At 43.5% G+C, this 142,901-nt stretch overlaps 12 protein-coding genes and 2 non-coding genes across 14 annotated transcripts; 3 read left to right on the top strand and 11 right to left on the bottom strand.

Moving 5' to 3' along the window:
* The first annotated feature begins 7,059 nt into the window (after positions 1–7,059).
* Positions 7,060–9,724, top strand: LOC123402605 (cysteine-rich receptor-like protein kinase 10). The gene is made up of 3 exons (XM_045096537.1): positions 7,060–7,740; positions 9,237–9,354; positions 9,477–9,724. Exons 1-3 carry the CDS (start codon positions 7,356–7,358, stop codon positions 9,508–9,510), a joined length of 537 nt encoding a protein of 178 aa, XP_044952472.1. The 5' UTR covers positions 7,060–7,355; the 3' UTR covers positions 9,511–9,724.
* Positions 9,725–34,041: 24,317 nt separating this feature from the next.
* On the top strand, positions 34,042–36,810 carry LOC123406123 (transcription factor ILR3-like). Its single transcript, XM_045099606.1, has 5 exons — positions 34,042–34,258; positions 34,991–35,053; positions 35,489–35,569; positions 35,701–35,905; positions 36,252–36,810. Exons 1-5 carry the CDS (start codon positions 34,167–34,169, stop codon positions 36,543–36,545), a joined length of 735 nt encoding a protein of 244 aa, XP_044955541.1. The 5' UTR covers positions 34,042–34,166; the 3' UTR covers positions 36,546–36,810.
* Positions 36,811–37,005: 195 nt separating this feature from the next.
* LOC123406122 (dehydrogenase/reductase SDR family member FEY) lies at positions 37,006–40,689 on the bottom strand. Its single transcript, XM_045099604.1, has 8 exons — positions 40,203–40,689; positions 39,444–39,564; positions 38,980–39,097; positions 38,746–38,882; positions 38,402–38,503; positions 38,206–38,298; positions 37,663–37,735; positions 37,006–37,574 (listed from the first exon to the last, which is right to left on the bottom strand). Exons 1-8 carry the CDS (start codon positions 40,514–40,516, stop codon positions 37,309–37,311), a joined length of 1,224 nt encoding a protein of 407 aa, XP_044955539.1. The 5' UTR covers positions 40,517–40,689; the 3' UTR covers positions 37,006–37,308.
* An 11,417-nt stretch (positions 40,690–52,106) lies between these two features.
* Positions 52,107–52,180, bottom strand: TRNAV-AAC. The gene has a single exon. It is a non-coding gene; the product is annotated as a tRNA-Val (tRNA).
* A 6,084-nt stretch (positions 52,181–58,264) lies between these two features.
* On the top strand, positions 58,265–64,587 carry LOC123404921 ((E)-beta-caryophyllene synthase-like). The gene is made up of 8 exons (XM_045098831.1): positions 58,265–58,311; positions 58,393–58,531; positions 59,894–60,158; positions 60,247–60,610; positions 60,715–60,937; positions 61,796–61,951; positions 62,709–62,960; positions 64,306–64,587. The coding sequence occupies exons 1-8, from the start codon at positions 58,265–58,267 to the stop codon at positions 64,585–64,587; spliced, it is 1,728 nt and encodes a 575-aa protein (XP_044954766.1).
* Positions 64,588–72,429: 7,842 nt separating this feature from the next.
* Positions 72,430–72,503, bottom strand: TRNAV-AAC. Its single transcript has one exon. It is a non-coding gene; the product is annotated as a tRNA-Val (tRNA).
* A 1,271-nt stretch (positions 72,504–73,774) lies between these two features.
* On the bottom strand, positions 73,775–77,813 carry LOC123404188. Its single transcript, XM_045098104.1, has 9 exons — positions 77,587–77,813; positions 76,753–76,839; positions 76,608–76,666; positions 76,024–76,119; positions 75,822–75,902; positions 75,327–75,389; positions 75,069–75,242; positions 74,661–74,756; positions 73,775–74,275 (listed from the first exon to the last, which is right to left on the bottom strand). Exons 1-9 carry the CDS (start codon positions 77,759–77,761, stop codon positions 74,207–74,209), a joined length of 900 nt encoding a protein of 299 aa, XP_044954039.1. The 5' UTR covers positions 77,762–77,813; the 3' UTR covers positions 73,775–74,206.
* Positions 77,814–78,540: 727 nt separating this feature from the next.
* LOC123404919 (receptor-like protein EIX2) lies at positions 78,541–82,124 on the bottom strand. The gene is made up of 3 exons (XM_045098830.1): positions 79,877–82,124; positions 79,262–79,801; positions 78,541–78,719 (listed from the first exon to the last, which is right to left on the bottom strand). The coding sequence occupies exons 1-3, from the start codon at positions 82,122–82,124 to the stop codon at positions 78,541–78,543; spliced, it is 2,967 nt and encodes a 988-aa protein (XP_044954765.1).
* A 9,028-nt stretch (positions 82,125–91,152) lies between these two features.
* LOC123402230 (receptor-like protein EIX2) lies at positions 91,153–94,721 on the bottom strand. The gene has a single exon (XM_045096123.1). It carries the CDS (start codon positions 94,442–94,444, stop codon positions 91,529–91,531), a length of 2,916 nt encoding a protein of 971 aa, XP_044952058.1. The 5' UTR covers positions 94,445–94,721; the 3' UTR covers positions 91,153–91,528.
* A 3,055-nt stretch (positions 94,722–97,776) lies between these two features.
* Positions 97,777–102,092, bottom strand: LOC123402266 (receptor-like protein EIX1). The gene is made up of 3 exons (XM_045096167.1): positions 99,845–102,092; positions 99,230–99,769; positions 97,777–97,808 (listed from the first exon to the last, which is right to left on the bottom strand). Exons 1-3 carry the CDS (start codon positions 102,090–102,092, stop codon positions 97,777–97,779), a joined length of 2,820 nt encoding a protein of 939 aa, XP_044952102.1.
* Positions 102,093–111,093: 9,001 nt separating this feature from the next.
* LOC123402262 (receptor-like protein EIX2) lies at positions 111,094–114,662 on the bottom strand. Its single transcript, XM_045096162.1, has one exon. It carries the CDS (start codon positions 114,383–114,385, stop codon positions 111,470–111,472), a length of 2,916 nt encoding a protein of 971 aa, XP_044952097.1. The 5' UTR covers positions 114,386–114,662; the 3' UTR covers positions 111,094–111,469.
* A 3,045-nt stretch (positions 114,663–117,707) lies between these two features.
* LOC123402265 (receptor-like protein EIX1) lies at positions 117,708–122,024 on the bottom strand. The gene is made up of 3 exons (XM_045096166.1): positions 119,777–122,024; positions 119,162–119,701; positions 117,708–117,739 (listed from the first exon to the last, which is right to left on the bottom strand). The coding sequence occupies exons 1-3, from the start codon at positions 122,022–122,024 to the stop codon at positions 117,708–117,710; spliced, it is 2,820 nt and encodes a 939-aa protein (XP_044952101.1).
* An 8,999-nt stretch (positions 122,025–131,023) lies between these two features.
* LOC123402260 (receptor-like protein EIX2) lies at positions 131,024–134,592 on the bottom strand. Its single transcript, XM_045096161.1, has one exon. The coding sequence runs from the start codon at positions 134,313–134,315 to the stop codon at positions 131,400–131,402; it is 2,916 nt and encodes a 971-aa protein (XP_044952096.1). The 5' UTR covers positions 134,316–134,592; the 3' UTR covers positions 131,024–131,399.
* Positions 134,593–137,637: 3,045 nt separating this feature from the next.
* Positions 137,638–141,954, bottom strand: LOC123402264 (receptor-like protein EIX1). The gene is made up of 3 exons (XM_045096164.1): positions 139,707–141,954; positions 139,092–139,631; positions 137,638–137,669 (listed from the first exon to the last, which is right to left on the bottom strand). The coding sequence occupies exons 1-3, from the start codon at positions 141,952–141,954 to the stop codon at positions 137,638–137,640; spliced, it is 2,820 nt and encodes a 939-aa protein (XP_044952099.1).
* Positions 141,955–142,901: the final 947 nt, after the last annotated feature.

The following is a 142,901-nucleotide window of genomic DNA, read 5'->3' as shown; positions in this document are numbered from 1 at the left end:
ATCTTATAGTCAATATATACAATAGTTGATTAGAAAAGTATAGTATCTTTTCATTACACTAGTAGAAACACATGGTTATAGTCCCGGTTGGGAAGGACCTTTAGTCTCGGATCATCAACCGGGACTAATAACTTGGGACTAAAGCCCCCCCCCCTTTAGTCCCGGTTTGCCATGACCCGAGAATAATTCCCTTCCACGTGGCTGGCAGCGCGTACCGGAGGGCGAGGACCTTTAGTCCTGATTGATAACACCAACATATCTTACGCTACTACATACTATACACGTTATCGTTTACTGTTTGCTATCTTTGGATTTGGGGAATTGGGGTTTTGGGATTTTGGGGTTTTGGGGTTTATTGTTTGCTTTTGATTTTTATTTTCTATTTTCCATTTAATTCTTTTTTATTTTGAATATATCCTACGCTACTACATACCATACACGTTATGCATATATCATAGGATTTCTCGTAGGACCAATCATATATCATAGAATTTTCGTAGGACCAATCATATATCATAGAGTTTCTCGTAGGACCATGCATATATACACACACACACACACACACACACATATATATATATACAATTTCTCCTATAACTTGCAGATCAATTACATGCATGCACTAATTGGTGAAATGGTATTCTCATGTGGGATCTATGACCTGCTCAAGCAAAAATTCCTACATTTCCTCTTAAAATGCTCGTATGCGTTCCTTTGTTAGGCGCATAGCCCGCATCTCCTTCATCTTTAAAGGAGACCAATATGAATATATTAGTTGTGTGTGTATATATTAGACCATGATAAAAAATTTGTAAATAGTGTTTATGTACCCCAAGAGTTCTTGCATCTTTGCTCCTATTTTCGGTCATAAAGCGAATGTTCTCGCAAACATAGTATCCACATAGATTAGTCCCCTGTTCCTGACGCATGCGGAACTTTACGAGAATACAATTTAGTCGGATAATAATCAAACATTATAATGATACTGAAACTAAACTAAAGGGATGCGCGAACGTAACTAGTACTACTTAATTACCTTGGACGTTGACCATTCTATCTTTGGTTTCCATTCACTGCAAACGTCTTGATGAACCGTGTCCAAACCCTATCCAGCAAATAAAAAAATAAAGGAGTCATTGGTTACTTGATATCAGGAAATGAACTAAAGAGGCCGACATAGTGCGACAATGATTGGAATTACCTATCGAGCATCGACCTCGGGTTCATGTGCTCTTTAGGATCTTTTCTTAGTGAGTCCAGTAAAAAAAATTCCCTCGCCAATCGTAATGATTAGCGGGATAAAATGGAAACTGTGTTGTATAAGCGGGCATGCATGCATAACTCATCAAGCACTATACGTACACTTAACATCGAGTAAGAAAAGTAGAATTTATAGTATAAGACAGTACGATCACCTGAAGTTGTAAGGAAATAATATTGTTGGTTGGGTGTTTAGTACCTCCCAAAACAGGAACAATTTGTCCTCTGTTTCATCTTTGTTTCTTTTTAATGTCTCCTCACAAATGATACTTGGGTCAATGAAGCCAATGCCAAAGACTCCATCTCTTTTTATTTCAAACATCTTCATTCTACATAACACCCCACAAAAAAATATAGTGAGGATAATTAGAGGCAAATGAACGAGCTGATGAGAGCTGGAGACTTAAATTATAGAAAGAAATCACTTACAGATAATAGCAAATGATGTGAGATTTGTCGAGTGCGTCTTGATTGAATAACTGCTAGAATTCTGGATTTTCAATTCACAAATCTTTTTTATGGAAGTAATGCTCTCGTTTGACTTTCACCATGAGGCTATGTTGCCCGAGTTTTGCTTCCCTCATGAACCACGTATGCAATCTGTACATTTACGTTGGTAGTTCCTCGACAAGCTCAGGCCTGACGAGAGGTTGCCCGAGGGCAAATGTCCATGTTAGTTTATCCCCTTCCATCGTGGGCATTTCCTCGTCGCCTAGGAGTTGTTCAATAGTTACGTCAGCCTCCCTAGCCATCTCTTCAGCAGCAGCGGGATCGATTACGACCTCGGTACCCATCTTGAGAGGGGGGGGGGTCGATTGCACTGACTGCTCTCCCAGCTGGGAAATGGTTTTCCTGCTTTTTGTACTACAGTCCGAGTCTTTCATTAGCTCTTGATGATATGACCTGCTAATAGAGCGTTCATAGTATGATTGACTTTTCTTCGGAGGCGGTTTAACAAGATTGGCCAAAACGCATTGTGCGGTTTCCAGAGGTACTATCTTCTTTGGCGGCAGGGGTGGTTTCGGTCCAAAATGGGCCTTCAATTCCTTAGCCACTTGGGTGTCTCTTTCCTCCGTGCTCTTCTCGTAAGCCAACTTCTTTTTGGCACGAGGGGAGAGTTTCTTCCTTGGTGATCTCTTCCGCTTTGGACTTTGGTTCCTCATGTGAAAATGAAATGACCGCGTACTCTCCCTCGTCTCCGTCTCGGGGTGGCGGGGTGGAGTCAGCTGACGCGGTGGCGGACTCGCGATGGGCTCCATGTCGGGGTGGGATGGAGTCGGTTGACGCAGTGGTGGGCTAGCGCTGCGCTCCATGTCGGGGTGGTTGGGCGGAGTCGGCTGACGTGGAGGACTTGGACGGATGAGTCGGTGGCCTTGGAAAGACGATGCAGTCCTTTCTCCATAAGCAGAGGCCATGTAAGACTTCTTGCAGTGTGTGTTGCACTTCACCTCCAGGAATGTCGAGCTCTAGTGACTCATATCCCGGCATCACTTCATTCACCCCGACATGAGCATAGCCAGCTGGGATCGGATTGGAATGGAAGGTTGCATCAGGGGGATTTGTTAAAGCATAGCCGTATGCTACCTTCATGGATATGTTCTTGAGTTTCATGTGTAGCTCACAATTTTTCACCTGTGTGATTTCATCCACGAGGTAACGAGCCAGCAGGGCATCGTCGGCAATGACCCCCGTGGAACTCACGCTGCTTTTTTACATCAGTGGGACAGGGCTATTCAATGTTGGATCTGATTGCTCCAGCCGTTGAGAAGCCCTTTGGCTAAGTGTGTCGATCTGCTCCTGCTGCCGCAAGTATTTGCGTTCCAACTCCACAAGCCGGTCAGCATCCTGCTTCTTCTTGGCTGCCTCCAGATTCTTCTTTCTCGAACGGCTTTTGTAAGAGTCATTCCAGTCCTTAAACCCCTCAACCCACGGAACAACGTCTTTGCCTCGTGTTCGTCCCGGGTGTTCATGATTCTTGAGGGCGCGTGTAATCTCGTCCTTCTCTCTCTCCAGCTGTAACACTCCCATTGGAGCATCTTCTATTGAAGCAAGTATAGCGTCAGAGGCATTTTTAAGACTTGCATGCTCCAGAATCACCGTTTTGTTTGGGTCCAACTTTCCCCCATGCCCATAAAACCAATTCCTGCACCTTTCGGGCCAAGTAATTGTTTGCGGAGTGACCCCTGCATCAATCATCTTTTGCCCATATGCATTCCACTTAGGGATGCCACTCTTGTAGCCACCTGGCCCCAAAGAATGGTGATGCTCTTTTTTTCTGAGCATTTTGCTTGTTTATCCTCCCCCGCTCCTGAGTTGCTTCTGATTGCGTGAACTTCACAAATAAGTCCCAGTGATCTTTTAAATTCTCGTATTGTCAAGTGAATTCTGAAGTTTTGTCTTGTTTGCCGAAGTCGGACCATAACCTTTTCTTCCAGTTGCAGAATTGTGTGGCCATCTTCTTAAGAGCATAACTTTCTCTCGTTGCAGACTTGTGCTCTGGTAGGGTGAAATGTGTCATGAGCGTATCCCAAAGCGGATTTTTTGCTCTTTCGTCCATAAAACTAACTTCTCGATCTTTCTTTGGCCTATGCCACTCTTGAATGGAGATCAGGATTTGGTCCCTGAAAATAACTCCGCATTGACGGACAAATTTGTCCATATTAGATTTGGGACCACTTGGTACGCCACCTTATGTTATGTTCTCGATGTTGTACTTTGTGTCCTCAACCAACTTTTTGGTCGGGCGTCGTACTGCCCTGTTTGTAGACAATTTTCTTCGCAATTCAATTTCTTCTCCTGCCCCAATCTGTGTGTGCCTAGGTTGAAGTGCACCTTCTAAGATGCCTAATGCACCGAGACAGAGGGTGTATAATTAGCTTCACATTTAGAACAAGTAAAATAAAGCCGAGTCAGCGGGCTATAAGAAATAAACTAGTATGTTTTTGATTACTTGAAGGAAAGAGAAGATGAGAAAGAAGGTAAACGGACTCTTAGAGCATGGTTAATAATATACACAGCAGGTGGATATAATTCAGTGTCATGTCATCTATAGCCCATCTTATAACCAACATATACAATAGTTGATTAAAAAAGTATACTATCTTTTTTATTACACTAGTAGAAAACAGGGCTATAGTCCAGGTTGGGAAGGACATTTAGTCCCGGATCACCAACCGAAACTAATAACTTGGGACTAATAACTTGGAGTATATTACTGTCAAACTAGACATGCATTGCATGTACACGGTTACTATAGTTACTGATAATTATGTATGTGCAATACATGTTGATATTAGGAAGTATATTAATAGCATGCAAATATTAGGTAGGATAGTATTTACGTATTAATTATGTGACTGACACGAATATTGATATGTATTTGATATGATATTAATTGTACGCCAAACATGTTGAGCGCTCGTAATTGGAGCAATCTAGGTCGTTCCATTAATCTGGTTTGATAGTTGAGATTACTTGGAGTCGCCCCTTTGAATCGTTTAACATTTGTATATAGATACTAATATTGATGTGTGGATTAAAGCATGATTTTGGCGACTTCAAATGATCTCAGCTATTTAAGTACCTATATCCCTCCCATATTTTTTTACGTTAATGATCTGCATTGCATGTACACGTTTACTAGTACACGTTAATGATCTGCATTGCATGTACACGTTTACTAGTACACGTTAATGATCTGCATTGCATGTACTTAATGGTCTGCATTGAGTAGTAATTATGTATGTGCAACACATGTTCATATTAGTCAACATATTAATAGCATGAAAATATTAGGTACTCCCTCCGTTCTTAAATATAAGACCTTTTAGAGATTCCACTATGAACTACATACGGATGTATGTAGTCATATTTTAGGATGTAGATTCACTCATTTTGCTCCGTATCTAGTCTATAATGAAATCTCTAAAAGGTCTTACATTAAGGAACGGAGGGAGTAGTATAGTATTTACACATTAATTATGTGATTAGCGCTACCGATCATAGTTGGTATGATATTTATTGTATGCCAAACATGTTAAACGCTCATCACTGGAGCAATCTAGGTCGTTTGATTTATCTGGGTTGATAGTTAACATTACTTGGATTCGCCCCTTTGGGTCTTTTTGTATCTGTATATAGGACTAGATATAGGTGTATACATTAAAGCATGATTTTGATGACTTGAAATGCTCCCAGCCATTTAACTACCTATATCCATCCCGCAATTTTTTAACGGTAATGTTACCTAACTGACGTTCGTTGGGAAAGGGGTGGCAAGCAAACACCTATTGATGGTAGTTTGTGTTGTGAAGAAAAATCAAACAATGACCACTTTTATACAAAATACGCTTTCTCTGAAAAACTATCATGTCGCTCTAAAGAAACTGTCTTCCTCTCAAACTAAAATGCCACCTAAAACATTTGCGTGTGCCGCCCTTTCTAGCGAACGTTCGCCGGTTATGATGGTTTTTTTTATCTATATCCATCGACTCATGCTTCTCTAATGATGTACTCACTCAATTTTTATTAATTGTATATTAGTTTTGACTGAAGCCAAAATTTACAATTTTGATGAAGGTCATAGAAACAATATGAACATTTACAGTAGTACCAAGTTTATATGATGTGAGAATATATGCAATGATGAATCAGTGGTGTTGATTTGCTGGTGTATATGTCAATATATTTTTCTACAAGCTCGTTAACAGTAAATAAAATTTGACTTTAAGCAAACCTAATATAGGGAGTAAATAAAAAAAGGGAGAGTATCCATCACATAGCCCACAATCTAGAAACAATATTGCTTGCATTACTCCTAATTTAGAAAAAAAATCACATTAATGACAATTAATCTTAGAATATTGATGTTAATTTTAGAAATAACAACTACTTCCTTCGTCCCATAAGACGTTTTTTGACACTACATTAGGGAGTACTATCGAACTGGATCGGACTGATGGCATCTCTTGCAAAAGCTCGGCCAATTCATGTCTCCTTTCTCTGTTTCTTCCTTTTTCTCGGCCCTTTATTATTCTCCAGTCGCCAAAAGTGACCCTCCATGGTGTCAAAGTCGTCGTCCACCGCCCGCTACTGTGCCTTGCATCATCTCCACTTTTTGTACGTTTTCTGTTCCCAACACGCTCACCGCCGGCCACCAGCGCAGCAGCCAGCCTCCATGCATCATCTTCATCCCTCGCCATTCCTCTTCCTCCTCCTCCTCCTCAACTCATTTTAGCAGTGAAGAAAAATCAAACGACGGCATATTTTAAACAAAAGATGCCTTCTCTGGAAAATTCTCATATCGCTTACAAAAACTCCCACCCCTTCGAAACTAAAATGCTATCTAAAGTGTTTGCATGCGCCACCCTCCCTAGCGAACGCTCGCCATTTATGTGGTTCTTTTTTTTTGTCTACATCCAACGGCTCACGCTTCTGCAATGATATACTCCCTCCTTTTCTTCTACTCCGCATTTTAGCTTTAAGTGAAGTTAAATTTTATAAAGTTTGATGAAGTTTGTAGAAAACAGTATGAGCATTTACAGTAACTAATATATATGATGTGAAAATATGTGCAATGATGAATCCAGTGGTATTGGTATGGTGGTGTATATATATATATGTCAATATATCTTTCCACAAACTTGTTGAAAACATATAAAGCTTGATCTATAAAAAACTAATATGCGGAGTAAATAGAAAGGGATTCATCATCACACAACCCACATTCTGGAAAACGGTATTAGTTGCATTATCAATCCCAATTTAGAAACAGCATTAATTGCCCAAACGTCGATTGCTGTTAATTTTAGAAAAGAAATAGCAACCACTATCCAACTGGTGATCTTTCGGGGAAGCTCGAGCCGATCCATGCATGTCTCCTTCCTCCGTTCCTTCGACTTTGCTTTTTCACACCTCTCTATCTACTATCTACTACTATCATTATTTCCGACGAAAATTCTGCGTTCCCCTGCATGAAGTCAAAGTCGTCGTCCACGCGCCGCTGATGTGCTCTTGTATTGTATGGCCGCATCCTCTCCACTTTTCGTACAAGTTCTGCTCCCAGCCCGCTCGCCGCCGGCCACCAGCCAGCCACCATGCATCATCTTCATCCCTTGCTCTTCCTCGTCCTCCTCGCCGCCTCGCCTCCGGTCGCCACGGCGGCGACCTTCGACTGCGTGGGCGGAGTATACAAGGCCAACAACACATACGAGGCCAACCTCCGGCGCCTGGCCGCCGTCCTCCCGGCCGAGACCGCCGCCTCCAAGGGCCTCCATGCGTCCCGCGGCGTGGGCTACTGGCCCAACCGGCCGCGAGCCTCCTCGCAGTGCTACTGGGGCGTCAGCTCCTCGTCCTGCGCCGCCTGCGTCGCCGGCGCCTTCCGGGAGGCCGAGAGGGCGTGCCCGTACGGCAAGAAGGCCGTCATCTTCGCCCGCAACTGCACCCTCAGCCTTGCCGATTTCCCTAGACCTCTCGGCTTCGGTGAGTCCTCTTCTCTCATGCATCTTTCTTCAAGAATCCACGGATTTCTTCCCCCAAATCCCCTTTGTTTTTTCCATTTTTTCTCACATCAAGTTCGTGCGTGGCCAGCAACTTCTCCTGGCCAACAAATTTAAATGATGTCCAGCGGGTAGCTAGGGTGTAGAGTAAGTAATTTGATAGATGATCATCGAGCGTGACGTAGGAAGAAGACGAAAAAGTCAGAGAAATTTGTCCTCTGTAGACCATGAGTGTGGGGAAGAAGACAAAAAATTCGGCCAAATTCGTCCTCTACGAGGCATGATTTTGACATTTATTCAGCATCTCCTCCTTGTTATCCTAGTTGAAATCAGCAACAGGGGCCGGCAGCCGTGTTTAAACCAGAGCCACCACACCATAGGGAACAGCATAGAAGAGTAGAAGAAGACCAAGAAAAATCGTTCCAAGGGAGTTTCTCCTCAAACTTTTGAGGTCGAAAGGGGTCAACTCTTCAGAAGAGGATCTTACGAGGAATTATCATAGTTTTAAATAGCCCGCTATAGCCCCGCTATAGCCTCGCTATAGCCTTTTCAGCAAGGTGCCGTTAAATGGTATCATGTACAAATTTACCGCTGTAGCCCGCTATAACTTCGCTATAGCTGATTTAGAGGCTCGCCGCTATTTGCCGTAGCCCGCTATTTAAAACATTGGGAATTATGGAGATTCACGGCAAGAGCATGAAAACATCGTTCCAAGGGCCGGAGTCAAACTGAACGGTGTTGTTGATTTCAATGAACCGGCCGGGGGTGCTGATCAAGTGGGGTAGAGAGCTTTGCCTTGGCATTGAAGGTCGGTGTTACCAAACCCTCCCTAGACCTCTTCAGCTTGCACACGTCGATCCAGCGGACGAGGTACTTGGCACCTGCCCGGGGCCTTGTCCTCGACATTAGTCTCTTCGGATATTTTTTTTCCCCACACATTTGATCAGCTAAGCAGGAGCGGCAAGAAAGCAACCATGGCGGAGAGGGTGGTGAAGACAAGCTCAATACAAGTTTCAGCCGTAAAAATATTGGTCAAATACCTAGAGTTTTGAATTTCGACCGTAAAAATAAAATTTCGGCCATCTCGGCCTGGGGCGAGAAATATCTATCGACCGAAAAGAATGAGTTTTGGTCAAATTTGACAAATTTTGGTCAAATTTCAGTCAAAGCTGGTCAAATTTCAACCATTTTTTTTTAAATGACCGAAATTCGGCCATCTCGGTCTGTGGCGAGAAAAATTACAAAACGAATCAGGAGTGCGGTGTAATCTACAATCTTATTCCACAGCCTTACATGATTATTATTGCCATCCATATGTATATAGCATTCCAAGATTCTGCTTCTTTTCTTCCCCATATGCTTGAATTATTGGTATGCACATTCTAATAGTTTTCCTCAAACATGAACCGTGGAAAGCTAGGTAATGCACTAACAATCAACTATGCTCTGATAAAAGCTTTATGCATTTGCATTCCACAGGCACCATCAGTTGGTTTGACCTCTTGGGTGCGGGACTCGTATTTCAAGCAATTGGATTTGCATGGCTTTTCTTCCTGCTTCTGCAAGAATGGCGTGATAAAAGAAGAGCCTCTATGATGTAAGTTTCAGGAGGCACCACATTCTATGAGATAGGAAAATAATTGATGAAACAATCTACTTTGTGAATGGGAGCATGTTAAAGAAACTCTAATTGATTTCCTTGCCTCTTACATGATGCAGGCGTTATAGCTCTCTTCCATCTGGAGATCAGTAGCTGATCAGCCTGGTCAGAATTATTTTGGAGATCAGCCTATTCCCAACAAGAGGAAACACTAAGTTCGGGCTGTACAACAATGCTCACATGGTTACCTGAACCGTGATTTGCTGTTTTTTTGGATAAGAATGGTTTAATATTGTCCTCCAATTTGATTATTCGCATTGGTTACGAACAATTTCCAAGGTCCACTTCATTCGTTCTGTTGTTTTCATCCTATTCTTCAATCCAGAGTGCAGCGATTCGGTGCCCAGGCTCATCTGCATTCAGTCAGAAAAAATTCACAAAAAATTAAAAACAATCAAAGTATTCAAATGTTTTTTTTTGCATGATAGATAATTTATTGCTTGAGATTCCAGTTTTTAGTTCATTTGGACATCTGAGCAACTCTCGGCAAAAAAGCCAAATCGGATCAAAACAGTACACACAAACAATAAACTTTTTTACACAACCCTAATTTGTCTTTTTACCGAGAGCTGTTTGGATGTCCAAATAATTTGAAAATTGGAACGGACCTCACGCATCAAATTATCTACCATAAAAAAATATTTTTTATAATTGTCTAGTATTTGTTTTTATTTTTTTCTTCAGCATGGGTACAGATGAGCCTCGGCTCAGAATTGGATTTTTGTTCAATCCACTCCTTCAATGCTCGAAATATGTATGTATTTCCAACTTGCCAGAAACAGAGTTCCAGCTTGCGTCATTTATTAAGTGAACACTCCTCACTGATTCATTGTTAAACTCTAAGCCTTGGTTAGTTCATTGCTTATGTCATGGGCTCATTTCTCACAAAATAGGCTGTATATGCAATTTAACTTGTACGAGTAGGAGTTGGTGGGTAGTCTCTCCACAAGGTGGAATCTCCAAAATATGGCACCGATGAAGGTGCGTCACCGAGAGAGCATATTAAACAGAAAAGAACTGTGATTGAAGAAATTAGGCCACAAGCTCCTTAACACAATCGATGTTCGATTTGCAAAGTGTTATTTTCCGCGGGGTACACCAGAAGTTTGCATGAGTTGTTCAGCAAGAAACATGTGCTTGTGAAATATACTTATGGATTGTAGTATCTGAGCAAAGTGGAAAATTAATTCTGCAATGGAAAACAAATTTGAACATAAATCTCATTGTGACTCATCAAATCTCAACCTCAATCCGGGCTTACATGTTGATCGTATTTATATTTTCCCTGCATATCTCTGCACACAATAGACAATACATATGAGCCAAAATAAGAAAGCTGAACTCCAAGTGATATAGAAAATAAATTGCTAACTCAAACTGCACCAAACCATATAGTAGAGCTAACATGTCTTCAGAAAAGGTAAAAACGGTATATGCATTCAGAAGAGGGCACTACCTCTGAGAAGAAGCTATAAAAATGGTCTGTCTTAGTTTTCCAACTGAACTCATATACAGATTTGTGCAGATATATCAAAAAATTTATTCATTTTCTCATGTTTTAAAATCTGAATTTTAATTTGTAAGTCATCCCATTACAGAGAATATTTCAAAAAACAGGGAACTAGTTTAGATGCTCAGTTTATTGAAGGTTTGGATTTAAATTATGTACATAATTTGTGGCTACCAATTAGTCGAACTAAAAAAAGCAATTTATCAAAAACTTGGAGTGTCGAATTGGGTGAAGAACTCGAAGGACTCAAGTACCTTTAGTCCACCTTGTGGTTTTGAAATTATTTTGGATTTTTGGTAAATATATTACATAGTTATCTCTTACACGTCTCTTGATAGCAGAAAATCTAGAGGGCGCCAGGAATTGCTTACTGAAGTTACTAATTAAAACAGGCCTCCTAGCTCATTTGCTTTGTCAAGATTCTTGGTAAATGAACAAACGCATTGGATTCAGAGCGATGTTAAGCTTAAAGAGAAATGTGTAACAGCTTCCGGGTGTCTAGGCACACTCTATGAACAGGAAAAAAAAAAGGAAACAAAATTTAAAAACTCTGAGAATTTGCAACATCAAAGATGGTTAAACTTTGTAGGTTCTTTCAAGTTTTCATGTCAAAATATCATGTAGAGAAAGGTGTGCAAACAAGTTTCAGATTAGTTTCAGATTTGTATTTGCGAGGACGGTGCCCTGTACAAACAGTTGTTTGCGGGCTTCCTCCAGCTCGACCGTGACGGTGGCCTGATTGGCAGACGGCGCGATGGGGATGCTTAACCCTTGCAGAGTGGCGCGGAGAAGGTCAGATGGACCCGGACGAGCTGCGCATCGTGTGTCGTGGCCTTGGCACGGCCCGAGCTAGTGTTAGAGACGGTGACCATCACCTCCATGTGGACAGAGGAGACGGCACGGCATGCGGGACAGAAGACCCCGCGAACGTTGGATGATCAATGTAGTCGAGTACCTCGCTAGGGTACTCGTCAGGCGCAGGCACATCGTCAAGGCACAGCTTGCTGAAGAGCGCAGAGGGCTTCGACATCAATTGCGGCGCCGAGGCAGCTGTGACAGCCCGAGACCGACGCCCAGAAGATTCTCTCTTCTTTTCCGCTTCCGTCGTGTGTTTAGTTTTATTCGTTGCATCGTCATGTAGTTGCATCATCGCATCATGCATGGCATCATGTCATCGGTGTTTTGTCGGTGTTGCTTGTTGCTCCGTGTTGTTAGGCGTTAGTGCTTCGTGAGTGACGTTGTTTTGTTGGAGTGATGAGAGAGGGAGCGTGAGAGCCACCGCTAAACCCCGTCGCACCGCCGACCTAAACCTTCTCCTCTTCTCTCCTCTCTCATTTCGGTTTTTGTGGTTTTGCCAAAGTCTTCGTTTAAAACCCCTATTTAAAAGGGTGCGTCTTCTTCTGTTCAATAAAAGTCCTTTTATTAAATGTAGGGGCAACCCTTAGGTTTTATTTTAATTCTCCATTCGTTTTATTTTAAAACCCTCCCATTTTAGTTTCTCTTTTAAAAGGTTTTTATTTAATTATTTAAATAAAGAGGTTTTATTTAATTCTGTTAAAAGGGGTTATTTTTATCTTCTTGTAAAAGAGTTTTATTTTAATTCTTCAAAAGGGTTTTGATTTTTTTTATTCTTTTAAGAAGGGTTTTATTTTAATTCTTAAAAGGGTTTCATTTTATTTGTTTAAAAATGCCCAAGTTATCCTTATAGTTGGGGTATATTTTATTTTCAAGAAGTAAAAAAACATTTATTTTATTTTATTTTTGTGAAAAGCCTTTCTTTATTTAAAGAGTTCTGTTTTAAAAGTTAAAAAAAAAACCATTTAGAGGAGGCCCAGCCGGCCCAAGGCCAAACCAGGCCTCCAACCCTAGCGAGAGAGGGGCAGCCCTCTCGTTCCTCTGTCTGCCAGCGCCTTCTCCCTCCCGATCCCCAGCGCCCCCTCCTGCCGCCGCCTCCTCCTCCCGTCGTCGCGCCGCCTCGCTGGTCGTCCGTCGCCGCGCCCCTCTCGCGCCAGCCCGGCCTCCTCCTCCTGAGCCCTAGGCCGCCGTGCTCGGCAGCCCCGTCGGCCGCCTCCCTCCTCGCGAGCCGGCTCCCTGCTCCCCGTCCCTTCGATCCCGCTAGCCGCCCGGTGCCCTGCAGCCGCCGTGCTCCTCCCCTGCAGCCGCGTGCTCCTCCCGTGCCAGCGCTGTGCCCCGCGGTGCTCGCCCTGGCGCCGCTCCTCCCTCGGCTCGTCGTCTCCCCGCGACCCTGCTGCCGCCGTCGCCGCGCCTCTGGCCGCCTCCCTGCCCTGCCGTCGTCGCCCTGTCCTCTTGTCGCCGGAGGTTCCCCCTCTCCTCCCGTGGACGCCGCCTAGCGCCGCCATGGCCTTGCCCTCTGTGCGCCGCTGCCGCCCTGCCGAACCTTGCCGCCCGCGCTGGTTGGCCGCCGTGCACTGCCGCGTCGCGCCGCCCTTGGTTCCGTGCCGAGCCGCCTGCTGCGGTGCAATGCTGCGGTGTGTTGCGCCGTTGCCTGCTGCCGTGTGCAGTTGCTGGTGCCAGTTGCTGTTGCTGCATTTATTTGCCTGCCTGAGCTATTGCTGTTGTTGCCGGCGTGCTGGCTAGCCGATGCGTGTCGTTGTCCTGCTGCTTGTGCTGCCGCAGCTAGCTAGCTTAGCTGCTGCTAGGTGTGCCTTTCGCCGCTAGGTAGTTGTTGTGCGTGCGTTTGCTGTTGCTTGTGCATGCTGCTGTAGCTTGCTTTGCTACTGCTAGCTTGTGCCGGTGCTGCCCGTTGCTGGTTGCTGTTGACTGTACCGTTGCTGTGCCGCGCTATTGCTTTCCCGCTGCAAGTTGCTTGCTGGCCTGAAGTTTGCCGTGGCCGTAGCTGCTATGCTTGCTGTTGCTTTTGCTATTAGATGCTAGGCTTGGTTGCCGTGCTTCTTGCCGTTGTCTGCCGGCGCCGATGCATTTGCTGTGGTGCCGCATGCGTCGCCGCGTGCGCCGTTCCTCTCCCCGTGTAACCGACAAGTTTGCCGCGAGCACAACGACGTCCTCGACGAACCACGAGCATCGACGGAGACGTGTTCGTCTTCCTCAACGTCGCCGAAGACCCGTGATCGACTACCGACGCCGAAGACCCGAGAACCACGACGCCGAGCGAACGACTACCGTCGATGAGACCGTGTACCACTACTTCAACTACCGGCGCGTGTACGACTACTTCCACGACGACCACGACTTCCGCTTCGACCGATCCGCTCCGATATGCACGCGTCGAAGGTATACCGAGGGGACATGTCATGTACCGTGTGCTAGTGTTGAACGAATGTATGTGTTGAACAAGTTGAATGAATGTATGCACCGTTTGTTTGCCCGTGCACGCAATCTTCCTTCTCGTCGTGCCCTCGACACATGGGAACCCGGTAATCGGGATCACCCCATCTTTATTTAGCGTTCCCGCACGCGCTTCAATTCGTTGTCACCGATACCCCGTTGGGTTATCGGGATAGGAGCGTTGCCGTGGCATCGTTTCCGATTTGCCGCCATGGTTTCCTCTCGCTCGCCGTGGCGACACCTGTTTATTTCTTTTCTTGCCCGTGATGTTTGAACTCGCATGCATAATGCATTCATGGCATAACGTATTGTGTTGCATGTCTTTTGTGCCGTAGATCCGATCTATGTTTCGCGTGTTACCCGACTAGGATGTCGTGTAGGACCGTCGATCACCCTTGCCATGTGAACAACAATTTAATATTGCCGTGTAAATAATCGGGAGTGAGTTAAATAATTAACCGTGGAGTTTCGTCGATATGCAACCCGTTGCATATCGAGCTTCACTTAATGTGTAGTGTTTGCGTGAGGAGAATTGCCATGCCATCCCTTGCATCATTGAACTGATCATGCATCATATTAGGGTATGCATCATGTCTTGCTCTTGTTGTGGTGAATACTTGTGTTGATGTTTGTTTCCGGTTTGCTCCGTCTCGATAGAGTTCCGCAAGCGTGTCGGAATGTGAGGACCCGTTCGACTACGTTGGTTCGCCGACTTCTCGGAGTTGATCTTCTTCCAAGCGGGATCTCAGGCAAGATGATCATTTCCCCAGATACCATTACTATCATTGCCATGCTAGTTATTTCGATGCTATCGATTATGTCTCGTTGCCTACCACTTGTTAAATATCAGCCTCTCAACAATGCCATGATTACCTTCAACCTGTTCGACCTAGCAAACCACTGATTGGCTATGTTACTGCTTGCTTAACCCTGTCGATATCTTTGCTAGTTGCAGGTGCAGATGCTTCTATGTGAAGACATGGGTTCCTTGTTATATCACCATATGTAAATGCTATTTAATTTAATGCACCTATATACTTGGTAAAAGGTGGAAGGCTCGGCCTTTCTAGCCCGGTGTTTTTTCCACCTTTGCCCCCTTAGTTTCGGCTACCGGTGTTATGTTCCATAAACGAGCGCTCCTAACACGATCGGGGTTGTTATGGGGACCCCCTTGATAATTCGTTTTAGATTAAAGCTGGTCTGGCAAGGCCCAACTTTGGTACTACATTTGCCTAATAACTAATGAATTGCATAGGGAGTAATTAACCCGAGGATAATTTAATCAACCCCCGGGCCAGTGCTCCTCATGAGTGTTGGTCCACCCACCTAGCAGTCGGCGGTGCCACCACGGGGCAACTCGAGGTTTGGTTCCCGTCCACTTTGCATAGACGTTGTGTCCTGAGAACGAGATACGCGGCTCCTATCGGGTTCGTCGACACACCGAGTGGCCTTGCTGGATTAGTTTTACCTTTGACGGAATATCTTGTGCATCGGGATTCCGGTGATGCTTTGGGTAATCTCAGAGTTGAGGTTTTCCACTAGGGAATCCGACGAGATCGCGAGCTTCGTGATTGAGGATTTCTATGCGGCTTGTGGTAATTTGTGATGGACTAGTTGGAGCACCCCTGCAGGGTTAAATCTTTCGGAAAGTCGTGCCCGCGGTTATGTGGCAACGTGGATACTTTGTTTAACACTGGTTCTAGATAACTTGAAGATAACTTAATTAAAATATGCCAACTGTGTGCGTAACCGTGACTGTCTCTTTCGTGAGTTCCTTCTCCGATCGAGGACACGGTGGGGTTATGTCTGACGTAGGTAGGTGTTCAGGATCATTCATTTGATCATCAGTAGTTCACGTCCGTTTTGCGTAGATCTTCCCCCTCTTATTTCTTGTACTCGTAAGTTTTAGCCACCAAAAATATGCTTAGCCGCTGCTGCAACCTCACCACTTAACCATGCCTCACCCATTAAGCTTTGCTAGTCTTGATACCTTTGGAAATGAGATTGCTGAGTGTTGGAAATATGCCCTAGAGTAAATAATAAATTAGTTATTATTATATTTCTTTGTTCATGATAATCATTTATTATCCATGCTATAATTGTATTGATTGGAAACACAGTGCATGTGTGGATACATAGACAAAACACTATCCCTAGTAAGCCTCTAGTTGACTAGCTCGTTGATCAAAGATGGTCAAGGTTTCCTGACCATAGGCAAGTGTTGTTACTTGATAACGGGATCACATCATTAGGAGAATCGTGTGATGGACTAGACTCAAACTAATAGATGTAGCATGTTGATCGTGTCATTTTGTTGCTACTGTTTTCTGCGTGTCAAGTATTTGTTCCTATGACCATGAGATCATATAACTCACTGACACCGGAGGAATGCTTTGTGTGTATCAAACATCGCAACGTAACTGGGTGACTATAAAGATGCTCTACAGGTATCTCCGAAGGTGTTAGTTGAGTTAGTATGGATCGAGACTGGGATTTGTCACTCCGTGTGACGGAGAGGTATCTCGGGGCCCACTCGGTAATACAACATCACACACAAGCCTTGCAAACAATGTGACTTAGTGTAAGTTGCGAGATCTTGTATTACGGAACGAGTAAAGAGACTTGCCGGTAAACGAGATTGAAATAGGTATGCGGATACTGACGATCGAATCTCGGGCAAGTAACATACCGAAGGACAAAGGGAATGACATACGGGATTATATGAATCCTTGGCACTGAGGTTCAAACGATAAGATCTTCGTAGAATATGTAGGATCCAATATGGGCATCCAGGTCCCGCTATTGGATATTGACCGAGGAGTCTCTCGGGTCATGTCTACATAGTTCTCGAACCCGCAAGGTCTGCACACTTAAGGTTCGACGTTGTTTTATGCGTATTTGAGTTATATGGTTGGTTACCGAATGTTGTTCGGAGTCCCGGATGAGATCATGGACGTCACGAGGGTTTCCGGAATGGTCCAGAAACGAAGATTGATATATAGGATGACCTCATTTGATTACCGGAAGGTTTTCGGAGTTACCGGGAATGTACCGGGAATGACGAATGGGTTCCGGGAGTTCACCGGGGGGGGCAACCCACCCCGGGGAAGCCCATAGGCCATGAGGGTGGTGCACCAGCCCTTAGTGGGCTGGTGGGACAGCCCAAGAGGGCCCTATGCGCCTAGAGAAGAAAATCAAGGAGAAAAGAAAAAGAAAAAAGGAGGAGGTGGGAAGGAAGGGGGACTCCCTCCCACCAAACCAAGTCCAACTCGGTTTGGGGGGGGGGAGTCCTCCCCCCTTGGACTCGGCCGACCCCCTTGGGGCTCCTTGAGCCCCAAGGCAAGGTCCCCTCCCTCCCACCTATATATACGGAGGTTTTAGGGCTGATTTGAGACGACCTTTCCACGGCAGCCCGACCACATATCTCCACGGTTTTACCTCTAGATCGCGTTTCTGCGGAGCTCGGGCGGAGCCCTGCTGAGATAAGATCACCTCCAACCTCCGGAGCGCCGTCACGCTGCCGGAGAACTCATCTACCTCTCCGTCTCTCTTGCTGGATCAAGAAGGCCGAGATCATCGTCGAGCTGTACGTGTGTTGAACGCGGAGATGCCGTCCGTTCGGCACTAGATCGTGGGACTGATCGCGGGACGGTTCGCGGGGCGGATCGAGGGACGTGAGGACGTTCCACTACATCAACCGCGATCACTAACGCTTCTGCTGTACGGTCTACAAGGGTACGTAGATCACACATCCCCTCTCGTAGATGGACATCACCATGATAGGTATTCGTGCGTAGGAAAATTTTTGTTTCCCTTGCGACGTTCCCCAACAGTGGCATCATGAGCTAGGTTCATGCGTAGATGTCTTCTCGAGTAGAACACAAAAGTTTTTGTGGGCGGTGATGTGCGTTTTGCTGCCCTCCTTAGTCTTTTCTTGATTCCGCGGTATTGTTGGATCGAAGCGGCTCGGACCGACATTACTCGTACGCTTACGAGAGACTGGTTTCATCGCTACGAGTAACTCCGTTGCTCAAAGATGACTGGCGGGTGTCAGTTTCTCCAACTTTAGTTGAATCGGAATTGACCGAGGAGGTCCTTTGATGAGGTTAAATAGCAACTCATACATCTCCGTTGTGGTGTTTGCGTAAGTAAGATGCGATCCTACTAGATACCCATGGTCACCACGTAAAACATGTAACAACAATTAGAGGACGTCTAACTTGTTTTTGCAGGGTATGCTTGTGATATGATATGGCCAACGATGTGATGTGATATATTGGATGTATGAGATGATCATGTTGTAATAGATAATATCGACTTGCACGTCGATGGTACGGCAACCGGCAGGAGCCATAGGGTTGTCTTTAAACTAACGTTTGTGCTTGCAGATGCGTTTACTATTTTGCTAGGATGTAGCTTTAGTAGTAATAGCATGAGTAGCACGACAACCCCGATGGCGACACGTTGAGGGAGATCATGATGATGGAGATCATGGTGTGACGCCGGTGACAAGAAGATTGTGTCGGTGCTTTGGTGATGGAGATCAAGAAGCACGTGATGATGGCCATATCATGTCACTTATGAATTGCATGTGATGTTAATCCTTTTTTGCACCTTATCTTGCTTAGAACGACGGTAGCATTATGAGGTGATCTCTCACTAAAATTTCAAGACGAAATTGTGTTCTCCCCGACTGTGCACCGTTGCGACAGTTCTTCGTTTCGAGACACCACGTGATGATCGGGTGTGATAGACTCAACGTTCACATACAACGGGTGCAAAACAGTTGCACACGCGGAACACTCGGGTTAAGCTTGACGAGCCTAGCATGTGCAGACATGGCCTCGGAACACATGAGACCGAAAGGTCGAGCATGAATCGTATAGTTGATATGATTAGCATAGAGATGCTTACCACTGAAACTATTCTCGACTCACGTGATGATCGGACTTGAGATAGTGGATTTGGATCATGTGCCACTCAAATGACTAGAGAGATGTACTTTTTGAGTGGGAGTTCTTAAGTAATATGATTAATTGAACTAATTGTCATGAATATAGTCTAATGGTCTTTGCGAATTACGATGTAGCTTGCGCTATAGCTCTACTGTTTTTATATGTTCCTAGAGAAAATTTAGTTGAAAATTGATAGTAGCAAACTTTGCAGACTGAGTCTGTAAAACCGAGGATTGTCCTCATTGCTGCGCAGAAGGCTTATGTCCTTAATGCACCACTCGGTGTGCTGCACCTCGAGCGTCGTCTGTGGATGCTGTGAACATCCGACATACACGTTTCTGATGACTACATGATAGTTCGGTGCAAAATACTTAATGGCTTAGAAGCAAGGCGCCGAAAACGTTTTGAAACGTCACAGAACATAAGTGATGTTCTAAAGAGATGAAATTGTGATTTCATGCTTATGCCCTTGTTGAGAGGTACGAGACCTCCGACAAGATTCTTTGTCCACAAAGTAAAGGAGAAAAGCTCAATCGTTGAGCGTGTGCTCAGATTGTCTGAGTACAACGATCGCTTGAATCAAGTGGGAGTTAATCTTCCAGATGAGATAGTGATAGTTCTCCAAAGTCACTGCCACCAAGCTGTGAGAGCTTCGTGATGAACTATAACATATCAAGGATAGATACAATGATCTTTGAGTGATTCCCGATGTTTGACACTGCAAAAGTAGAAATCAAGAAGGAGCATCAATAGTTGATGGTTAGTAAAACCACTAAGTTTCAAGAAAGGCAAGGGCTAGAAGGGATACTTCGTGAAACGGCAAAACAGTTGCTGCACTAATGAAGAGACCCAAGATTAAACCCAAACCCGAGACTAAGTGCTTCTGTAATGAGGGGAACAGTCACTGAGGCGGAGCAACTCTAGATACTTGGTAGATAAGAAGGCTGGCAAAAGTCGAAAGAAGTGTATTTGATATACATGATGTTAATGTGTACTTTACTAGTACTCCTAGTAGCATGAGGGTATTGGATACCGGTTCGGTTGCTAAGTGATTAGTAACACGAAATGTAAGCTACGGCATAAACGGAGACTAGCTAAAGGCGAGGTGACGATACGTGTTGGAAGTGTTTCCAAGGTTGATATGATCAAACGTCGCACGCTCCCTCTACCATCGGGATTGGTGTTAAACCTAAATAATTGTTATTTGGTGCTTGCGTTAAGCATGAACATGATTGGATCGTGTTTATTGCAATACGATTATTCATTTAAGGAGAATAATGGTTACTCTATTTTTTGAATATTCACCTTCAATGGTTTATTGAATCTCGATCGTAGTGTTACACATGTTCATGATATTGGTGCCAAAAGATACGAGTTAATGATGACAATACCACTTACTTGTGGCACTGTCGCTTGAGTCATGTTAGTATAAATTGCATGAAGAGGCTCCATGCTGATGGATCTTTGTACTCACCTGATTTCGAATCACTAGTGACATGCAAATCATACCACATGAGCAAGGCCTTGTTTTCATTGAGATGAAATAAGATAGTAACTTGTTGGAAGTGATACATTTTGATGTATGCAGTCCAATGGGTGCTGAGGCACGCAGTGGATATCATTATGTTCTTACTTCACTGACGACTTGAGTAGATACAGGAGTATTTACTTAATGAATCACAAGTCTGAAATATTGAAAAGTTCAATTCCGTTTCAGAGTGAAGTTCGTCGTAACAAGAGGATGAACTGTCTATGATATGATCATAGAAATGAATATCTGAGTTACGAGTTTTTGGTACACAGTTAAGACAATATGGAAATTGTTTCGCAGTTCATGCCACCTGGAACATCATAGTGTGATGATGTGTCTGAACGTCATAGCCACGCACTATTTGGTATGGTGCATAGTATGATATCTCTTATCGAATTACCACTATCGTTTATGGGTTATGCATTAGAGACAACCGCACTCACTTTAAATAGGGCACCGCGTATTTCCGTTGAGATGACACAGTATAGACTGAGGTTTAGAGAAATCTAAACTGTCGTTTCTTGAAAGTTTGGGGTTTCGACACTTATGTGAAAAAGTTTCAGTCTGATAAGCTCGAACCCAAAGCGGATAAATGCATCTTCATAGGATATCCAAAACAGTTGGGTACATCTCCTATCTCAAATCCGAAAGCAAAGTGTTTGTTTCTAGAAACGGATCCTTTCTCGAGGAAAGGTTTCTCTCGAAAGAATTGAGTGGGAGAGTGGTAGAACTTGATGAGGTTATTGAACCATCTCTTCAACCAGTGTGTAGCAGGGCGCAGGAAGTTGTTCCTGTGGCGCCTACACCAATTGAAGTGGAAGCTGATGATGGTGATCATCGAGCATCGGATCAAGTTACTACAAGTCTCGTAGGTTGACAAGGTCGCGTACTACTACAGAGTGGTACGGTAACCCTGTCTTGGAGGTCATGTTGTTGAGCAACAATGAACCTACGAGTTATGGAAAAAGCAATGGTGGGCCCGGATTCCGACAAATGGCTGGAAGCCATGAAATCCGAGAGAGGATCCATGTATGAAAACAAAGTGTAGACTTTGGAAGAACTACTTGATGGTCATAGGACTATTGAGTAAGGATGGATCTTTAATAGGAAGACAGACGATGATGGTGATAAGTCACTATTAAGAAAAGCTCGACTTGTCGCAAAGATGTTTCCGACAAGATCAAACAGTTGACTATGATGAGACTTTCTCACTCGTAGCGATGCTAAAAGTCTGTTAGAATTATGTTAGTAGTTGCTGCATTATTTATGAAATATTGCACGTAGGATGTCAAAACATTGTTTCCTCGACGGTTTCCTTGAGCAAACATTGTATGTGATACAACCAGGAGGTTTTGTCGATCCTAAAGATACTAGCAAGTATGCAAGCTCCAGTGATCCTTCAATGGACTGGTGCAAGCATCTCGAAGTTGGAATATACACTTTGATGAGATGATCAAAGTTTTTGGGTTTGTACAAGGTTTATGAGAAACTTGTATTTCCAAAGAAGTGAGTGGGAGCACTATAGAATTTCTGATGAGTATATGTGGTTGACATATCATGGATCAGAAGTAATGTAGAATTTCTGTAAAGCATACAAGGTTGTTTGAAAGGAGTTTTCAAAGGAGTACCTGGATTGCGCTACTTGAACGTTGAGCATCAAAGATCTATGGAGATAGATCGAAAGCGCTTAATGGAAGTTTCAACAAGATGCATGCCTTGACAAGTTTTTGAAGGAGTTCAAAATAGGTCAGCAAAGAAGGAGTTCTTGGTTGTGTTGTAAGGTGTGAATTTGAGTAAGACTCAAAACCCGACCACGGCAGAATAAAGAGAATAGACGAAGGTCGTCTTCTATGCCTTAGCCGTAGACTCTAAAGTATGCCATGCTGAGTACCGCACCTGATGTGTGCCTTGCAGCAAGTCTGTACACAGAGTGATCCAGGATTGAATCACTGATCAGCGGTCAAAGTTATCCTTAGTAACTAAATAGACTAAGGAATTTTTCTCGATTATGGAGGTGGTTAAAGAGTTCGTCGTAAAGGGTTACGTTGATGCAAGCTTTGACACTAATCCGAATAACTATGAGTAGTGAAACGGATTCGTATAGTAGAGTAGATATTTGGAATATTTCCGAATAGCACATAGTAGCAGCATCTATAAGATGACATAAATATTTGTAAAGAACACACGGATCTGAAAGTTTCAGAACCGTTGACTAAAACCTCTCTCACGAGCAAGACGTGATCAGACCCCATAACTATATGGGTGTTGGATTCGTTGGAATCACATGGTGATGTGAACTAGATTATTGACTCTAGTGCAAGTGGGAGACTCTTGGAAATATGCCCTAGAGTAAATAATAAATTAGTTATTATTATATTTCTTTGTTCATGATAATCGTTTATTATCCATGCTATAATTGTATTGATTGGAAACACAGTGCATGTGTGGATACATAGACAAAACACTATCCCTAGTAAGCCTCTAGTTGACTAGCTCGTTGATCAAAGATGGTCAAGGTTTCCTGACCATAGGCAAGTGTTGTTATTTGATAACGGGATCACATCATTAGGAGAATCATGTGATGGACTAGACCCAAACTAATAGACGTAGCATGTTGATCGTGTCATTTTGTTGCTACTGTTTTCTGCGTGTCAAGTATTTGTTCCTATGACCATGAGATCATATAACTCACTGACACCGGAGGAATGCTTCGTATGTATCAAACGTCGCAACGTAACTGGGTGACTATAAAGATGCTCTACAGGTATCTCCGAAGGTGTTAGTTGAGTTAGTATGGATCGGGACTGGGATTTGTCACTCCGTGTGACGGAGAGGTATCTCGGGGCCCACTCGGTAATACAACATCACACACAAGCCTTGCAAGCAATGTGACTTAGTGTAAGTTGCGAGATCTTGTATTACGGAACGAGTAAAGAGACTTGCCGGTAAACGAGATTGAAATAGGTATGCGGATACTGACGATCGAATCTCGGGCAAGTAACATACCGAAGGACAAAGGGAATGACATACGGGATTATATGAATCCTTGGCACTGAGGTTCAAACGATAAGATCTTCGTAGAATATGTAGGATCCAATATGGGCATCCAGGTCCCGCTATTCGATATTGACCGAGGAGTCTCTCGGGTCATGTCTACATAGTTCTCGAACCCGCAGGGTCTGCACACTTAAGGTTCGACGTTGTTTTATGCGTATTTGAGTTATATGGTTGGTTACCGAATGTTGTTCGGAGTCCCGGATGAGATCACGGACGTCACGAGGGTTTCCAGAATGGTCCGGAAACGAAGATTGATATATAGGATGACCTCATTTGATTACCGAAAGGTTTTCGGAGTTACCGGGAATGTACCGGGAATGATGAATGGGTTCCGGGAGTTCACCGCGGGGGGGGGGGGGCAACCCACCCCGGGGAAGCCCATAGGCCATGAGGGTGGCGCACCAGCCCTTAGTGGGCTGGTGGGACAGCCCAAGAGGGCCCTATGCGCCTAGAGAAGAAAATCAAGGAGAAAAGAAAAAAAAAGGAGGAGGTGGGAAGGAAGGGGGACTCCCTCCCACCAAACCAAGTCCAACTCGGTTTGGGGGGGGGAGTCCTCCCCCCTTGGACTCGGCCGACCCCCTTGGGGCTCCTTGAGCCCCAAGGCAAGGTCCCCTCCCTCCCACCTATATATACGGAGGTTTTAGGGCTGATTTGAGACGACCTTTCCACGGCAGCCCGACCACATATCTCCATGGTTTTACCTCTAGATCGCGTTTCTGCGGAGCTCGGGCGAAGCCCTGCTGAGATAAGATCACCACCAACCTCCGGAGCGCCGTCACGCTGCCGGAGAACTCATCTACCTCTCCGTCTCTCTTGCTGGATCAAGAAGGCCGAGATCATCGTCGAGATGTACGTGTGCTGAACGCGGAGGTGCCGTCCGTTCGGCACTAGACCGTGGGACTGATCGCGGGACGGTTCGCAGGGCGGATCGAGGGACGTGAGGACGTTCCACTACATCAACCGCGTTCACTAACGCTTCTGCTGTACGGTCTACAAGGGTACGTAGATCACACATCCCCTCTCGTAGATGGACATCACCATGATAGGTCTTCGTGCACGTAGGAAAATTTTTGTTTCTCTTGCGACGTTCCCCAACAGTGAGTCCCCTGTGGCTCACAGATTACTATAACACCAGTTGCAGGTACAGGTAAAGGTTACGTGACGTGAGCGCGTTGATTGTTCATTTGGAGTTGCTTCTTCTTCTTCTTCTTCTTCTTCTTCGATCTAGGATGGGTTCCAGGCCGGCAGCCTGGGATAGCAAGGATGGACGTCGTTCTTCTTTTGTCGTTTGTTTTCGTCCGTAGTCGGACCCTGCTCTTACTCTTGATGATTATGTAATGTACTGATGTGACTCTGATGTAGCTTGTGGCGAGTGTAAGCCAACTCTGAAGATATATCTCTTCTTTTCAGTACATGTACTTGTAACGATATCCATTCTTGCGACACGACGAGATGCGCTTCTATCCCTGACGAGGCCTTCGTGCCAAATTGAGGATAGGGTCGCATCTTGGGCGTGACAGCAGCGAGGCTCGTCGTCAAGGCACAGCTCGCCAAAGAGGGTGCAGAGGCGGCCGACATCGACGGTGGTGTTGTCGTGGTGTGGCTCGTCGATGGGGACAGTGGCAGAGCCTGCAGGGCAGGCGGAGCCGACAGTCAGCACTGCGGAAGTTTCCACGGGGGCAAGCTCCACCGGTGTGCTGATCAGTCCGGACGCGAGGTGTCCCGTGGAGTCGTCGAGGGGTCCCACCCAGAGCATGACTCCGACCGGTGTCGCGGACGGCCCCATGGTGGGCGCCAACTGTCTTCGTTTTCTCATGACAGATGCCATGGGGTGGCTTATCGAGAGTGGTTGGGGCCGAGAGGACACCGGCGGGCTCCGGGATTTGGGATTGGTAACTAGCGGTGCGAGACACACGATGTACCCAGGTTCAGGGCCCTCCGTGGGAGGTAACACCCCTAGTCCTACCGGAGTGGTTGATGAACCAAGAGAACTACAAAACGCTCCTTGAGCTATTCGACAGAGGAGGAAGAAGAACACAGTCGGCTCGCATTCTACCTCTCCTCTATGAGTATTGGTGCGTAAGAATAGCTGACCCTCTACATGGAAGAGGACCAATGGGTTTTATAGGTGAACCCCCCGGCTTACAATATGGATATATGGCACTTAGGGGGGCCCAGCTGGTAGCCTCTCCGGCTGGCCAGTGGGCCCCCCAGCTGAGAAGTCTTGTCGCCTGCGGGGCCCGCCGGCTGCACGGTCCCATCGGATGCTGGGGCCCGCCGCCTGGTCGCTGGGATTGGTGTGTGCCCTTCACGCACGGCACGGGCCGCACTGTGGCCGTCATCTTGCGGAATCCGACTGTGGTCAGCGGTACAACCGCCTCCATTGTAGCCACGCCGGGACAGGTAATGGAGTGGGTGGAGGCATGCCGGTACGGTGCGAAGCTGACGGTCGCAGCCGGCGCCGGTCAGCGGTACGGCCGCCTCCACTCTAGCCATGCGTACACCACTCCGTAGTACCTAAGCTGACGCAATCTTGCCTTTAGTCATGTGCGCATGTCGCATCAGTCCCGTTGATGTGATAGGTGCTCATCATCTGGTTGGCAGATAGCCACCGAGCCGGATGGCGAGCTGGTGTGCCCCTAGCCGGCACGGGCTGCACGTCCGGCCAGGAGGAGCCGGCACACGAGGCGGCATCCGTCCCATACTGTGCCGAAACACGAAGGAGTAGGCTCGATGAGCCTACCCCGGGGTTATCCCTCCGTCATGGTGACTCTCCTCTTGTGGTTCTTCGCTCCAATATTGTTTATTTCCTCTAGAAAAAATATATAAAAGTTTCACACGATTCCGAAAACTTTCATTTTGTGCACAAAAAACAACGCCACTGTAATTCTGCTGAAAACAGTGTCAGTCCAGGTTAGTTCTAAATAAATTATATAAAGTGCATCAAAACTATATATAATTGTTGTAAACATAGACAAACATGGCATTAATACTTCATAAATTATCGATACGTTGGAGACCTATCAATAGGTGGTACCAATTGATTGAGACTATCAAACAATTCCTTTTGACTGAATACCCTGATATTCCAACATGGACACTGGAGGCTAATGGGATCTATTCGGTCAAGTCTTTCTACAAAGCAATTAATTTGGAGGGGTGGTTTATACCACCGTTTAGAAACTCTGGAAAGTAATGTGTCCTTGCAATATACATGTTTTTCTCTCGCTGTGTGCTTATAACAAAGTTTTGACTAGAGATAACCTAGCCAAACAAAGAGCTGTAGATGATCTTACTTGTGTTTTTCATAACGAATTGGAATCTATTCAACACCTTTTCTTTGATTGCTTGGTTGCAAGATGTGTGTGGGGACTGAAGGTTTCCGAATCAATCAAATTACTTGCTTTAATGATGTGTCACTAGTAGAAAATGGGGATATAGTCCCGATTGGTAAGGACCTATAGTCCTGGTTCATCAAACTGAAACTATTAACTTGGGACTAAAGACCCCCTAGTCCCGGTTTGCCACGAACTGGGAGTAATATCCTTCCACGTGGCTGGAAGCGCGCATGGCGTGGTCGGGATCTTTAGTGTAACACCAATCGAGACTACATGCGTTGGTGATTTGGTGATTCGGGGTTTATTGTTTATTTTTGCTTTTTATTTTTTGTTTTCTATTTAATTCTTTTTCATTTAGAACATATCTTATGCTAGTACATATCATACACGTTATGCATATATCAAAGAATTTCTCGGACGACCATGCATGCATATATATATAATGTTTGGGGCACCTTGTTGGGGTCCAACCTGCTAATGCATTTAATTGAAAACATAATGCATTAGTGTTTCTTAATACATTTGCATGCTGGTAGGATCTACAATTTATTTCCAAATTTATGTACCTGCTCTATTTGGAGGAGACTCTCACGCATGCAAAATCAAAATTCATCATACACACGTATATATTATTAGACGCGACACTAGTTTTTACAATATACACTTGTACATGAAATTAGACCACGACACTAGTTGTTAGGTATTATACTTAATACAAATATATATGCGTTGATGATATGCCTAACAAAAATATACACACACATGAAGTATTATACCTAATAAATACACATACACATACCTCGGCTGTTATAGGTAATGAAAAATAAACATGTATCTAGGGCATTATATTTAATGAATATAGACAAACCCGTGGTGTTATACCTAATGAAAAAATACACATACCGCAGGTGTTATACCTAATAAAAAATACACATACCGCAGGCGTTATACGTACTAAAAATATTGACATATTGTTTGTATCTATTAAAAATACACATATAATTTTATCTATTAAAAATATACATATAATTTTATCTATTAAAAATATACACATAGCATATTTATTATATTTATTGAACATATTAACATACCCAACGTACTATACCGAATGAAAATATACACATATTCGAGTATTATACCTAGTTAAATATATATACCTAAACTAAATGTGGACTAAATACTATCTTGTAGGTATCCAATGAATGCATATATACCTAATTAAAATATTCACAGACTCAGGGCATTGTATCTAATTAAAATATACATATACTAAAGATACCCATGTGTACGTGTTGGTACTTCAATAAAAGTACGCATGCATATAGTTACAAATAGTTTTGTCTAGTACTAACAAATATCACGTACCTTTCATACATGAAACATGGAACCTTAATTATTGATTATTTTCTCTTATTATGTCTCAACATGAAACGTTGCCATACATGGTATGCAGGGTCATTATTATGGCATTCAATTAATGATTATGTCATATTTTTTCATTAATGCTTTCTCAATAAATAATCCATTAACAAATATACCCGTTATGACAGTACGCATCTAAATGCAATCTAGTGGTTGAAAGACAAGGAGGTTGGGCACCTAGGTGCCCCAAACGGTGGTCATATATATATATATATATATATATATATATATATATATATATAAATACATCCTACCATCCAGGAGTAATTAACTTACATGTTCCATATACTATCATGCGGTAGTATGTATATTAGTTTATTGTTTTAGTTATGTTCATATACTATATAGAAGATTTTTCAAAGTGAGTTACGCGAAAAAATTACAAGTCAATCCACAGTTTTTATTATATTTCTGAAATATATATTTTTATATAAAAAAAGCATAAACAAAATATGATACATAATACTAAAAAATAATACATATATACTACCTAAACATTATTATATACTACATACTACGCGTACATACTCTTTGATTTGATAAATACTACATACAACATACAAAACGCAAGGTAGTATATTGAACATGTGGGGTAACTATCTCTGGGTGGTAGGATATATTTTTCCTATACAAAACGCAAGGGCGCTATTTGTCACCCTTGGTGAGGAATAGTTATTCTTCACCCCCCTCTATTTTTAATATCAATGCACCGTAATTTTACGTTCCGTAAATTTTGTCTTATTTTATATGTAAAAAACCGTAAAAAAATATAATCAACGTAAAAATATTTTATGTCACATAAAATTACGAACATACAAAAATAGTGCAAAAAATACAAAAAATTCAACATTTTCTGGTCTTTGTGACCTATGTTTTTGTTTTTATTTTGTCAAATTTTACGTTGTGCGTCAATACAAATGGAACTATTTGTATTTCAAAAGTAATTTTTTTGTAAATTGATACTATGATTATCTCGGGTGAAGAATAAACTATTCATGAGAAACTCTATTCATCACCTAGGGTGCAGAATAGTTTATTCTTCATCCGAGGTAATTTTACGATCATTTCATAAATAAATTACATTTGAAATGCAAATAGTTACATTTATATCGATTCACTACGTAAAATTTGACATAAGAAAACAAAAATATAGGTCATAAGACCAGAAAAGTCGCATTTTAGGTATAATTTACATTGTGGTTTTATGTTTGTAATTTTACGTGACATATTCTTTTTAATGGTGACTATGTATTTTCTTACAGTCCCTTTTTACGTATGAGATAAGATTAAAATTTACAAAACGTAAAATTACGGTGTATTGATGTAAAAATAGAGGGGGTGAAGAATAAATATTCCTCACCCAGGGTGACAAATAGCGTGACCCTATGAGATCTATGACCACAACTTGCGGATCAATTACATGCATGCATTAATTGGTGAAGTGATATTCTCCGTTGGGATCTATGACCTGCTCCAGCAAAAATCCCGAAATTTCCTCTAGAAGTGCTCGTATGCGAATGCGTTCCGTTCGGAGGAGTTCCTCCCGCTTCTCCAACATCTTTCAAAGAAGGAGACCAATATGGATATTTTATATTAGACCATGATATAAAAATTGTGAATATTGTTTACGTACCTCACGAGTTCCTTTGGCCTATTGTTGGTGTTTGCTGCATCAAAGCGGACACCAGTGTTTTGGTTGGTGTTTTTTAAAATGTATTCTCATTTATCTCGTACACTTTGAAAGTCGATATAGTCGAAGATGGTGACTTGGCCAACAAGTATAGGTCATCTCCAACTTTAGGGTCATGCATGAGACGTGTTTGTAACCAACCGCCGAATGATGCCATGTTTGTACGTTTGATCCAGGGATCAGACTGCTTCGGGTTCTTGGAGCGTACAATATTCATATGTTCCTCGATATCAAGAATAAAGTCAACACAAAACTCAATGACCTCCTCTGTTTCATGGACCCTGGAGATGCTTCCTTCTGGCCTAGCATGGTTGTGAACATATTTCTTTAAGACTCCCATGAACCTCTCGAAGGGGAACATATTGTGTAGAAATACAGGGCCGAGATTGGCAATCTATTCGACTAGGTGAACTAGGACGTGCATCATGATACTCCCTCCGTCACGGTTTAGAAGGCACAGTTAAAGTTGCGTGCGTTTTCAAAATAGACAGGGTTTAAGGCGCGAAAGTAATTACTCCTATTAATTAGTACTAGTACCTCTTATGCATGCGCCCTCCTAATTTTCTGCTCACGTCGGGTGGAGTTGATGCATGCATGCATGCGCTGGTTATTAACTCGGTTGTGGGAACATCAAACGCTTATTTTCTCAGTTGATTAGGCGCATTAGCATCTACACCTGCTACATCTCACAACCAATCGATGACTACCTTGGTCCCAGAGATTTTCGAAACGTGCCTTCTAAACCGTGACGAAGGAAGTACTGAAGAATGATGGTGGAAACACCAACTCGAAATTGACAAGACATTGCACCAAATCATTTTGTAACCTTGGTAGGATTTCTTGATCGATTATCTTCTGAGAGATTGCATTGAGGAATGCACATAGCTTCACAATGACTGATCAGACGTTTTCCTCTAGAAGCCCCCTCAATGCAATCGGAAGCAATTGCGTCATAATCACGTGGCAGTCATGAGACTTTAGGTTCTGGATTTTTTTCTGTGCCATATTTATTATTCCCTTTATATTTGACGAGTAGCGAGACGGGACCTTTATACTGAGCAGGCATTCAAAGAAGATTTCTCTTTAAACCCACAAATCACTATATAATTATGGAGCATTTAGCAATGAGAGATGAAAGGACAAAGTTGCTAACCTTTGTGAACACTTGAATTGGATGGGGTGCCTTAAATCTTGACAAATCTGTGAAAAATGGAAGATGGACTCGAGCAAGGCAAGAAAACAGAGGAGAGGAAGGGGAAAACAGGCTCAGACTGGACGAAGCAGTATATATAGGGATACTTTTAGTCCCGGTTGGTTATACAAACCAGGACTAAATACCTATATCAACTCCCGGTTTGTATTACCAACCGGGACTAATGGCCCTCGTAGCGGCCCTAGCCTGACAAAACCCTGCCACCACCTCTTTAGTCCCGGTTGGTAACACCAACTGGGACTAGAGGTTACTAATAAACCGGGACTAAAAGCATTCCTCACGAACCGGGACTAATGTGACCATTAGTCATGGTTCAAGAGTAAACCGGGACTAATAATCCAAACGTAAAGCCTGTTTTCTACTAGTGTGTGTGTTTTATGGCAGTTTCATAAGAAAAATCTTGTTCTTAATATGGTGACATCTACCTCCTTATGGAGTGTATGGAGACTAAGAAATGAATTTTGCTTCCATGGTAGAACATGGAAAATTTTGAGTTGCGTTCTTATGAAACTTCATGGCTTTCTTCAACAATGGATGGTTCTTTGTGACGACACACATGAGGCTCTTCTTCGGCAATTCATTCGCTTACTGGACCGACATCGGGGGGAACTTTCGCATTGTGTGGAGATGGAGATTCCTCCAACTAGAATGAGCGCCCAGTAGACTTTGCTTTCGGTCTATTGCTATTTTTTGTTTCAGTTGGGATCCTGTAATAAGTTCAAATTGTGCTACCAGCTTTCAGTTTAGCCGTGGACTTGTAGCAGTAATGTGTTAGCTGTTGATGTTGGATCTACTTTGCTAAACTTTGTCTATCTTTGCCTCATTAATAAAAAGTGGAACATGGGAGACCCTTTCATTAAAAAAACAACAACACTATCATACTGACGATTTACACATTAACGCGAATCTTCTATTCTTAAATAGCTAGAATCCACTATCCAATTTTCCTCTCCATGCAACAATGCCACATCATCAAATCATGCATGTAGTTATAAGTTACTCCCTCCGTCTCAAAATAAGTGTCTCAACTTTGTACTAGTTTTAGTATAAAATTGTACTAAGCTTGAGACAGTTATTTTGGAATGAAGGGAGTACTTCTTTTATTTATCTCTTCATGCAAAACATATCCTCATGCATGAAATTTTTCTAGGTAATTAAGCAAGACATTTTTATAATGGTTTTTGCATTACCATTAGTTTTCTAACATTTATCCATATATTTTTAACAAGTTTTCCGCAGCAACGCGCGGGGCATCGTCTACTTGTACAAAAGTTGGGAAATGGACGTACCAAATGGACCCACTGGATGATCAACGACATCCATATAATTGTTACTCTCTCTTGTCCAGCACGGTTACCCGCCCCTTTCATCACGTGCTCCGTTTGTGGACAGCTCACCGTGCCAGCCACCTGCTCCAAGCTGAAGGACACCGCCGCCCTTTAACGAAAGAAACCAATAATGTTGTCGCCTCCCTCGCTCAAATTCAAAGAAGAAAAGAAATGGATGTAGCCCAAATAAGGAAAAACTGCCATGAATACATGCAAACAGACCGAGGAGTCCAGTGGCGGAGCTTGCTACAAATTGCGCGCGGAGAGGGGGGGGCTAATACAAAAACATGCGTATTTTGGGGTGTAAATTGCTAAAAAAATCGCATATAAGCCCTCCCTTAAAAATTTTCTTTAGAGTTTAGTCCAAGGCGGGGGAGGGGGGGGGCAGTGGCCCCCCTCGGCCTCAACATAGCTCCGCCAGTGGAGGAGTCACCCCCTCCCTCCACTTCATGAGAGACATATAGGCGGGACCCACCATGCACTCCACAGCCCAATCCACACTTGACCAAACGGGTCAGGCCAACCAGGCCAACCCGTAAGCACGTCTGCACGGCACGGCCTAAACGGGTCGGGCCTGGCACGCGACACGCCTTGGACCTGGAGACTGGGCACGTGGGCCAACACGACATGTCCCATTTTAATTGTTTTTATTTATGTGTTTTTAGTTTTTTAAAAATATGTATATACCTAAAATACATCTAACAGGCCTAAAAATAAGCTCATCAGGCTAAAAATATGCAGCTCAACGCTAAACGGATCGACGTGTCGGCCCGATTAGTAACCAGGTCGTGCCTGGGCCCAGAGACGCATCGCACGGGCTAGCACGGCATGACGCTCTGAAAATGCTACTACTTTCGAAAGCATTTTGAAGACCGGTTTGGTTTTTTTTGCCACGCCTTCCGCGATGCGATCGATCTCGTGATGTAAATTTGCACACACTTGATTCAGTTTTTTTAAGATCTACTGTTCATCCAAGGGGCAAATGAGAGCTCGAGCTCAAAACGACGCTATCCGGAACGAAAACGCGACGCAAATCGATGGCATGGGATCCTAAAAAAGAATTTAAAAAATCGATCACATGGAGCATGTGGAACAAAACGAGGCGATAACGACCGGGGCCCACACGGCACGCGGCCCAAGAGGCGGGGGCCGTCGCACGCCACCGGTTCTTCCTCCTCACTCGCCACTCGGATAAGACCCCCGAAGATTCCCAAATCCCGAACGCGCCCCTCTCCGCAGCAACAAGAGCGGGTCCAGGGTGCGATCTGCAAAAGACCTCAGCCCTCTCACCATCCCTCCCCCCTCCCCTCCCCTCCCCAGCAGCCAGCCAGCCTCGCCCCCGCGACGAACCCTAGCCAGCCACGGCGGCGGATCCCTCGGGGCCACGGCCGCCGAGACGATGGACGGCGGCGACCCGGTAGAGGAATTCCTCCTCGTCGGGGGCGGCGCCGGCGATGGCGGGGACGGCCTCGCCGCCTTCTGCGACGGAGGGTACGGACGCCCGCCCGCCCGCGGCAGCAAGAAACCTTTTTTTTCTCTCCTTCTTCTTGTTGTTGTTACCCCGCCGCTGCCTGTTAGAGCCGACGGATTCCGCTAGCCTTCTGCGACCTCGCGCGCGGAGGATTTTGTAGCCCTCGATGTCGCTGTCGCCGTCGATTTCTTTATTGCCCGCGGGCGGCGCGGTTCTTGCCGCATCTCGTCCGCGCGGCCACACGGCCTGCGCCAGAGCAAGCGGGCCCTCGCATGCTGGCCTCCTGGTTCATGCGAGCTTGGAGGAATTCGCTCCAGGGCTTTAACAACTGCTGCTATGCAATTCTGGCCATTGGTGATGTTGTGATGATAATACCGGCGAGAAACCTGCAGCCCTGGCGGACCCGCGACACAAATCTGCAGATCTCGTAGCATACGAGCACCGGTTTTGCTTAGCGATTGGTGATTCTGCCGCGCCCTTCTTCTTTTAGCAATGGGCAATTGTGTGCTGAATGCTATGCGGCCTTCCAGGGATTCTTCTTGCCAAGCATGTACCATGTAGATTGGAGTGATGTGACCTCTTCCTGGGCTCCTTTCCTAGGTGGGAGTGATGTGCATAGATATGATGATCCCGGCTGTTGGTTTGTTTTGAAGCACACGCCATTTAAAATACGAGTGGCATTCTCTTTTGCTGCATACTTTAGCCGTTTGATTATTTCTTCTGATTGTACTTGACTGCTGTTTATCTCACAGACTTGGGATTGAGGATGTCAGCGGAGGTGACTCTGGTCTTGGGCAATCTAATTTGGGGAAAAGGTGCAAGTCTTACACTTCTGATATTTCTTTACAAAAGTAGCATCATCTTTATTGCTTAACCATGGAAAGATTCCTCTGAATTTGGTTTCTTTGTAGTACTCCATTTCCTTGCTGTTTGCTCAGTACGGATAGTGCTTTCCATGTTCAGTCTTCACTGGCATAACGGAGGATGTAGTGGACTTAAGAGCATGTGAATTGTTAATCATTAGTGATCATTTTGAGTAGTACCTGATTGCATAATCTTTTCTTCATATATTATATTCTAAACATGGTGTGACACATTATGCTTGCCTGTTATGCATGCCAATGGTGCCATTAACAACTGTTGAAATATTTTGTAAACACACTATGCATTTTTTTTTGGTGATTTATTTCCTTAGTTAATGCCATATTGGATCTGCAATGCTAACATAACACTATTTTTATTTCCTGCAGGGGCAGAGATGAACAATCTTCATCTGGTCCAAAGTCAAAGGCTTGCCGCGAGAAAATGCGGAGGGAGAAACTGAATGACAGGTATGGGCATCTGGCAGTAGATACTCCTAAAGCACCTCTTCCATGTAGGAAAAGGAAAAGATGCATATACGTGCAAACATATATTCTTTCCTTCCATCTCTGTATAAACTGTGATTTTTATCCAATTGCAGGTTTCTTGAATTATGTTCGGTTATGAATTCTGGCAAGCACGGTGGTCTTGATGAATGTTCGGCTAGCAATCCTGGGAAGAGCGCCAAGTTGGATAAAGCAAGTATCTTGAGCGATGCAACTCGTATGTTGACACAGCTCAGAGGCGAGACCGAAAAGCTGAAGGAATCAAATGCGAATCTTCGAGAGACAATCAAGGACCTTAAGGTACCTTTGTTCCCCGCATCACTTTGCATCTTATTGTTGGACTTTGAAATGCTTGACGCCATCCACACACTTGTTTGTGGCTGTTAAAGTTTAGCTCTGCCATGAAAATCAATGAGTCTTTTTCTTTCCTCAGTTCTCAGTACCAGAAATGAAATGGCAAACTAGTTCTCACACATTCTTCGTTGCGCCTAGTTTGACTTCTGCGCAACAATTGACTGACCACCAATTAAGTTACTAGATGTGGCATCTTTGGCCAATTCACTGGCACTGCCTCCTGCGCATCTGAGAATGGTAGAACAGATAAAACTTGCGTTTTTTATTTACAAGTGGCTCTGTTATTTTCCAGGTGGAGAAGAATGAGCTCCGAGATGAAAAGTTGAGCCTGAAGGCAGAAAAGGAAAGGCTGGAACAACAAATCAAAGCAGCAAGTGCTGCTCCTGTAGGATTTGCTCCTCACATGCCTTATCCAGCTGCATTCCACCCCGCCGTCTTCCCTCAATTTGCACCACCTTATCAAGTTCCAGCCAACAAAGGCGCTCCGGTCCCTGCTGCATTCCCTGGAATGGCGATGTGGCACTGGTTGCCTCCAACCGCCATGGACACAACTCAAGATCCAAAGCTTTGGCCGCCAAATGCCTAGGCGTGCCGTCTGCGGGATGCATGCTGACTTACACTGCCATTCGCCCATTGGCAAGTCAGAAAGTTTGTCAGGTCCCTGAGACGAAAAGGAAGCACGCGATTGCAGTTACTGTGTTTAGCTTGTTGTTTTGGGGTCACTTGTCCCATAGAGAGGTGATACCTGTAATTAATCTGGATCTTGACCCTCTTGCTTGGAAAATATATTCAGTGCTACCATACCTCTTGCATGAGTCTTATGTATGGCATTGCACTGGTCTGTTTCTTAAGTCTCTACCTGTGAGTACCTGTGTGATGCCTTTGGCAATACCTGTTTTTTGTTTATATAAAGTTGAACATGTGAGCACTTGCATATCTGATCTTTGAAAAAAAAAATATGGCAAGTACAACATTTGTGTTCTTTCATTGAAAAGATTTTGTTTATCTTGTTACATCGTTTCAAGAAGATAAATAAGTTACTGATATAATAAGCAGAAAAGATTCGCTTAACGCCCAAACAGTACAGCAATGACAAGAAAATTGTTTTTTAAACTCAAAATTCTACAACTCTTTTGCCACAAAAGATACTTCTATTACTTCGAACAAGCACACTTCCAAGTTTGTTGCCCTCCACTTTTCTGGTAAGAACTGAACCAAATGTGGCAAAATAGGGTATAACAAAGGTACCCCTGACTATGTAATTACCACCTCCAAACTAGCAAATTAACAGCAAATTGGATCAGGCTGAATGGCTGATCGTGGGTTTTGAGATAGCCTGCCTATTCTCCCTATTCAGCCTTCTGTTGACCATAACGGCATTGAACCGGCTCCCCTTCAATGAGCTTCTCCAGGGCATCTGATGGGAGGCCAATCATCTCGAGCGTCTTCTCCCAAACAAGCTGCGACGTTTCCAGGTTGTGTGCTTCTTCAGAGGCATTCATCGGATTACAGTCGTAGTTGATGCAAGCACAAACAGGCCAGTCTTCAGACTTCAACGTTTCGCAGTATTCTGGGACTTGGGGGTCAGTGGCTGCAAACAATGTACTCCTTGAACCTGCATTGGATTGGAAATGAAGTGTATCAGCAGACGTGGAGGTTGTTTAGCTAACAGCAGGCGACGAGCAAAAGATTGAGGAACCCACCTTCTTGAGGATCAAATATGAAGTATGGAATGAAACGATATCCAGCTACAAGAATCTTAGGGAGGTCCCGTGCCTGTGTCATGACATGGGCGATCAAGTCAATATCCAGGGATGTAGAAACATAATATGAGCAGAATTAGTTGATAACTGTATTGTGAAGGGATCGTGGTCCACAAGAATGATTAATAGGAACTGTCCATTAGGGCAGTGGACAATGATACTTGGAAATTGGAATAGATGCGAACCAATCTTCTCATGACATGCTGAGATGCACCTCTGCGATGGTGTATTCCTTTTCGTCTGTCGTTGTACTCAGTTGCTAAGTGGAGAATGTTATCTAATCCTTTCTATGTTTCTACAATACATTCGTTTTCCATGTTGGTAGACATCTTATGGCATCTATGTAATTTTCACCTTCTCCAAATGCACAGTAAAATACATAACGATAACTAGGTAAACACATTTCTCAGTTTCAGCTTTTAAACCAAAATAAATTACATGACAAACTGACGATGAGGAGAGGAGGGTGGGGGTGGCACTCACAACATTTGTGTGGACAATCCCAGGAGAGGAACAAACAATATGGACACCAGCCTCCGCAGGAATTCTCTTATGAAATATGCTGCTAAATTTTACCTGAATGTGAAACAACAACAACTCAGACAAAAGTAACATGAAACAACATGCATAAAAAGCTTGAACACGACATTCCACTTGGAATGAAGCGGGATTGTGATACCTGTGCTAACTTGCTATTTGAGTATCCCAACCAACTTTTGTACTTATGCTTTCCAGATGTAAGGTTCATATCTTCAGCATCTACAAAACCTATTGTGTGCATCTGAAATCGAACACAAGCCTTTTAGATGCTGGAAGTGTACATACAGTGTTGCTGCATAGCTTACTTTCAATTTACATTAGGATAATGACTTGAAACTAGAAATAAGTAATAACATTTTCGTAAATGTATCAGATTATGTACATTGTAGCAAGTACTCGTAAGAATAAAAAATTGCACCTACTGCATTGGTTCCTAAGACTACACATACTAGTAGAAGGGACAGGTAACATCAGAAAACTCACAACTGAATTGACGTTTATAATTCTGCTCGGAGAGCCCCTAATAAGAGAAGGTAGAAGCAACATTGCCAGTAAAGCTGGCGCAAGATGGTTCACTTGTATGTGTTCTTCATATCCATCCTTTGTAAAACGCTGAGGCTCTACAGGGAAGGGAAAGGGGATGCAGTTTAAATACTTCACTATGAAGCACACAGGTTGGATCATTCTAAAATCAAAAGAATCAGGTTACGCACACACCTCCTATGGTGAAAATGCCAGCATTGTTGATCAATACGTGTAGGGGTGTCATACGAGCATTCCAAGTATCAGCAAATCTTGCAACCGAGTCAAGGGAGATCAGGTCAAGCTCCATTACCTTCAGAGTAATAATATTCAAAACAGTGTCAAACAGTCTGCAGTAAAATCATGCAATGTCTTTAATAATTCAGATATGCACTTGCGTATTTCCTTTCCAACTGATTAAGGATGCTAAATGCGAAAAATATACATAGGTAGTGTACTGCTTAAAGATTCACATGGAACTCAACTAGAGCCAACAGAAACCAGAAACTCTAAATCTATGTCCATGTGTCAAATGAGGAACAACAAAAATGATAAAACGTGTTCAAAGACAATCAGGTCATGCGGTATAATAAACCCATCACATTCAGAACCATCAATTCAGCAACCGGGAATCTGCAGTGTTTAGTCTGCATAATTACCTCAATGTTAAGTGGCATGGAAACTTCTGTCTGTTCATTCTGCCATTTCTGTATCAGCTCATGCGCCACCTTGGGTCTCCTAACTGCCATCACAAGATGGGCCCCTGCTTGTGCGAGTTGCCTGGTTTGACGATGAAGCCAAATATATGCTTAATATTAGTTCAAGAAAGAAGGCCTCCTATTTGGATCAGGATAACTGTTTGACAGGTTCAGCAGAGCTAGCTTGTTAAGTATTTGCTCTCATGTCATGTACAAGATGAACTATCGCCGAACACTTATTCACTGGCATGTGCACAAAAGAGAAGAACCATGCCAGGCGTCCATTACCGCTGGGTCAGGACATGATTCGATTCAACTATATATATTGAAGATGTTCACCAATTCAAGCCATGCTTGTTCAGTTATCTTCCACATGGCCAAACAATCAGTGGATTTACCAAGTCCACTTTTTTCTTCAGGATTGGCCTAGGGTTTATTTATTTTTAATGAAACCTGCCAACCTTCGCCAATCATACACCAAGTCACACTCAAGTCAACCTAGTACTGTACCAATTACTGTATATAGTTTCTGAACTCCTAGGACTAATACGCACAGTACTAATTCCAAGGATGAACAGTTAAAAGGATCTCATTTAGAGTAGTTGAAAAGCCAAGAATTTTCCAATCTCTGGACGCCAAATTCAACCCCGTCCATGGTTCAATTGTTCATCATGCGAGGGTGGGCGAGAAGAGTGACGAGTGGGGTTGGAAAGGAAGGACCTTGCGATCTCGAGGCCGATGCCGCTGGTGGCGCCGGTGACGATGACGGAGACGCCGTCGAGCGGGGGCAGCTCGAGCGGGTTGGCGAGGTGGCTGGCGGCGATCCGCTGGAAGAAGAACTCCCCCACGACGCCCATCCACCCGCGGCTCCACTCCAGCCACCCCAGCGCCTCCTTCCTCCCCCGCTCCGCCCCCGCCTCCTCGACCCCGGACGGCGGGCCCGCCTTGGCCGCCGCCTCCTCCGCTCCCCCGTCCCCCTCCTCCCCGCCGGCGTCGGCCCCTCCGGGGCGACGGTGGCGCAGGTCGCCGGCCATCTCGGAGCAGGGGATCTTCCTTCGTGGAGGACAGGAGAGGGGCAAAGCTGCGTGCTTGCCGCCGCTGGACGACGCTGGCGATGGGGATCTCAATCTGTATCCAGTGGACTGGGCAGAGTTGCAAACTAGCGCTGCAGGACTCTGTGTCTCTTCCTGCAGGAGTTTCCTTCGTTTTAAATGTTTTCTCAAGGAAACTCAAGGAAGATGAAACAAACCTTATTTTGATTTCCAGAAGTAAACCACTTCGTCTATCTCGCTTGACCCACCCTCAGACCCAAACCCTAGCACTCAAACCCTTTACTTCCCCCCCCCCCCCCCCCCCCCCATCTCTTCCATCACACTTGGTGCATCGGGCGGCCTGTATCGGAGACGGTGGTAATGCCTCGTTGTCTTGCTCGGGGGCGCAAAGCATTGAAAGTGAGACCGGGACCCAGCAAAAGCGAGTTTGAAAGTTGAGGATGCGGGTGCGGGAGGTATTCGTCGGCGACACAAGATGCGCGCGTGGAAGGGGAGGGGGCTCGGCGTGGTAAGCTGCTCGGGTGCAAAGCGGGGCTGTGAGGCGAGGGCACAACAGGATGTGGGGCTGGTGGCTCAGCCGGTGGGAATGGGTCGGGCGAGGGGGGTGGGGGGAGGGGAAGGAGAAGAACCCTATGAGAGACCGAGAGAGGGACCGATTGAACCGAAAAAATCCAATTAACTAAAGATTAGGTGGTCCCCAAAAAACATTATATTTCTGATGGTATACCATAAGTAAACCTAGTCAGTGCTAAACTGTTCAGAAATCTCTGTTTTATTGAGGTAGATGATTTATGGATTTTATCGAGAGAGATTAGAGAACTCAAGGAAGATGGAACAAACCTTATTTTGATTTCTAAAACTAAACCACTTTGTCTACCTCTCTTGATCAACCCATTAATTACTTTCCCGAGGAGCCCACTCGTGCATCGCACGGCTTGTAGCAGAGGTGGTTGTAATGCTTCGTTGTCTTGCTCGGGCGCAAAGCATTGATAGTGAGACATGAACCCAGCAGAAGCGAGTTTGAACGTTGGGGATGCGAGTGCGGGAGGTGTTCGTTGGCGACACAAGATGAACACACGGAGGGGGAGGGGGCTCGGCGTGTTAAGCTGTTCGGGTGCAAAGCGGGGGCTGTGAGGCGAGGGGACAACGGGTTGCAGGGCTGACGGCTAGGCTGGTGGGAATGGGTCGGTCGGGGGGGGGGGGGGGTAAGGAGGAGAAGAACCCTACAAGAGACTGGGAGCGACCGAACCAAAAAAATTCGATTAACTGGAGATTAGGTGGTCCCGAAAAACATTATATTTCTAAAGGCATCCCACAAGTAAACCTAGTCAATGCTAAGCTGTTCGGAAATTTCTGTTTGATTGAGGTAGATGATTTATGGATTTTATAGAGGGATTAGGAAACTCAACCAACATGGAAACTAAACCAATTTTTCTATCTTGCTTGATCAACCCCTACTTTCCCCATCTCATCCATCGTGCCACCTCCGAGGAGCCCACTAGTGCATCGCACGACTTGTATCAAAGGTGGTGGTGATGCCTTGTTGTCTTGCTCGAACGCATGGAGCATCAAAGTGCGACATCGATCTTGGGTGCAATGATTGCGCAAACCTCCTTAGTATCGGGTGTTGGCTTTCCATACCTGTCGCATGTGTGAGCTAGTCGTGTCATGGGTAGCTCTGGCTGTCGCGTTAGATTTGGATATCGGTGCCCCTTCTTCGTAGTTGAGCCCTCATCGGATCTGAATTCAGTATTCTCCTAGCCACGAAATCTGAAACTCTTCGACAATGAGGATGTGAGAGCCCTGGGTCAAGGGAAACTTAGTCGACCACATTGACCTGGACTGCAACGATGCTCCCATGTCCTTTTCCCTTACTTTGGGCATGTTGAGATTCTCATCCCCCCTTTCGAGGGTAAAAAGCTAGGTAGTGTTGGAGGGGCCACAGTGGCACTCTGGTGACACCAAAGTGTCATTTTTCTCCCTGAGGTGTCATTTTGGGTAGTGTAGGGTTATGGACATGCTTGAGTTGGTTGGTGGCAGAGGTGGATTGTTGCACTCGGAGGCCACCGTGTTGGAATTATGCCCTAGAGGCAATAATAAATATAGTTATTATTATAATTCCTGTATCAAGATAATAGTTTATTATCCATGCTATAATTGTATTGAATGAAGACTAATTTACATGTGTGGATACATAGACAAAACACCGTCCCTAGCATGCCTCTAGTTGGCTAGCCAGTTGATCAATGATAGTCAGTGTCTTCTGATTATGAACAAGGTGTTGTTGCTTGATAACTGGATCACGTCATTGGGAGAATCACGTGATGGACTAGACCCAAACTAATAGACGTAGCATGTTGATCGTGTCATTTTGTTGCTACTGTTTTCTGCGTGTCAAGTATTTGTTCCTATGACCATGAGATCATATAACTCACTGACACCGGAGGAATGCTTTGTGTGTATCAAACGTCGCAACGTAACTGGGTGACTATAAAGATGCTCTACAGGTATCTCCGAAGGTGTTAGTTGAGTTAGTATGGATCAAGACTGGGATTTGTCACTCCGTGTGACGGAGAGGTATCTCGGGGCCCACTCGGTAATACAACATCACACACAAGCCTTGCAAGCAATGTAACTTAGTGTAAGTTGCAGGATCTTGTATTACGGAACGAGTAAAGAGACTTGCCGGTAAACGAGATTGAAATAGGTATGCGGATACTGACGATCGAATCTCGGGCAAGTAACATACGGAAGGACAAAGGGAATGACATACGGGATTATACGAATCCTTGGCACTGAGGTTCGAACGATAAGATCTTCGTAGAATATGTAGGATCCAATATGGGCATCCAGGTCCCGCTATTGGATATTGACCGAGGAGTCTCTCGGGTCATGTCTACATAGTTCTCGAACCCGCAGGGTCTGCACACTTAAGGTTCGACGTTGTTTTATGCGTATTTGAGTTATATGGTTGGTTACTGAATGTTGTTCGGAGTCCCGGATGAGATCACGGACGTCACGAGGGTTTCCGGAATGGTCCGGAAACGAAGATTGATATATAGGATGACCTCATTTGATTACCGGAAGGTTTTCGGAGTTACCGGGAATGACGAATGGGTTCCGGGAGTTCACCGGGGGGGGGGGGGCAACCCACCCCGGGGAAGCCCATAGGCATTGGGGGAGCCACACCAGCCCTTAGTGGGCTGGTGGGACAGCCCACAAGTGCCCAATGCGCCAAGAGAAGAAAAATCAAGAGGAAAGAAAAAAAAAGGAAGGAGGTGGGAAGGAAGGGGGACTCCTCCCACCAAACCAAGTCCAACTCGGTTTGGGGGGGGAGTCCTCCCCCCCTTTGGCTCGGCCGACTCCTTGGGGGTCCTTGGACCCCAAGGCAAGGCCCCCCTCCCTCCCACCTATATATACGGAGGTTTTAGGGCTGATTTGAGACGATTTTCTCACGGCTGCCCGACCACATACCTCCACGGTTTTTCCTCTAGATCGCGTTTCTGCGGAGCTCGGGCGGAGCCCTGCTGAGAAAAGGTCATCACCAACCTCCGGAGCGCCGTCACGCTGCCGGAGAACTCTTCTACCTCTCCGTCTCTCTTGCTGGATCAAGAAGGCCGAGATCATCGTCGAGCTGTACGTGTGCTGAACGCGGAGGTGCCGTCCGTTCGGTACTAGATCGTGGGACTGATCGCGGGATTGTTCGCGGGGCGGATCGAGGGACGTGAGGACGTTCCACTACATCGACTGCGTTCTCTAACGCTTCTGCTGTACGATCTACAAGGGTACGTAGATCACTCATCCCCTCTCGTAGATGGACATCACCATGATAGGTCTTCGTGCGCGTAGGAAATTTTTTGTTTCCCATGCGACGTTCCCCAACAGTGGCATCATGAGCTAGGTTCATGCGTAGATGTCTTCTCGAGTAGAACACAAAAGTTTTTGTGGGCGGTGATGTGCGTTTTGCTGCCCTCCTTAGTCTTTTCTTGATTCCGCGGTATTGTTGGATTGAAGCGGCTTGGACCGACATTACTCGTACGCTTACGAGAGACTGGTTTCATCGTTACGAGTAACCCCCTTTGCTCAAAGATGACTGGCAAGTGACGGTTTCTCCAACTTTAGTTGAATCGGATTTGACCGAAGAGGTCCTTAGATGAGGTTAAATAACAACTCATATATCTCCGTTGTGGTGTTTGCGTAAGTAAGATGCGATCCTACTAGATACCCTTGGTCACCACATAAAACATGCAACAACAAAATTAGAGGACGTCTAACTTGTTTTTGTAGGGTATGCTTGTGATGTGATATGGCCAATGATGTGATGTGATATATTGGATGTATGAGATGATCATGTTGTAATAGAAATATCGACTTGCACGTCGATGGTACGGCAACCGGCAGGAGCCATAGGGTTGTCTTTATACTAACGTTTGTGCTTGCAGATGCGTTTACTATTTTGCTAGGATGTAGCTTTAGTAGTAATAGCATAAGTAGCACGACAACCCCGATGGCAACACGTTGATGGATGATCATGGTGTGGCGCCGGTGACAAGAAGATCGTGCCGGTGCTTTGGTGATGGAGATCAAGAAGCACGTGATGATGGCCATATCATGTCACTTATGAATTGCATGTGATGTTAATCCTTTTATGCACCTTATTTTGCTTAGAACGACGGTAGCATTATGAGGTGATCTCTCACTAAAATTTCAAGACAAAATTGTGTTCTCCCCGACTGTGCACCGTTGCTACAGTTCGTCGTTTCGAGACACCACGTGATGATCGGGTGTGATAGACTCAACGTTCACATACAACGGGTGCAAAACAGTTGCGCACGCGGAACACTCGGGTTAAGCTTGACGAGCCTAGCATGTGTAGACATGGCCTCGGAACACATGAGACCGAAAGGTCGATCATGAATCATATAGTTGATATGATTAGCATAGGGATGCTTACCACTGAAACTATACTCAACTCACGTGATGATCGGACTTGAGCTAGTGTAAGTGGATCATGAACCACTCAAATGACTAGAGAGATGTACTTTTTGAGTGGGAGTTTAGCGAATAATTTGATTAAGTTAAACTCTAATTATCTTGAACATAGTCTAAGTCCACTTTGAATATATTTGTTGTAGATCTTGGCTCACGCAACAGTCATCCTGAATTTTAATACGTTCCTAGAGAAAGCTAAGTTGAAAGATGATGGAAGCAACTTTGTAGACTGGGCTCGTAATCTTAAGCTAATCTTACAAGCTGGGAAGAAGGATTATGTCCTTAATGCTGCGCTAGGAGATGAACCACCCGCGACGGCTGATCAGGATGTTAAGAACGCTTGGTTAGCACGTAAGGAGGACTACTCAATAGTTCAATGTGCAGTCTTGTATGGCTTGGAACCGGGACTTCAACGTCGCTTTGAGCGTCATGGAGCATTTGAGATGTTCCAGGAGTTGAAGTTTATCTTTCAGAAGAACGCCCGGATCGAGAGGTATGAGACCTCCGATAAATTCTATGCTTGCAAGATGGAGGAAAACTCGTCTGTCAGTGAACATGTGCTCAAAATGTCTGGGTACTCAAACCGTCTAGCTGAGTTGGGGATTGAACTCCCGCAAGAGGCTATCACTGACAGAATCCTTCAATCACTGCCGCCAAGCTATAAAGGCTTTGTGTTGAACTACAACATGCAAGGGATGAACAAGTCTCCCGGCGAGTTGTTTGCGATGCTGAAAGTCGCAGAGTCTGAACTCCGTAAAGAGCATCAAGTGTTGACGGTGAGCAAGACCACTAGTTTCAAGAGAAACGGCAAAGGCAAGAAGGGCAATTCGAAGAAGAGCGGCAAACCTGTTGCCAATCCGACGAAGAAACCCAAAGCTGGACCTAAGCCTGAAACGGAGTGCTTCTATTGCAAGGGTATGGGTCACTGGAAGCGCAATTGCCCCAAGTATCTGGCAGATAAGAAGACGGGCAAAGAAAAATCAGGTATATTTGATATACATGTTATTGATGTGTACTTAACCGGCTCTCGTAGTAGTGCCTGGGTATTCGATACCGGTTCTGTTGCTCATATTTGCAACTCGAAACAGGAACTGCGGAATAGGCGAAGGCTGGCGAAAGATGAAGTGACGATGCGCGTAGGAAATGGTTCCAAGGTTGATGCAATCGCCGTCGGCACAGTGTCACTTCAGCTACCATCGGGATTAGTGATGAACTTAAATCATTGTTACTTAGTGCCTGCGTTGAGGATGAACATTATATCTGGATCTTGTTTATTGCGAGACGGTTACTCTTTTAAGTCAGAGAATAATGGTTGTTCTATTTCTATGAGTAACATCTTTTATGGTCATGCACCGAATGTGAGAGGATTGTTCATATTGAATCTTGATAGCGATACGCATATACATAACATTGAGACCAAAAGAGTTAGAGTAAACAATGATAGCGCCATATTTTTGTGGCACTGCCGTTTAGGTCATATTGGTGTAAAGCGCATGAAGAAACTCCATGCTGATGGACTTTTGGAGTCACTTGACTTTGATTCACTTGACGCGTGCGAACCATGCCTCATGGGCAAGATGACTAAAACTCCGTTCTCCGGAACAATGGAGCGTGCAAGTGACTTGTTGGAAATCATACATACCGATGTGTGTGGTCCAATGAGCGTAGAGGCACGCGGCGGATATCGTTATTTTCTCACCTTCACCGACGATTTAAGTAGATATGGTTATGTCTACTTGATGAAGCACAAGTCTGAAACGTTTGAAAAGTTCAGGCAATTTCAGAGTGAAGTGGAAAATCATCGTAACAAGAAGATCAAGTTCCTACGGTCTGATCGTGGGGGTGAATATCTGAGTTTCGAGTTTGGTGCTCACTTAAGACAATGTGGAATTGTTTCGCAGTTAACACCGCCTGGAACACCACAGCGTAATGGTGTGTCCGAACGTCGTAATCGTACTTTATTAGAGATGGTGCGATTTATGATGTCTCTTACTGATTTGCCGTTATCATTTTGGGGCTATGCATTAGAAACAACTGCATTCACTTTAAATAGGGCACCATCTAAATCCGTTGAGACGACACCATACGAACTGTGGTATGGCAAGAGGCCAAAGTTGTTGTTTCTTAAAGTTTGGGGATGTGATGCTTATGTCAAAAAGCTTCAGCCTGAAAAGCTGGAACCCAAAGCGGAAAAGTGCGTCTTCATAGGTTACCCAAAAGAGACAGTTGGATACACCTTCTATCTCAAATCCGAGGGCAAAGTGTTTGTTGCTAAAAACGGAGCTTTTCTCGAGAAGGAGTTTCTCTCAAGAGAATTGAGTGGGAGGAAGATAGAACTTGACGAGGTTGTCGAACCTCTCATCCCTCTGGATGGTGGCGCAGGGCAAGGGGAAACCCCTGTCATTGCGACGCCGGTTGAGGAGGAAGTTGATGGTGATGATCATGAAACTCTAGTTCAAGTTTCTGTCGAACCACGCAGGTCGACGAGACCACGTGCTACTCCAGAGTGGTACGGTAATCCCGTCTTGTCAATCATGTTGTTAGACAACAATGAACCTGCGAATTATGAAGAAGCAATGGTGGGCCCAGATTCCAACAAATGGCTAGAAGCCATGAAGTCCGAGATAGGATCCATGTATGAGAACAAAGTGTGGACTTTGGAGGTACTACCTGAGGGCCGCAAGGCTATTCAGAACAAATGGATCTTTAAGAGGAAGACGGACGCTGACGGTAATGTGACCGTTTATAAAGCTCGACTTGTGGCAAAGGGTTTTTCACAAGTTCAAGGAATTGACTACGATGAGACATTCTCACCCGTAGGGATGCTTAAGTCCGTCAGAATCATGTTAGCAATAGCTGCATTTTTCGATTATGAAATCTGGCAGATGGATGTCAAAACGGCATTTCTTAACGGTTTCCTTAAGGAAGAGTTGTATATGATGCAACCCAAAGGTTTTGTCGATCCTAAGAATGCTAACAAGGTGTGCAAGCTCCAGCGATCCATTTATGGACCGGTGCAAGCATCTCGGAGTTGGAACAAACGCTTTGATGAGGTGATCAAGGCATTTGGGTTTATACAAGTGGTTGGAGAATCTTGTATTTACAAGAAAGTGAGTGGGAGCTCTGTGGCATTTCTAATATTATATGTGGATGACATATTACTGATTGGAAACAACATAGAGCTTTTGGAGAGCATAAAAGGTTACTTGAATAAAAGTTTCTCTATGAAGGACCTAGGAGAAGCTGCTTACATTCTAGGCATTAAGATCTATAGGGATAGATCAAAACGCCTGATAGGACTTTCACAAAGCACATACCTTGATAAAGTTTTGAAGAGGTTCAAAATGGAACAGTCCAAGAAAGGGTTCTTGCCAGTGTTACAAGGTACGAGATTGAGTAAGACTCAGTGCCCAGCAACTGATGAAGATAGAGAGCATATGCGCTCCGTCCCTTATGCTTCAACCATAGGTTCTATCATGTATGCGATGCTGTGCACTAGACCGGATGTTAGCCTAGCCATAAGTATGGCAGGTAGGTTCGAGAGTAATCCAGGAGTGGATCACTGGACAGCGGTCAAGAATATCCTGAAGTACCTGAAAAGGACTAAGGAGATGTTTCTCGTGTATGGAGGTGACGAAGAGCTCGCCGTAAAAGGTTACGTCGATGCAAGCTTTGACACAGATCCGGACGACTCTAAGTCGCAAACCAGATACGTATTTATTTTTAATGGGGGTGCAGTAAGCTGGTGCAGTTCCAAGCAAAGCGTCGTAGCAGATTCTACATGTGAAGCGGAGTACATGGCTGCCTCGGAGGCGGCTAAGGAGGGTGTCTGGATGAAGCAGTTCATGACGGATCTTGGAGTGGTGGCAAGCGCACTGAATCCAATAACCTTGTTCTGTGACAACACTGGTGCCATTGCCTTAGCAAAGGAACCACGGTTTCACAAGAAGACCAGACACATCAAACGACGCTTCAACCTCATCCGCGACTACGTCGAGGGAGAGGACGTGAATATATGCAAAGTGCACACGGATCTGAATGTAGCAGACCCGCTGACTAAACCTCTTCCACGGCCAAAGCATGATCAACACTAGAACTGTATGGGTGTTAGATTTATTACAATGTAATTCACATGGTGATGTGAGGGCTAGATTATTGACTCTAGTGCAAGTGGGAGACTGTTGGAATTATGCCCTAGAGGCAATAATAAATATAGTTATTATTATAATTCCTGTATCAAGATAATAGTTTATTATCCATGCTATAATTGTATTGAATGAAGACTAATTTACATGTGTGGATACATAGACAAAACACCGTCCCTAGCATGCCTCTAGTTGGCTAGCCAGTTGATCAATGATAGTCAGTGTCTTCTGATTATGAACAAGGTGTTGTTGCTTGATAACTGGATCACGTCATTGGGAGAGTCACGTGATGGACTAGACCCAAACTAATAGACGTAGCATGTTGGTCGTGTCATTTTGTTGCTACTGTTTTCTGCGTGTCAAGTATTTGTTCCTATGACCATGAGATCATATAACTCACTAACACCGGAGGAATGCTTTGTGTGTATCAAACGTCACAATGTAACTGGGTGACTATAAAGATGCTCTACAGGTATCTCCGAAGGTGTTAGTTGAGTTAGTATGGATCAAGACTGGGATTTGTCACTCCGTGTGACGGAGAGGTATCTCGGGGCCCACTCGGTAATACAACATCACACACAAGCCTTGCAAGCAATGTAACTTAGTGTAAGTTGCGGGATCTTGTATTACGGAACGAGTAAAGAGACTTGCCGGTAAACGAGATTGAAATAGGTATGCGGATACTGACGATCGAATCTCGGGCAAGTAACATACCGAAGGACAAAGGGAATGACATACGGGATTATACGAATCCTTGGCACTGAGGTTCGAACGATAAGATCTTCGTAGAATATGTAGGATCCAATATGGGCATCCAGGTCCCGCTATTGGATATTGACCGAGGAGTCTCTCGGGTCATGTCTACATAGTTCTCGAACCCGCAGGGTCTGCACACTTAAGGTTCGACGTTGTTTTATGCGTATTTGAGTTATATGGTTGGTTACCGAATGTTGTTCGGAGTCCCGGATGAGATCACGGACGTCACGAGGGTTTCCGGAATGGTCCGGAAACGAAGATTGATATATAGGATGACCTCATTTGATTACCGGAAGGTTTTCGGAGTTACCGTGAATGACGAATGGGTTCCGGGAGTTCACCGGGGGGGGGCAACCCACCCCGGGGAAGCCCATAGGCATTGGGGGAGCCCCTTAGTGGGCTGGTGGGACAGCCCACAAGTGCCCAATGCGCCAAGAGAAGAAAAATCAAGAGGAAAGAAAAAAAAAAGGAAGGAGGTGGGAAGGAAGGGGGACTCCTCCCACCAAACCAAGTCCAACTCGGTTTGGGGGGGGGGGAGTCCTCCCCCCCTTTGGCTCGGCCGACTCCTTGGGGGTCCTTGGACCCCCAAGGCAAGGCCCCCCTCCCTCCCACCTATATATACGGAGGTTTTAGGGCTGATTTGAGACGATTTTCTCACGGCTGCCCGACCACATACCTCCACGGTTTTTCCTCTAGATCGCGTTTCTGCGGAGCTCGGGCGGAGCCCTGCTGAGACAAGGTCATCACCAACCTCCGGAGCGCTGTCACGCTGCCGGAGAACTCTTCTACCTCTCCGTCTCTCTTGCTGGATCAAGAAGGCCGAGATCATCGTCGAGCTGTACGTGTGCTGAACGCGGAGGTGCCGTCCGTTCGGTACTAGATCGTTGGACTGATCGCGGGATTGTTCGCGGGGCGGATCGAGGGACGTGAGGACGTTCCACTACATCGACCGCGTTCTCTAACGCTTCTGCTGTACGATCTACAAGGGTACGTAGATCACTCATCCCCTCTCGTAGATGGACATCACCATGATAGGTCTTCGTGCGCGTAGGAAAATTTTTGTTTCCCATGCGACGTTCCCCAACACACCGTCATAGGTGGAAGGGAGGTGGTATGTTTTCTCGCATTCCTTTTACGGCCCTATGTCATGCCCCTTCATGGGTTGTTAGCCGGTGGATGATGTCCTCATGTGGTGACCATTGTGTCGCTCGTGTGGAAAGATGGGCGGTACGTGCTTTTTTGCTAATTATATGCAAGAAATGATAAAAAGGAGTCAGAATGAGATAGTTATTAGCTAAATTTTGCACTCTCCTATAGCGAGTGGAATCATTGTCGTTGGAAATATAACAGTTGGAATTGTAACCATCGAGTCTCACATAGGAAAGGGAAAAATAAATTATAACCTTTGAGGCTATAATTGTTAAAATTATAGTCCATGCAAATGATATTTGAAATAGTGCAAAGGATGGATTTAGATATATGAATCTTTAGCCAACTGCTGGAGTTACCATACTGAGAAAGCAAAGAGAGAATAGTTTGAAGGTGCCAAAGTGGAATAATGGATGTGGATTCAGCAGATAAAACATTGGAGTGGCATTATGTATGAATACATATGTCAATGCCTACTGAAAAATACACAGTTGGCTGCAAAAAAAATGAAGATGAAAAAAAGTTCAATTTGGCTTCGCCCGGGCTCGAACCGGAGACCTTCAGTGTGTTAGACTGACGTGATAACCAACTACACCACGAAACCGTTTTGCTTTATTTATCTATCTTACTTTATATGTAGCTCTCTTAAGGTTTTCTTCCCTATGTCTTTCTATATATGCTGCTAGATTTTATGTAGAAACCTACAGCGCTTCTTGAGTCTCTTGTCACATTTTAGGTGATGGGCCATCGTGCAAATAAATCAGACCTGCACGCTTATGCTCCTCGGATATAACTGTATAACCTAAGTAATGAGTGTAGCATCAGATTGGTCTGCTTTGAAGGTTTGTTAATTAACTTGGAGCACTTTCTAAGATGAGATTACGTAGGTGTGCAATGCAAAGTGATCCCATCCTCAGATGCTGGTGTGGCAATTCTGTCTGCAGGCTGAAGCGAGGTAAATCCGACTGAACAGTCGTCGTTGGCAGTCACTCTTGTCAATTCATCTTCACGATCGATACTCCATGTCAAGCACCAACCAGAGCTTTATGTGCATTAGTACATGTCATTATTTATTTAATTAAGCATCTACACAACTTGTTTACCTGCAATGTCTGCTGTCGTGTAATTTAGGTACAACTTGCAGAACGATCAACGTCATCTCTAAGAGGGGACGAGCTATATTTGCTTTCCCAAATGCCAAGCTTCTTGTTTATTGTTTATCCATTCTTTTCTCGATAGTGTCGCGGCTATGAACAAAAGGATGGGTGTAAATACAAGATTCCGATCGTATACATGTAGCACATCCGATCATCACATAGTTCAACCAGAGTGTAAACACAAGAGTCCACATGCACCTTATCACTATAAGTGAGATCTTCAAGAGATACACAAATTTCATTCAACATTACACCGTCTACTAGCATTCACATGTTATTTGGGACGTGGCTAAACGGGGTTAATGTACTTTACGCCAAACTAATTCGGGTTGGAACTTGTGCCATGTTGTGGGCGATATGAAACTGCAGAAATGATCTAGTTTTTAACAGATTGCATCACATTAACTTTTTGCAGGTCATCTTCAGGGCTACCGCCTTGATCCGCACGTGGTCCTTACTCACTCCTGTGGAAACCAGGGAGCCTTTGATTACTGGGTGTGTCCGATGGGAGATGGTAGCTCAGGTTATCTTCAACCGATATGGATGACGGCATGCTAATAGGATTGGACCTTAGTCCAGTTTATCCGAGGGTTATAGTCGGTTTTTGGGCGGTCTGATCGCCGTGTAACTCTTTTTTCTTGTTTTCTGAGTACTCGGACTACTTTGTATCTTTTTCAGACTTTTTCGTTCGTAATAAAATGGCTGTATGCATCACTCGATGCAGAGGCCGGGGAAACGCCTCCTTTTCGAAAAAAATAGAGAGTGGATTTTCAGCACCCGGGTGCCTAGACACCCTCTATGAACAGTAACACCAAAACAAATCGAAAAAAATTGAAAAAATCTGAAACTTTGCAAGATCAAAGATGATCAAACTTTCTAGGTGTTTGCAACTTTTCATGCCAAAAAAACATTTGAGGAGCTCTACATAGGAAAAACATTTAGTACTTCAAATTTTGAGCACTTTTAGCACTGAAATCTGAAACTTGTTTGTACACCTTTCTCTACATGATATTTTGGCATGAAAACTTGTAAGAACCTACAAAGTTTGAACATCTTATATGTTCCAAAGTTTCATACTATTTTAAACTTTTTTTTTCTATTTTTTGGATTTTACTGTTCATAGAGGGTGCCTAGGCACCCGGGTGCTGTTACACCTTTCTCCAAAATATAAATAAAAAGACACAATATTACAGTACAAATAATTTATATAAACCAAAGATAAAGGAGAAAAAGTTAAGACCACAAAATGACAACTTACCCTAATACATATTTTAGCAGTCAATGTTTTAAAATTATTCATGAATTACAAAAGTATACAATACATGAAAACTGCTCACAAGTCTGAAAAAGTGTCCGTGACTTTGAACAAAATTCATGTTTTTTTAAATGTTTGAGAAATTTGAAAAATGTTTGCAAGTTCAACAAATGTTTGTGATTTCCAAAAATGTTCATGAATTAATAAAAGGTTTCTGAATATGTTATTTCACAAGTTTTTATAATGTTAGTGGACTCAACAAATGGTTGTGAATTTCAAAAACAATCAGAGTTCAAAAAATGTTCATGAACGTGAAAAAATATTCACGATATCAATAATGTTTGTGAACTTAATAAATGTTCACGAGTTCAAAAAAAGCCTTAAGAGTTCAAAAAATGTTTGTGAATTCAAAATATATCCACGAGGTCAAAAAACAGTTTGTGGATTCAAAAAATGTTGACGAATATAAATAAATATTGGCAACTGTGTATGTGGACAGGTGGGGTGGGGGGGAGGGGGTAAATCTTCTATTAAGTTACAGAGTGTGAAAAAGCTTCCACAAACTGGACTAGACAGGGCCTAACCCTATGAGCTAAAGGCAACAAGTCTTTTCTAAACCTCTCCTTCCAAGTCTCAACTCGGGGGACGGGGATCCTTTTTAAAATTTTACCATTCTGTTCCTTCCAAGTCTCAATTATAGCACGACGAGTTTAACTAGAGAAAGTGTTGAATAGGTCAGAAATAGCACCGATTAAAGGTTTGAAGTTTTGAAAGCTTCATTTGCAGTAACATTGACCTTTTACTAATGTCTACGGGAGTATGAGTGGGCTTTCTATATAACTATATGTTTGGATTGAAGCTATACATGTATGACCAGCCGTATCCATCTTCCAATTCTAAGTTAATTTGCAAACGTGATTCATGATTCGACAGTGCGACACCAAGAGCAAATGAAACAACAGAACAGGTATATGGACTCAAAATTATGCACTACAACACATGCGAACCCTCATAAGAGCTAGTTATTACTGCACGTTTGCACCATTGAAACGTGACAAAACAGAAAAGAAAAAAGAGTGGAAGGGGAGGCGCAGACTTAAGAGATTAGGGATGGGCGGCTTGTCTTGTAGATGATTTAGAGGCATCTCGCACACAGATATAAGCACAAGGGGACTTGGTAGAACATTGTCCAGGCGCATGGCAGCGAGGCGATTTACTTCGGCTGCGCAATTTACGATCGAGACCACGGGGAAATAGGATCGTCACAAGGCAGTTGAACTCATGATTGGAAAGGAATACATGACGATGTGGTCTGCGTGCGAATTGAACCATGGGCTACCTGCAAACCTCCCCCCCCCCTAGTGCAACCCGGTGGTATTTTTTCAGGCCGGGAGCGAGAAGGGGGAGAGAGGGTAGTTGCATGTCCACCATTAGGGACCCAATTGCAAGTGCTACCCTCAACTACAACTTCATGTCTTCAACACGACTGCAACTCTATGATGTTTGGTCGGGGAGGGATAGTTGTATGTCTTTCATTAGGCATGCTACTGTAAATGTGGCACAAATGAAAAACAAGGATCAGCCTAATCCAACCCAATAAGAAAATTCAAGCTGAAAACTAGTGTCAAATAATGTTGAACATTTTTCTAGTTAAACCATGAATACGTTTAAATAACCTTGAAAATTTCCAATTAAACTAGAATATATTTAAATACAAGATGAAAATAATACATGATCACATGTTTCTTACATATAACGACATATGTTTATATTTTTTAAGAAACAGAGTAATTGGGCAGAAAAAATACATATGAAAAAGGAAAAAAAAAGACAAAACTAGAACAAACCGCACATAACAAGCAACAAGTAGCAATTACAGCAAAAAGGGAAAACTGGAAGAACACTTCATATTTTGGCCAATGCACCATAACAAGCAACAAGTAGCAATTACAGCAAAAAGGCTGCGCACTATTGCTGGGAGCTCCTATGCAGCGCCAAAGGCGCATGTCAATGATCCGGCGCCTGCAGGGTCGCTAGTATGGGCCGGTCACTAGCGTGATGCCCAGTTTCGTTTATCTGTTTTTTTTCCTGTTGATCCGGTAGAAAAAACGACCTGATTTTCTATTTGTTACAAAAAAAAAACAATCAAAAATAAAAAAAGGTTTACAGAATTAAAGAAAATATTTCAGCCATTTGAAAAAAAGTTCATATCTTAAAAAAAGGTTCATCAATTTGAAAAAAATGTTCATTGAAATTGGAAACAAATTCATAAATTTGAAAAAAAGTTCTTTGAAATTGAAAAAAACTTCATCAAATTAGGAAAAAGTTCATTAAGTTTTTAAAAAGATCACAAATTTGGAAAAAAAATTTAAAAAAAGCTCAATGAACTGAAAAAAAAGTTCAAAAATCTTTGAAAAGTTCATCAATTTTGATAAAAATTCATCCATTTTCAATAAGATATTCATCAAATTTCATAAAAGATTACCAATGTTGAAAAAAGTTCAAAGAATTTTAATATTTTAGAAAGTGTTCATCTATTTTCTGAGAAAAGTTGAACAATATTTTAAAATATTCGTTGAAATTTTAAAAGTTCATAGAATTTTTTAAAAATAAATCGTCAACCGGCGCCTAGATGGGCTCGCCCATTTGCGGACATCACATGCGCCAGTTACCAAAATGCACGTTAACCGGTGCCTGTCGTGCCAAATAGGAAATACCACTATTGCTGGCCCAAAAGTACAAACTAAAAACGCCTCGAGGAAAAAAATAAGACAAGCACAAAACAGGGCTAGCCCAAAACTGGATGAAGGAAATTTGAGGCTGAGCTACAAACCTATGTTATCACCTGAACGAAACTTAAGCAAGTCGCGGTCTATTGAGGCTTGGCCACACCTTTATATTTAGCATTGTGCCTTTTCCACGCAAACAAAAAGAGGTGAATCAAAACGTTAATTTTCAGGAGCGGTTGGAGATTCAAACTTCATCAGGGTTCAGGGGTAAATGATCGAAGTGGGAAGATGCATCCATCTTTTTTCGAGAAAAAAAGATGTCATATATCAAGGTGATATAACTGTGCATACCATGATGCACACAATCAATACAACCAAAACTAAAACATCATCTACATCGATAATAAATTAGTCCAATTTGAGATGGGATAAATCCTATCCAGAGATTACGCTGTGATCCATAGAAGGAGAAACCCTCTAGTTTTATGCTTTACTCACGTAGACGTCATCATGAAAAGATTCGGTGGAGCTACGGCGTCGGTCTTCGCCGACGATCTTTTGCTTCTTCAGGCTGAAAGGCGGCCATCTCTATTCCTGTTGGCCTTGAGGCCATATAGGAGGCAGTTGTTGTGTTTGTTTGGAGGCCATGGTGAGCTGCGGCGACCATGACGGTTCCGCCGTCCCATGTGGTGCATCCCCAGCGACGGCGTAGCTCAATCCAAGAGGATGCAACATAGGACCCGATTGCTTTTTCATCTTTCAGTTTGGGTTCCTCTTCGTAAAAGACAGTGACTTGTTTGGTCTATCATGTTTCTGTGGTGTCTTGATGTAAACTGCTCTGTAATCGTGACTTATGTTTAATGCAGTCTCTAGGTCCTTTGGGACCTTTTCTTGTTCAAAAAAATGGTTTAGCACGATGTTGTTGGACGTGGAGTTTCTGGACCCAGGCCTCGAATGCTTTTGGGTGAATTACTCAGTGTCAACTGAATAATTTGGGTTTTACCGGGTTAATTAGTCAGTACATGACCCTCCATATGTATATTCACTTATTTAGTGTGCATAATTTGGGTATAGTACTCCACTGTATGTACTCCCTCCGTTTTTATTTACTCTACATATTAGGTTTGTATAATGTCAAATCGTAAAATACTTTTAATAAGTTTGTAGAAAAAAATATTGACATGTACACCACCAAACCAATACCATTGGATTCATCATTGCATATATTTTCACATCATATAAAATTGTTATTGTAAATGTTCATCTTGCTTTTTATAAACTTGGTCAAAGTCTATAAAGTTTGACTTCAGTCAATGCTAATATGTGAAGTAAAGAAAAACGGAGGTAGTTCATGTATACCTGGTCCTAAACTCCTAATCAAGGTATTTAATTAGTTATCCTTAGCCGTCCCATGGAACTTGACTTTGAATGGACGGAGGAAGTTACCTGTGATTGCCAGGAAGCTTCGTAGCTAGCTAGGCTGCTAGGGTTACATTACATAAATGTATGTTTTTTGCAGACAAATAATCCACCAATAGGCATACGTTATGTGCCAGTCATTCGTCCATCTATATAAGGCCACGGAGGATGTACGGTAACTACACATCTGCTGCAAGCAAACCAAGCTTGCTTCGCCATCAGAACTTATACGCTTGCTGTGTACTGTATCTCCCAGCAGTGAAGTGAATCATATGGCTCCTGCTAATGGCTCACACGAGGACGAGGTAGTGGCTGACCTGCACAAGCCCCGACCATACACCCCCAGCCCCTGGGGTGACTTCTTCCTCAACCACAATCCATGCTCTCAATCACAGGTAATTGCCGATTTGTTTTCTTACTTTCTGTCTCGGCGGTTGCTAATATTATTCCGTACTATTATCAGATACAAATATCTATATTACATGTATATGGATGAACCCCAGTACAAGTCCTTAAATAGAAATTTTGCTACACATGCATGCTTCCACGCCATAAAAATTGTCATAGCAATTTTTCAAAATGGAGGCAAAAGATTTATCTCATCTATTAATTAAGAAGAAGTCTAGATTTGCTCTTACAGCGAAAGCGAAAAAGAAATTACAAAAGTCACTACTCTCCCGGCATGATATGACCCAGTTTTATTTTTGCCCCCGCGGTGATCCAAATCTTTGCTTCACTTTGAATGTTTGACAACAGGACGGACGAAAGAGTAGACTTATGCCGAAAAACCCTTGCATTTCTCTCGCACCAAATGGTCCAAGATGTAAGCATAGTAAGGAAGGCTACCGCATTCCTATTGGGCATGTTGTCGCCCACATGTTGGTCCACCAATCCTTGATAGAGCGATGAGTCGGCCAAGTTGCGAGTTCGATGGAGTCAAGTTTTAGCCACACCTTAATCATGCCCCAAAGTCTGATGGAGATTCGACACTTGTAGAAAATATGGCCAACCGTCTCCGGCGTCTGCTTGCAAAGCGGACATAGCCCACAATTAGGCCACCCCCTTTTTCCAATCTATCCTCTCTCCAAACCCGGCTTTGGATTGCCAACCATGCGAATAATTTTCATCTTGGGAGGAGGAGGGGGGGGGGGGGGGGGGGGAAGCCCTTCAAGTCGCTGCATGCATGGGCGAGAGGACCGCCCCGAGGAGTTGGGCATTATACGCTGAGGTGACGGAATATGTTCCATCAGCAGTGTGCTTCGAAGTGATGGTGTCCTTAGTGTCCTAAAAAATATTAATTACTCTCATTCTAGCCCATAGGGTAGCAATTGGATTTGCTAGCTTCTGTCTCTTCCCGACATGAGAGTTTCCCTACATGCAACATGCTTTAGTGCAATTTGAGTGGATTTTAATCTGAGTGCATTTAATTGTATATATTCAACTTTGTGTTAGGATTATTATCTCTTGTTTCTTTAGAAATTCCTTACATAGTTAAAATCTTAAGGATACGTGCAAGGTATTGTCTAGTACAAGAGATTCACTAGTATTCCCTTATGTACATTTCTGAATGTTTTTAAACTTTTTGAAAAGCTCCTGATTCCCGAGCGTGCACTCTTAGGTCTTCAATATTTACAAGATGTCATTTGTAAAGTTGGTATTCCAAAAGTATGCTGTGCTTTCTATGTATATAGCTGTAGGGCATTCGCCTTTTCTAGAAAATAAATTTTCAAGATGATAAATGTTTCTCTATCTTGTAGTATTTGGCTATGAAGCACATGGCAACTATCAAGAAGGAGCAAGTGAGAAAGATCATCTTGGATGCCAAATCTTCCTCCGATTTAGTTGTGAAGATGGAACTTATCGACACACTGGAACGTATAGGTGTGGCCTATCACTACCACGAAGATATCAATGAAATACTACGTGACATGCATAGTGACGAACAAGGCACTGGTGACGACCTTCATATGACAGCGATGCGGTTCTACTTGTTGAGGAAGCATGGCTACCACATCTCTCCTAGTATAATTACCATCATGACAGTTAATCCCTACATAAATATTTTCTATATCAACTATTACATGTATGATAGGTTTACTTGCTCACACAGATGTGTTTCGGAAATTCAGAGATGACCAAGGAAACTTTGTTAGCGATGATCTGGACTCATTGTTGGCATTGTACAATGCAGCGTATCTTAGGGATCGCGGGGAAGAACTACTTGACGACGCTATTGTTTTTACTAAGAGCCATCTACTATGTATGTTGGAACATCTAGACTCACAGTTGGCAGAAGAGGTCGAGTGCACGTTGGAAACACCCCATTTCAGGAGAGTCGAAAGAGTGGAAACGAGACGTTACATCCCGGTGTATGAGATGAAGGCTACTCGAAATGAGCACATATTAGAGTTTGCTAAGCTGGATTTTAACATTTTGCAAACTCTCTATTGCAAGGAATTGAAAGATCTTACAATGTAAGAGAGTAACTAAAATATAATAAGTATTAAAATATGAACTATATTACTACTATTTAAATATTATGGAATTTTCTTATACTTATTAAATTATTAATTAATAGTTGGTGGAAAGACTTTCAAACACAGACAGATCTACAATTTGCACGAGATAGAATGGTGGAGATGCATTTTTGGATGCTTGGAGTTGTCTATGAGCCACAATATTCCTATTCACGTATCATGCTGACAAAACTGGTGATGATTGTGTCATTATTTGATGACCTTTATGACAACTATAGCACCACTGAAGAAAGCAACATCTTCACTGCAGCCATGGAAAGGTACGTTCTCCTCTTGCTTTTTCATATAATATTTATTCATCTCACTGAGTGAATGGAAAGCCTAATATTACGTCACACAAATAGAACTCACTGATAAAATGTTGTTAGCAAAAGCTTCCTGCGTCTACGTGCAATTATTTCACCAACATGATCTATAGCTAGAATAACTAGAGCATATACAACTCTCTTCTATAATTTACTTGCCCTTGACATGTTTCCCTTTTGTGAAAACCATATATAGAAATAATATCACATGAAACAATGTTGTATACCAAACTCCAATGGCTTCTTTACTACGAGGTACGTGAGATAAATTTATTAATATATGATCTAAATTCTTAAGATAATATAGACAACATTCTGTTAGCATGGCACATTAGGTTTCTACTTGACTTGAGTCAAATACATAATATCTGTTAATACTTATTGCAAGTCACACAAGGTTAGTTAACGACACATTTCTAAGTCCCAACATTTTGCAAACACTTCCAATGTAGCCATCCAAGTCCTTTTGTTGCTCAACGGGCTTCCACGTAAAAAAACAGTGTCCCTATTCTTGATCTTTACATTCCATTCGCCTATGTTTTCAAAGCAAGGTCAACAATACTTAATTATACTATATTTTGAATTAATAAGGCATCTAGGTAACAATATATATGCTGTCAGAAGTGGACTAGATAACAAGGCGTCCAAGTTATCAATCATATAACTATTTTCATGTGTGGGCCAATAAAAGTGTTTCACCAACTACACAAGTTATGTAGCTTTGCTTCCTTGCAATAATATAAATATATTCCATTGCATTTTATATGCAACATTATTTAGTTTTGTATCATATATTTTATCTATACTTGCAATAAAGACACACTTTCTGAACCATATGTGGGATGAACAAGTCGTGGAGCATTTCCCAGCATACTTGAAGTCATTATACATCAACATACTTAACACTACAAATGTTATTGATGAAGAGTTGAAGCATCAGAAAAACATGCATGCCGGATTGGCAAAAAAATTGGTTAGTGCTTCTCAAAATTGTACCAAATTATCCTTAAAAATGAGCTATAGCGGAGAAGTAAGTATAGTATTATATTTTCCCATTCATTGCTCAAGGTTTGAAACTTAGATATTAATTTTGAATCATTCCTTGACTATGTATAAGTAATTTGAAGTAAATAATATGTACCTCTAATGTCTCGGGATTTTGTGTAAGAGATGGGGCGAATGCATCTATGTATTAGATATGAGATTCATGTTGTTGATGGTAAAATGTAAAATTCAAGCGGGGGTGGGACAAGGAAATACAAATAGAAGCACTTCATGAAATTTATGGTAGCTCCTAATGCTAATGATTGCATAGCATGATTGATTGGTGGTTTGGAAGTCGGTGGAGCCATGATAACCTCCATTAACTCAAATAAAAAGTTGGATGTCCTGGGCTTCGAGTAAACTATGAGAAATCATCATTTTAGTTTTATCTTATATATTTCATCTAAATCTACATAAGAATTGTCTGTCCGTTCATGCATGTAACGCACAATTCAACAAATGTTATTAATTTTAAGATGGTTTGGTGTGTTAAACTATTGATTATATAGAACATTGGTTTATGCTGGATTTATCTAAGGATACAATTGTGTTTCAGAAGGTATATTTATGATTATTGTGCCATTAGGCACACGGTAGTCGGTAGATCGCAATACCAAGGCAGTATGCCACCAAACATTCTCCACACAATTGTACTCTTTTTAACCTTAAAATCGCACCTTGTTTAGGTAATTGACGTTGCCAAATGCTATCACGCGGAGGTGAAATGGCGGGATGAACACTACGTACCAACTAGTGTAGAAGAGCATCTACAAATTTCAGTGCGGAGCAGTGCTTGTATGCAAATTATAAGCCTTGTGTTCATCACAATGGGTGATATAACTACAAGAGAGGTTCTTGAGTGGGCTCTTACCTATCCAAAAATTATCAAATGTGTATGTATTGTCGGGCGCATTGGCAATGACATGGTGTCACATGAGGTACCAACTCTCTCCATTTAAAACTTTGCTTGCCCATGTAAACCACATTTATTTTATTTCTGGTTGTCTTAAATGAAGTTAGTTAGTAGTCACATAGTCCAACAAGTGTGAATTAATTAATGTATAACGATTATCCATATCTTCTTTGAGATACTCGTCAAAGGGTAGGGCATTCCTGCAGTAGCGCACACACACATACAGAGAGAGAAAGAGAAAGAGAAAGAGAAAGAGAGAGAAAACACGGAATAAATGCTTCGATGTCAACACACACACACAGACACCCACTTTATGAGGAACATCAGGAAAAAATCTATAGAGTATTCCAAGATAACCGTGTACCACCTAACTAAACTAGGAAAGAGCATGACAAAACTAATCATACCAATGAAGCAACATAGTTGTCCATTATAAGCAATCACACTTTGATGTCATACAACCGACACAATTGCACTCCAAGGGTTAGGGTTTCAACGAAGCTCTTCAATAGCATGTCCAAGTAGGGGAGCAAAGTCCGTGGAGTCCATTTATTGGAACGAGACTTCCACCCAAAGACCCGAGGGTGGGGAGCCGGCAGTGCAGTAGCTACTAATTAAGTCCACCTCAAATCCAACTGAAAAGAGTCAATGACTCCACAAAGACATCATGTCTCAATTGCCAAAATGACACCTACCTACAAAAGATGGAGCTTTTGGGAGAAGTCTAGGACATGCTACTTGGATCAAAGTACCTACTACCGGCTCTGTCACGGCCGCACTTATATTTCCACGTCACCTCATCCCATGGGGTGATCTACCTATCACCCAACATGCCCAGATTGCCGCTGACAACAACCATCCACTGCCCTTTACCATGCTAGCTAACATCTATCCACAGCCAAAACCCCACTAAGTGTAGTGTCCAGCACCACATCAAATGTACATTGATGCTTGAGTAGTCACACATCCCAAATGGAACACATCAAATCGTGAGATGCAATGTTGCACCAGATTCACTCAACAAGTAGTGCTTATGTTGAACAAGCAATCCGCCACCTTGGTCGTCCACGATATGGTCATCACGTGATCTCCTACCTGCCACGGTCTTGCCACCGAGAAACCTCCTATGCCAGGACACACAAGTCGCTTCCATACATTAGTCGTTAACCACGAGAACTACACATCTACCCCATCAGAGTGGAGACGGCGGTGAGGGGGCGCGTAGGTGGCTAACTGAAACCTAGTGTACTTTGGAGAGTCAAATCATCAATATTTTAAAAAAACATTTTTTGTACATGAGATATTTATGCATACACACATGCATGCGCGCATGATGAAACTTCATCTAATTAATCATGTCATTTTTTAAGCGCGAACAACTATCAGAGCATGTGGCATCCACAGTACAGACTTGTACAAAAGAGCATGGGATCACGGTGGTTGAAGCCAATGAGAAGCTTAAGGTAATAATTGAAGAAGCATGGATGGACATAGTCCACGAATGCCTCCATAAGGAACATCCAATGGAACTTCTAGAGAAGGTGACTGATCTTGCCCGGACAATGGATTTCATGTACAAGCGTGAAGATGCATACACCCTCTCTTTTAGTCTCAAAGAGACCTTAACTTCACTTTACGTGAATTTCATATGAACCATTTTTCGTATTTTCTCAGAGAGAAGAAAAAAAGGTGGGACATGATATGATCCCACATCACCAAGTACCATGCTATATATTTTCCATGTTCTTAGATAAAGTAAGGTGTACTATGTATTGTCTTTTTTGTGTGGGAATTACATATTTTGTAGCTACTGTGTAACTTTTCTAGTCTATATATCAAGAGTGCGGACGTTTGGAGGCCGAGCTACATGACTCCCGTTATCTGCTCCAGTCATTCTTACATTGGGATTTGTGCACCCTGCATTTTGCAGTACTATACGCTGGTTGTCTGAAGGAAATACAGCGGTGCCATGAGTTAATGTGCTTGCTTTGTACATGGACGCTCGTTCTCTCTGATGTTTGCACGAACAAGTGGGCGAGCTGTGCTAATGGCTGCGGTGCGTCAGAGCAGGTGCTTGGGTTAAATGCTAAGTGTGACAGGAAATAAATGGTTTGTCAAAGTGAGACAACGCATGCAGATGCCAGACACTTTATGATCCCCTAAGACGGCTAGTATTATGCTACCGGCCACGTAATATTTTTTTGGAAAATTATTAGAAAATAGACATTGTTAATTTTATGAAAATCTAAGAATAGAAAATTAAATCAAGTACAGAAAATTCTAAAAAAAGCATGGTAATTTAAAGATATGAAAAGGTTGTGACACTTGACTGAGTTATTATTTTCTTAAATTTTGAAGTATGATTGCATACTCGATATGATGTACTGACATGCTATAGATCGGAAGAAGGAAATGGCAGCGGGTTTGAAAATGTACCGCATACTTGATATGATGTACTGTCATGGTACAATGAGGAAATGGATTAAATCCCCTAATTATTGGATGCTCGGAGGGAGGAAATGGGCAATGGATTTGCAATGTATTCTAGCACAACAAGGTGTCAATGTCGAGAAAACTGAAATAAGTCAAATAATATGATAATTATTTATGCACGATAAGTTGGCCGGAGAAAATTTTGGTTGGCGTGTTGCCGAGGTCAAATAATTTTGTGTGTATGCTAGTACCACATTTGCATCACCGTTATGGCATTATGCATTGAAAGCCGCACGCATTGGTATTTAGAATACCCAATTAGATGGTGCCACTATTTTAATATGGTTATCGTGATATTAAGCGGGTGTTTTGCTTCTATGCAATTTAAATATAATTGAGAAAAAAAATCAAAATATGATATGTAGGTGGTTTGAGATTTGTTCTTTCTATTCTTGCATCTATCAAGTGTTGGAACTAAAGCCGGCGGGAGGGTGGGGGTGTTGGTGATAAGGAGGGAAAGGATGCTCTACGCATGAAACATGACATGGTAGTAGCACATGGAAGCGATAATTTTGGCTCAATGACGAATGTGCCCCGGGTTTGACGGAGTATCATTGGTTAACAATGTTGAGTGCATGTATATAGGATCTTTTAAAACTTTATCACAAATCAAAGCCATAATTCCTTTGTAGAAAAGAGGTTGCCAAGAAGGTATTAAGATCAAAACACACATATGTTTGCTAACTAATGTGTTTTTGAGAATGACCTTTTCGGAAAAATGAATCGTGTGCTGAATATAGAACATTTCTAATACCATCGACATAAAATTTTATTAGTATGACGTGCATTTGATTCATGTGATTTTCCGAATGTTTGTTTTTGAATGTTTGTTTTTGACAAATGGTGAGCGACTCTTACACGATCGTTATACAAGCAAACATCACCATAAGGGTATCTTATCCATTAAGTAAAATGGGAAAAATTCAGCATGCGTAAACAATGGGGAGATGTTCAAGTTCGCACAGACAAAAAATAACTCAAAAATTATGGAGGCATAATAGTGGCGCGGAGCTGTTACACGTGTTATGTACCTACTGGGCCGGTTTTAGTGTCGCGTGAGTAGGTGGGCTGGTGGGTGATTAATAATGTTTCGATGGGCCCACGTGAACCTGTATATAGCTTCCCATTTTATTTATTTATTTTATAATTTGATTTTGAGGTTCCCTCAAAACAAAACAAAACTTTGACGGTGAGCAACTTTTCTATGTCGCTAAGCTATGTGTGCAACGGGTCTGCATGGATGGTCTGGAGGAAGTCAAATTAGGGTAAGCTGATCTCCACCTGATCTTTCACTTCAGGCATATTTTTGTGCTAGAGCTAGGGAAAGTTGTGTCTGGTGGAGATATCGCTGTTGTAGAAACGGTCGTTGTTTCAATCCTTGAGGCTCGCCTGGACCGCGAAAATATCATTTCTTCAGAACCCACAACTGGCGTCTGGCGTCATGGGTGAAGAGCACTCACGCGAGTGGCATCACCTTGAAGGTGCTGCGCTACATGGAGACGAGATTGGATCATACAACGATGCTAGTGAGGCTGTTGTTGATTCAAACGATATGCCTCCTAAGGGTATGAGCGATGCAACCGTCAGAAATGATGGAGATGCAGAAGGCATGTTCGTATCCAACTCAAAAGGTTCCTGCTGGACTAGAAGGTAATCACGTAGATAAGTTCTCTTAGTAATGTATTTTTCTGGCTCGTAGATAATAGCTTGTTTTGGAAACATTTAGCCATCCATCCAAAATGGTCGGAGTACTTGGATGAGGATTGAATATCTATTATTTTTTAGAGTGTGCAACCAGAAAATGCTCTACTCTCTGACAGAACTTACTAAATGCGTGTGCAACATGTTGATGAACTTAGTCAAATCACTGTGCCTACTACGCTATGAACATGTCTGACCGTTTGATGGCGACTCGTGCGAGCTACACTGTACATAGCCCTCTACATGAGCTGTCACTGTTGATTTAATAGCAATACGGTAGATTGGAAAATGCTTGTCGCTTAAATACATCATATACATGCATGCGTGGCGTTGATCAATAAAATGAGCTACGGCACATATACCGGCCACCAGGTAGCTCGGCCACCAAACGGCATTTCCGATATATCAAGCCATGCATGTACTGTTCAGTTACATCAATTTGAGGTTGCTTACGGTATATCAGGCCATGCATCATCGCCTTTATTCCACACATACCTACTATACAAATATATTGATAATTCAATTCGGAGCTCAGGGCTCATCTACACCCGATGAATAACAAAATAAAAATAAATAGTGAAAGAATTCCAAAACCTTTTTGCATGTAAGATATTTCAGTGCAGCAGGTGTGTGCAAAAATTTCATTGGCAAACGACATTCGAGGAGCCCGCACCAAAAGGACAAAATCTGCAATGAACAATGTATTTTAAAACTTCCTCACATACCCGGAATTTGACTTTTTTCCCACGACCTCCTAGAATATCCAAACTTCACAAAAAATTGCACGGGCATCACGCATTCGACCATCTTGCACCACAAAAATATCAGATTTTTTGATTTTTTTTCCTGTTTTGAACGATTTTACTGTTCACATCCGGGAGCATCTGCACCGGGTATAGAAACGCCGTAGAATTATGTTACTACTCACAAAATATTAATTTTGTTGTGTTATCAAATTGTCTCTGCTTCAGTACCCCAACTACATCTGGCAAAAATTTGAACTTTCATATTTTTTGTTAGAATGAGAGGTATAATACCCTTGGAGATCTCTGAACTTGGAGACCACCCTCATGCTTAATTTTTTCACAAAATCCTCATGCTTTATGAACAGTTTTGAAAACAATTTTTATTTGTATTAATAAACGAGAATCGTATATTTGACATCATTTACATTCGGCTCTTCCAAATTATGCATGTGATATGACGCGTGCTACCAATGCACTTCGTTTCTTGTAGAACGTTTTCCTAAAATCCGTAGGGTTTAAAACTAATTTGGAAAATGACCTGTTTTTAACTGAAATGTATCTTCTCTCTATTTTTCAAACAGTTTGCTGGAATGCAGTAAACGATAGACCATTGAAAATCAATAGAAAATGTGAAACTTTTTGTCCTCGCGCTATTGTCACCCTGGGTGAGGTATAGTTATTCTTCACGCCTTCTATTTTCATATCAATGCACCGTATTTTTACGTCGTGTAAATTTTGTATTACTTCATATGTAAAAAGAAAACATACGAAAATATAAAATCATCATAAATTGTTTATGTGACATACAATTATGAACACTAAAAATACAGTGTACAATATACATAAAATGCAAATTTTTCCTATAGTATGACCTATATTATTGTTTTCTTATGTCAAATTTTACGTAATAAATTAATATGAATGTAAATATTCGTATTATGAATGTAATTTATATATCTTATTCTTCATCCTGGTTGATGAATAGTGTATATATATATATATATATATATATATATATGTGTGTGTGTGTGTAAAATGTTTTTAGTGTATATTGTACACTAAACAGAGAGAAGATATAAAAATAGTGCAAAATACCCTAAACCCATATATATATATATATATATTGTACAAAATACCCTGAGTGAGAAATAGTTATTCTTCACCCCCTCTATTTCAACATTATCTTATTTTAAACGTAAGAAGAGACCTAAAAAAATATAATCAACATAAAAATATTTTATGTCACGTAAAATTCCGAACATATAAAAATAGTGCAAAAAAAATAAATTCAATTTTTTCTGGTGTCCTAACGTATATTTTTGTTTTTACTTTAATGAAATTTTACGTAGTGATTCAATATAAATATAACTATTTGTATTTTAAATGTAATTTGTTTATAAATTGATCGTAAGATTATTTCGGGTGAAGAATAAACTATTATGCATCCTGGATGATGAATAGAGTTTCTCTATATGTGTGTGTGTGTGTGTGTGTGTTAAAATCTCATGAATGAATAAAATTGTGGATTTGAAATATGTTTGCGAGTTCGAAAAAAGTTCACCAATATGAGAAACGTTCATGGGTTTAAGAAAAGTTCACAAGTTGAAAATATGTCTAAGTATTTGAAAAAAGTTGATGAATTGAAAAATCTCACGGGGTTTAAATAGTTTTGGGGAGTTTGACAAAATTTCACGAATATGAGAAAGGGTCTATGAATTCTAAAAAGGTTAACAAGTTGAAAAAATAACCATGAATCTGAAAAATAAATTCACAAATTTAAGAAAATTTTATGAATTTTAAAAAATGTTCATGGAGGTAAATTATCGTTCATAATTTTAAAATTTTAACGATTTTTTTTCATAATTTTTAAAAAATTCCATGAATTTGAAAAAGAAAAATAAACCAAATAAAAACTTCTAGAGGATTCACAAAATCAGTAAAAAAAAAACTGCATGCACCGGTCGAACTAGTTTCTTTTTTAGAAAAACAACGCGCTTTATTTCATGTCTCAATGTTTAAGGGAATAGAAAGATGATCCCAAGTAGTGTACATGACGTGCATATAGTGTGAAAAAACGAAAGAAAACTGAATGGGCCAAGCCCCAGAACGAACAGGAGGTGTGCGCTGGTTTGTAGAATGAACTTTAACAGGCGGTTAAGGCGCCATATAGAATTTAGGGGTGCGAACTAATCCAGTGACAGTGTTGTCGGAGCCGGGCATTCAAAGATGTCCCCTAAATGTCCATCCAGGTCCGGGCAACTTATAATTCAAATGTGCCCGACCAAATATCACGCATCATATCATGTATTGTTGAATAACATTGATTTGAGGTTACTTATGGTGTATGAAGCCATGCATGCACGTCTTCAATCTATGCACAACCGGTCGCAGAATATTGTAATGTATGTCACATCGATCTGTCTGTGTTTCAATGTCTGAATCATATCCTGTAACTTTTTAATTACGTGCATTTTGTAGAATGAGAATGTAGTAAATCGTTGAAAAGCCATGGAGAAGTAGATCATATTACATATAAAATGTGATAGCAACATCCTTATGGTTTCTATTTGCAAAAAAAAGACGTCCTTATGGTTTCAGAGTAGATTTGAACACACTGCATTTTTCAAACTTCAAAAGGAAAATCATTTTTTGTCTTCTTTTAAACAGTTTACCAAAATGGTGCAAATTAGCTACTTAGTCATGTAGAAAGGTTTTCTGAAATTCACTATTGTTACAGAAGTAATTTGACAAATGGTCCATTTTTTACGAAAAAGAACATAATTTTGGATTCATTTTCAAACAGCTTTTCGTATGCATAACAAGACACAATATTGAAATGTTATGGAAAATGCGGAACTTTTGGTATACAACCCTTCCCCAAATTCCTAGCAGTTTAACAAATTTCAAGAACGATGAAAACTTATTCAAACACAAAATTTTGGAGAAGTATCTTGGAATATATTAAATTATATACATTTGGAGACCAATGAAAATGCGGGAAAAGAATCATATAGAACAATTTCTCAAATTCCCTACCGTTTAAATGTAACTTTCGAAATGGCGAGATCAGATGTGCCGTTTTTCCGTCCGAAAACATAGTAGCGGAACCGCACTGTGTGCGGCTTTTAACCACGGGCTTGTCAGATCTAAACTTTACTCACCAAGTGGCCAGCTTGGTAAGCTATCAACAAAAAGCTGCAATCAAGATCTGAATTTTACTCTATTTTTTGATACTGTTTTTTCTAGCAACTTGTGAACTATGAGAACTTGGCTTGCATGAGGTAGTTAATAGGGGAGTGATGGAGGATCCCTCGGGTTCACTTACTATGGGGATAATTGTGAGTTCTCATGGTGCAAGAGTGGAGTTTAGTACTACAACGAAGTTAGCTATGGCCGCCTCCTGGTTCATCCGGTGGCAGCGAAGACGGCTTGTGCATGGGGAGAAGATCCAATCCACATATAGATCTGCACAAGCTTTTATGGTGTTAGAAACAAATTTCACAAGAGCAACATCTAGCAAACTCCCGATGCATAAAATTGAAAACCAAACCATGGGGTTGTGAAAAAATAATAATGACGCATCGTTTCAGGACGAAACCATGCCGGTGTCGGGGGCTACTGGTGAAGTGGCGAGATATGAATGGGGAATATTTTAGCTGCAGTCACTTGCTTCTTAATCACCACATGTTGTCAAAATGTGGACTTAGCATAACTATTAGTACCTTTTGGGAATGGAATTATATTGGCCGCAATTTTTGGAAGCAACACGTTGGAGCTTGAATCAGACAGCTCGTATGCTAGTAACTTACTATAGCTTTCCCTAACTATAATTATTTAGGTACATGTGAAATACACCTATAGTGGTTATGCAATGGGGCTACTGGTGAAGTTTCCTGTCTTGTCCATTTTGGGAACGAGGATTTACATGCTTGGAAATTTCTTTTAAAGCAACCGGAGAGTGGAGTTGCATATAATTAATTAGTCAGAGCAGCTGTCAGCAACGGAAAAAAAAATGATGTATAATGATTTGGTACTGGTAGTAATGTAAAAATTGTTGGAATTCTATAATGCAAATGTAACAAGGTTCATGTATGTGCCTATGGAATAAATCCTGAATTGCGGTGCCCATCCGGGTCCAAGTTTGATCTGAACTCTGAAGGAGAAGTACCAATGTGCGACGGCAAAGAATAGGGGGAGAAGAGGACCTGGCGATCTCGAGGCCGGTGATGAGGGCGGAGATGGAGATATCCAGCTTCAAATCCACCGGACTGGCTGTGCCCCGCGTCTAATCTCTTCTTCGAATGGTTCCTGCCGAACCCTTGCATACTTATCTGCACTTACATGGTGTCCATCTTGGTTCCAAACAGTGTTCAGCTAGCTCTAAGATGGAGAAGAAGGTGATGATGGTGCTCACTCCGATGACGTGCTGGAAGTTGCTGGAGAGTGAAAAACGAAGAGATTGGTCGATGATCCAGTTCGTCAGATGTGAGTTCATTCAGAGAAGAACAAAAAAAATATAGGCCGAAGAAGAATAATTAAAAAAAACACAAAATATGGCTTCACCCGGGTTCGAACCGGAGACCTTCAGTGTGTTAGACTGACGTGATAACCAACTACACCACGAAACCTCTTCTGTGCTAATTTTTACATAGATTATAATTGTTTACCATTACCTCGTGCAGACATAGATTTTATTTGTGTACGATTCATATTTGTGAGACTTGTGGTTTGACATATATAAATATGAATGGTAGGGTACCTCAAATCTCACCAAGAATAATGCATTGATCTATCAAACTAGGTTTTGTGAGAATGGCAATATGAATGGTTTGAGTTAATGGTAGGGCCTTCAGGTCCTTTTATAGGCCACTCTTGTTCTCCATCAAGTTTCCTATCTTCTCTACTGTGTGATACGAACCAAATCTCCTACCGGTACTAGGAGTATATCTCTTGTAAATATATGATCTCAGAGATAGCGTGCATATCCTTATCTCTTGCGAGCACCTACCTTTGTATGATGTATTGCAGGCCCTATCCCTTTGTGGTCCCAACTCCCAAAGCACACTTTGTCGAATTTAATTTTTCCACACTCATAGGACTTGTCCAGAAATTAACTGAAACAACCGGATCTGGATATGCATTGACTCATCCTCAATTCCAATCCTTATTTTGATATACCAATGTTTTAGTAGAGACCGATTAACTTGAACATCCACCTAGAATAAGAAGTTACACTGCACCACAATTGAACAAATAGGCCATGTCTTGAATGGTTAGTCTTGAGGATAGCCAATTTTTTTTCTCAACCACCGGCGAGTCCATAAAGAACTCACGATGTTATTCCACTTCGACGGTGGCTCTATCCAATGTTGGGAGTTCAGTTTCCACACTTGACCTCACTAAGATGGTTTGATTACATCACCACCCCCACCACCCCCATCAAAAAATATATTTGGTCTGCTTACAAGATTTCCATGAAATAGCGCCACTTCCAAGATGTGTATGAAGCCAATTCGACAAATAGTTCCCTTTAGATTGTGTATCCCTTTTATTTAGAGCACATCAGTGACATCTCCGGGTCCCATTCCCGGCTACACCAAGGTGGGGACTCGAGGGGATATAAGGAAGCATCATGGGATATTTTCCACTTAAATCATGAGATTGCTTAATGGGATCCCCGAATCCCGATGGATAGCTACCAAACTAACGGTCATAGCCCGCATGTATAAATAGAAGGCAAAACCTCAACATCACGCTGATAGCAAAATTGCCATCTTTACTCAACTTGTGCTTTGGATAACAGCAGGTGCACCATTGTACATGCTGGTACAAGGCTCTTTCAATATTGTTTCTCTTTGAAAACAAGAGTTACCCAGTCAATTAGAGGACAACCGAGCAATTCAGCAGAAATAGTGCATGCCAATATTAACAAGCTTAGCTCATCATTTTGGTAAGTAGAGTACGATAATATTTACAGTTAATTGTCATGGCAAAAGAATGAGTTTAACATTTACAGCGCCATATATATTGCAAATGCAGATTACAAGAACATAAAAATTGAAAGAAAGAAATATCGCTGTTGTTTGTGTTCATGAATTTGTAAATAATTGGATCACTGCACTTCAGCTTCAGAACTGATGCAAGACTTCCCGGAAGACTAGTGGATGGAAATCCACACATTTTGTTCAGATCTGTGATTAGATTGTCATGGGGGGCAATGACTCTGATGCGGAAATGTTGAATCTCTTTCCTTTTGGATCCTTCTCCTATATTCATATATTCTATACATCAACAAGAAGATGAACGTGTGTTCCGATCATGTGTCTTTGCTTTAGCCCTTTGACATACGTTCAGCAAACCATGTTTTCCAGTCGGTAACGTTTTCATCGCCATTTGCCACCTGAAGTAACACGGAAGATAAGAAACTGGGCATAAACCATTTCCTCGCACCGCGGACGAGTGAACAAGGTTCAGACATGTATAATTTATACCTCAACCAAGCTGGGGAATTGCCCAAAGCCTATTTCAAACATATTAGTTCAAATTATTAAACTATGATACCATGTACTGATGCATTTTTGACACATTTTGAAGTTGTGGATGTGATTTGTGGCATTATCTAATGTCGCTGACATTTGGATTGTGCTTGTGAACTTTGGCGCCCGCATTCGTAGAATCCTAGATCAGGCGTTGGGTTCATAGAACACTACTTTCGTCATATATAGCAGTGTATTGGAAATGAATAATGTTCAGGCTCGTACATGAGCCTTGCTTGAGCTACTTACCTCGAATATGAGTGTTGTCTGGGGAATGGCATCCAGGGCCTCCACACAAATTGTAGCAGCATCCTCTCTGCTTATTTTCCCCTTGGCTGCTATACCCTGCGTATTTCATGGACCATATAAAAAGATACTCTTGCGTCAAAAAAGAAGAAGAAGAGAAATATAATTGCCTATATTTACTATGTCTATGTTATGTGCAAATTACTTTCTTTTTGCAAGAAATTTGCAAATTACATGATACGTCCAATGAAGGAACCTAGTAGATTAATCTTACATGACAAATACCATGTTGTCAGTGTGCCTTGCCTGGCTGTGTGGTTTATTGTATAGCTTTAGCTTTACTCACTGAAAGTTATTGGTCTAAATTATGCAACATTATTGGAGAGATAATGTAGCGTTGTGTGCTGGTACCTCTGTAAAATTGAACCCCTTCTCACCACCGGGAGTGGTCTCCAGAGAAGCACACCTGATTATCGTAGATGGGATGCCAGATGCAAGGACCACCTCTTCGTCTCGCTCTGCTAGCTTCCTCAGCTTGCTGTTCATGATAGCTTGGAGCCCACCGCTATTTCTGTAGACAGATAGCTGCATTTTTATCAAGATCTTGTATGGTAATGACTAAAAACTAGGCTGAACTGGGTAACACAAGGTTACAAGAGAGAATTAAACCTGGGATAGCAGGACAATGTGTTCGACACCTTTGAGGTCAATCTGGTTAGAAAAGAAGCCATCCTGTTGAAAATTTGCGATAGAAGGTTAAGGCAATCAAGGCTTTATTGGCAGAAGGGAACTTCTTTTTGCCGCAAGGAAAAGAAGTCTTGAAACAGTTCTGATGTAAGTATTGAATGCACAACTAAATTACACAGATAAACATTGAAGAAATCAATCCATAAGTGCCACCAGATACGCTGTACAACTTTCGATTCTCATTCGTTTACATGGATGAACCTCATGCCACACAGGAATCTTGAAACACAAGAGCATGTCTCAATAACGTCAAAAGGTGGGGAAGACACAAAATATGGTGATGTACTGACATCAAGCGATGAGTTGGAGTATATGCGACAAGAAATCAATAATTGTGAAAAGAACGGAAATAGTAGAATTTGTGCCACAGAACACTTTCATAAATGAATAAACAAAGAACATTGAGTTGAAACGTACGTCGGTTGGACAAATTACTGCACGAACACCTCTTAATGTTTTCTTTGTGAAGGACTTATCTTCGATGTTGCCAACCATGCACTACAAGCAAACCAAAATGAGGAAAGTTAAAACAAGTCACTATATTTATCCGAGAAAATTGGACGAATAAATCATACAACGAATAACCAGAATTTTCGAGGTGAGAATTCCAAATTATCACCTCTACGTAAGTTCCAAAAGCCTCTCCAGTTGATCGTTTGTCCTTCACTAATGCTTTTATTCTGGCCCTTTTCAGAATTAGTGACAACATCACCATCTGAAAATACAAGCAAATCAAAGTTTAGGAATTGCGGAAATTTAATCAAGTTGTACACACGCAATTTAGACAGTGTGATAGGCGGTCTGATATTCACGGAGAAACTAAAGAAATGGCAACAAAATCCTGCAATTTAATAATGGGAAAAATATGAATGCGACATCTGAGGATATATGGATACCAGTTGAGTCTTTCTGAAATGATTTGAATATCCTAGAGTAGTTTCCAAAAAAGCACTTGCAGAAAGATCTTGGTAGAATTAAAAGTTTACATTATGGAGAAAATCTTGTTTAAGTGTCAAAATATTGCCTTAAGGGACTGATACTTTGGCGTTGGATGCACATGTCAGTAAAAATAGAATATATGGTTGAGCTCATAGCACATGAATACAGAAGAAATTGGGTATAGTGATTAGTGCCATACTGAACCTAGGATGGAATAGCATTTTCTGCACCGAATGTAAACAGGACTTGAAGAACAAATCAAACCTGTCCAATCTCGCTATCGCCATTGGTAACTAGCACGGCATCTCGAGGGTCCTCGATATCTATTCTCATCCAAAAATGTGCCAACAAATAAGATATTATGACAACAGAACAGTATACATCTTTTGGACTTTTTTTGTCTATGCACCTGAAGACTCATCCTCCTCGCCCTCGGCACCCCCATCCTTGGGAAGCAAATCGGGTGCTCCATACCACTTCCTCAACTTTGGACCGCCTGTACAAAAAGATTTCAGAGAATACAACCTGGTAGCCAATAGCACAAGACTTGAACAAATAGACTTGATCCAACAAAATTTAATATTCAGCTTACCTCGTAATGGAATCATACATCTATCAGTGCAATCATACATGTATTTGTGCATGAAATTGATTTACTTGTTTAGCATGGGATTACCATTTGATGGAATGTAGTTAAGCATTATATGCCTAAAGAAACTGGTCGATTATCAATGGAATACAATATGCTTTGCATGCTATTGGAAGACTACTGAGGTACATTGATAGTTGGAAGGAAAATAGATCATGGATTAGGGTACAGACCTAACAGCGACATACATGATTAGTGGAATTTAGACAGGATCATGATGATTTTTCAGTGTGAGTACAAAGATAGAATCCTTTCACATATGAACTATATCGTGGTTGGTACTTTAATCTGAATTCTGGGCTCTATCCCGAAACTAGTTTAAACCTGAGAATCTTATCTATATATCTAAGAGACAACTCTGTGGAAATGAAGTATAAAAATGTCCCTACCCCCTTAGCCTCAGGTATGCAACTGAGAGCAGCCCCACGGATAGACCACAAACATATTCCCAACTGAGAATCTTATCAAGTGTAAAAAGTTGATTCTTAGTGCACAAGAACGCTGAACATTCTCTCTAGAGCCGACGACGTAAATCCGGAGATGCAAGCAGCAAGGAACGCGCGGCAACGAGATAGATTTTAGACTAGACGTTACCCTCGATGTAGTCGAGGATGCGGTCGGTGAAGCTGGCGTCGTCCCTGCTCTTGGACCGCGCGACGGCGAGCCTTCTCGGCGAGAAGAACGAGGGCCTCGCGCGCGATGGACGGAGCGGAGGAGGAGGACGCGCCGGCTGCGGCGTGGACGGCGCGAGCAGGGGTGGGGCCCGCATCTGTGGAGCCGCCGGCGGCGGGTTTCGCGCGCGTCCGTGAGTGACTGGTTGGTTTTGCGGCGAGCAGGAGGATAAGGGAGATTGCACGGGCAGAAAGCCGCGAAACTCTTGGTCCAGAGGAAGGACTGGCTCCTGGGCCGGGTTGGGCCGCCAAACTCTTGGTCGAGAGAGAAAGGACTGGCACTTTGGGCCGGGTTGGGCCGCGAAACCAGGAGAACCTGGCCGGGTGAACTATGTTAATGTAAGTTTCATAACTTATTCACCAGCGATCAGAGTGGCGCAGCGGAAGCGTGGTGGGCCCATAACCCACAGGTTCCAAGATCGAAAATTGGCTCTGATAAATTTGCAAATTCCATCTTTTTTGCTGGTTATTTATCCTCGATTTGCTCAAGCATCGGCCCTAAATTTTAAAAATGGAAAATATTAATGGATGGAGTGTTGTTCCGGAAGAGCAGGAGCAAAAGCAGAGCCCTTCTCGACCCAGGCTCGTTTGGTTTGGTGCACAAAGTTATCAGAACCGACCATAGTTATTATCTCTGTTGTGCATAATGCTAGCATTTTCGAGACAGCGTGTCAAAAGCAAACCTGAACATGTTTTGGCTTTATGGTTCTTCTAGATAAAGTTCGAGCAGAGGCAGACAACTGACACAGTCATTACCACAGGGAAGATAAAGTTCGAGAATTATCCTAGATGGCTGAAAGTGTGTCGTAATCAAGCGAGCTGTCTATGCCATGTGTAAATCAAACATGAGAACATGATTACAAAAACCATCCGACAGTTAAATGCAGGAGTAGCAAACAAAGCAGAGACCACCTTCCATTGTATTGTCTGGGTTCTTCTCAACTACTGCTCTTGCAGAATCGAACATCTTCGAGGCCAGAAAAAATAAATCAAAATCAGCTCCATCACCTGACATGTTATCATCATCCTTGCCATCACCGGCTTCATCCTCCTTATCTTTGCCATTTGAGTTTTGCCCGAGGTATCAGTATTTACCATGGGGTAAAAGCTCATTGAAAAATGACCGTAAATAAACTATTATAAAAGGAAAAGCACCAACAACAGAAATCACATACAAAACACATCATATAAAATTATATACAAACGTCTGTCGATGAACGCACCTACAATTCATACATGTGCATGATTAGTTCGAGTACAATGCACCTAGGATACATACGTGCGCGTGACTTGTTCCAGTACATACACGGGAATATAGATTGATACATTCATGATAAATCTCCAGAGTATATCAAATTACATTTCTACAGCAAGCCAACAAGCAATGCTGGTTCTAGTACAACACAAAAAACAGCATACCAATCTCAATCGATGGCATGCACCTTGAATACATATATATCCTGACTAGGTCTAGTACAATACTCGAACATCCATTGGTACATTCATGAAAAATCTCCAAAGCGTTTATTAAAGTACATGAGAGCAAACAAAGAGCCAGTGCTGGTGATCTCATCTCAGCTTCTACCCATTAATTCTACCTCTAAAGGAAGCCCAGGTAACAGCCACTTGCACATAAACATGGTCATACAAATTGTCGCACAGCGAGTACCAAGCAGCTCTCCATCTCCTCTTGAACAAGAAGGTGCAAAAGACCACCCACAGACCCATCACATATCCAGACCCGGTGGCGAGGGAAAACGAAACCATGTCGCTCATTGCATCCCCCTTGCGCTCTCTGGTAGTTGGAACTTGCTCGGGATGTGAACAATTCCATGAGAGAGGAGAACCGCAAAGGCCCGGGTTGCCGATATAAATAGATGCCGGGTCTTCGAGTGTTTGCAGTTGATTTCCTGTTGGTATCTTTCCTCTCAGATTGTTGTAGGACAGGTTCAAGCGACTCAGTGACATGAGAGCCGATAAGCCAGCAGGTATTTCACCAGACAAATCATTGTGTGATAGGTCAAGCGACTCCACTTGAATTAAGGCACCAACATTCTCAGGGATTTTTACAACGAAGTTGTTCCACGATAAGTTCAGGCTCTTCAATTCTACCAGAGTGGTGATTTCTTCAGGAATCTCTCCGGTAAGACTATTACAAGATAAGTCAAGATTCACCATATATATGATTTCTCCTGTATATAGTCTCTCTTGACCTTTTGTGAGCACTGTGAAATTCTCACTGTAGACAACTAGTACATTGTCATTAACCCCAGATATATAATTGAAGGCATACTGAAGATTATCAGAGTTACCTCTTGTTTGTGTCATGCCTGTGCAATTACCAATAGATCTCGGTATGCTCCCTGATATATTGTTGTATGCCAGGTCCAAATATTGGAGATTAACAAGCTTCGTAAGCTCGACTGGAATGTGACCATGAAACATATTGGATCTCAGTCGTAAGAATGACAAAGACAGTAGCTTCTCCCCAATCCATGCTGGTAAAGTCCCATAGAACTGATTATTGCTGAGATCAAGAAACATGAGTCGTGTACATTTCTGCAGCAGCAAAGGAAATGCGCCCGAGAGGTTGTTGTTTCTTAAGCTTAGATTAGTGATACTAAGACCTGCCATGCTTGTGCTGGACTCGTTGACTAGGCAATCAGTAATTGACCCATTGAGATTATTTCTTGATAGATCTAGCAGCTGCAATGATTGCAACTTGCACAAAGAAGATGGAATGACGCCAGAGATCATATTATTGTATAGAAGAAGTGTTTCAAGTCTTGGTGCTCCAAAGTCTAATGGTAGTGGGCCAACTAAGTTGTTCTGACTGAGATCCAGGCCGGTTATATTGATGGGAAGCTTAGGTATTGGACCACCAAGCTGGTTAGAACTGAAATCCATTCCTTTTCCCCTCATAAATTCCATTGTTGATGGTAGGACTCCTGTGATCTGATTATTTTGGACATTCAGATACTCTACCGAGGAAGCTGATATCCAAAACCAATCCGGTATCATGTCATTTATGCTTGTGTTTGATATATCAAGACTCCATACGTGTGTTTGCCATCTAAGCCACGTTGGGAATTTAGACCCTAGCTGACAGGAACGAAGGTGAATCTGTTTCAGACTGAAAGGAGGAACCCATTTTGGACTCACTCTGATGGCTATGGAGTTGTCTGACAATACCAATTTCTCTAACATCTCTAGACGTGATAAATGGCCTTCATGGATGACGCCATCCAGGTTATTAGAGTTAAGGGCCAACGTCGTTAGCTGTTTGAGCTCTCCTATCCACACCGGGACATGACCAGTGAGGCTGTTATTAGCGAGATACAGTCGGCTCAGGTTGCTTAATCTTTGTACCGGTATAGATGGCAGGCTTCCAGTCAGATTACTCTCCGCTAGAAACAAGTCTTGTAGTTTATTCCATGAACAATTGGGTAATCGATGGAATAATTCTGTTATACTCCCGTTCATATTGTTCCCGGCGGAAGCCAATTTCTCCAAATTACATAGGTTCTTCATACTGGGAGGTAACATGCCCACAAGGTTATTATATATGAAATCAAGCTCCACAATGGCGGTCATATTACCTATCTCGTCTGGAAACGGGCCATAGAAACCATTTTCCCAGATATATAGGTACTTGAGGCTAGTTAAATCCCAGAACCAGTTGGGCCTGCTACGCTTATGGAACTGGTTATCTGAAAGGTCGAGTGTTTCAAGAGATGTCAGATTTGAGAGCTGAAGAGAATCAGGGCAAGTTCTAAGTTGGCAAGCGGAAAGACCAAGAAATTTCAGAGTTGGAAGCATGTTCACAACCGGAAGCCAGTGAACAATTGTACTGAGGTTCACCTGAGACATATCTAGGTGTTCAAGGGAAGTTAACCGTGACAACCAGCTGATATCAGTGGAATATGTGTCTGAGTAGGACTCAAGATTTAGGTACTGTAAGTTGGAGAGATTACCCAGCTGCGGTGGTATCCTTCCAATGAACAGTGAGCTTGATAGGTCGAGATATCTCAGCTGATGGAGAGAACCCATGAACTCCGGTATTTGTATCTTGTAAAACCCGTTGTCGCTGAGATCGAGATAGCGTAGATGTTGTAAACCAAGCAAGGAGGAGCTTATGTTGCCTGCTAGCGCCTGCCTGTAATCATCAGAGCCTTGGAGATCGAGCTTGACAACATGACCGGTTCTGTTGCTGCAGTAGACGCCCTTCCATCGGCAGCAGTCATCGCCCTTCCATGACGAAAGGAGGTTACAAGGGTCTGATAAGCCTGCCCTGAAGGAAAGAAGGGCAGACCTCTCACCGGCAACACAGCTGGCGGGCGCATCGTTTGGATGCAGGGCAGATGTATCCTCTGTGGTGCCCTTGGCTTGAGTGAACAAGAGCAAGGCTATGGCTATTTGGATGCAGGAGAGCTGGAGCGTGTACATGATTGTTTTTGCCATGAACATGTGGTCTTCTTTTCTCCCGGGTCAGGTATATGTTCTTCCTGAGATAGGAGACCAATGAGGACTTTGGGGCTAAGAATTTCATCGAAGGCGCTGGAGGAGTGGAGCTGAGCGCACTTTTTCCACAACTAGTCGGCTTGAGGGTCCACATAGTACTACTACCTCCGTCACGGTTTAGAAGGCGTGCATGCAAATTCTCTAAGACCTAGGTGGTTATTGATTGGTTGTGAAATGAGTTAAAAAATAGCATTCACACTACGCATGCATATAGAAGTAGTACAACGGAGTACTAATTAGCTGCTAGGAGTAAATGCAACGTGCCTTAATCTTTGTCTATTTTGGAAACGCACGCAAGTCTAACTGTGCCTTTTAAACCGTGACGGAGGGAGTATTTGTTTTCAGATTTGAGACCAATGAGGACTTTGGGTCTTGGAATTTAATGGAAGTCGCTGGATGGTGGAGCATCAATTCAAAACAGTGTGAAGCCAAGTGCAGTTTTTCCACAACTAGTACTTCCAGGACAAGTGTGAAGCTAAGTGCAGTTTTTCCACAGCTAGTATTTGGCTTGAGGGTCCATCTGTACTACTGTCAAGGACTATGAATTATTGGGCATGAAAATTAGGATATGGAGTATATATGTAATCCGAAATGTAAATATTCTAATAAGAATTCTTACAGAACAAGTGGTGAATTCCGTTGGTAAGAGAGATCCCACCATCCCCCATATAGGGCCAATATTCTAATAAGAATTCTTACAGAAGGGCGAACCCAATCCCGTCCATCTCCCTCGTCGGACAAGAAGAAAGGCTACAGCTGAAGCAGGGGAATGTGAAAGGCTGGCGGCGCCGGTGACGAGGATGGAGACGCCGTAGAGCGGATCCGCCGGAAGAACTCTCCACGACACGCCTCCTTCCTGCTCCCCCGCGGCTGCCCTGCCGCCTGGGCTACTCTGCTGGCGCAGGTCGGCGGGCATGTCGGAGTGACCAGAGCAGGCAGCCCACACCGTGGGGGTGAAGATCTGCCTGTGCTGTCTCTTTTTGTTTTACACATAGGGAATGCATTCATATCGGTTACAACTGGCCTTTCTATCCCAAACACATTAAAGATATACTCCCTCCCTTTCTAAATATAAGTGTTCTAACAAAATTCGCTAGGAGATCACACACGAAGCAAATGAATGAATCTACACTTTAAAATATGTCTATATAGTTCCCTCGTGAAATCTCTAGAAAGACTTATATTTACGAACGGAGGGAGTACACATCTGAAATAACAAAAGAAATAAGACGCTATCCCGGTCATCAATTACTAGCATCAGCAACACTCTAACCACCCAAAAACAATATCCAAATTACGAAAAAGTTCTTCAAAACTACGCCTCGAATAAGGAATATAATGCATAAGCATTGTCGTTGTCCGGTCGAAGATCTTGTATTTTCATTCCAGAAAAAGTTTGAATTCATTGAAAAAAAATGTCTTCAACATTCATCAAGGTTATTGTCAAGTACAACCAATAAAGTCAACCTTAGGCTTTCACCCTGAGAATTGATACTTGGTACTTGAGAAACACCATAAAAAAGCAGTCCTCGAGTGTTGTCACCCCTGCTTGCCGAGGAAGATGATGCAAGTAACCAAACACCTCGCACATAGTTTTCTCCGCATTCAATACATCCTTTCACCAAAGCTTCATGACCTCCATCTATGCCTTAGAAATCTTGACTTGGACATGTCTCATGACACAAGCAAAGCTTCGCGTAGCACCCTCTTGAGGCCGTGCTGGTTGATAATATGAGTTCCCATGATCGGAACCTTTTCAATCTAGATATCAAGGGCAACATACAACAATCCGAATAGATCTCCGACATGAAGATCAAAACTCGTCAGCGGTCAGATACAAGAATGTCGACATCCGATAGAAAGACGACTTGGCAAAAGAAGAGTGCTAGTGTCACGCCCAAGATGCGACCCTATCCTCAATTTGGCACGAAGGCCTCGTCAGGGATAGAAGCGCATCTCGTCGTGTCGCAAGAATGGATATCGTTACAAGTACATGTACTGAAAAGATGACATATATATAGAATTGTCTTACACTCGCCACAAGCTACATCAGAGTCACAACAGTACATTATATAAACATCATGAAGAAGAGCAGGGTCCGACTACGGACGAAAACAAACGAGAAAAGAAGAACGACGTCCATCCTTGCTATCCCAGGCTGCCGGCTTGGAACCCATCATAGATCGAAGAAGAAGAAGAAGAAGTAGCAACTCCAAATGTACAATCAACGCGCTCGCGTCAAATAACCTTTACCTCTACCTGCAACTGGTGTTGTAGTAATCTGTGAGCCACAGGGGACTCAGCAATCTCATTTCCAAAGGTATCAAGACTAGCAAAGCTTAATGAGTGAGGCATGGTTAAGTGGTGAGGTTGCAGCAACGGCTAAGCATATATTTGGCGGCTAACTTACGAGTACAAGAATAAAGAGGGGGAAGACCTACGCATAGCAGACGTGAACTACGGATGATCAAATGAATGATCCTGAACACCTACCTACGTCAGACATAACCCCACCGTGTCCTCGATCGGAGAAGGAACTCACGAAAGAGACAGTCACGGTTACGCACACAGTTGGCATATTTTAATTAAGTTAACTTCAAATTATCTAGAACCAGTGTTAAACAAAGTTTCCACGTTGCCACATAACCGCGGGCACGGCTTTTCGAAAGATTTAACCCTGTAGGGGTGCTCCAACTAGTCCATCACAAATTACCACAAGCCGCATAGAAATCCTCGATCACGAAGCTCGCGATCTCGTCGGATTCCCTAGTGGAAAACCTCAACTCTGAGATTACCCAAAGCATCACCGGAATCCCGATGCACAAGATAACTTTTCAAAGGTAAAACTAATCCAGCAAGGCCGCCCGACGTGTCGAGGAACCCGACAGGAGTCGCGTATCTCGTGCTCAGGACACGACGGATGGAAAAGCCTACAGGTACCAAACCTCGAGTTGCCCCGTGGTGGCCCCGCAGTCTGTCCTTTTGGGACCAACACCATCAGCACTGCCCCCCCCCTTTATGTAAAATTACTCCTCGGGTAGCGCTAACTCCCTATGCATTTCAGATTAACAGAATTATTATGTTGGGCAAATGTAGAACCAATGTTGGGCCTTGCCAGACCAGCTTTAATCTAAAACGAATTATCAAGGGGTCCCCATAACAACCCCGATCGTGTTAGGAGCGCTCAATTATGGAACATAACATCGGTAGCCGAAACTAAGGGGGCAAACGTGGAACAAAACACCAGGCTAGAAAGACCGAGCCTTCCACCTTTTACCAAGTATATAGGTGCATTAAATTAAATAGCATTAATATGGTGATATGACAAGGAACCCATGTTTTCACATGGAAGCAACTGCACCTGCAACTAGCAAGGCTAACAACATGGTTAAGCAAGCAATAACATAGCCAATCAGTGGTTTGCTAGGTTGAACAGGTTGAAGGTTTTCATGGCATTGTTGAGAGGCTGATATTTGACATGTGGTAGGCAACGAGACATAATCGATAGAAGCGATAAAACTAGCATGGCAATGATAGTAATGGTATCTGGGGAAATGGTCATCTTGCCTGAGATCCCGCTTGAAAGTAGAATGACTCTGTGAAGCAGACGAACCGACGTAGTCGAACGGGTCCTCACATCCGACATGCTTGCGGAGCTCTATCGAGACGGGGAAAACCGGAAACAAGCATCAACACACGATATTCACCACACGATGCACAACATAAATAATGCATGAGCAGCTGAAAACATGCAAGTCACGGCATGACAATCCACGACAAACAAACACTACACATTAAGTGAAATTCAATATGCAACGAGTTGCATATTGACGAAACTCCACGCGTAGTTATTTAGTTCTATCCTGATTAGATACACGACAATATTAAATGTGGTTATACATGACAAGAGGTGAAGCTTAATTAAACTACCTATCTAAGCATTTTAAATGAGGTCGGAAATGTCATATAGCACCTCCGAAACGACCTCACATGTTAATTTACAATTCTGTCCAGATCTGAACTAACGCATTTAATTGGTTGTTAAACAGCAAAACAAATAGGTTCACGTGATTCTACGTGTCGTTACAAGCAATTTACACATAGAGATTATCTCCAACGGAGCTACGGTTCAAAAGTTACAAGCACCGCAAGATATGATGGCATGAATGCAATATGTGTGCAGTTTTCGATCTGAAGCCATATTTCAGACTTAATGAAAATTATACTTCATGAAAGTGCAGTTTTCGGTCTGAAGCCATATTGACAGCAGCAAAACATATAGCTACAGGACTCCAAATGGCATGAAAATTCAAAGCACGCTAGAGAAAGACAAGGGCTACTACTAACTCCATTGCACCAACCTCAAAAGAGCTACAGATCACAAGATACAAGCAAGACAAGACAACAACAAAATATAACAGATTCCAGACTTGGAAATATTTCAGCTCCTCCAAATCAGCACTATTTCTAGCAACTTGAGGGCAATCAAACCACACCTAAACATGTATTTTTATTGCAACTAAAAATAACAGGGGCTAGACTAAACATCAAAGAACAACTACCTAGTTGACAACTCCTACAAACGAAGAACGACATAAATCCTACGAAATAGACAAGAGGACAACACGGCAAAATATCGCGCAAACTAACTTACTCAAAAGCTAAATCTAATTGCATAGAAAAATTCCATGGATTTTTTTACTCCGAAAACATATAAAATATGTGGGGTTGCACAACAAAAATAATGCCACACATAAATACGAGATAATAACCTATACACGGATAAATAAACTAGCGGCAATCCCTACACGCAAAAATACCAACGACCGCTCTAAAATACATGGAAAATAGGTTCCTAAAATATGGGTATTTTACCGATGGCGTACGAGCAACCCGGTCTTGCGCGAAAAATAATTACGGACACTATCTTATTGAAACAGCACGTTAATCTATGCATTCGACACATCAAACAACGTCAAACAATTATGCAAGTTTTATAATCGGATTCTACGCGAAATTCTACACCAAAAGCATATACAACTCATCGCGATCCGACTTACGGATTAAAAACTACGGACGATCTAATATACGGATATTTTTCTGGAATTTAATTAATTCCTAAATATCCCTAAACGAAAATAACTACCGGGCCGAAATCCTCTCCTAATGGGCTACAGATCACAGCGAGCAACACTTAGCTAAAAGGCGCCTCGGGCGCTGGTTAGGGGGACAGGCTTACCTGGGGGCATCTTGGGCCGGCTCGAGGTGGCCTTGGGGAGGAACCGACGTCCACCTGGGCCACTGCGGGGGCGCCCTGGCCTGGGCCGGCTCGAGGCCCAGCCGAGGCGGGACGCGGTCAACGCGGGATCGCAGGCACGCCCTCCCGTCCTGCTCGGGACGCAGCGACGGCGCAGCTCGCCGGCGAGGGGCCCTGGATCGGCGAAGAGGCCGGGGAACGGAGGGGGAAGGCGGATCCACGGCGGGGATCGCCGGATCTGCCCATTCCCGGTGGCGGCCGGGGCACAAGGTGGCGCTGGCGAGCAGAACGGGGGGCGGGAAATGGAGCTGCGGGGCCATGGCGGCGGCTCGCTTCCTGGCAGAGGCTGGTGGCGGGGTAGGCGGGGCGGCGCAGAGGCGGTCGGGAAGCGCTCCGGCGAGAGAAGGTGCGCCAGGGACCGGCGGCCGGGATGAGCTCGGCTGGCTCGAGCACGGGGGAGCCCGGGAGCACGGGAGTAGAACGGGCGGCGGCGCGGATCCGGGCTTGCCCGGGCCCGATCTGGGCTCGGCGGGCCCGCGGTGGCTGGGACTGGTGGGAGGAGAGAGAGAGCGGGGGGGATAGGTGGGGCGCACGGAAATCGAGGTAGGGCTACGGTGTCCCTTAGGGGCAGTTTAGGGGTGTTTAAATAGGGAAGAGGGCTAGGTTAGAGGGTATCTGGGGGTTTTTCGACCCTCTGATCGTGATCGTGCGGTCCGATCGGAGAGGCGGGTTAGGGTTAGCTGTGTAGAGTGGAGTTGGCTAAGATGAGAGGGAAGACGGGCGACCCGACAACGTATTTTAAAACACCGACAGACGTCCGACGAATAACCGAAGACGGTGCCGCTACGGTCGACCGTTCGGGTACCAGACGGACTCCGATCGCGACGAAATTCGACAAGCGGCCTAACTATAACTAATCACGACCGCATGCCAAGTTTCACCTCGATCAGATAAAGTTTTACGCACACTTTTAAAACAGGGTTTGACGATGCCGCGGGCGCGTGCGTGTGCGGTCGGGCTCAGAACGGACAACGACGAGAACCGGCAACTAACAACGGATGCAAGTTTGAAAACTGGCGGCAACGGGATACCGATGCAATGATGTCATGTCTTCATAATTTTTTTTGAATAGCGACCGATCAAATGCAATTGTGAGATTATGCAACTGAATAGTGCTAAAACATTATTTTTCACTCACAATCATCTAAGATAGTAGATTGTTCATTCCATCACAAATTACTTAGCCTCTATGGATATCTTATATGATATTGAGTAGGTAAATAATCAAATGGTTCATGTAATTTTATTTTTCATCCACATGGTGATTTAAGGCTAAACCTCGTATATAAAACAATTTGACGCTATTATATAAAAAATCACAAGCCATACCTGTAATAGGGAATAAAATTGAACCATGGAACTGTATATATAGTTAGCAGCATGGCAGCGGTGGTTTGGGCCTAGCTATGACAGCCCGAGACCGACGTTTCAGAAGATTTCCTTTTTTTTCCGTCTTCGTCGTGTGTCTATTTTCTTTTGTCGCATATCGTTCCTAAACATTTTCACAGAAAATGATTGAAAGGAAGATAGAAAAGGATGGATGGGGAAAAATTGCAGAGGAGAAATGGGAGAGCATACCATAAAAAATAATATTTTTACATGTCAAGCCACATGCAAAAATTCAATTAATCATTGGTCAATCTAACTTTTGGAACATTGAAATGTAGGGTACACAAGAGAAGATTTTTATAGAAGAAATTCCACGACACCATTGGGAACAGAACAATTGCCATCTTACATCTTTCAAAAATTTCAATATATATAATGCGACATTTCAGAGAAGTTTTGGAGGAAAGCGAACATGAAGTGTGCACATGCATTTTTGTTTCTTTGCGTTATTACGGCCCTGTTTGGAACCACCCAGATTATATAATCTGGTTTTTATAATCTATTGTATTTCCAAACAGGGCAGTTTATATTATAGATTTTATAAACTAGATGACCAGATTATTATAATCTCATAATCTCCTCTACCCCAGCTAAAATGAGATTATGGATTACAAATGACGTGTTATCCTTGTAAACTTCAAGTGAATTACGCAGTGCCACCGTCACTTTCCTATTTTTCCTTGTAAACTGAGGGCAAACATGTCATTGTACAATTTAAAAGCTGGTTTACAGTTTATATAATCTGGCCTCCAAACATGCCCACCTGGATTATTTTTATAAACCAGATTATATAATATATGTTCATAATCCAGATTATTATAATCTATTATGGTTCCAAACAGGGCCTACATTAGACCTTAATTCCAACATTCTCCTATTCTGATATCTGTTTAATTCATGTGTGAGGATGACCTTGGTAGATGTCATAGGTTTCCAAAGCATTGTCCTTTTGTGCTATATTTTGAATATAATTGATTTGTGGGCCAAAACATGTAGGAAACCAATAATGAATATAACAATATATTTTACATTTGTGGGCCAAAACATTGTCCTGCGCAGCCATCACCGGCAAGGACGGAGGAGTCGCCGACGACGGAGCCCGCAGCGCCAGAACGCGTCGCGCTCTCCCTGATGGCGACGGGAAGCCATTATTCGATCGCAAGCCGCCTCCAGCCCTAGCGATCGAGGCTTTGTTATCGATAGCGATCGTTTCTTTTTCTGTTACCGCCGGACTCTCATGGTCAGACGACACCTTAGAGCGTGCGTTCGGGCTCACGTTCGTGCACAACTGGGCCGTGTACCCAGCTGTGACGGGCCCAATGCTAGAAACCGACCCATCACGACCCAGCAGAGCGTTCAAACGAGCCTCCCGCACCTCACGGATCCTTGGATCCCGATCGGCCGGAGCTGCCGTCGTCGGTCACGACGGCCCCGCCGGTCGGTTGTTTTTTCGTCGGATCGGTACCTTCTTCCACGTGTTGAGGAAGTCTGCTAGAGTAAGCACTAGCAATTGCACCTTCGGTAATGTACCCTTCCATGGCCGCACCGCAGATGCCGATGTTTGCCCGGTGAACGATGCGGCGGAGGACCTCCACCCTGTCGTCGCCTAGTCCATCCCAGGCGCTGTCGTTGGGAGGGACAACCTCGTTGATGCAGTTTGCCACATGCTTTTCTGAATATCCAACCTGTATAGATTCCCAAATTAGGTCTGACGGCGTCGGCGAACTCACCTCCGGCTGATTGAGATCGTCGTCATCATCCTCATCGTCGTCTGTAAGCACCCAAAACCGGCCACCCACCCGCCTGTGACCTCCAGGCCGGGGGCTAGCGGCGGCGGCGGCGGCGGCCGGGGCCATCAGTCGCCCTGTCGCCCTCTCAGTTCCAATCTGATGTGGGTTACAAATATGTTACTATAAAGCAGAGGCAGACAACTGACACAGTTCGACAGTTTGACAATGGTCAGACTGAACCAAATAATCCAACAGAGATGAAGCTTTGAAGTTGTAGTCAAGTGAGCAGTCTACGTCATCTGTAAAAATACATCGAACGGTTCTGTGCAAAAACAGAGACCATAGTACTGCCTGGGTTCTTCTCAAAATCAGAATTGAGCATCTTCTAGGCAAGAACAAAATCATCATCATTCTTGCCATCACCGGTTTCACCCTCCATATCTTTGCCATTTGAGTTATGCCCGGGGTATCAATGTTTACTGTGGAATTAATATAAAAAAGAAAAGCGCCAACAACAGAAGACACATAGAAATCACATCATATACACAAACCTCAGTTGATGGCACGCACCTAGAATTCATAGGTGTGCATGACTAGTTCCAATACAATGCACCTTTGAATACATACATGTGTGTGACTTGTTCCAGTACAATACACTGGAATATCAATTGATACATTCATGATAAATCTCCAGAGTATGTCAAATTACATGTCTAGTACAATACAATACGAAAAACAGCATACCAATCTCAGTCCATGGAATGCACCTTGAATACATATCCTGACTAGTACTAGTAGTCTAGTACAATACCTAAACATTGACTTATACATTCATGATAAATCTCAAAAGCATTTACTGAATTATATGAGAGCAAACCAATAACCTGTGCTGGTCATCTCATCTCCTTCTACCCATTAATTTTACCTCTCAAGGAAGCCGAGGTAACAGCCACTTGCACATAAGCCCAATCATACAAGCTGTCGCAGAACGAGTACCAAGCAGTTCTCCATCTCCTCTTGAACAAGAAGGTGCACAAGACCACCCAGAGACCCATCATATATCCAGAACCCGAGGCAAGGAAAAATGAAACCATGTTGCCGCTTGCATCTCCCTGGTGCTCTCGAATAGCTAGCTTGGCCTGTGAACAATTCCACGAGAGAGGAGGACCGCAGAGGCCCGGATTGCCGATATAAATAGATGCCGGGTCTTCGAGTGTTTGCAGTTGATTTCCTGTTGGTATCTTTCCTCTCAGATTGTTGTAGGACAGGTTCAAGCGACTGAGTGACATGAGAGCCGATAAGCTTGGAGGTATTTCACCAGACAAATCATTGTGTGATAGGTCGAGTGACTCCACTTGAATTAAGGCACCAACATTGTCAGGGATTTTTCCATCGAATTTGTTCCATGATAGGTTCAGGTTCTTCAGTTCCACAAGATTGCCGATTTCTTCAGGAATCTCTCCAGTAAGACTATTACAAGATAAATCAAGATTGAACATGTATATGATCTCTCGTGTATAAAATCTCTCTTGACCTTTCGTGAGTATCGTGAAATTCTCAGTATAGTCAATTTCTTGATATGCAATACTTCCTCTTTGAGTAGCTAATGCATTCTCAAGATCAAAAACGTTATTGCTTGTTCGTGTCATGCCTGTCCAATTAACAATAGATGTCGGTATGATCCCTGATATATTATTGTAGGCAAGGTCCAAATTCTGAAGATCAACAAGCTTCGTAAGCTCGACAGGAATGTGACCACGAAACATATTGGATCTCAGTCCTAAGAAAGACAAAGATGACAGCTTCTCCCCAATCCATGGTGGTAAATCCCCAGAAAATTGATTGTGTCCGAGATCAAGAAAGATGAGTTGTGGGCATTTTCGCAAAAGCAAAGGAAAATCACCCGAGAGGTTGTTGTCTCTTAAGCTTAGATTAACAATGCTCAGATCTGGCATATTTGTGCTGGACTTGTCGACTAGGCAATCAGTAATTGATCCATTGAGGTTATTTCTTGATAGATTTAACTTCCGCAATAATCGCAACTTGCACAAAGAAGATGGAATGGCCCCAGAGATCATGTTGTCATATAGAAAAAGTGTTTCAAGCCCTGGAGCTCCAAAGTCTAATGGTAGTGGCCCAACTAGATTGTTCCAACTGAGATCCAGGTCGGTTAGATTGATGGGAAGTTTAGGTATTGGACCACCAAGCTGGTTAGAACTGAAATCCATTACCTTTGCTCTCATAAATTCCATTGTTGATGGGAGCACTCCTGTAATTTGATTATTTCGAATATTCAGATACTCTAGTGAGGAAGTTGCTATCCAAAACCAACCTGGTACCATGTCATTTATGCTTGCGTATGATATATCAAGACTCACCACGGGTGTTTGCCATTTAAGCCACATTGGGAATTTAGGCCCTAGCTGACAGGACTGAAGTTCAATCCAATTTAGGCTGAAAGGAGGAACCCAAGTTGGACTCACTGTGATGGCAATGGAGTTGTCTGACAATATCAATTTCTCTAACATAGCTAGACGTGATAAATGGCCTTCATGCATGACACCGTCCAGGTTATTAGAGCTAAGGTCCAACATCGTTAGCTGTTTGAGATCTCCTATCCACACCGGGACATGACCAGTGAGTTTGTTCTCAGCAAGAACCAGCCATCTCAAGTTTCTCAAGGGCTCTACTATTGTAGTCGGCAGGCTTCCAGTCAGATTGCTATCCAGTAGAACCAAGTCTTTTAGTTTATTCTGTGAACAGTTTGGTAATCGATGGAATAACTCTGCTATACTCCCGTTTATATTGTTCAGAGAAAAATCTAATGTATCCAAATTACATAGGTTCTTTAAGTTGGATGGTATCATGCCCACAAGGTTGTTAGCTTGTAACCGAAGCTCCACAATCGAGGTCATATTACCTATCTCGTCCGGAAACGGGCCATAGAAACCACTAGACGAGATATATAGATTTTTTAGGCCAGTTAGATCCCAAAACCAGTTAGGGATGCTACGCTTATGGAAGTTGTTGCCCGCAAGGTCGAGTGTTTCAAGAGATGTCAAATTTGAGAACTGAATAGAATCAGGGCTACTTCTAAGTTGGCAATTGACAAGACGGAGAACTTTCAGAGTTGGAAGCATGTTCACAACCGGAAGCCAGTGAACAATTGCACTGAGGTTCACCCCAGTCATATCCAGGTGCTCAACCGAAGTTAACTGGGATAACCAGGTGATATCAGTGGAATATGTGTCTGAGTAGGAGTCAAGATTTAGGTACCGTAAGTTGGAGAGATTACCCAGCTGCGGTGGTATCCTTCCAATGAACTGTGAGCTTGATAGGTCGAGATATCTCAGCTGATGGAGAGAACCCATGAACTCCGGTATTTGCATCTCATCAAACCCGTTGTAGCTGAGGTCGAGATACCGTAGGTGTTGTAAACGAAGCAACGAGGAGCTTATGTTACCTGCTAGCACCTCCCTTTTCTCCCCATAACTTCTTATGTTGCCTCCTAGCACCTCCACAAAATCAGGGCCTCGGAGATCGAGCTTGACAACATGGCCGGTTCTGTTGCTGCAGTAGACGCCCTTCCACCAGCAGCAGTCGTCACCCTTCCAAGACGAAAGGAGGTTGGCAGGGTCTGATAGGCCTGCCCTGAAGGCAAGAAGGGCAGACCTCTCACCGGCAACACAGCTGGCGACCGCATCGTTTGGATGCAGGGCAGATAATGTGTCCTCCGTGGTGCTCTTGGCTTGAGTGAACAAGAGTAAGGCTATGGCTATTTGGATGCAGGAGAAGTGAAGTGTGTCCATTGGAGATTTTGCCATGTGAACATGTGGTCTTCTTTTCTCCCGATTCAGGTATATATGTTCTTCTTGAGAGTTGAGATAGGAGACCAATGAGGAATTTCATGGAAGGCGCTGAGCGCAGTTTTTCCACAACTAGTCGGCTTGAGGGTCCACATATATAGTACTATCATAGACTTTGGGTCTTTGGAATTTAATTGGAAATCGCTGGATGGTACTGGAGCATCAATTGACAACGGTGTGAAGCCAAGTGCAGATTTTCCACAACTACTTGGCTTAAATTTAATGGAAGTCGCTGGATGGTACTGGAGCCAAGTGCAGTTTTTCCACGACTACTTGGCTTGAGGGTCCAGGTATTACTGTCATGGACTATGAATTATTGGGAATGAAAATTAGAATATATATGTAATCCGAAATGTAAATATTCTAAGAATACTTATAGGACAAGTGGTGAATTCCGTTGGTAAGAGAGATCCCACCATCACCCATCTAGGGCCAAAATCAAGATTGATCTGAAAGAAACAAATCCAAATATTCGAGACGGAGAATACTTACAGGACAAGAAGGAAGGCTACAGCTGGGGCAGGGGAATGTGGAAGGGGGCGACCTTGCGATCTGGAGGCTGGCGGTGCCGGCGACGACGACGACGGAGACGCCGTCGAGCGGATCCGCCGGAAGAACTCTCCGTGACACGCCTCCTTCCTGCTTCCCAGCGGCTGCCCCGCCGCCTCGGCTACTCTGCCGGCGCAGGTCGGCGGGCATGTCGGAGTGAGCAGATCTACCCGTGCTGTCTCTTTTTGTTTTACATAGAAAATGCATTAATATCGATTACAACTGGCCTTTCTATTCCAAACACATCAAAGATATACTCCCTCCCTCCGTTCCTAAATATAATTAATCTTTTAAAATTTTTGCTAAGAGACCACATACAAATCAAAATGAATGAATCTATATTTTAAAATATGTATATATACATTCGCATTTAGTTTTTTAATAAAATCTTTAAAAAAACTTATATTTAGAAAGGGGGAGTACACAGCTGAAAAAACAGAAGAAATAAGACTGTCCCAGTCATCAATTACTAGCATCAGCAACACTCTAACGACCCCAAAAACAATATCCAAATTACGAAAAAGTTCTTCAAAACTATGCCTTGAATAAGGAATATAATGCATAAGCATTGTCGTTGTTTGGTCGAAGATCTTAGATTTTCGTCTCAGAAAAGTTTGAAATCATTGAAAAACAATGTCTTCAACATTCATCAAGGTTATTGTCAAGTACAACCAATAAAGTCAACCTTAGGCTTTTACCCTCAGAATTGATACTTGGTACTTGAGAAACACCAAAAAAAGCAGTCCTCGAGTGTTGTCACCCCTGCTTGCCGAGGAAGATGATGCAAGTAACCAAACACCTCGCACATAGTTTTCTCCGCATTCAATACATCCTTTCACCAAAGCTTCATGACCTCCATCTATGCCTTAGAAATCTTGACTTGGACATGTCTCATGACACAAACAAAGCTTCGCGTAGCACCCTCTTGATGCCGTGCTGGTTGATAATATGAGTGCCCATGATTGAAACCTTTCCAATCTAGATATCCAGGGGCAACATACAATAATCCAATAGATCTCCGACATGAAGATCAAAACTCGTGAGCGGTCAGATACAAGAATGCCGACATCCGATAGAAAGACGACTTGGCGAAAGAAGAGTGCTAGGGCCAAACCACCACTGTCGTGCTGCTAACTCCACCAGCCGACGACCACGGCGGAGCCGGCCGCCTGTGACACCGCCGCCCTCATCACGCCTCGCTTGAGCAGCTAGATCGCCCCGTCTGCTGTCCGACGACTCCGACCGCCTATCGGTACACCACCTCGACACTTGGCACACCTCGTCATGCTGTTGTCGTCGACAAGCTCCGGCGTGTGACCACGTTGTTGCGCTTGCCGCCAGCGTTGCATCCAGGTCCGTTTGCATCGGCCCATGCCAAAGGCCCTACGCGAGGAGACGAGACCACCCTGCCGTCGCTGGTGCCGACTGGGCTTGGCTTGGCCGCGCCTGGTGACGAGGGAAGGGAGGGAGGAGGAGGTGGATCCCCTGGGGCGGCGTCTGGTTTACCTCCGGTGACACATATGCAATAACATGTGTACTTAGCCACTTATGCAAGTGAAGGAACCTGTGCTAGATGTGGGGCAACTCAAATTAACTGAAGCAATACATGTTAATAAAATAAACATGACACTTAGATCGTCAGCTTATGTGGCTGAAATGTACCCCAAAATCCAATAAACACACACACAGAAGGATGCACAACAGCACTTGGGCAGAAATATAACACGGTCATTACCATAGGGGGGGTTACAGTTCGACAATCCGACAATGATCAGGCTCAACCAAATAATCCAAGAGCACTGAAGCTTTGAAGTAGTAATGAAGCGAGCAATCTATGTCATCTGTAAATGAGATAATGGACGTGAGTATGAGTATAAAAAACATCAGATTTTTTTTTTGAAAAGGAGGAAACGAGCCCCCGGCCTCTGCATCAATCGATGCATGCAGCCATATTATTAAAAATCCAAAGTAACAAAATAGTTCGAGATAGGCCTGAAGGCTGAAAAATAAGATGGATCTGAAACTAAACAAACTCTTAAGAAACACGCACATCCGGCGTAACTAATAGCAGACTACGATGCCTATACACCTAGTCTATTACTAGCACGCCATCCAAACCGGTTGAAGATAACACGTGCGACCATCTCCCACCGGTTGCACCCAGTAGTCATAACCTCCCTGTTGTCTGCAAGACTGAGTGATGACCACGTACGGATCCAGGACGTTGCTCGGAATATGACCTGCAAAAAATTGTTGAATTTCTTACCATTAAATATTATGTCGTTTCTGGTATTCCATATAGCCCACAAAAGAGCACATATCCCTATTCTAATAAGTCTAGATAGTTTAACGTCCACTCCATTGAGCCACATTGTAAACATTGAATTGATGCACGTAGGTGGGATCACGTTAAAGGCTATATGGATAGTGCGCCAAAGTAGTTTTGCGAGGGGGCAGTCCAAAAACAAGTGTCTGATAGTTTCATGTTGATCACAATAACAACAATTGGATCTACCTCTTCAACTACGCTTAATTAAATTATCTTTGGTTAATACCACACATTTTATATGTAGATGGTTCTATGCAGGAGTAACAAACAAAATAGAGACCACCTCTTTCCATGAAGACCTCAGCAGGAGCAAAAAATGACTTCCATTTTCTCTCCATAGTATTTTTCTAGGTTCTTCACAAGTATTGTTCTTGAAGAATCAAACATCTTCCAGGCCAGAACAAAATCAGAATCAGCTTCTATCACCGGTTTCACCCTCCTTATCTTTACCGTCTGAGTTTTGCCCGAGGTATCAGTATTTACCATGGGGTAAAAGCACATTGAAAAAGAATCATAAATTATTAAAAAAAGCACTAACAACCGAAAAGTATCCTTAAAATCAAAGTCTTCATGTGGTTTGTGCACAAGAAGGTGATTCTCACTAAGAGTAATCTGGCTAAACGCAATTGAGGGAGGGGGGATACACGATGTAGCTTCTGTGATAATGAGGAAAACATTAAACATCTTTTTCTCCAATGTCCACTTGCGATAATTCTATGACAGACAGTTCGTATAGCCTTTAACATTATGCCTTCAGATAGCAAGACACGTTGTTTGGAACGTGGCTCAGACGCATTTGTATAGGAGTATGTGCACTTCTTTAGAGTATATGGAACACATATAAATTGTTTGCAGGTATTACACAGAGCATCGGCGTTGATCCGTACATGATTATTACTCACTCCTACAGAAACCAAGGAATTGTGATGCACCTTTTTGCGGAAACCGGAGACCCATCACATATCTGTACATGATCATCACTCACTTATGGTTCTAGATATGTGATGCACCTTCTTGTTCAAGAGGATGGTACTATAAAGCAGAGGCAGACAACTAACACGGTCATTACCACAGGGGGGATACAGTTTGACAATTCGACAATGGTCAGGCTCAACCAAATAATCCAAGAGAGCTGAAGCTTTGAAGTGGTATTGAAGCGAACAATATGTCATCTGTAAATCAGATACTCGGACATGGGTACAAAAGCATCCAACGACTATATGCAGGAATAACAAACAAAAACAGAGACCACCCCACTCCGCCAGTCGATGGACGAACCTAGAATTCATACATGTGCATGATTAGTTCGAGTACAATGCACCTAGAATACACACGTGTGCGTGACTTGTTCCAGTACATACACGGTAATATAGATTGATACATTCATGATAACACTTTTGCTTCGGTACAACCCCCTCCCCACAAAACGTATAAAGGAGAATGTATATCCACCTCGTATTGTACATTATAGGCCGCCGTACGTATATCCACCTCATATAGTATACGTATGACGGCCTATACTGTATAATACAAGGTGGGTATACATTCTCCTTTATACGTTTTGTGGGGGAGGGGGTTGTACCGGAGCACACCTCTCATGATAAATCTCCAGAGTATATCAAATTACATGTCTAGAGCAAGCCAACAAGCAATGCTGGTTCTAGTACAACACAAAAAACAGCATACCAATCTCAATCGATGGCATGCACCTTGAATACATACATATCCTGACTAGGTCTAGTACAATACTCGAACATCCATTGGTACATTCATGAAAAATCTCCAAAGCGTTTATTAAAGTACATGAGAGCAAACAAAGAGCCAGTGCTGGTGATCTCATCTCAGCTTCTACCCATTAATTCTACCTCTAAAGGAAGCCCAGGTAACAGCCACTTGCACATAAACATGGTCATACAAATTGTCGCACAGCGAGTACCAAGCAGCTCTCCATCTCCTCTTGAACAAGAAGGTGCAAAAGACCACCCACAGACCCATCACATATCCAGACCCGGTGGCGAGGGAAAACGAAACCATGTCGCTCATTGCATCCCCCTTGCGCTCTCTGGTAGTTGGAACTTGCTCGGGATGTGAACAATTCCATGAGAGAGGAGAACCGCAAAGGCCCGGGTTGCCGATATAAATAGATGCAGGGTCCTCAAGTGTTTGCAGTTGATTTCCTGTCGGTATCTTTCCTCTCAGATTGTTGTAGGACAGGTTCAAGCGACTCAGTGATGTGAGAGTCGATAAGCTTGAAGGGATTTCACCGGACAAATCATTGTGCGATAGGTCAAGTGACTCCACCTGCATTAAGGCGCCGATATTCTCAGGGATTTTTCCATTGAATTTGTTCCATGATAAGTTTAGGCTCTTCAATGCTACAAGAGCGCTGATTTCTTCGGGAATCTCTCCGGTAAGACTATTACAAGATAAGTCAAGATTCACCATATATATGATTTCTCCTGTATATAGTCTCTCTTGACCTTTTGTGAGCACTGTGAAATTCTCACTGTAGACAACTAGTACATTGTCATTAACCCCAGATATATAATTGAAGGCATACTGAAGATTATCAGAGTTACCTCTTGTTTGTGTCATGCCTGTGCAATTACCAATAGATCTCGGTATGCTCCCTGATATATTGTTGTATGCCAGGTCCAAATATTGGAGATTAACAAGCTTCGTAAGCTCGACTGGAATGTGACCATGAAACATATTGGATCTCAGTCGTAAGAATGACAAAGACAGTAGCTTCTCCCCAATCCATGCTGGTAAAGTCCCATAGAACTGATTATTGCTGAGATCAAGAAACATGAGTCGTGTACATTTCTGCAGCAGCAAAGGAAATGCGCCCGAGAGGTTGTTGTTTCTTAAGCTTAGATTAGTGATACTAAGACCTGTCATGCTTGTGCTGGACTCGTTGACTAGGCAATCAGTAATTGACCCATTGAGATTATTTCTTGATAGATCTAGCAGCTGCAATGATTGCAACTTGCACAAAGAAGATGGAATGACGCCAGAGATCATATTATTGTATAGAAGAAGTGTTTCAAGTCTTGGTGCTCCAAAGTCTAATGGTAGTGGGCCAACTAAGTTGTTCTGACTGAGATCCAGGCCGGTTATATTGATGGGAAGCTTAGGTATTGGACCACCAAGCTGGTTAGAACTGAAATCCATTCCTTTTCCCCTCATAAATTCCATTGTTGATGGTAGGACTCCTGTGATCTGATTATTTTGGACATTCAGATACTCTACCGAGGAAGCTGATATCCAAAACCAATCCGGTATCATGTCATTTATGCTTGTGTTTGATATATCAAGACTCCATACGTGTGTTTGCCATCTAAGCCACGTTGGGAATTTAGGCCCTAGCTGACAGGAACGAAGGTGAATCTGTTTCAGACTGAAAGGAGGAACCCATTTTGGACTCACTCTGATGGCTATGGAGTTGTCTGACAATACCAATTTCTCTAACATCTCTAGACGTGATAAATGGCCTTCATGGATGACGCCATCCAGGTTATTAGAGTTAAGGGCCAACGTCGTTAGCTGTTTGAGCTCTCCTATCCACACCGGGACATGACCAGTGAGGCTGTTATTAGCGAGATACAGTCGGCTCAGGTTGCTTAATCTTTGTACCGGTATAGATGGCAGGCTTCCAGTCAGATTACTCTCCGCTAGAAACAAGTCTTGTAGTTTATTCCATGAACAATTGGGTAATCGATGGAATAATTCTGTTATACTTCCGTTCATATTGTTCCCGGCGGAAGCCAATTTCTCCAAATTACATAGGTTCTTCATACTGGGAGGTAACATGCCCACAAGGTTATTATATATGAAATCAAGCTCCACAATGGCGGTCATATTACCTATCTCGTCTGGAAACGGGCCATAGAAACCATTTTCCCAGATATATAGGTACTTGAGGCTAGTTAAATCCCAGAACCAGTTGGGCCTGCTACGCTTATGGAACTGGTTATCTGAAAGGTCGAGTGTTTCAAGAGATGTCAGATTTGAGAGCTGAAGAGAATCAGGGCAAGTTCTAAGTTGGCAAGCGGAAAGACCAAGAAATTTCAGAGTTGGAAGCATGTTCACAACCGGAAGCCAGTGAACAATTGTACTGAGGTTCACCTGAGACATATCTAGGTGTTCAAGGGAAGTTAACCGTGACAACCAGCTGATATCAGTGGAATATGTGTCTGAGTAGGACTCAAGATTTAGGTACTGTAAGTTGGAGAGATTACCCAGCTGCGGTGGTATCCTTCCAATGAACAGTGAGCTTGATAGGTCGAGATATCTCAGCTGATGGAGAGAACCCATAAACTCCGGTATTTGTATCTTGTAAAACCCGTTGTCGCTGAGATCGAGATAGCGTAGATGTTGTAAACCAAGCAAGGAGGAGCTTATGTTGCCTGCTAGCGCCTGCCTGTAATCATCAGAGCCTTGGAGATCGAGCTTGACAACATGACCGGTTCTGTTGCTGCAGTAGACGCCCTTCCATCGGCAGCAGTCATCGCCCTTCCATGACGAAAGGAGGTTACAAGGGTCTGATAAGCCTGCCCTGAAGGAAAGAAGGGCAGACCTCTCACCGGCAACACAGCTGGCGGGCGCATCGTTTGGATGCAGGGCAGATGTATCCTCTGTGGTGCCCTTGGCTTGAGTGAACAAGAGCAAGGCTATGGCTATTTGGATGCAGGAGAGCTGGAGCGTGTACATGATTGTTTTTGCCATGAACATGTGGTCTTCTTTTCTCCCGGGTCAGGTATATGTTCTTCCTGAGATAGGAGACCAATGAGGACTTTGGGGCTAAGAATTTCATCGAAGGCGCTGGAGGAATGGAGCTGAGCGCACTTTTTCCACAACTAGTCGGCTTGAGGGTCCACATAGTACTACTACCTCCGTCACGGTTTAGAAGGCGTGCATGCAAATTCTCTAAGACCTAGGTGGTTATTGATTGGTTGTGAAATGAGTTAAAAAATAGCATTCACACTACGCATGCATATAGAAGTAGTACAACGGAGTACTAATTAGTTGCTAGGAGTAAATGCAACGTGCCTTAATCTTTGTCTATTTTGGAAACGCACGCAAGTCTAACTGTGCCTTTTAAACCGTGACGGAGGGAGTATTTGTTTTCAGATTTGAGACCAATGAGGACTTTGGGTCTTGGAATTTAATGGAAGTCGCTGGATGGTGGAGCATCAATTCAAAACAGTGTGAAGCCAAGTGCAGTTTTTCCACAACTAGTACTTCCAGGACAAGTGTGAAGCTAAGTGCAGTTTTTCCACAGCTAGTATTTGGCTTGAGGGTCCATCTGTACTACTGTCAAGGACTATGAATTATTGGGCATGAAAATTAGGATATGGAGTATATATGTAATCCGAAATGTAAATATTCTAATAAGAATTCTTACAGAACAAGTGGTGAATTCCGTTGGTAAGAGAGATCCCACCATCCCCCATATAGGGCCAATATTCTAATAAGAATTCTTACAGAAGGGCGAACCCAATCCCGTCCATCTCCCTCGGCGGACAAGAAGAAAGGCTACAGCTGAAGCAGGGGAATGTGAAAGGCTGGCGGCGCCGGTGACGAGGATGGAGACGCCGTAGAGCGGATCCGCCGGAAGAACTCTCCACGACACGCCTCCTTCCTGCTCCCCCGCAGCTGCCTTGCCGCCTGGGCTACTCTGCTGGCGCAGGTCGGCGGGCATGTCGGAGTGAGCAGAGCAGGCAGCCCACACCGTGGGGGTGAAGATCTGCCTGTGCTGTCTCTTTTTGTTTTACACATAGGGAATGCATTCATATCGGTTACAACTGGCCTTTCTATCCCAAACACATTAAAGATATACTCCCTCCCTTTCTAAATATAAGTGTTCTAACAAAATTCGCTAGGAGATCACACACGAAGCAAATGAATGAATCTACACTTTAAAATATGTCTATATAGTTCCCTCGTGAAATCTCTAGAAAGACTTATATTTACGAACGGAGGGAGTACACATCTGAAATAACAAAAGAAATAAGACGCTATCCCGGTCATCAATTACTAGCATCAGCAACACTCTAACCACCCAAAAACAATATCCAAATTACGAAAAAGTTCTTCAAAACTACGCCTCGAATAAGGAATATAATGCATAAGCATTGTCGTTGTCCGGTCGAAGATCTTGTATTTTCATTCCAGAAAAAGTTTGAATTCATTGAAAAAAAATGTCTTCAACATTCATCAAGGTTATTGTCAAGTACAACCAATAAAGTCAACCTTAGGCTTTCACCCTGAGAATTGATACTTGGTACTTGAGAAACACCATAAAAAAGCAGTCCTCGAGTGTTGTCACCCCTGCTTGCCGAGGAAGATGATGCAAGTAACCAAACACCTCGCACATAGTTTTCTCCGCATTCAATACATCCTTTCACCAAAGCTTCATGACCTCCATCTATGCCTTAGAAATCTTGACTTGGACATGTCTCATGACACAAGCAAAGCTTCGCGTAGCACCCTCTTGAGGCCGTGCTGGTTGATAATATGAGTTCCCATGATCGGAACCTTTTCAATCTAGATATCAAGGGCAACATACAACAATCCGAATAGATCTCCGACATGAAGATCAAAACTCGTCAGCGGTCAGATACAAGAATGTCGACATCCGATAGAAAGACGACTTGGCAAAAGAAGAGTGCTAGTGTCACGCCCAAGATGCGACCCTATCCTCAATTTGGCACGAAGGCCTCGTCAGGGATAGAAGCGCATCTCGTCGTGTCGCAAGAATGGATATCGTTACAAGTACATGTACTGAAAAGATGACATATATATAGAATTGTCTTACACTCGCCACAAGCTACATCAGAGTCACAACAGTACATTATATAAACATCATGAAGAAGAGCAGGGTCCGACTACGACGTCCATCCTTGCTATCCCAGGCTGCCGGCTTGGAACCCATCATAGATCGAAGAAGAAGAAGAAGAAGTAGCAACTCCAAATGTACAATCAACGCGCTCGCGTCAAATAACCTTTACCTCTACCTGCAACTGGTGTTGTAGTAATCTGTGAGCCACAGGGGACTCAGCAATCTCATTTCCAAAGGTATCAAGACTAGCAAAGCTTAATGAGTGAGGCATGGTTAAGTGGTGAGGTTGCAGCAGCGGCTAAGCATATATTTGGCGGCTAACTTACGAGTACAAGAATAAAGAGGGGGAAGACCTACGCATAGCAGACGTGAACTACGGATGATCAAATGAATGATCCTGAACACCTACCTACGTCAGACATAACCCCACCGTGTCCTCGATCGGAGAAGGAACTCACGAAAGAGACAGTCACGGTTACGCACACAGTTGGCATATTTTAATTAAGTTAACTTCAAATTATCTAGAACCAGTGTTAAACAAAGTTTCCACGTTGCCACATAACCGCGGGCACGGCTTTCTGAAAGATTTAACCCTGTAGGGGTGCTCCAACTAGTCCATCACAAATTACCACAAGCCGCATAGAAATCCTCGATCACGAAGCTCGCGATCTCGTCGGATTCCCTAGTGGAAAACCTCAACTCTGAGATTACCCAAAGCATCACCGGAATCCCGATGCACAAGATAACTTGTCAAAGGTAAAACTAATCCAGCAAGGCCGCCCGACGTGTCGAGGAACCCGACAGGAGTCGCGTATCTCGTGCTCAGGACACGACGGATGGAAAAGCCTACAGGTACCAAACCTCGAGTTGCCCCGTGGTGGCCCCGCAGTCTGTCCTTTTGGGACCAACACCATCAGCACTGCCCCCCCCCCTTTATGTAAAATTACTCCTCGGGTAGCGCTAACTCCCTATGCATTTCAGATTAACAGAATTATTATGTTGGGCAAATGTAGAACCAATGTTGGGCCTTGCCAGACCAGCTTTAATCTAAAACGAATTATCAAGGGGTCCCCATAACAACCCCGATCGTGTTAGGAGCGCTCAATTATGGAACATAACATCGGTAGCCGAAACTAAGGGGGCAAACGTGGAACAAAACACCAGGCTAGAAAGACCGAGCCTTCCACCTTTTACCAAGTATATAGGTGCATTAAATTAAATAGCATTAATATGGTGATATGACAAGGAACCCATGTTTTCACATGGAAGCAACTGCACCTGCAACTAGCAAGGCTAACAACATGGTTAAGCAAGCAATAACATAGCCAATCAGTGGTTTGCTAGGTTGAACAGGTTGAAGGTTTTCATGGCATTGTTGAGAGGCTGATATTTAACATGTGGTAGGCAACGAGACATAATCGATAGAAGCGATAAAACTAGCATGGCAATGATAGTAATGGTATCTGGGGAAATGGTCATCTTGCCTGAGATCCCGCTTGAAAGAAGAATGACTCTGTGAAGCAGACGAACCGACGTAGTCGAACGGGTCCTCACATCCGACATGCTTGCGGAGCTCTATCGAGACGGGGGAAACCGGAAACAAGCATCAACACACGATATTCACCACACGATGCACAACATAAATAATGCATGAGCAGCTGAAAACATGCAAGTCACGGCATGACAATCCCCGACAAACAAACACTACACATTAAGTGAAATTCAATATGCAACGAGTTGCATATTGACGAAACTCCACGCGTAGTTATTTAGTTCTATCCTGATTAGATACACGACAATATTAAATGTGGTTATACATGACAAGAGGTGAAGCTTAATTAAACTACCTATCTAAGCATTTTAAATGAGGTCGGAAATGTCATATAGCACCTCCGAAACGACCTCACATGTTAATTTACAATTCTGTCCAGATCTGAACTAACGCATTTAATTGGTTGTTAAACAGCAAAACAAATAGGTTCACGTGATTCTACGTGTCGTTACAAGCAATTTACACATAGAGATTATCTCCAACGGAGCTACGGTTCAAAAGTTACAAGCACCGCAAGATATGATGGCATGAATGCAATATGTGTGCAGTTTTCGATCTGAAGCCATATTTCAGACTTAATGAAAATTATACTTCATGAAAGTGCAGTTTTCGGTCTGAAGCCATATTGACAGCAGCAAAACATATAGCTACAGGACTCCAAATGGCATGAAAATTCAAAGCACGCTAGAGAAAGACAAGGGCTACTACTAACTCCATTGCACCAACCTCAAAAGAGCTACAGATCACAAGATACAAGCAAGACAAGACAACAACAAAATATAACAGATTCCAGACTTGGAAATATTTCAGCTCCTCCAAATCAGCACTATTTCTAGCAACTTGAGGGCAATCAAACCACACCTAAACATGTATTTTTATTGCAACTAAAAATAACAGGGGCTAGACTAAACATCAAAGAACAACTACCTAGTTGACAACTCCTACAAACGAAGAACGACATAAATCCTACGAAATAGACAAGAGGACAACACGGCAAAATATCGCGCAAACTAACTTACTCAAAAGCTAAATCTAATTGCACAGAAAAATTCCATGGATTTTTTTACTCCGAAAACATATAAAATATGTGGGGTTGCACAACAAAAATAATGCCACACATAAATACGAGATAATAACCTATACACGGATAAATAAACTAGCGGCAATCCCTACACGCAAAAATACCAACGACCGCTCTAAAATACATGGAAAATAGGTTCCTAAAATATGGGTATTTTACCGATGGCGTACGAGCAACCCGGTCTTGCGCGAAAAATAATTACGGACACTATCTTATTGAAACAGCACGTTAATCTATGCATTCGACACATCAAACAACGTCAAACAATTATGCAAGTTTTATAATCGGATTCTACGCGAAATTCTACACCAAAAGCATATACAACTCATCGCGATCCGACTTACGGATTAAAAACTACGGACGATCTAATATACGGATATTTTTCTGGAATTTAATTAATTCCTAAATATCCCTAAACGAAAATAACTACCGGGCCGAAATCCTCTCCTAATGGGCTACAGATCACAGCGAGCAACACTTAGCTAAAAGGCGCCTCGGGCGCTGGTTAGGGGGACAGGCTTACCTGGGGGCATCTTGGGCCGGCTCGAGGTGGCCTTGGGGAGGAACCGACGTCCACCTGGGCCACTGCGGGGGCGCCCTGGCCTGGGCCGGCTCGAGGCCCAGCCGAGGCGGGACGCGGTCAACGCGGGATCGCAGGCACGCCCTCCCGTCCTGCTCGGGACGCAGCGACGGCGCAGCTCGCCGGCGAGGGGCCCTGGATCGGCGAAGAGGCCGGGGAACGGAGGGGGAAGGCGGATCCACGGCGGGGATCGCCGGATCTGCCCATTCCCGGTGGCGGCCGGGGCACAAGGTGGCGCTGGCGAGCAGAACGGGGGGCGGGAAATGGAGCTGCGGGGCCATGGCGGCGGCTCGCTTCCTGGCAGAGGCTGGTGGCGGGGTAGGCGGGGCGGCGCAGAGGCGGTCGGGAAGCGCTCCGGCGAGAGAAGGTGCGCCAGGGACCGGCGGCCGGGATGAGCTCGGCTGGCTCGAGCACGGGGGAGCCCGGGAGCACGGGAGTAGAACGGGCGGCGGCGCGGATCCGGGCTTGCCCGGGCCCGATCTGGGCTCGGCGGGCCCGCGGTGGCTGGGACTGGTGGGAGGAGAGAGAGAGCGGGGGGGATAGGTGGGGCGCACGGAAATCGAGGTAGGGCTACGGTGTCCCTTAGGGGCAGTTTAGGGGTGTTTAAATAGGGAAGAGGGCTAGGTTAGAGGGTATCTGGGGGTTTTTCGACCCTCTGATCGTGATCGTGCGGTCCGATCGGAGAGGCGGGTTAGGGTTAGCTGTGTAGAGTGGAGTTGGCTAAGATGAGAGGGAAGACGGGCGACCCGACAACGTATTTTAAAACACCGACAGACGTCCGACGAATAACCGAAGACGGTGCCGCTACGGTCGACCGTTCGGGTACCAGACGGACTCCGATCGCGACGAAATTCGACAAGCGGCCTAACTATAACTAATCACGACCGCATGCCAAGTTTCACCTCGATCAGATAAAGTTTTACGCACACTTTTAAAACAGGGTTTGACGATGCCGCGGGCGCGTGCGTGTGCGGTCGGGCTCAGAACGGACAACGACGAGAACCGGCAACTAACAACGGATGCAAGTTTGAAAACTGGCGGCAACGGGATACCGATGCAATGATGTCATGTCTTCATAATTTTTTTTGAATAGCGACCGATCAAATGCAATTGTGAGATTATGCAACTGAATAGTGCTAAAACATTATTTTTCACTCACAATCATCTAAGATAGTAGATTGTTCATTCCATCACAAATTACTTAGCCTCTATGGATATCTTATATGATATTGAGTAGGTAAATAATCAAATGGTTCATGTAATTTTATTTTTCATCCACATGGTGATTTAAGGCTAAACCTCGTATATAAAACAATTTGACGCTATTATATAAAAAATCACAAGCCATACCTGTAATAGGGAATAAAATTGAACCATGGAACTGTATATATAGTTAGCAGCATGGCAGCGGTGGTTTGGGCCTAGCTATGACAGCCCGAGACCGACGTTTCAGAAGATTTCCTTTTTTTTCCGTCTTCGTCGTGTGTCTATTTTCTTTTGTCGCATATCGTTCCTAAACATTTTCACAGAAAATGATTGAAAGGAAGATAGAAAAGGATGGATGGGGAAAAATTGCAGAGGAGAAATGGGAGAGCATACCATAAAAAATAATATTTTTACATGTCAAGCCACATGCAAAAATTCAATTAATCATTGGTCAATCTAACTTTTGGAACATTGAAATGTAGGGTACACAAGAGAAGATTTTTATAGAAGAAATTCCACGACACCATTGGGAACAGAACAATTGCCATCTTACATCTTTCAAAAATTTCAATATATATAATGCGACATTTCAGAGAAGTTTTGGAGGAAAGCGAACATGAAGTGTGCACATGCATTTTTGTTTCTTTGCGTTATTACGGCCCTGTTTGGAACCACCCAGATTATATAATCTGGTTTTTATAATCTATTGTATTTCCAAACAGGACAGTTTATATTATAGATTTTATAAACTAGATGACCAGATTATTATAATCTCATAATCTCCTCTACCCCAGCTAAAATGAGATTATGGATTACAAATGACGTGTTATCCTTGTAAACTTCAAGTGAATTACGCAGTGCCACCGTCACTTTCCTATTTTTCCTTGTAAACTGAGGGCAAACATGTCATTGTATAATTTAAAAGCTGGTTTACAGTTTATATAATCTGGCCTCCAAACATGCCCACCTGGATTATTTTTATAAACCAGATTATATAATATATGTTCATAATCCAGATTATTATAATCTATTATGGTTCCAAACAGGGCCTACATTAGACCTTAATTCCAACATTCTCCTATTCTGATATCTGTTTAATTCATGTGTGAGGATGACCTTGGTAGATGTCATAGGTTTCCAAAGCATTGTCCTTTTGTGCTATATTTTGAATATAATTGATTTGTGGGCCAAAACATGTAGGAAACCAATAATGAATATAACAATATATTTTACATTTGTGGGCCAAAACATTGTCCTGCGCAGCCATCACCGGCAAGGACGGAGGAGTCGCCGACGACGGAGCCCGCAGCGCCAGAACGCGTCGCGCTCTCCCTGATGGCGACGGGAAGCCATTATTCGATCGCAAGCCGCCTCCAGCCCTAGCGATCGAGGCTTTGTTATCGATAGCGATCGTTTCTTTTTCTGTTACCGCCGGACTCTCATGGTCAGACGACACCTTAGAGCGTGCGTTCGGGCTCACGTTCGTGCACAACTGGGCCGTGTACCCAGCTGTGACGGGCCCAATGCTAGAAACCGACCCATCACGACCCAGCAGAGCGTTCAAACGAGCCTCCCGCACCTCACGGATCCTTGGATCCCGATCGGCCGGAGCTGCCGTCGTCGGTCACGACGGCCCCGCCGGTCGGTTGTTTTTTCGTCGGATCGGTACCTTCTTCCACGTGTTGAGGAAGTCTGCTAGAGTAAGCACTGGCAATTGCACCTTCGGTAATGTACCCTTCCATGGCCGCACCGCAGATGCCGATGTTTGCCCGGTGAACGATGCGGCGGAGGACCTCCACCCTGTCGTCGCCTAGTCCATCCCAGGCGCTGTCGTTGGGAGGGACAACCTCGTTGATGCAGTTTGCCACATGCTTTTCTGAATATCCAACCTGTATAGATTCCCAAATTAGGTCTGACGGCGTCGGCGAACTCACCTCCGGCTGATTGAGATCGTCGTCATCATCCTCATCGTCGTCTGTAAGCACCCAAAACCGGCCACCCACCCGCCTGTGACCTCCAGGCCGGGGGCTAGCGGCGGCGGCGGCGGCGGCCGGGGCCATCAGTCGCCCTGTCGCCCTCTCAGTTCCAATCTGATGTGGGTTACAAATATGTTACTATAAAGCAGAGGCAGACAACTGACACAGTTCGACAGTTTGACAATGGTCAGACTGAACCAAATAATCCAACAGAGATGAAGCTTTGAAGTTGTAGTCAAGTGAGCAGTCTACGTCATCTGTAAAAATACATCGAACGGTTCTGTGCAAAAACAGAGACCATAGTACTGCCTGGGTTCTTCTCAAAATCAGAATTGAGCATCTTCTAGGCAAGAACAAAATCATCATCATTCTTGCCATCACCGGTTTCACCCTCCATATCTTTGCCATTTGAGTTATGCCCGGGGTATCAATGTTTACTGTGGAATTAATATAAAAAAGAAAAGCGCCAACAACAGAAGACACATAGAAATCACATCATATACACAAACCTCAGTTGATGGCACGCACCTAGAATTCATAGGTGTGCATGACTAGTTCCAATACAATGCACCTTTGAATACATACATGTGTGTGACTTGTTCCAGTACAATACACTGGAATATCAATTGATACATTCATGATAAATCTCCAGAGTATGTCAAATTACATGTCTAGTACAATACAATACGAAAAACAGCATACCAATCTCAGTCCATGGAATGCACCTTGAATACATATCCTGACTAGTACTAGTAGTCTAGTACAATACCTAAACATTGACTTATACATTCATGATAAATCTCAAAAGCATTTACTGAATTATATGAGAGCAAACCAATAACCTGTGCTGGTCATCTCATCTCCTTCTACCCATTAATTTTACCTCTCAAGGAAGCCGAGGTAACAGCCACTTGCACATAAGCCCAATCATACAAGCTGTCGCAGAACGAGTACCAAGCAGTTCTCCATCTCCTCTTGAACAAGAAGGTGCACAAGACCACCCAGAGACCCATCATATATCCAGAACCCGAGGCAAGGAAAAATGAAACCATGTTGCCGCTTGCATCTCCCTGGTGCTCTCGAATAGCTAGCTTGGCCTGTGAACAATTCCACGAGAGAGGAGGACCGCAGAGGCCCGGATTGCCGATATAAATAGATGCCGGGTCTTCGAGTGTTTGCAGTTGATTTCCTGTTGGTATCTTTCCTCTCAGATTGTTGTAGGACAGGTTCAAGCGACTGAGTGACATGAGAGCCGATAAGCTTGGAGGTATTTCACCAGACAAATCATTGTGTGATAGGTCGAGTGACTCCACTTGAATTAAGGCACCAACATTGTCAGGGATTTTTCCATCGAATTTGTTCCATGATAGGTTCAGGTTCTTCAGTTCCACAAGATTGCCGATTTCTTCAGGAATCTCTCCAGTAAGACTATTACAAGATAAATCAAGATTGAACATGTATATGATCTCTCGTGTATAAAATCTCTCTTGACCTTTCGTGAGTATCGTGAAATTCTCAGTATAGTCAATTTCTTGATATGCAATACTTCCTCTTTGAGTAGCTAATGCATTCTCAAGATCAAAAACGTTATTGCTTGTTCGTGTCATGCCTGTCCAATTAACAATAGATGTCGGTATGATCCCTGATATATTATTGTAGGCAAGGTCCAAATTCTGAAGATCAACAAGCTTCGTAAGCTCGACAGGAATGTGACCACGAAACATATTGGATCTCAGTCCTAAGAAAGACAAAGATGACAGCTTCTCCCCAATCCATGGTGGTAAAGCCCCAGAAAATTGATTGTGTCCGAGATCAAGAAAGATGAGTTGTGGGCATTTTCGCAAAAGCAAAGGAAAATCACCCGAGAGGTTGTTGTCTCTTAAGCTTAGATTAACAATGCTCAGATCTGGCATATTTGTGCTGGACTTGTCGACTAGGCAATCAGTAATTGATCCATTGAGGTTATTTCTTGATAGATTTAACTTCCGCAATAATCGCAACTTGCACAAAGAAGATGGAATGGCCCCAGAGATCATGTTGTCATATAGAAAAAGTGTTTCAAGCCCTGGAGCTCCAAAGTCTAATGGTAGTGGCCCAACTAGATTGTTCCAACTGAGATCCAGGTCGGTTAGATTGATGGGAAGTTTAGGTATTGGACCACCAAGCTGGTTAGAACTGAAATCCATTACCTTTGCTCTCATAAATTCCATTGTTGATGGGAGCACTCCTGTAATTTGATTATTTCGAATATTCAGATACTCTAGTGAGGAAGTTGCTATCCAAAACCAACCTGGTACCATGTCATTTATGCTTGCGTATGATATATCAAGACTCACCACGGGTGTTTGCCATTTAAGCCACATTGGGAATTTAGGCCCTAGCTGACAGGACTGAAGTTCAATCCAATTTAGGCTGAAAGGAGGAACCCAAGTTGGACTCACTGTGATGGCAATGGAGTTGTCTGACAATATCAATTTCTCTAACATAGCTAGACGTGATAAATGGCCTTCATGCATGACACCGTCCAGGTTATTAGAGCTAAGGTCCAACATCGTTAGCTGTTTGAGATCTCCTATCCACACCGGGACATGACCAGTGAGTTTGTTCTCAGCAAGAACCAGCCATCTCAAGTTTCTCAAGGGCTCTACTATTGTAGTCGGCAGGCTTCCAGTCAGATTGCTATCCAGTAGAACCAAGTCTTTTAGTTTATTCTGTGAACAGTTTGGTAATCGATGGAATAACTCTGCTATACTCCCGTTTATATTGTTCAGAGAAAAATCTAATGTATCCAAATTACATAGGTTCTTTAAGTTGGATGGTATCATGCCCACAAGGTTGTTAGCTTGTAACCGAAGCTCCACAATCGAGGTCATATTACCTATCTCGTCCGGAAACGGGCCATAGAAACCACTAGACGAGATATATAGATTTTTTAGGCCAGTTAGATCCCAAAACCAGTTAGGGATGCTACGCTTATGGAAGTTGTTGCCCGCAAGGTCGAGTGTTTCAAGAGATGTCAAATTTGAGAACTGAATAGAATCAGGGCTACTTCTAAGTTGGCAATTGACAAGACGGAGAACTTTCAGAGTTGGAAGCATGTTCACAACCGGAAGCCAGCGAACAATTGCACTGAGGTTCACCCCAGTCATATCCAGGTGCTCAACCGAAGTTAACTGGGATAACCAGGTGATATCAGTGGAATATGTGTCTGAGTAGGAGTCAAGATTTAGGTACCGTAAGTTGGAGAGATTACCCAGCTGCGGTGGTATCCTTCCAATGAACTGTGAGCTTGATAGGTCGAGATATCTCAGCTGATGGAGAGAACCCATGAACTCCGGTATTTGCATCTCATCAAACCCGTTGTAGCTGAGGTCGAGATACCGTAGGTGTTGTAAACGAAGCAACGAGGAGCTTATGTTACCTGCTAGCACCTCCCTTTTCTCCCCATAACTTCTTATGTTGCCTCCTAGCACCTCCACAAAATCAGGGCCTCGGAGATCGAGCTTGACAACATGGCCGGTTCTGTTGCTGCAGTAGACGCCCTTCCACCGGCAGCAGTCGTCACCCTTCCAAGACGAAAGGAGGTTGGCAGGGTCTGATAGGCCTGCCCTGAAGGCAAGAAGGGCAGACCTCTCACCGGCAACACAGCTGGCGACCGCATCGTTTGGATGCAGGGCAGATAATGTGTCCTCCGTGGTGCTCTTGGCTTGAGTGAACAAGAGCAAGGCTATGGCTATTTGGATGCAGGAGAAGTGAAGTGTGTCCATTGGAGATTTTGCCATGTGAACATGTGGTCTTCTTTTCTCCCGATTCAGGTATATATGTTCTTCTTGAGAGTTGAGATAGGAGACCAATGAGGAATTTCATGGAAGGCGCTGAGCGCAGTTTTTCCACAACTAGTCGGCTTGAGGGTCCACATATATAGTACTATCATAGACTTTGGGTCTTTGGAATTTAATTGGAAATCGCTGGATGGTACTGGAGCATCAATTGACAACGGTGTGAAGCCAAGTGCAGATTTTCCACAACTACTTGGCTTAAATTTAATGGAAGTCGCTGGATGGTACTGGAGCCAAGTGCAGTTTTTCCACGACTACTTGGCTTGAGGGTCCAGGTATTACTGTCATGGACTATGAATTATTGGGAATGAAAATTAGAATATATATGTAATCCGAAATGTAAATATTCTAAGAATACTTACAGGACAAGTGGTGAATTCCGTTGGTAAGAGAGATCCCACCATCACCCATCTAGGGCCAAAATCAAGATTGATCTGAAAGAAACAAATCCAAATATTCGAGACGGAGAATACTTACAGGACAAGAAGGAAGGCTACAGCTGGGGCAGGGGAATGTGGAAGGGGGCGACCTTGCGATCTGGAGGCTGGCGGTGCCGGCGACGACGACGATGGAGACGCCGTCGAGCGGATCCGCCGGAAGAACTCTCCGTGACACGCCTCCTTCCTGCTTCCCAGCGGCTGCCCCGCCGCCTCGGCTACTCTGCCGGCGCAGGTCGGCGGGCATGTCGGAGTGAGCAGATCTACCCGTGCTGTCTCTTTTTGTTTTACATAGAAAATGCATTAATATCGATTACAACTGGCCTTTCTATTCCAAACACATCAAAGATATACTCCCTCCCTCCGTTCCTAAATATAATTAATCTTTTAAAAATTTTGCTAAGAGACCACATACAAATCAAAATGAATGAATCTATATTTTAAAATATGTATATATACATTTGCATTTAGTTTTTTAATAAAATCTTTAAAAAAACTTATATTTAGAAAGGGGGAGTACACAGCTGAAAAAACAGAAGAAATAAGACTGTCCCAGTCATCAATTACTAGCCTCTAACGACCCCAAAAACAATATCCAAATTACGAAAAAGTTCTTCAAAACTATGCCTTGAATAAGGAATATAATGCATAAGCATTGTCGTTGTTTGGTCGAAGATCTTAGATTTTCGTCTCAGAAAAGTTTGAAATCATTGAAAAACAATGTCTTCAACATTCATCAAGGTTATTGTCAAGTACAACCAATAAAGTCAACCTTAGGCTTTTACCCTCAGAATTGATACTTGGTACTTGAGAAACACCAAAAAAAGCAGTCCTCGAGTGTTGTCACCCCTGCTTGCCGAGGAAGATGATGCAAGTAACCAAACACCTCGCACATAGTTTTCTCCGCATTCAATACATCCTTTCACCAAAGCTTCATGACCTCCATCTATGCCTTAGAAATCTTGACTTGGACATGTCTCATGACACAAACAAAGCTTCGCGTAGCACCCTCTTGATGCCGTGCTGGTTGATAATATGAGTGCCCATGATTGAAACCTTTCCAATCTAGATATCCAGGGGCAACATACAATAATCCAATAGATCTCCGACATGAAGATCAAAACTCGTGAGCGGTCAGATACAAGAATGCCGACATCCGATAGAAAGACGACTTGGCGAAAGAAGAGTGCTAGGGCCAAACCACCACTGTCGTGCTGCTAACTCCACCAGCCGACGACCACGGCGGAGCCGGCCGCCTGTGACACCGCCGCCCTCATCACGCCTCGCTTGAGCAGCTAGATCGCCCCGTCTGCTGTCCGACGACTCCGACCGCCTATCGGTACACCACCTCGACACTTGGCACACCTCGTCATGCTGTTGTCGTCGACAAGCTCCGGCGTGTGACCACGTTGTTGCGCTTGCCGCCAGCGTTGCATCCAGGTCCGTTTGCATCGGCCCATGCCAAAGGCCCTACGCGAGGAGACGAGACCACCCTGCCGTCGCTGGTGCCGACTGGGCTTGGCTTGGCCGCGCCTGGTGACGAGGGAAGGGAGGGAGGAGGAGGTGGATCCCCTGGGGCGGCGTCTGGTTTACCTCCGGTGACACATATGCAATAACATGTGTACTTAGCCACTTATGCAAGTGAAGGAACCTGTGCTAGATGTGGGGCAACTCAAATTAACTGAAGCAATACATGTTAATAAAATAAACATGACACTTAGATCGTCAGCTTACGTGGCTGAAATGTACCCCAAAATCCAATAAACACACACACAGAAGGATGCACAACAGCACTTGGGCAGAAATATAACACGGTCATTACCATAGGGGGGGTTACAGTTCGACAATCCGACAATGATCAGGCTCAACCAAATAATCCAAGAGCACTGAAGCTTTGAAGTAGTAATGAAGCGAGCAATCTATGTCATCTGTAAATGAGATAATGGACGTGAGTATGAGTATAAAAAACATCAGATTTTTTTTTTGAAAAGGAGGAAACGAGCCCCCGGCCTCTGCATCAATCGATGCATGCAGCCATATTATTAAAAATCCAAAGTAACAAAATAGTTCGAGATAGGCCTGAAGGCTGAAAAATAAGATGGATCTGAAACTAAACAAACTCTTAAGAAACACGCACATCCGGCGTAACTAATAGCAGACTACGATGCCTATACACCTAGTCTATTACTAGCACGCCATCCAAACCGGTTGAAGATAACACGTGCGACCATCTCCCACCGGTTGCACCCAGTAGCCATAACCTCCCTGTTGTCTGCAAGACTGAGTGATGACCACGTACGGATCCAGGACGTTGCTCGGAATATGACCTGCAAAAAATTGTTGAATTTCTTACCATTAAATATTATGTCGTTTCTGGTATTCCATATAGCCCACAAAAGAGCACATATCCCTATTCTAATAAGTCTAGATAGTTTAACGTCCACTCCATTGAGCCACGTTGTAAACATTGAATTGATGCACGTAGGTGGGATCACGTTAAAGGCTATATGGATAGTGCGCCAAAGTAGTTTTGCGAGGGGGCAGTCCAAAAACAAGTGTCTGATAGTTTCATGTTGATCACAATAACAACAATTGGATCTACCTCTTCAACTACGCTTAATTAAATTATCTTTGGTTAATACCACACATTTTATATGTAGATGGTTCTATGCAGGAGTAACAAACAAAATAGAGACCACCTCTTTCCATGAAGACCTCAGCAGGAGCAAAAAATGACTTCCATTTTCTCTCCATAGTATTTTTCTAGGTTCTTCACAAGTATTGTTCTTGAAGAATCAAACATCTTCCAGGCCAGAACAAAATCAGAATCAGCTTCTATCACCGGTTTCACCCTCCTTATCTTTACCGTCTGAGTTTTGCCCGAGGTATCAGTATTTACCATGGGGTAAAAGCACATTGAAAAAGAATCATAAATTATTAAAAAAAGCACTAACAACCGAAAAGTATCCTTAAAATCAAAGTCTTCATGTGGTTTGTGCACAAGAAGGTGATTCTCACTAAGAGTAATCTGGCTAAACGCAATTGAGGGAGGGGGGGATACACGATGTAGCTTCTGTGATAATGAGGAAAACATTAAACATCTTTTTCTCCAATGTCCACTTGCGATAATTCTATGGCAGACAGTTCGTATAGCCTTTAACATTATGCCTTCAGATAGCAAGACACGTTGTTTGGAACGTGGCTCAGACGCATTTGTATAGGAGTATGTGCACTTCTTTAGAGTATATGGAACACATATAAATTGTTTGCAGGTATTACACAGAGCATCGGCGTTGATCCGTACATGATTATTACTCACTCCTACAGAAACCAAGGAATTGTGATGCACCTTTTTGCGGAAACCGGAGACCCATCACATATCTGTACATGATCATCACTCACTTATGGTTCTAGATATGTGATGCACCTTCTTGTTCAAGAGGATGGTACTATAAAGCAGAGGCAGACAACTAACACGGTCATTACCACAGGGGGGATACAGTTTGACAATTCGACAATGGTCAGGCTCAACCAAATAATCCAAGAGAGCTGAAGCTTTGAAGTGGTATTGAAGCGAACAATATGTCATCTGTAAATCAGATACTCGGACATGGGTACAAAAGCATCCAACGACTATATGCAGGAATAACAAACAAAAACAGAGACCACCCCACTCCGCCAGTCGATGGACGAACCTAGAATTCATACATGTGCATGATTAGTTCGAGTACAATGCACCTAGAATACACACGTGTGCGTGACTTGTTCCAGTACATACACGGTAATATAGATTGATACATTCATGATAACACTTTTGCTTCGGTACAACCCCCTCCCCACAAAACGTATAAAGGAGAATGTATATCCACCTCGTATTGTACATTATAGGTCGCCGTACGTATATCCACCTCATATAGTATACGTATGACGGCCTATACTGTATAATACAAGGTGGGTATACATTCTCCTTTATACGTTTTGTGGGGGAGGGGGTTGTACCGGAGCACACCTCTCATGATAAATCTCCAGAGTATATCAAATTACATGTCTAGAGCAAGCCAACAAGCAATGCTGGTTCTAGTACAACACAAAAAACAGCATACCAATCTCAATCGATGGCATGCACCTTGAATACATACATATCCTGACTAGGTCTAGTACAATACTCGAACATCCATTGGTACATTCATGAAAAATCTCCAAAGCGTTTATTAAAGTACATGAGAGCAAACAAAGAGCCAGTGCTGGTGATCTCATCTCAGCTTCTACCCATTAATTCTACCTCTAAAGGAAGCCCAGGTAACAGCCACTTGCACATAAACATGGTCATACAAATTGTCGCACAGCGAGTACCAAGCAGCTCTCCATCTCCTCTTGAACAAGAAGGTGCAAAAGACCACCCACAGACCCATCACATATCCAGACCCGGTGGCGAGGGAAAACGAAACCATGTCGCTCATTGCATCCCCCTTGCGCTCTCTGGTAGTTGGAACTTGCTCGGGATGTGAACAATTCCATGAGAGAGGAGAACCGCAAAGGCCCGGGTTGCCGATATAAATAGATGCAGGGTCCTCAAGTGTTTGCAGTTGATTTCCTGTCGGTATCTTTCCTCTCAGATTGTTGTAGGACAGGTTCAAGCGACTCAGTGATGTGAGAGTCGATAAGCTTGAAGGGATTTCACCGGACAAATCATTGTGCGATAGGTCAAGTGACTCCACCTGCATTAAGGCGCCGATATTCTCAGGGATTTTTCCATTGAATTTGTTCCATGATAAGTTTAGGCTCTTCAATGCTACAAGAGCGCTGATTTCTTCGGGAATCTCTCCGGTAAGACTATTACAAGATAAGTCAAGATTCACCATATATATGATTTCTCCTGTATATAGTCTCTCTTGACCTTTTGTGAGCACTGTGAAATTCTCACTGTAGACAACTAGTACATTGTCATTAACCCCAGATATATAATTGAAGGCATACTGAAGATTATCAGAGTTACCTCTTGTTTGTGTCATGCCTGTGCAATTACCAATAGATCTCGGTATGCTCCCTGATATATTGTTGTATGCCAGGTCCAAATATTGGAGATTAACAAGCTTCGTAAGCTCGACTGGAATGTGACCATGAAACATATTGGATCTCAGTCGTAAGAATGACAAAGACAGTAGCTTCTCCCCAATCCATGCTGGTAAAGTCCCATAGAACTGATTATTGCTGAGATCAAGAAACATGAGTCGTGTACATTTCTGCAGCAGCAAAGGAAATGCGCCCGAGAGGTTGTTGTTTCTTAAGCTTAGATTAGTGATACTAAGACCTGTCATGCTTGTGCTGGACTCGTTGACTAGGCAATCAGTAATTGACCCATTGAGATTATTTCTTGATAGATCTAGCAGCTGCAATGATTGCAACTTGCACAAAGAAGATGGAATGACGCCAGAGATCATATTATTGTATAGAAGAAGTGTTTCAAGTCTTGGTGCTCCAAAGTCTAATGGTAGTGGGCCAACTAAGTTGTTCTGACTGAGATCCAGGCCGGTTATATTGATGGGAAGCTTAGGTATTGGACCACCAAGCTGGTTAGAACTGAAATCCATTCCTTTTCCCCTCATAAATTCCATTGTTGATGGTAGGACTCCTGTGATCTGATTATTTTGGACATTCAGATACTCTACCGAGGAAGCTGATATCCAAAACCAATCCGGTATCATGTCATTTATGCTTGTGTTTGATATATCAAGACTCCATACGTGTGTTTGCCATCTAAGCCACGTTGGGAATTTAGGCCCTAGCTGACAGGAACGAAGGTGAATCTGTTTCAGACTGAAAGGAGGAACCCATTTTGGACTCACTCTGATGGCTATGGAGTTGTCTGACAATACCAATTTCTCTAACATCTCTAGACGTGATAAATGGCCTTCATGGATGACGCCATCCAGGTTATTAGAGTTAAGGGCCAACGTCGTTAGCTGTTTGAGCTCTCCTATCCACACCGGGACATGACCAGTGAGGCTGTTATTAGCGAGATACAGTCGGCTCAGGTTGCTTAATCTTTGTACCGGTATAGATGGCAGGCTTCCAGTCAGATTACTCTCCGCTAGAAACAAGTCTTGTAGTTTATTCCATGAACAATTGGGTAATCGATGGAATAATTCTGTTATACTTCCGTTCATATTGTTCCCGGCGGAAGCCAATTTCTCCAAATTACATAGGTTCTTCATACTGGGAGGTAACATGCCCACAAGGTTATTATATATGAAATCAAGCTCCACAATGGCGGTCATATTACCTATCTCGTCTGGAAACGGGCCATAGAAACCATTTTCCCAGATATATAGGTACTTGAGGCTAGTTAAATCCCAGAACCAGTTGGGCCTGCTACGCTTATGGAACTGGTTATCTGAAAGGTCGAGTGTTTCAAGAGATGTCAGATTTGAGAGCTGAAGAGAATCAGGGCAAGTTCTAAGTTGGCAAGCGGAAAGACCAAGAAATTTCAGAGTTGGAAGCATGTTCACAACCGGAAGCCAGTGAACAATTGTACTGAGGTTCACCTGAGACATATCTAGGTGTTCAAGGGAAGTTAACCGTGACAACCAGCTGATATCAGTGGAATATGTGTCTGAGTAGGACTCAAGATTTAGGTACTGTAAGTTGGAGAGATTACCCAGCTGCGGTGGTATCCTTCCAATGAACAGTGAGCTTGATAGGTCGAGATATCTCAGCTGATGGAGAGAACCCATAAACTCCGGTATTTGTATCTTGTAAAACCCGTTGTCGCTGAGATCGAGATAGCGTAGATGTTGTAAACCAAGCAAGGAGGAGCTTATGTTGCCTGCTAGCGCCTGCCTGTAATCATCAGAGCCTTGGAGATCGAGCTTGACAACATGACCGGTTCTGTTGCTGCAGTAGACGCCCTTCCATCGGCAGCAGTCATCGCCCTTCCATGACGAAAGGAGGTTACAAGGGTCTGATAAGCCTGCCCTGAAGGAAAGAAGGGCAGACCTCTCACCGGCAACACAGCTGGCGGGCGCATCGTTTGGATGCAGGGCAGATGTATCCTCTGTGGTGCCCTTGGCTTGAGTGAACAAGAGCAAGGCTATGGCTATTTGGATGCAGGAGAGCTGGAGCGTGTACATGATTGTTTTTGCCATGAACATGTGGTCTTCTTTTCTCCCGGGTCAGGTATATGTTCTTCCTGAGATAGGAGACCAATGAGGACTTTGGGGCTAAGAATTTCATCGAAGGCGCTGGAGGAATGGAGCTGAGCGCACTTTTTCCACAACTAGTCGGCTTGAGGGTCCACATAGTACTACTACCTCCGTCACGGTTTAGAAGGCGTGCATGCAAATTCTCTAAGACCTAGGTGGTTATTGATTGGTTGTGAAATGAGTTAAAAAATAGCATTCACACTACGCATGCATATAGAAGTAGTACAACGGAGTACTAATTAGTTGCTAGGAGTAAATGCAACGTGCCTTAATCTTTGTCTATTTTGGAAACGCACGCAAGTCTAACTGTGCCTTTTAAACCGTGACGGAGGGAGTATTTGTTTTCAGATTTGAGACCAATGAGGACTTTGGGTCTTGGAATTTAATGGAAGTCGCTGGATGGTGGAGCATCAATTCAAAACAGTGTGAAGCCAAGTGCAGTTTTTCCACAACTAGTACTTCCAGGACAAGTGTGAAGCTAAGTGCAGTTTTTCCACAGCTAGTATTTGGCTTGAGGGTCCATCTGTACTACTGTCAAGGACTATGAATTATTGGGCATGAAAATTAGGATATGGAGTATATATGTAATCCGAAATGTAAATATTCTAATAAGAATTCTTACAGAACAAGTGGTGAATTCCGTTGGTAAGAGAGATCCCACCATCCCCCATATAGGGCCAATATTCTAATAAGAATTCTTACAGAAGGGCGAACCCAATCCCGTCCATCTCCCTCGGCGGACAAGAAGAAAGGCTACAGCTGAAGCAGGGGAATGTGAAAGGCTGGCGGCGCCGGTGACGAGGATGGAGACGCCGTAGAGCGGATCCGCCGGAAGAACTCTCCACGACACGCCTCCTTCCTGCTCCCCCGCAGCTGCCTTGCCGCCTGGGCTACTCTGCTGGCGCAGGTCGGCGGGCATGTCGGAGTGAGCAGAGCAGGCAGCCCACACCGTGGGGGTGAAGATCTGCCTGTGCTGTCTCTTTTTGTTTTACACATAGGGAATGCATTCATATCGGTTACAACTGGCCTTTCTATCCCAAACACATTAAAGATATACTCCCTCCCTTTCTAAATATAAGTGTTCTAACAAAATTCGCTAGGAGATCACACACGAAGCAAATGAATGAATCTACACTTTAAAATATGTCTATATAGTTCCCTCGTGAAATCTCTAGAAAGACTTATATTTACGAACGGAGGGAGTACACATCTGAAATAACAAAAGAAATAAGACGCTATCCCGGTCATCAATTACTAGCATCAGCAACACTCTAACCACCCAAAAACAATATCCAAATTACGAAAAAGTTCTTCAAAACTACGCCTCGAATAAGGAATATAATGCATAAGCATTGTCGTTGTCCGGTCGAAGATCTTGTATTTTCATTCCAGAAAAAGTTTGAATTCATTGAAAAAAAATGTCTTCAACATTCATCAAGGTTATTGTCAAGTACAACCAATAAAGTCAACCTTAGGCTTTCACCCTGAGAATTGATACTTGGTACTTGAGAAACACCATAAAAAAGCAGTCCTCGAGTGTTGTCACCCCTGCTTGCCGAGGAAGATGATGCAAGTAACCAAACACCTCGCACATAGTTTTCTCCGCATTCAATACATCCTTTCACCAAAGCTTCATGACCTCCATCTATGCCTTAGAAATCTTGACTTGGACATGTCTCATGACACAAGCAAAGCTTCGCGTAGCACCCTCTTGAGGCCGTGCTGGTTGATAATATGAGTTCCCATGATCGGAACCTTTTCAATCTAGATATCAAGGGCAACATACAACAATCCGAATAGATCTCCGACATGAAGATCAAAACTCGTCAGCGGTCAGATACAAGAATGTCGACATCCGATAGAAAGACGACTTGGCAAAAGAAGAGTGCTAGTGTCACGCCCAAGATGCGACCCTATCCTCAATTTGGCACGAAGGCCTCGTCAGGGATAGAAGCGCATCTCGTCGTGTCGCAAGAATGGATATCGTTACAAGTACATGTACTGAAAAGATGACATATATATAGAATTGTCTTACACTCGCCACAAGCTACATCAGAGTCACAACAGTACATTATATAAACATCATGAAGAAGAGCAGGGTCCGACTACGACGTCCATCCTTGCTATCCCAGGCTGCCGGCTTGGAACCCATCATAGATCGAAGAAGAAGAAGAAGAAGTAGCAACTCCAAATGTACAATCAACGCGCTCGCGTCAAATAACCTTTACCTCTACCTGCAACTGGTGTTGTAGTAATCTGTGAGCCACAGGGGACTCAGCAATCTCATTTCCAAAGGTATCAAGACTAGCAAAGCTTAATGAGTGAGGCATGGTTAAGTGGTGAGGTTGCAGCAGCGGCTAAGCATATATTTGGCGGCTAACTTACGAGTACAAGAATAAAGAGGGGGAAGACCTACGCATAGCAGACGTGAACTACGGATGATCAAATGAATGATCCTGAACACCTACCTACGTCAGACATAACCCCACCGTGTCCTCGATCGGAGAAGGAACTCACGAAAGAGACAGTCACGGTTACGCACACAGTTGGCATATTTTAATTAAGTTAACTTCAAATTATCTAGAACCAGTGTTAAACAAAGTTTCCACGTTGCCACATAACCGCGGGCACGGCTTTCCGAAAGATTTAACCCTGTAGGGGTGCTCCAACTAGTCCATCACAAATTACCACAAGCCGCATAGAAATCCTCGATCACGAAGCTCGCGATCTCGTCGGATTCCCTAGTGGAAAACCTCAACTCTGAGATTACCCAAAGCATCACCGGAATCCCGATGCACAAGATAACTTGTCAAAGGTAAAACTAATCCAGCAAGGCCGCCCGACGTGTCGAGGAACCCGACAGGAGTCGCGTATCTCGTGCTCAGGACACGACGGATGGAAAAGCCTACAGGTACCAAACCTCGAGTTGCCCCGTGGTGGCCCCGCAGTCTGTCCTTTTGGGACCAACACCATCAGCACTGCCCCCCCCTTTATGTAAAATTACTCCTCGGGTAGCGCTAACTCCCTATGCATTTCAGATTAACAGAATTATTATGTTGGGCAAATGTAGAACCAATGTTGGGCCTTGCCAGACCAGCTTTAATCTAAAACGAATTATCAAGGGGTCCCCATAACAACCCCGATCGTGTTAGGAGCGCTCAATTATGGAACATAACATCGGTAGCCGAAACTAAGGGGGCAAACGTGGAACAAAACACCAGGCTAGAAAGACCGAGCCTTCCACCTTTTACCAAGTATATAGGTGCATTAAATTAAATAGCATTAATATGGTGATATGACAAGGAACCCATGTTTTCACATGGAAGCAACTGCACCTGCAACTAGCAAGGCTAACAACATGGTTAAGCAAGCAATAACATAGCCAATCAGTGGTTTGCTAGGTTGAACAGGTTGAAGGTTTTCATGGCATTGTTGAGAGGCTGATATTTAACATGTGGTAGGCAACGAGACATAATCGATAGAAGCGATAAAACTAGCATGGCAATGATAGTAATGGTATCTGGGGAAATGGTCATCTTGCCTGAGATCCCGCTTGAAAGAAGAATGACTCTGTGAAGCAGACGAACCGACGTAGTCGAACGGGTCCTCACATCCGACATGCTTGCGGAGCTCTATCGAGACGGGGGAAACCGGAAACAAGCATCAACACACGATATTCACCACACGATGCACAACATAAATAATGCATGAGCAGCTGAAAACATGCAAGTCACGGCATGACAATCCCCGACAAACAAACACTACACATTAAGTGAAATTCAATATGCAACGAGTTGCATATTGACGAAACTCCACGCGTAGTTATTTAGTTCTATCCTGATTAGATACACGACAATATTAAATGTGGTTATACATGACAAGAGGTGAAGCTTAATTAAACTACCTATCTAAGCATTTTAAATGAGGTCGGAAATGTCATATAGCACCTCCGAAACGACCTCACATGTTAATTTACAATTCTGTCCAGATCTGAACTAACGCATTTAATTGGTTGTTAAACAGCAAAACAAATAGGTTCACGTGATTCTACGTGTCGTTACAAGCAATTTACACATAGAGATTATCTCCAACGGAGCTACGGTTCAAAAGTTACAAGCACCGCAAGATATGATGGCATGAATGCAATATGTGTGCAGTTTTCGATCTGAAGCCATATTTCAGACTTAATGAAAATTATACTTCATGAAAGTGCAGTTTTCGGTCTGAAGCCATATTGACAGCAGCAAAACATATAGCTACAGGACTCCAAATGGCATGAAAATTCAAAGCACGCTAGAGAAAGACAAGGGCTACTACTAACTCCATTGCACCAACCTCAAAAGAGCTACAGATCACAAGATACAAGCAAGACAAGACAACAACAAAATATAACAGATTCCAGACTTGGAAATATTTCAGCTCCTCCAAATCAGCACTATTTCTAGCAACTTGAGGGCAATCAAACCACACCTAAACATGTATTTTTATTGCAACTAAAAATAACAGGGGCTAGACTAAACATCAAAGAACAACTACCTAGTTGACAACTCCTACAAACGAAGAACGACATAAATCCTACGAAATAGACAAGAGGACAACACGGCAAAATATCGCGCAAACTAACTTACTCAAAAGCTAAATCTAATTGCATAGAAAAATTCCATGGATTTTTTTACTCCGAAAACATATAAAATATGTGGGGTTGCACAACAAAAATAATGCCACACATAAATACGAGATAATAACCTATACACGGATAAATAAACTAGCGGCAATCCCTACACGCAAAAATACCAACGACCGCTCTAAAATACATGGAAAATAGGTTCCTAAAATATGGGTATTTTACCGATGGCGTACGAGCAACCCGGTCTTGCGCGAAAAATAATTACGGACACTATCTTATTGAAACAGCACGTTAATCTATGCATTCGACACATCAAACAACGTCAAACAATTATGCAAGTTTTATAATCGGATTCTACGCGAAATTCTACACCAAAAGCATATACAACTCATCGCGATCCGACTTACGGATTAAAAACTACGGACGATCTAATATACGGATATTTTTCTGGAATTTAATTAATTCCTAAATATCCCTAAACGAAAATAACTACCGGGCCGAAATCCTCTCCTAATGGGCTACAGATCACAGCGAGCAACACTTAGCTAAAAGGCGCCTCGGGCGCTGGTTAGGGGGACAGGCTTACCTGGGGGCATCTTGGGCCGGCTCGAGGTGGCCTTGGGGAGGAACCGACGTCCACCTGGGCCACTGCGGGGGCGCCCTGGCCTGGGCCGGCTCGAGGCCCAGCCGAGGCGGGACGCGGTCAACGCGGGATCGCAGGCACGCCCTCCCGTCCTGCTCGGGACGCAGCGACGGCGCAGCTCGCCGGCGAGGGGCCCTGGATCGGCGAAGAGGCCGGGGAACGGAGGGGGAAGGCGGATCCACGGCGGGGATCGCCGGATCTGCCCATTCCCGGTGGCGGCCGGGGCACAAGGTGGCGCTGGCGAGCAGAACGGGGGGCGGGAAATGGAGCTGCGGGGCCATGGCGGCGGCTCGCTTCCTGGCAGAGGCTGGTGGCGGGGTAGGCGGGGCGGCGCAGAGGCGGTCGGGAAGCGCTCCGGCGAGAGAAGGTGCGCCAGGGACCGGCGGCCGGGATGAGCTCGGCTGGCTCGAGCACGGGGGAGCCCGGGAGCACGGGAGTAGAACGGGCGGCGGCGCGGATCCGGGCTTGCCCGGGCCCGATCTGGGCTCGGCGGGCCCGCGGTGGCTGGGACTGGTGGGAGGAGAGAGAGAGCGGGGGGGATAGGTGGGGCGCACGGAAATCGAGGTAGGGCTACGGTGTCCCTTAGGGGCAGTTTAGGGGTGTTTAAATAGGGAAGAGGGCTAGGTTAGAGGGTATCTGGGGGTTTTTCGACCCTCTGATCGTGATCGTGCGGTCCGATCGGAGAGGCGGGTTAGGGTTAGCTGTGTAGAGTGGAGTTGGCTAAGATGAGAGGGAAGACGGGCGACCCGACAACGTATTTTAAAACACCGACAGACGTCCGACGAATAACCGAAGACGGTGCCGCTACGGTCGACCGTTCGGGTACCAGACGGACTCCGATCGCGACGAAATTCGACAAGCGGCCTAACTATAACTAATCACGACCGCATGCCAAGTTTCACCTCGATCAGATAAAGTTTTACGCACACTTTTAAAACAGGGTTTGACGATGCCGCGGGCGCGTGCGTGTGCGGTCGGGCTCAGAACGGACAACGACGAGAACCGGCAACTAACAACGGATGCAAGTTTGAAAACTGGCGGCAACGGGATACCGATGCAATGATGTCATGTCTTCATAATTTTTTTTGAATAGCGACCGATCAAATGCAATTGTGAGATTATGCAACTGAATAGTGCTAAAACATTATTTTTCACTCACAATCATCTAAGATAGTAGATTGTTCATTCCATCACAAATTACTTAGCCTCTATGGATATCTTATATGATATTGAGTAGGTAAATAATCAAATGGTTCATGTAATTTTATTTTTCATCCACATGGTGATTTAAGGCTAAACCTCGTATATAAAACAATTTGACGCTATTATATAAAAAATCACAAGCCATACCTGTAATAGGGAATAAAATTGAACCATGGAACTGTATATATAGTTAGCAGCATGGCAGCGGTGGTTTGGGCCTAGCTATGACAGCCCGAGACCGACGTTTCAGAAGATTTCCTTTTTTTTCCGTCTTCGTCGTGTGTCTATTTTCTTTTGTCGCATATCGTTCCTAAACATTTTCACAGAAAATGATTGAAAGGAAGATAGAAAAGGATGGATGGGGAAAAATTGCAGAGGAGAAATGGGAGAGCATACCATAAAAAATAATATTTTTACATGTCAAGCCACATGCAAAAATTCAATTAATCATTGGTCAATCTAACTTTTGGAACATTGAAATGTAGGGTACACAAGAGAAGATTTTTATAGAAGAAATTCCACGACACCATTGGGAACAGAACAATTGCCATCTTACATCTTTCAAAAATTTCAATATATATAATGCGACATTTCAGAGAAGTTTTGGAGGAAAGCGAACATGAAGTGTGCACATGCATTTTTGTTTCTTTGCGTTATTACGGCCCTGTTTGGAACCACCCAGATTATATAATCTGGTTTTTATAATCTATTGTATTTCCAAACAGGACAGTTTATATTATAGATTTTATAAACTAGATGACCAGATTATTATAATCTCATAATCTCCTCTACCCCAGCTAAAATGAGATTATGGATTACAAATGACGTGTTATCCTTGTAAACTTCAAGTGAATTACGCAGTGCCACCGTCACTTTCCTATTTTTCCTTGTAAACTGAGGGCAAACATGTCATTGTACAATTTAAAAGCTGGTTTACAGTTTATATAATCTGGCCTCCAAACATGCCCACCTGGATTATTTTTATAAACCAGATTATATAATATATGTTCATAATCCAGATTATTATAATCTATTATGGTTCCAAACAGGGCCTACATTAGACCTTAATTCCAACATTCTCCTATTCTGATATCTGTTTAATTCATGTGTGAGGATGACCTTGGTAGATGTCATAGGTTTCCAAAGCATTGTCCTTTTGTGCTATATTTTGAATATAATTGATTTGTGGGCCAAAACATGTAGGAAACCAATAATGAATATAACAATATATTTTACATTTGTGGGCCAAAACATTGTCCTGCGCAGCCATCACCGGCAAGGACGGAGGAGTCGCCGACGACGGAGCCCGCAGCGCCAGAACGCGTCGCGCTCTCCCTGATGGCGACGGGAAGCCATTATTCGATCGCAAGCCGCCTCCAGCCCTAGCGATCGAGGCTTTGTTATCGATAGCGATCGTTTCTTTTTCTGTTACCGCCGGACTCTCATGGTCAGACGACACCTTAGAGCGTGCGTTCGGGCTCACGTTCGTGCACAACTGGGCCGTGTACCCAGCTGTGACGGGCCCAATGCTAGAAACCGACCCATCACGACCCAGCAGAGCGTTCAAACGAGCCTCCCGCACCTCACGGATCCTTGGATCCCGATCGGCCGGAGCTGCCGTCGTCGGTCACGACGGCCCCGCCGGTCGGTTGTTTTTTCGTCGGATCGGTACCTTCTTCCACGTGTTGAGGAAGTCTGCTAGAGTAAGCACTGGCAATTGCACCTTCGGTAATGTACCCTTCCATGGCCGCACCGCAGATGCCGATGTTTGCCCGGTGAACGATGCGGCGGAGGACCTCCACCCTGTCGTCGCCTAGTCCATCCCAGGCGCTGTCGTTGGGAGGGACAACCTCGTTGATGCAGTTTGCCACATGCTTTTCTGAATATCCAACCTGTATAGATTCCCAAATTAGGTCTGACGGCGTCGGCGAACTCACCTCCGGCTGATTGAGATCGTCGTCATCATCCTCATCGTCGTCTGTAAGCACCCAAAACCGGCCACCCACCCGCCTGTGACCTCCAGGCCGGGGGCTAGCGGCGGCGGCGGCGGCGGCCGGGGCCATCAGTCGCCCTGTCGCCCTCTCAGTTCCAATCTGATGTGGGTTACAAATATGTTACTATAAAGCAGAGGCAGACAACTGACACAGTTCGACAGTTTGACAATGGTCAGACTGAACCAAATAATCCAACAGAGATGAAGCTTTGAAGTTGTAGTCAAGTGAGCAGTCTACGTCATCTGTAAAAATACATCGAACGGTTCTGTGCAAAAACAGAGACCATAGTACTGCCTGGGTTCTTCTCAAAATCAGAATTGAGCATCTTCTAGGCAAGAACAAAATCATCATCATTCTTGCCATCACCGGTTTCACCCTCCATATCTTTGCCATTTGAGTTATGCCCGGGGTATCAATGTTTACTGTGGAATTAATATAAAAAAGAAAAGCGCCAACAACAGAAGACACATAGAAATCACATCATATACACAAACCTCAGTTGATGGCACGCACCTAGAATTCATAGGTGTGCATGACTAGTTCCAATACAATGCACCTTTGAATACATACATGTGTGTGACTTGTTCCAGTACAATACACTGGAATATCAATTGATACATTCATGATAAATCTCCAGAGTATGTCAAATTACATGTCTAGTACAATACAATACGAAAAACAGCATACCAATCTCAGTCCATGGAATGCACCTTGAATACATATCCTGACTAGTACTAGTAGTCTAGTACAATACCTAAACATTGACTTATACATTCATGATAAATCTCAAAAGCATTTACTGAATTATATGAGAGCAAACCAATAACCTGTGCTGGTCATCTCATCTCCTTCTACCCATTAATTTTACCTCTCAAGGAAGCCGAGGTAACAGCCACTTGCACATAAGCCCAATCATACAAGCTGTCGCAGAACGAGTACCAAGCAGTTCTCCATCTCCTCTTGAACAAGAAGGTGCACAAGACCACCCAGAGACCCATCATATATCCAGAACCCGAGGCAAGGAAAAATGAAACCATGTTGCCGCTTGCATCTCCCTGGTGCTCTCGAATAGCTAGCTTGGCCTGTGAACAATTCCACGAGAGAGGAGGACCGCAGAGGCCCGGATTGCCGATATAAATAGATGCCGGGTCTTCGAGTGTTTGCAGTTGATTTCCTGTTGGTATCTTTCCTCTCAGATTGTTGTAGGACAGGTTCAAGCGACTGAGTGACATGAGAGCCGATAAGCTTGGAGGTATTTCACCAGACAAATCATTGTGTGATAGGTCGAGTGACTCCACTTGAATTAAGGCACCAACATTGTCAGGGATTTTTCCATCGAATTTGTTCCATGATAGGTTCAGGTTCTTCAGTTCCACAAGATTGCCGATTTCTTCAGGAATCTCTCCAGTAAGACTATTACAAGATAAATCAAGATTGAACATGTATATGATCTCTCGTGTATAAAATCTCTCTTGACCTTTCGTGAGTATCGTGAAATTCTCAGTATAGTCAATTTCTTGATATGCAATACTTCCTCTTTGAGTAGCTAATGCATTCTCAAGATCAAAAACGTTATTGCTTGTTCGTGTCATGCCTGTCCAATTAACAATAGATGTCGGTATGATCCCTGATATATTATTGTAGGCAAGGTCCAAATTCTGAAGATCAACAAGCTTCGTAAGCTCGACAGGAATGTGACCACGAAACATATTGGATCTCAGTCCTAAGAAAGACAAAGATGACAGCTTCTCCCCAATCCATGGTGGTAAAGCCCCAGAAAATTGATTGTGTCCGAGATCAAGAAAGATGAGTTGTGGGCATTTTCGCAAAAGCAAAGGAAAATCACCCGAGAGGTTGTTGTCTCTTAAGCTTAGATTAACAATGCTCAGATCTGGCATATTTGTGCTGGACTTGTCGACTAGGCAATCAGTAATTGATCCATTGAGGTTATTTCTTGATAGATTTAACTTCCGCAATAATCGCAACTTGCACAAAGAAGATGGAATGGCCCCAGAGATCATGTTGTCATATAGAAAAAGTGTTTCAAGCCCTGGAGCTCCAAAGTCTAATGGTAGTGGCCCAACTAGATTGTTCCAACTGAGATCCAGGTCGGTTAGATTGATGGGAAGTTTAGGTATTGGACCACCAAGCTGGTTAGAACTGAAATCCATTACCTTTGCTCTCATAAATTCCATTGTTGATGGGAGCACTCCTGTAATTTGATTATTTCGAATATTCAGATACTCTAGTGAGGAAGTTGCTATCCAAAACCAACCTGGTACCATGTCATTTATGCTTGCGTATGATATATCAAGACTCACCACGGGTGTTTGCCATTTAAGCCACATTGGGAATTTAGGCCCTAGCTGACAGGACTGAAGTTCAATCCAATTTAGGCTGAAAGGAGGAACCCAAGTTGGACTCACTGTGATGGCAATGGAGTTGTCTGACAATATCAATTTCTCTAACATAGCTAGACGTGATAAATGGCCTTCATGCATGACACCGTCCAGGTTATTAGAGCTAAGGTCCAACATCGTTAGCTGTTTGAGATCTCCTATCCACACCGGGACATGACCAGTGAGTTTGTTCTCAGCAAGAACCAGCCATCTCAAGTTTCTCAAGGGCTCTACTATTGTAGTCGGCAGGCTTCCAGTCAGATTGCTATCCAGTAGAACCAAGTCTTTTAGTTTATTCTGTGAACAGTTTGGTAATCGATGGAATAACTCTGCTATACTCCCGTTTATATTGTTCAGAGAAAAATCTAATGTATCCAAATTACATAGGTTCTTTAAGTTGGATGGTATCATGCCCACAAGGTTGTTAGCTTGTAACCGAAGCTCCACAATCGAGGTCATATTACCTATCTCGTCCGGAAACGGGCCATAGAAACCACTAGACGAGATATATAGATTTTTTAGGCCAGTTAGATCCCAAAACCAGTTAGGGATGCTACGCTTATGGAAGTTGTTGCCCGCAAGGTCGAGTGTTTCAAGAGATGTCAAATTTGAGAACTGAATAGAATCAGGGCTACTTCTAAGTTGGCAATTGACAAGACGGAGAACTTTCAGAGTTGGAAGCATGTTCACAACCGGAAGCCAGCGAACAATTGCACTGAGGTTCACCCCAGTCATATCCAGGTGCTCAACCGAAGTTAACTGGGATAACCAGGTGATATCAGTGGAATATGTGTCTGAGTAGGAGTCAAGATTTAGGTACCGTAAGTTGGAGAGATTACCCAGCTGCGGTGGTATCCTTCCAATGAACTGTGAGCTTGATAGGTCGAGATATCTCAGCTGATGGAGAGAACCCATGAACTCCGGTATTTGCATCTCATCAAACCCGTTGTAGCTGAGGTCGAGATACCGTAGGTGTTGTAAACGAAGCAACGAGGAGCTTATGTTACCTGCTAGCACCTCCCTTTTCTCCCCATAACTTCTTATGTTGCCTCCTAGCACCTCCACAAAATCAGGGCCTCGGAGATCGAGCTTGACAACATGGCCGGTTCTGTTGCTGCAGTAGACGCCCTTCCACCGGCAGCAGTCGTCACCCTTCCAAGACGAAAGGAGGTTGGCAGGGTCTGATAGGCCTGCCCTGAAGGCAAGAAGGGCAGACCTCTCACCGGCAACACAGCTGGCGACCGCATCGTTTGGATGCAGGGCAGATAATGTGTCCTCCGTGGTGCTCTTGGCTTGAGTGAACAAGAGCAAGGCTATGGCTATTTGGATGCAGGAGAAGTGAAGTGTGTCCATTGGAGATTTTGCCATGTGAACATGTGGTCTTCTTTTCTCCCGATTCAGGTATATATGTTCTTCTTGAGAGTTGAGATAGGAGACCAATGAGGAATTTCATGGAAGGCGCTGAGCGCAGTTTTTCCACAACTAGTCGGCTTGAGGGTCCACATATATAGTACTATCATAGACTTTGGGTCTTTGGAATTTAATTGGAAATCGCTGGATGGTACTGGAGCATCAATTGACAACGGTGTGAAGCCAAGTGCAGATTTTCCACAACTACTTGGCTTAAATTTAATGGAAGTCGCTGGATGGTACTGGAGCCAAGTGCAGTTTTTCCACGACTACTTGGCTTGAGGGTCCAGGTATTACTGTCATGGACTATGAATTATTGGGAATGAAAATTAGAATATATATGTAATCCGAAATGTAAATATTCTAAGAATACTTACAGGACAAGTGGTGAATTCCGTTGGTAAGAGAGATCCCACCATCACCCATCTAGGGCCAAAATCAAGATTGATCTGAAAGAAACAAATCCAAATATTCGAGACGGAGAATACTTACAGGACAAGAAGGAAGGCTACAGCTGGGGCAGGGGAATGTGGAAGGGGGCGACCTTGCGATCTGGAGGCTGGCGGTGCCGGCGACGACGACGATGGAGACGCCGTCGAGCGGATCCGCCGGAAGAACTCTCCGTGACACGCCTCCTTCCTGCTTCCCAGCGGCTGCCCCGCCGCCTCGGCTACTCTGCCGGCGCAGGTCGGCGGGCATGTCGGAGTGAGCAGATCTACCCGTGCTGTCTCTTTTTGTTTTACATAGAAAATGCATTAATATCGATTACAACTGGCCTTTCTATTCCAAACACATCAAAGATATACTCCCTCCCTCCGTTCCTAAATATAATTAATCTTTTAAAAATTTTGCTAAGAGACCACATACAAATCAAAATGAATGAATCTATATTTTAAAATATGTATATATACATTTGCATTTAGTTTTTTAATAAAATCTTTAAAAAAACTTATATTTAGAAAGGGGGAGTACACAGCTGAAAAAACAGAAGAAATAAGACTGTCCCAGTCATCAATTACTAGCCTCTAACGACCCCAAAAACAATATCCAAATTACGAAAAAGTTCTTCAAAACTATGCCTTGAATAAGGAATATAATGCATAAGCATTGTCGTTGTTTGGTCGAAGATCTTAGATTTTCGTCTCAGAAAAGTTTGAAATCATTGAAAAACAATGTCTTCAACATTCATCAAGGTTATTGTCAAGTACAACCAATAAAGTCAACCTTAGGCTTTTACCCTCAGAATTGATACTTGGTACTTGAGAAACACCAAAAAAAGCAGTCCTCGAGTGTTGTCACCCCTGCTTGCCGAGGAAGATGATGCAAGTAACCAAACACCTCGCACATAGTTTTCTCCGCATTCAATACATCCTTTCACCAAAGCTTCATGACCTCCATCTATGCCTTAGAAATCTTGACTTGGACATGTCTCATGACACAAACAAAGCTTCGCGTAGCACCCTCTTGATGCCGTGCTGGTTGATAATATGAGTGCCCATGATTGAAACCTTTCCAATCTAGATATCCAGGGGCAACATACAATAATCCAATAGATCTCCGACATGAAGATCAAAACTCGTGAGCGGTCAGATACAAGAATGCCGACATCCGATAGAAAGACGACTTGGCGAAAGAAGAGTGCTAGGGCCAAACCACCACTGTCGTGCTGCTAACTCCACCAGCCGACGACCACGGCGGAGCCGGCCGCCTGTGACACCGCCGCCCTCATCACGCCTCGCTTGAGCAGCTAGATCGCCCCGTCTGCTGTCCGACGACTCCGACCGCCTATCGGTACACCACCTCGACACTTGGCACACCTCGTCATGCTGTTGTCGTCGACAAGCTCCGGCGTGTGACCACGTTGTTGCGCTTGCCGCCAGCGTTGCATCCAGGTCCGTTTGCATCGGCCCATGCCAAAGGCCCTACGCGAGGAGACGAGACCACCCTGCCGTCGCTGGTGCCGACTGGGCTTGGCTTGGCCGCGCCTGGTGACGAGGGAAGGGAGGGAGGAGGAGGTGGATCCCCTGGGGCGGCGTCTGGTTTACCTCCGGTGACACATATGCAATAACATGTGTACTTAGCCACTTATGCAAGTGAAGGAACCTGTGCTAGATGTGGGGCAACTCAAATTAACTGAAGCAATACATGTTAATAAAATAAACATGACACTTAGATCGTCAGCTTACGTGGCTGAAATGTACCCCAAAATCCAATAAACACACACACAGAAGGATGCACAACAGCACTTGGGCAGAAATATAACACGGTCATTACCATAGGGGGGGTTACAGTTCGACAATCCGACAATGATCAGGCTCAACCAAATAATCCAAGAGCACTGAAGCTTTGAAGTAGTAATGAAGCGAGCAATCTATGTCATCTGTAAATGAGATAATGGACGTGAGTATGAGTATAAAAAACATCAGATTTTTTTTTTGAAAAGGAGGAAACGAGGCCCCGGCCTCTGCATCAATCGATGCATGCAGCCATATTATTAAAAATCCAAAGTAACAAAATAGTTCGAGATAGGCCTGAAGGCTGAAAAATAAGATGGATCTGAAACTAAACAAACTCTTAAGAAACACGCACATCCGGCGTAACTAATAGCAGACTACGATGCCTATACACCTAGTCTATTACTAGCACGCCATCCAAACCGGTTGAAGATAACACGTGCGACCATCTCCCACCGGTTGCACCCAGTAGCCATAACCTCCCTGTTGTCTGCAAGACTGAGTGATGACCACGTACGGATCCAGGACGTTGCTCGGAATATGACCTGCAAAAAATTGTTGAATTTCTTACCATTAAATATTATGTCGTTTCTGGTATTCCATATAGCCCACAAAAGAGCACATATCCCTATTCTAATAAGTCTAGATAGTTTAACGTCCACTCCATTGAGCCACGTTGTAAACATTGAATTGATGCACGTAGGTGGGATCACGTTAAAGGCTATATGGATAGTGCGCCAAAGTAGTTTTGCGAGGGGGCAGTCCAAAAACAAGTGTCTGATAGTTTCATGTTGATCACAATAACAACAATTGGATCTACCTCTTCAACTACGCTTAATTAAATTATCTTTGGTTAATACCACACATTTTATATGTAGATGGTTCTATGCAGGAGTAACAAACAAAATAGAGACCACCTCTTTCCATGAAGACCTCAGCAGGAGCAAAAAATGACTTCCATTTTCTCTCCATAGTATTTTTCTAGGTTCTTCACAAGTATTGTTCTTGAAGAATCAAACATCTTCCAGGCCAGAACAAAATCAGAATCAGCTTCTATCACCGGTTTCACCCTCCTTATCTTTACCGTCTGAGTTTTGCCCGAGGTATCAGTATTTACCATGGGGTAAAAGCACATTGAAAAAGAATCATAAATTATTAAAAAAAGCACTAACAACCGAAAAGTATCCTTAAAATCAAAGTCTTCATGTGGTTTGTGCACAAGAAGGTGATTCTCACTAAGAGTAATCTGGCTAAACGCAATTGAGGGAGGGGGGGATACACGATGTAGCTTCTGTGATAATGAGGAAAACATTAAACATCTTTTTCTCCAATGTCCACTTGCGATAATTCTATGGCAGACAGTTCGTATAGCCTTTAACATTATGCCTTCAGATAGCAAGACACGTTGTTTGGAACGTGGCTCAGACGCATTTGTATAGGAGTATGTGCACTTCTTTAGAGTATATGGAACACATATAAATTGTTTGCAGGTATTACACAGAGCATCGGCGTTGATCCGTACATGATTATTACTCACTCCTACAGAAACCAAGGAATTGTGATGCACCTTTTTGCGGAAACCGGAGACCCATCACATATCTGTACATGATCATCACTCACTTATGGTTCTAGATATGTGATGCACCTTCTTGTTCAAGAGGATGGTACTATAAAGCAGAGGCAGACAACTAACACGGTCATTACCACAGGGGGGATACAGTTTGACAATTCGACAATGGTCAGGCTCAACCAAATAATCCAAGAGAGCTGAAGCTTTGAAGTGGTATTGAAGCGAACAATATGTCATCTGTAAATCAGATACTCGGACATGGGTACAAAAGCATCCAACGACTATATGCAGGAATAACAAACAAAAACAGAGACCACCCCACTCCGCCAGTCGATGGACGAACCTAGAATTCATACATGTGCATGATTAGTTCGAGTACAATGCACCTAGAATACACACGTGTGCGTGACTTGTTCCAGTACATACACGGTAATATAGATTGATACATTCATGATAACACTTTTGCTTCGGTACAACCCCCTCCCCACAAAACGTATAAAGGAGAATGTATATCCACCTCGTATTGTACATTATAGGTCGCCGTACGTATATCCACCTCATATAGTATACGTATGACGGCCTATACTGTATAATACAAGGTGGGTATACATTCTCCTTTATACGTTTTGTGGGGGAGGGGGTTGTACCGGAGCACACCTCTCATGATAAATCTCCAGAGTATATCAAATTACATGTCTAGAGCAAGCCAACAAGCAATGCTGGTTCTAGTACAACACAAAAAACAGCATACCAATCTCAATCGATGGCATGCACCTTGAATACATACATATCCTGACTAGGTCTAGTACAATACTCGAACATCCATTGGTACATTCATGAAAAATCTCCAAAGCGTTTATTAAAGTACATGAGAGCAAACAAAGAGCCAGTGCTGGTGATCTCATCTCAGCTTCTACCCATTAATTCTACCTCTAAAGGAAGCCCAGGTAACAGCCACTTGCACATAAACATGGTCATACAAATTGTCGCACAGCGAGTACCAAGCAGCTCTCCATCTCCTCTTGAACAAGAAGGTGCAAAAGACCACCCACAGACCCATCACATATCCAGACCCGGTGGCGAGGGAAAACGAAACCATGTCGCTCATTGCATCCCCCTTGCGCTCTCTGGTAGTTGGAACTTGCTCGGGATGTGAACAATTCCATGAGAGAGGAGAACCGCAAAGGCCCGGGTTGCCGATATAAATAGATGCAGGGTCCTCAAGTGTTTGCAGTTGATTTCCTGTCGGTATCTTTCCTCTCAGATTGTTGTAGGACAGGTTCAAGCGACTCAGTGATGTGAGAGTCGATAAGCTTGAAGGGATTTCACCGGACAAATCATTGTGCGATAGGTCAAGTGACTCCACCTGCATTAAGGCGCCGATATTCTCAGGGATTTTTCCATTGAATTTGTTCCATGATAAGTTTAGGCTCTTCAATGCTACAAGAGCGCTGATTTCTTCGGGAATCTCTCCGGTAAGACTATTACAAGATAAGTCAAGATTCACCATATATATGATTTCTCCTGTATATAGTCTCTCTTGACCTTTTGTGAGCACTGTGAAATTCTCACTGTAGACAACTAGTACATTGTCATTAACCCCAGATATATAATTGAAGGCATACTGAAGATTATCAGAGTTACCTCTTGTTTGTGTCATGCCTGTGCAATTACCAATAGATCTCGGTATGCTCCCTGATATATTGTTGTATGCCAGGTCCAAATATTGGAGATTAACAAGCTTCGTAAGCTCGACTGGAATGTGACCATGAAACATATTGGATCTCAGTCGTAAGAATGACAAAGACAGTAGCTTCTCCCCAATCCATGCTGGTAAAGTCCCATAGAACTGATTATTGCTGAGATCAAGAAACATGAGTCGTGTACATTTCTGCAGCAGCAAAGGAAATGCGCCCGAGAGGTTGTTGTTTCTTAAGCTTAGATTAGTGATACTAAGACCTGTCATGCTTGTGCTGGACTCGTTGACTAGGCAATCAGTAATTGACCCATTGAGATTATTTCTTGATAGATCTAGCAGCTGCAATGATTGCAACTTGCACAAAGAAGATGGAATGACGCCAGAGATCATATTATTGTATAGAAGAAGTGTTTCAAGTCTTGGTGCTCCAAAGTCTAATGGTAGTGGGCCAACTAAGTTGTTCTGACTGAGATCCAGGCCGGTTATATTGATGGGAAGCTTAGGTATTGGACCACCAAGCTGGTTAGAACTGAAATCCATTCCTTTTCCCCTCATAAATTCCATTGTTGATGGTAGGACTCCTGTGATCTGATTATTTTGGACATTCAGATACTCTACCGAGGAAGCTGATATCCAAAACCAATCCGGTATCATGTCATTTATGCTTGTGTTTGATATATCAAGACTCCATACGTGTGTTTGCCATCTAAGCCACGTTGGGAATTTAGGCCCTAGCTGACAGGAACGAAGGTGAATCTGTTTCAGACTGAAAGGAGGAACCCATTTTGGACTCACTCTGATGGCTATGGAGTTGTCTGACAATACCAATTTCTCTAACATCTCTAGACGTGATAAATGGCCTTCATGGATGACGCCATCCAGGTTATTAGAGTTAAGGGCCAACGTCGTTAGCTGTTTGAGCTCTCCTATCCACACCGGGACATGACCAGTGAGGCTGTTATTAGCGAGATACAGTCGGCTCAGGTTGCTTAATCTTTGTACCGGTATAGATGGCAGGCTTCCAGTCAGATTACTCTCCGCTAGAAACAAGTCTTGTAGTTTATTCCATGAACAATTGGGTAATCGATGGAATAATTCTGTTATACTCCCGTTCATATTGTTCCCGGCGGAAGCCAATTTCTCCAAATTACATAGGTTCTTCATACTGGGAGGTAACATGCCCACAAGGTTATTATATATGAAATCAAGCTCCACAATGGCGGTCATATTACCTATCTCGTCTGGAAACGGGCCATAGAAACCATTTTCCCAGATATATAGGTACTTGAGGCTAGTTAAATCCCAGAACCAGTTGGGCCTGCTACGCTTATGGAACTGGTTATCTGAAAGGTCGAGTGTTTCAAGAGATGTCAGATTTGAGAGCTGAAGAGAATCAGGGCAAGTTCTAAGTTGGCAAGCGGAAAGACCAAGAAATTTCAGAGTTGGAAGCATGTTCACAACCGGAAGCCAGTGAACAATTGTACTGAGGTTCACCTGAGACATATCTAGGTGTTCAAGGGAAGTTAACCGTGACAACCAGCTGATATCAGTGGAATATGTGTCTGAGTAGGACTCAAGATTTAGGTACTGTAAGTTGGAGAGATTACCCAGCTGCGGTGGTATCCTTCCAATGAACAGTGAGCTTGATAGGTCGAGATATCTCAGCTGATGGAGAGAACCCATGAACTCCGGTATTTGTATCTTGTAAAACCCGTTGTCGCTGAGATCGAGATAGCGTAGATGTTGTAAACCAAGCAAGGAGGAGCTTATGTTGCCTGCTAGCGCCTGCCTGTAATCATCAGAGCCTTGGAGATCGAGCTTGACAACATGACCGGTTCTGTTGCTGCAGTAGACGCCCTTCCATCGGCAGCAGTCATCGCCCTTCCATGACGAAAGGAGGCTACAAGGGTCTGATAAGCCTGCCCTGAAGGAAAGAAGGGCAGACCTCTCACCGGCAACACAGCTGGCGGGCGCATCGTTTGGATGCAGGGCAGATGTATCCTCTGTGGTGCCCTTGGCTTGAGTGAACAAGAGCAAGGCTATGGCTATTTGGATGCAGGAGAGCTGGAGCGTGTACATGATTGTTTTTGCCATGAACATGTGGTCTTCTTTTCTCCCGGGTCAGGTATATGTTCTTCCTGAGATAGGAGACCAATGAGGACTTTGGGGCTAAGAATTTCATCGAAGGCGCTGGAGGAGTGGAGCTGAGCGCACTTTTTCCACAACTAGTCGGCTTGAGGGTCCACATAGTACTACTACCTCCGTCACGGTTTAGAAGGCGTGCATGCAAATTCTCTAAGACCTAGGTGGTTATTGATTGGTTGTGAAATGAGTTAAAAAATAGCATTCACACTACGCATGCATATAGAAGTAGTACAACGGAGTACTAATTAGCTGCTAGGAGTAAATGCAACGTGCCTTAATCTTTGTCTATTTTGGAAACGCACGCAAGTCTAACTGTGCCTTTTAAACCGTGACGGAGGGAGTATTTGTTTTCAGATTTGAGACCAATGAGGACTTTGGGTCTTGGAATTTAATGGAAGTCGCTGGATGGTGGAGCATCAATTCAAAACAGTGTGAAGCCAAGTGCAGTTTTTCCACAACTAGTACTTCCAGGACAAGTGTGAAGCTAAGTGCAGTTTTTCCACAGCTAGTATTTGGCTTGAGGGTCCATCTGTACTACTGTCAAGGACTATGAATTATTGGGCATGAAAATTAGGATATGGAGTATATATGTAATCCGAAATGTAAATATTCTAATAAGAATTCTTACAGAACAAGTGGTGAATTCCGTTGGTAAGAGAGATCCCACCATCCCCCATATAGGGCCAATATTCTAATAAGAATTCTTACAGAAGGGCGAACCCAATCCCGTCCATCTCCCTCGGCGGACAAGAAGAAAGGCTACAGCTGAAGCAGGGGAATGTGAAAGGCTGGCGGCGCCGGTGACGAGGATGGAGACGCCGTAGAGCGGATCCGCCGGAAGAACTCTCCACGACACGCCTCCTTCCTGCTCCCCCGCGGCTGCCCTGCCGCCTGGG

Source organism: Hordeum vulgare, chromosome 6H (genome assembly GCF_904849725.1).
Source record: "Hordeum vulgare subsp. vulgare chromosome 6H, MorexV3_pseudomolecules_assembly, whole genome shotgun sequence".
NCBI classification, from domain to species: domain Eukaryota; kingdom Viridiplantae; phylum Streptophyta; class Magnoliopsida; order Poales; family Poaceae; genus Hordeum; species Hordeum vulgare.
This window is presented reverse-complemented; position numbering and strand designations above follow the sequence as displayed.

What these genes read in the sequence shown, in the direction of transcription:
- LOC123402605 (XM_045096537.1), top strand. Translation starts at nt 7,356, where the DNA reads ATGCATCATCTTCATCCCTTGCTCTTCCTCGTCCTCCTCGCCGCCTCG. An exon ending in CCCTAGACCTCTCGGCTTCG is followed by an intron (nt 7,741 to 9,236) that starts GTGAGTCCTCTT and finishes TGCATTCCACAG; the next exon opens with GCACCATCAGTTGGTTTGAC. An exon ending in AAAAGAAGAGCCTCTATGAT is followed by an intron (nt 9,355 to 9,476) that starts GTAAGTTTCAGG and finishes TACATGATGCAG; the next exon opens with GCGTTATAGCTCTCTTCCAT.
- LOC123406123 (XM_045099606.1), top strand. Translation starts at nt 34,167, where the DNA reads ATGGACGGCGGCGACCCGGTAGAGGAATTCCTCCTCGTCGGGGGCGGC. An exon ending in AGGGAGAAACTGAATGACAG is followed by an intron (nt 35,570 to 35,700) that starts GTATGGGCATCT and finishes ATCCAATTGCAG; the next exon opens with GTTTCTTGAATTATGTTCGG. An exon ending in AGACAATCAAGGACCTTAAG is followed by an intron (nt 35,906 to 36,251) that starts GTACCTTTGTTC and finishes GTTATTTTCCAG; the next exon opens with GTGGAGAAGAATGAGCTCCG.
- LOC123406122 (XM_045099604.1), bottom strand. Translation starts at nt 40,516, where the DNA reads ATGGCCGGCGACCTGCGCCACCGTCGCCCCGGAGGGGCCGACGCCGGC. An exon ending in GGATTGTCCACACAAATGTT is followed by an intron (nt 37,736 to 38,205) that starts GTGAGTGCCACC and finishes GTCATGACACAG; the next exon opens with GCACGGGACCTCCCTAAGAT. An exon ending in CATATTTGATCCTCAAGAAG is followed by an intron (nt 37,575 to 37,662) that starts GTGGGTTCCTCA and finishes AATCCAATGCAG; the next exon opens with GTTCAAGGAGTACATTGTTT.
- LOC123404921 (XM_045098831.1), top strand. Translation starts at nt 58,265, where the DNA reads ATGTGCCAGTCATTCGTCCATCTATATAAGGCCACGGAGGATGTACG. An exon ending in AAGGCCACGGAGGATGTACG is followed by an intron (nt 58,312 to 58,392) that starts GTAACTACACAT and finishes TGTATCTCCCAG; the next exon opens with CAGTGAAGTGAATCATATGG. An exon ending in CTGCAGCCATGGAAAGGTAC is followed by an intron (nt 60,938 to 61,795) that starts GTTCTCCTCTTG and finishes CTTGCAATAAAG; the next exon opens with ACACACTTTCTGAACCATAT.
- LOC123404188 (XM_045098104.1), bottom strand. Translation starts at nt 77,761, where the DNA reads ATGCGGGCCCCACCCCTGCTCGCGCCGTCCACGCCGCAGCCGGCGCGT. An exon ending in CTTTTGGAACTTACGTAGAG is followed by an intron (nt 75,903 to 76,023) that starts GTGATAATTTGG and finishes GTTTGCTTGTAG; the next exon opens with TGCATGGTTGGCAACATCGA. An exon ending in CAGTAATTTGTCCAACCGAC is followed by an intron (nt 75,390 to 75,821) that starts GTACGTTTCAAC and finishes AATTTTCAACAG; the next exon opens with GATGGCTTCTTTTCTAACCA.
- LOC123404919 (XM_045098830.1), bottom strand. Translation starts at nt 82,124, where the DNA reads ATGGCAAAAACAATCATGTACACGCTCCAGCTCTCCTGCATCCAAATA. An exon ending in TTTCACAGTGCTCACAAAAG is followed by an intron (nt 79,802 to 79,876) that starts GTCAAGAGAGAC and finishes GTCTTACCGGAG; the next exon opens with AGATTCCTGAAGAAATCACC. An exon ending in TACCTGGGCTTCCTTTAGAG is followed by an intron (nt 78,720 to 79,261) that starts GTAGAATTAATG and finishes CAAATGGCAAAG; the next exon opens with ATAAGGAGGATGAAGCCGGT.
- LOC123402230 (XM_045096123.1), bottom strand. Translation starts at nt 94,444, where the DNA reads ATGGCAAAATCTCCAATGGACACACTTCACTTCTCCTGCATCCAAATA.
- LOC123402266 (XM_045096167.1), bottom strand. Translation starts at nt 102,092, where the DNA reads ATGGCAAAAACAATCATGTACACGCTCCAGCTCTCCTGCATCCAAATA. An exon ending in TTTCACAGTGCTCACAAAAG is followed by an intron (nt 99,770 to 99,844) that starts GTCAAGAGAGAC and finishes GTCTTACCGGAG; the next exon opens with AGATTCCCGAAGAAATCAGC. An exon ending in TACCTGGGCTTCCTTTAGAG is followed by an intron (nt 97,809 to 99,229) that starts GTAGAATTAATG and finishes CAGACGGTAAAG; the next exon opens with ATAAGGAGGGTGAAACCGGT.
- LOC123402262 (XM_045096162.1), bottom strand. Translation starts at nt 114,385, where the DNA reads ATGGCAAAATCTCCAATGGACACACTTCACTTCTCCTGCATCCAAATA.
- LOC123402265 (XM_045096166.1), bottom strand. Translation starts at nt 122,024, where the DNA reads ATGGCAAAAACAATCATGTACACGCTCCAGCTCTCCTGCATCCAAATA. An exon ending in TTTCACAGTGCTCACAAAAG is followed by an intron (nt 119,702 to 119,776) that starts GTCAAGAGAGAC and finishes GTCTTACCGGAG; the next exon opens with AGATTCCCGAAGAAATCAGC. An exon ending in TACCTGGGCTTCCTTTAGAG is followed by an intron (nt 117,740 to 119,161) that starts GTAGAATTAATG and finishes CAGACGGTAAAG; the next exon opens with ATAAGGAGGGTGAAACCGGT.
- LOC123402260 (XM_045096161.1), bottom strand. Translation starts at nt 134,315, where the DNA reads ATGGCAAAATCTCCAATGGACACACTTCACTTCTCCTGCATCCAAATA.
- LOC123402264 (XM_045096164.1), bottom strand. Translation starts at nt 141,954, where the DNA reads ATGGCAAAAACAATCATGTACACGCTCCAGCTCTCCTGCATCCAAATA. An exon ending in TTTCACAGTGCTCACAAAAG is followed by an intron (nt 139,632 to 139,706) that starts GTCAAGAGAGAC and finishes GTCTTACCGGAG; the next exon opens with AGATTCCCGAAGAAATCAGC. An exon ending in TACCTGGGCTTCCTTTAGAG is followed by an intron (nt 137,670 to 139,091) that starts GTAGAATTAATG and finishes CAGACGGTAAAG; the next exon opens with ATAAGGAGGGTGAAACCGGT.